This window comes from Gopherus flavomarginatus, chromosome 8, assembly GCF_025201925.1.
Source record: "Gopherus flavomarginatus isolate rGopFla2 chromosome 8, rGopFla2.mat.asm, whole genome shotgun sequence".
Taxonomy (NCBI): domain Eukaryota; kingdom Metazoa; phylum Chordata; order Testudines; family Testudinidae; genus Gopherus; species Gopherus flavomarginatus.
The window spans coordinates 96,546,994-96,668,889 of record NC_066624.1 but is presented as its reverse complement, the minus strand read 5'-3'; the positions used below and the strand labels follow the sequence as shown (position 1 = coordinate 96,668,889).

Below are 121,896 nucleotides of genomic sequence, written 5' to 3'. Positions count from 1 at the left end.
AATTCATAGTGTCCAGAGCACTTGCTGGTGGTCTGCAGATAGGTAAGCTGGTCACAAGTTGCTTGTTCACTTTGTTTCTGGTTGACAGACGCAGAACACATGGGTGGGGTGTGTGGAATGAAGAACAAAAGTATACAGTGTGAGAATTTCTTTTAAAAAAGGACAAAATAATTATCACCAAAGAGAACTAAAATTACATCAAGATTTCCAAGTTCCATACATGGAAAAGTAATGCTAAGAAACTTTGCTAGCAAAAATGGAAGGAAAGGCAGACTGTGAGATCATGAAAGGGTCCATGATGTTGGTCCATGAGATACTCTTTCTATTAAGATTTGACAAGCCCTCTTCTAAACAGTCCTGTCTGAATGGTCAAGTATCGAGTTATGCGGTCTGGTTCTCCTTACTCCACCTCAATGCTACAGCAGCTTCCCAATGTTCCTAATATAGTGTACACTATTGTTGCTTTGGCAGTGGTATGGTCCCAGATTTTAAAATAGTCATATTCAGTTATTATTTTGGAATGTTGTCAACAGTTTCCTGAGGAACTCAAGAAGCAGAAGGGAAAAAGCAATTTTCAAAAGTTTATAGTTCATTAAACCTGAATGGAATTTCATGGGACAAACAAAAGGCACTTTTCTATTCTCCTTGCTGAATTTCAAAATCCTGCTGCACACCATGCATTGTTAATGACAGCTTCTCAAAAAAAAGGTTTAAAATGGAAAGTGTTAAGCAACCTAAAATTGGGGTCAATACCAGCTCTGCCTATAGCAATATAAAGACTTTGAAAATGCACATATCAGTTTCCCCTAAAAAAGTTTATATTCCATCACCTTCCCTGACCCAGCTGATACCAGTGGCTATCTCAGTGAATTCAGTAACATTTGTCCATTTTTCACAATGCTTCCTTTGCAACTGGTAAATTATTTAGCAAGTTAAGAAATGGAAATGATATGAAATAAGTTGATTTCCTTATAGCTCAGCTCTCTACAAGCCCAGACAAATGTTATCTATTTTCTGTCAATTTTCACCTGCCCCCCTTCATTTTGGTATATGATGGCAGTGGCTGAACAATGGAAGGATTTTGTGCAGGTGAGTTGAACCATCCTTATCTGCGTTTTGCACATAAGCTGCTAAAGACACAGCTGTAGCAGTAGGTGGACAGTCTGAGTCTGGCAAAAATATGTGACTGTATTTTTCTGTTGATTTTTATATGTAATTCTGGAGAAGCAGAGTTCCTCATCTGTCCCTCTTGCCTCTAGATCTGCTGAATCAGCAATAATGTTTTTGATTGCTGCAGGTACTTTTGGTGAAAGTTCATCTGAAAGATTACCTGTTTTTCCCAGCCACAAAAGTTTGATTGTTGTCTAAATTCCTTTTGATACTTTAAAGATGCATTCTTCTCTTTATATATAATGTATAGTATTCTGTTATGCTAAGGGAGTTGATTTGGTCCTGCTGTTAAGGCAAGTCAGTATTGTTCATAATTGTGAACTATCCATTTTACTTGTTGGCATGTCCTAGTTTTTGAAGGAACTGTTTAAGTAGAGGTAGAAATCCGCTGATAAGGATTTTAAAGAAACACTCTAATTTTAGAAATAATTTGCAAAAATTAAGCCATCACTCTGGCACTCAATGATGACAGGACATCAAAAAATCTACAGATAAGCATCTGAAAGTCTGGATCCTTACAGGAAGTTTGTGCACACTACTTAGATTGTAAGATCACTGGGGCATGGACCATCTTTTTGTTCCGTCTTTGTACCACGCCTATCACAGTGGGGTCCTATAGTTCATGACTGAGGCCCCTAAGTGTTATAGTAATACCAACTGTAAATAATAATTCAGCTCTGGTTGATCTCCAAAACTGGATTCACACAAACCAGCTTTCTTATTATATCTGACACTTCTGATTCAAGCTAAACCTGGAGAGGCTGAGGTTAAAGAGCACTGAAAATTAAAGAGAAATATTAACCATTTCAGACCTCAGAAGAGCTCAACTCAGTTTAGGTAAAGTCTGCAGCAGTAAACTCAGGGTCCTAAAATGACTCAGATTCTTTCTTTCAGGCTGAATCCAGAAGATAGTTATAGGCAGTTGTCCCTCTGTCTCCAAAGCTCTCAGCTGAGAATCCACCAGAATCAATCCTCTCCCCTATATTATTCAACATAGATATGAAGCTATTGGATAAAGCTGATGAAAGAGCAAAGACAGAGATGCCACCAAGACATGGATGACATCCAGCTTTACATCTCCTTTATGTCAATCATAGATAACAACATCTCTCAGCTTTCTCAATGTCTCAGTAAAGAGCAGCAAGTGAAAGTTGAACACAAGCAACACTGAGATGCTGATTGGAAGAAGAAGAATCCTTGAAGAAACTTGTCATAATTCTCAGTCTGGTACATGCTATTGTAGACATCTGTCCTGAGATTTAATTGATCCATAGCATTTTTAGACTCCTCAGTGCCACAGGATGCTTAAATAGCTGTTGGGCAACTCCCACCTTTTCATGTTCTCTGTGTGTATATATATATCCTCACAATATGCTCCATTCTATGCGTCTGTTGAAGTGGGCTGTAGCCCATGAAAGCTTATGCTCAAATAAATTTGTTAGTCTCTAAGGTGCCACAAGTACTCCTGTTCTATTTGTGGATACAGACTAACACGGCTGCTACTCTGAAACCTTAAATATCTGTGTCAGGGGGAAAAAAAAGGGCTAGTGTGGTGGTAGAGGGAAGCAAAACCAGCCAACAAACAAACAAACCATACCACATGCAACTGGCCAGAAGACTGTGCCCTATCTTACTGAATACAGTGCAGACCATGGTGAGCCATACATTTGTGACCCTGAGGCTTGACTATTACATCTCATTGTATCTAGGAATTAATCCATATGCCCAGAAAAAAGCTCCAAATGGTACAAAACACAGCAGGCCTTCTGCTTAACAGTATAGGTCACCATGGGCACATCTTGCAGCTCTGCTCTTTGCACTGGTTCTTCACTCAAGAGAGTTCAATTCAAGGTGCCCCCCCTCATATTCAAAGGCCTATCAAGATTTGGGACTGAAAGAGTGCCTTTCCTTCTGCGATCATGACTGTCAATGACAGCTATGTTCCACTAGAACCATAAACCTGTCAACCAGGAGGAAGAAGTAGAACTTTCACAGGAGCTGGATCTTGACTACGGAAATCTCTCCAGCAAGAAATAAGAGTGACTATGGGGTCTTATTGTGTGTTCAGCGTTCATCTCTTTGACTTGGCTTTCCCCCTACCCCCTACTCCCACTTATTTTCCTACAGGCTGGAATGGAAAAAAGAGTGACACTGTTGTTTCTATTTTCAAATACTTGGAGTCTAGTACACAATAGTAATGAGGGCTTAGACAATTGATGGATAGACAGGCAGAAGACAGCAGCTGCATTCTGTTTGGATTTCACAATCAAGCAGCAATTAAGTGGTTAAAACAAATATTTCTTGAGTCATTTTGTTATATTTCTATCTTAATTTGTCATTTTAAGAAATCTACTGTTGTTTTTAGTCTTGAGATCTTTTATTTTCTTAAGTCTTTGTCACTAAAGCTCTTTTAATCTTTGTAGATAAAGCTTCCGGTTTGTGGTATTTTTCCTTCAGGCTTCAGTTGTCTTCAGTCTTTTCATTTCATCACATTTAAATATTTCAGACAGTTTCAAGACATACATAAATGGATATGATTAAGATTGGGTCCTGATAAGTGGTAGGAAAAAAAAATCTTGTCTTCCAACCAAGACAATGAAAGCCCATCACAAGCCTCAATGGATTAAGACAAGTTTTTTTTTTCTTATCCTTACAAAATGAACAAATTAAACACTATCCCAGCAGCTGTATTCACTAGAAGCACTAAAGATAATCACTTCCATTTGTTATTGGAAAGTGCTTTTCTTTGTAAGTATCGCCCTGCTTTACTGGCAGCCGTGTAGACCATGTAGGCGAGCAACAATTGGTAATGAAATCTGAAACTCACCTGGTTTTACCACAAAGCCAAAGCTTGACTCAGATTTGTGATCCTTTCGTGTGAATGAGAGTAATAATAACATTTTATCTTCTAAGCCAGAGTTTCTCAAACAGGGGTCAATGCTTGTGTAGGGAAAGCCCCTGGTGGGCCAGGTCAGTGTGTTTACCTGCTCTGTCCACAGGTCCGGCCGATCATGGCTCTCACTGGCCACGGATTGCTGCTCCAGGCCAATAGGAGCTGCTGGAAGTGGTGTGGGCTGAGGGAAGTACTGGCCTCCTCTTCCAGCAGCACCCATTGGCCCGGAGCTGCGATCTGCGGCCAGTGGGAGCGCGATCAGCTGGACCTGCGGACAGAGAAGGTAAACACACTGACCCGGCCTGCCAGGGGCTTTCCCTACACAAGTGACTACCCCTGCTTGAGAAACCCTGTTCTAAGCCATTTGCAATCAATAATTAATAACATAGTCCTCACAACATCCCTCCAAGACACAAGTTTGTCTCTATATTTTCCAGAGAAACTGAGTCACAGAAGTGAAGCACTCATTGCTGCATCAGATATCAAGAGATGTGCACACATGCTGAGCTGCATGCATATTGCTTAGCAAGGAACAAGTCGAGCCCAAGGACTTCCAATGGGAGTTTCCCCAGAGTACAGGCTATTGAAATGTATGAATATCAGGATTTAGGTTTGAGATGTGCAGGCAGCTACTGGATGGTATGTTTAAAGGACAGTTTTTACAATGCTGCTAAACCAGTAGATGGGGCATGGATGATGGGGGGTTCCCTTCAGTGACAAATTTGTGTGGTATTTTAGTGCCTGTGGTATGGAGTGTGAGCAGCTGCCTATTGACCACGATGGTAACTTAAGCCCCGTAGGCAAGCACAATGGTTTATCACAACCCTGGCTGGGGCTCTTCGCAAGTTCTCACCTCCTCCTAGCTAAGAAGATACCTCTGTCTAATGTTCCTTGAACTCCTTCATTAAACATAAAGCTTCAGGACACTTTCCCTGTGACCTTGAACACCCCTCTCCTAGCATATAAAGGAGGCTGGAACAAAATCAAATTGCACATTTAATTTTAGAGAGAGAAGGTGCGTGAGGTAATATCTTCTATTGGACCAACTTCTGTTGGAGAGAGAAACAAGCTTGTCTCTCTCACCAACAGAAGTTGGTCCAATAAAAGATATTACTTCACTCACCTTGTCTCTTTAATATCCTGGGACCAACACGGCTACAACAACACTGCATAATTTTAATTTTACTCTGTTTTGGGGGTTTGCAAGGCCTCAGACTTTCTTGAACTGTAATGGTGTGATTAAAAGTGCAATGTGCTCAGAATATTGGTACCTGGTGGGTTACAGGGGGTTGACTGCAAAAATTCTCTGTGTCTCTGCTCAAACTGTGTTGATTAGTTGTGGGTACTCAGATAAGAAGAGTAGTATTGTTTCTGTTCCCTAACTGGATAATTACACAAGGTTTTCCAGAGCAAATTTAAAGTTCATTTCCCACAAATTGCATAGGAGATTTTGAAATTTTCTTTCTATGAATAGTTATGCCAGTAGAATTCAACTGCATGAATGTTTTGTAGAAAGTAAACAAAAGAGGCATGAGAATGGCTGAAATAATATTTGCATATTTATTTATTTACTCTGAGGTATTAACCCAGCTCTGAGACCTCGTGCATAGTATGGAAATAGTGTTGGTCCTGCTTTGAGCAGGGGATTGGACTAGATGACCTCCTGAGGTCTCTTCCAACCCTAATATTCTATTCTATGAAATGTATGCTAACCAGGAAAATGACTAAAAAGGCAAAACTATTCCATCACTGATCTTGGTGAAGGATGGTGAATCACCTAACTGAACTGAACAGATCTCCTCACTTCCCTGTGGTTCTCTTAATGCTTCCTGTCTGTACAATATTGGGTGAAATCCTAAGTAACTTACCCAAACGTACAAAAGGGGTCAATTTCAAAATTTGATTAGAACTTGGGAGTTCCTCATAGGCCAGTGGGATCTGCATCCACTTATTCCACAGCTGAATTTGGGTTTTTATGTAATTTGAAACTAAAATGCTAAGAAAAACTCAGTGAATCCAGAATAGAACTAGAACAAAAGTTGGCACAAACCCTTGTAGACCAATCCTGCTAAGGCTCAATGAGCTATATGTGATAGATATGGCAAATTCCTGCAATATGCTTACAAAATTTTATGGTATTAAATGCAAACTTTATGTATCATTATGGGCTGGGATTGTATGTAAGAGGGAAGACTGGGAGTTCAAAGGATTATATTGAAATTGTGCCAAATGAGAATGGATTTTTGGGACAGTAAGTGTGAAATGGATTTCCTGGTAAATATCTAGGGAAAGGTTAATACAAATTCCCTACCTACAGTTATATAAAAACTCGGCCTTTTGAAGCTATGTCCTGAGGACAGAGTGATTGTCTGCTGAATACCTGTTCCCAGAGGTTGGAGATCAAAGACCCAAGCTGTAAAAGGAAACAGCTGATCCGCCCAGTCTGGATTCTGGTTCTGAATCTGAGACAGTTATCAACTTGTAACCAGGGGGAAACAACAGTTGTGGGTTTTGAAGGACTGACATATACTCATGCTTGACATTTCTCTGTAATTCTTTCACCTAAAGAATAAATGTGGTTACTTACAAAGAGCTGTACGGTAACATAAGTGTGGGCAATTACTGCTATTCAAGGCCTTTGAAGAGAAAGCAAAGTCTAGACACTTGCCTGTTTTGGCAGTGTGTCTTGCTGGGAATATCATAGTGTAGGTAGGGAACTGTGCAGACTTAACACCCTGGTCAAGAGGGAGAAGAATGCAGGTCTCTGCCCAAGAGAGGTGACAGCTGAGGAATGAGGACCATAGAGTGCCTCCTCGTGAGGGACCATGGAGGAGTAATACAGGTGCAGTTGCCCCAAACTGTAACACTGTACTCCTGAGTCCTTTCTAACTACAGGTTACAGTTTTAAAAAGACTATTCCAAAATATTTTCAGTATAGATTGAGTATAAAAAAGCACCAGGATAACAAACCTGGTTTTACCTATCACAAACAGATTAGAAACAAAGGTAGATAATGGCATTTTAAGAACCTAGAAAAACAAGGAGCGTTTATAACTTATAGCACAACTCCACCAGATGGATTTTAGCTGAATTTCAGTTTTATCCTTCTGAACTTTGACTGTAAATTTACTTTCAAGTAAAGTAAACCTGGAGGAAATAATGCATTTATCTATTTTATGTAATCTGGATTTTTGAAACTTGCCAAAAATGAAAAATAACATTTGATTGTAAAAATTAGATTTAAACAAATAAAACAAAAATGAGAATTGAGCAGCAGAGGAAAGGTTTAAAATATTGTGAATGGAACATAAATGATCTAAATATATTTATGGTGAAATTTGCTGAAGTTCAAAATACCAGCTCTAAATTTACTACACTGACTGCCTCATATATTCAGATCTAGTGGTCTGAATCCTCTACATAAAGGAGTGAGGGACTCTGGATGATCTTCCAGCTATGGGGCCTGATCCAAAGCCCATTGAAGTCAATGAGAATCTTTACAATTTATGGGGACTGATTTCAACTTTATCCAGAGAGGAGTGTTGTGTGGGTTCCTTTCTTAGAATACAATTTGAAAGAAAGGTTTCACAGCCTTCCCAGTTTTTGAAATAAAGGTATTCTTGAGCATTCTCTCAATTATATTGAAATGTGAAGTATGTCTTTCACATGCATTAACAATAACAAACAGGTTAGCAATACATGTGTCATTGAAAGTCAATGTCACAAGACACCTGAAAACGAGTTAACAATTGTATTTACCTATGTATTGGTACCTACTGTATTGGTAACATGGTTTCCAAAATGTGTATGGACAAAGACTTTTTTATTTATAACTATGTTAGACAATTATGCCATGTCTGAGGTATGGTCTGGAATACAATTTGGCTAGCATAGTTTTCAGAATATGACCCTTGTCCAACTATAATGTGAAGAGTGGTATAGGGGCTAGAAACAGAAGGATTAGGAGGCTATTGCTTTCCGCAGCTAATATTTCACTATGTATGTATTTATGCTTTTTTTTAAAGATGTTTGTTTTGGGCACAGCATCTCCAAAACAAATATTTTTTGATACCAAGGATACACATTGATCACCTTCTTATATAAGTAATGAGCACTAATTTCTTAGGTGTAGTCAGTGTGTTTCTATTACCCTTGGAAACATTTTTTTCAGTGTAAAAGAAGTTACAAGTAATGATCTATTGTGCTTTTTCACCCATACTTATTGTGAAACAGAAAACAATCTAATATGAGTTTGAGAGAAGAGAGTATTAATAGTTTTAACTTCACACATATTATGCAGAACAGGGTCCCTTCTTAAGATTAAGTAATCACATGGGTTTCCACAGACTCTCATCACCAAATTGCCTGTTGGTGCAAAATTTTTAAAATTGTACTGTAACCAAGCTGATGAAGGAAAAATACTGCCAGACAGATTATGAAGTCAAGAAAAACTGTGTAACTTATTTTGTGCCTCCCAGCTTGAATACATAAGGGACAAATGCAAATTTTCCAAATGAAGTACAGCTCACAGTGCATAAATCTCAAACAGACAGTAGTTTGCACTTATTAACGTTTGGCCTGGATCATAAATGAAGAACTTTTTCCTGAAATGCCAGCTTTTTCTGTAAAGACTGGCTTTTCCCTAAAGGAACATCAATTATAAATAATGGTCTGCTAGCAAAATTGGCAGGGCTAGGCTTGAAGCAAATAAACTGGGAAATACGATTGATTTAAAAATAAGTGTGTTGCCATGCATTTTAGCCATCATTTGAGGAAATGGTATGGGGGTCATTATTCATTGGCAGGCATATAAATTCTATTGCTGGAGATTTTAAAAGCTTGTGCTGGCACACGTGGCTTGCTGTACAACCCAAATGGGGCTCACCGCATCAGGGGATTTCCAGAAAAGCTTGCTTATCATGATCAAGTTCCTGAGCCCAGTGAGGGCTGAACACTCCAAAAGCATGGTGCTTTGAGCAGTTAAGGGGCTGACAGCTCATTTGAGACTTTGAAAAGCACTTTGATGCTTCTCTGTCCTCAGCCAGGTAGGTTTGGAGTTAGGTTTTGTAAGGGGCATGCAGGTGCAGATTAAGCCACTCAGCCATCAACTATTTATTGGCTTCTCTAGACACAGTGCACCCAGAGATGCTTCTTCTAAATAGATTATTTTTTTAAAAGACCTAAGAGGCATGGGTCAGAGAGAGAAAGACAGACCTTTGCAATGAGTCCTGGTGTTAGGACTGGGCTTAAGGGGGGTGAGAGAACAGATAGAGTAGAGAATGTGGATGGGGAGAAAGGGTGGTTGGAAGGAGGGTATTTCCAGCATTTTCCTATAGAGATTGGGGGCTACAGCAGCTACTGGATGCATCATGCTGCCATGGACCCAACCAGGCTCCTTAGGGAAGTGAGGGAAAGTAGGAGGTGGGCCTGGCTAACCTTGGCTAAAACAATTATTCAATATAGGATTTGTCACCCAAGGAGGATCTTCCTTGACCTAACTGAAGCACACAAATGACACAAGCATATCCCAGAAGCCATCATGAACTGGAGAGAATGACATACAGAATGCCTTTCAGTTCCCATCTGGGTCATCAACACTCTAAACATAATTGTTAATAGGGCTGACAGAGATGCAACTGGAAACTGCCAATCTACTGCCTGACCAGGCTAGAGAATTTCTTAATCACCCTGATGAGCAGCACAGCTCAATACATGCTCTTCTCCAGGGCCTAAATCCATTTCCTTAACTGTAGGTGTCATAAACAGATGGTTACGGGTTAATGCCTCTTTTACCTGTAAAGGGTTAAAAAGTTCACATCACCTAGCTAACACCTGACCAGAGGGACCAATGGGGGAACAAGATGTTTCAAAAGGAAGGAGAGAAGTTTTTCTTTTGTTTTAGAGTTTCAGTTTCAGCCGGAATGAAAAAGATCAAGGAACCATCCTCTTATCAGAGTAATAAGTTTTAGAAAGGAATAAATAGGTTTATGTTTGTTTCTTTGTAACCTGTCTTATGCAATTAGAGGTAGAATCAAACTGGGTATTATATATTTTTTTTTGTGTAACTAAATTTGTGCCCAGGGGAACATCCTCTGTGTTTTGAATCTGTTGTCTGTGAGAGTAGCTTGCATGCTAATCTCTTCCAGAGAGTTTTCTTTTACCTTTCTTTTCTTTAATTAAAAGCATTTTTCTTAATACCAGATTGATTTTTCCTTGTTTATAGATCCAAGGGGATTGGATCTGGACTCACCAGGGATTGGTGGGAGAAAGGAGGGGGGATGGTTAATTTCTCCTTGTTTTAAGATCCAAGGGATTGGATCTGGACTCACCAGGGAATTGGTGAAGGGGTCTCTCAAGGCTTCCCAGGGAGGGGAAGGTTTTAGGGGGACAGGGAGTGATCCAGACACTGAAAATTCTGGACGGTGGCAGTGATACTAGATCTAAGCTAGTAATTAAGCTTAGAAGGGTCCATGCAGGTCCCCACATCTGTACCCTAAAGTTCAGAGTGGGGAAGAAACCTTGACAGTAGGAATTCACCCAGGTAAGTCCATCAACTGCTGAAGAATTTAAACTTTCATTTTAAAATAAAATAGCACTCGAAAACCTTCCCAATGTGAACCAAGCAGAACACAGAACTGCATCAGTTACAAAGTCTGGAGAAAGATAAATCCCATGCTGCCATCACCATTGGTAGGTTTGCGGTGGGGGTCAACTGCACTGCTACTTGGCAGGGCTGCCCAGAAGGGTGGGGCAAGTGGAGAATTTGCCGTGGGCCCCGCAGGGACCCCATGAGCCCTGGTCTGGTGGCAGTCCAGGTCTTTGGCAGCATTTCGGCTGTGGGGGGGTCCTTCAGTCACTCAGGGTCATTGTTGACATTTTGGTGGTGGGGTGCCCTTTAGTGTTGCTGAAGACATGGAGCGACTGAAAGGCCTCTCGCCTCCAAAATGCTGCCGAAGACCCGGACAGCCGCCAGGTGAGTACAAGCGCCGCAGCTCCCCCACTTTGCCGAGGCCCTCTGAATCCTCTGGGCGACCCTGCTGCTTGGAGTAGAATGCCATGGGGCTAATAGCTCTGAAGCTGCGGAAGTGGAGGGGGATCCCTTCATAAAACCAATCTGCTGTGACATTGGGTGGGGCGGACCCCCTGCTGTGAGGTGGCTCCAATCATTCTCTCTCTTTCAGGGACTTGGCTGGCTGGGCTTTGCTCGCCATATGTGGGATTGAGAAGGAATTTTTCCCCAGGTCACATTAGCAGTGACCTTGTGGGTTTATTCATTTATTTTGCCTTCATCTCCAGTGTATGGATGTGAGTCACTTGACAGGATTATCTGAGTATATTTCACTTAATCATTTCCCTCTCATTGTGGAGGCCTCAAGCACTGGTGTACCTTGTCCCTCCAATTGTCTGCTTGTGGCACAGAAAAGTCTAGTCTTTTGTGGGCTGTGATACTTTGGTCTCATTTTGGGTGCTGTGTTTAGCGTGCAAGTGCTGGGTGGTGGTGTTCGTGGCCTGTGATATAAATGAAGTCAAACTAAATGATCTGGAGGTCCTTTAAACTCTAGTGCAGATCCCACTGACTGGTAGTACAGGCACCCACACTTACACAGAACCCTGTGCTTGGTGTAGTAGCATCTGAGTGAGGGGAGCCACCTATGCAAGTAGCTACGGTAGCAGATAGGTTCTGGTTGCAAGATGCCTCATGGCTTCTTAGCCCGCTGCTTTAGTTCTGGAAGGAGGACACCTAAGCCTCCCACAGACAACTCTGTGTATGGGACCAGTACAAACTGAATTCTTAGTTGGGGAAAGACTGCCCAGCCTTAAGGTAATGTGGTGGGAGCAATACCAACTGATTTGAGGGCAGCAGCCATAGCTTTACCAAATCTCATGATTTCAGTGCAAGTCTCACAATGTTTTTTCTTAAACTCCTAGCTGCTAGAATCAAAGTACTACATGAGAATCTCATTTTCAGGGGGGTGAGGGTGGAGTGTGCAGGGGGTAGGTGTGGAATGTAAGTCTCAAGCCCTCATGTTTGGAGAGAAATGCTTGGGAACACAAAGCTAGTACACCCTAAATTCAGTAATCAGCAGGCTCATACAAAGAACCCAAAATGTATTATTTTGTTAGAAATCTTAGACTTAAAAGTCAAATCATGATATTTGGTACCCTGCACCCTGGTTTTTGAACACCCAGAGCTGAAAATATAGGGTAGGTCCAGACTTTGATGTGTTTTGTGTGGGTGTGGTGGGGGAAGTAGCACTGATGGGTGTATTCGCTGCATGTGTGATAAGCACTGCACTAACTGGGGCCTGAGTATTCAGCTGGGGGCAATAGGGTGTTGCCCAGGCAGGCCAGGGTAGGGCTCAGGTTCCTGGTGTAGTTGGTCCTCGGCTACTGGGGGCTGTAAGGTGCTTATTTGCAAGTAGGGTGACCAGATGTCTGGATTTTATAGGAACAGTCCTGGTATTTGAGGCTTTTTCTTATGTAGGCTCCTATTACCTCCCACCCCTTGTCCTGATTTTTCACACTTGCTCTCTGGTCACCCTATTTGTCAGCCCTGCCTGAGAACTAACAACCCCTCTTGGTGAAGTCACCAGCAAGCCATGGCCTGAACCAATGGGCACTAGGGGAGCCTCCCTGCAGGGCTATGCAGAGAGTACTGCCCCTCCCTTCACCATGGCGTAACATGGATTCGCCTCTACCGCCCCCCGACGCCCAGAATGGACTTTCCCCAGCCAACTCCGCAGGACTCTCCCTGTTTCCTCCCCCGCCCCGGCCGTCTCAGTGGTACATTCCGCGTCGCAGTTGTCATGGGAACAGGGTACGCTGGTCGCTATGCGCGGGGCGGTGCTGCAGCGACAGCAGGTGTGGGTGAGGGGAGCCCGGGCGAGCCGCTTCTCCAGGCTGCAACCACTGCTGCCGGAGCGGGAGACGCGCCCCTTCCCCGCCACTCAGCTCGAGGACGGGGAGGCAGCGGCGCCGGCGCCCAGACCGTGGGGGAGCAGGTGCTCCGCGAGGGGAATGGAGATGGGGAGTCTCTGGGATGGGGAAGCGTTGGCACAGGCCCAGGGAGGGGACCGGAGATGGGGTGGGCAATGGACTCCAGCAGATCCCTGTGTGGGAGCATGGGAGGGGGAATATGGATGGTTGGTTTCCAGCAGCCCCCCCACCCCCCGCCGGGGCGGGGGAACGGAGATGAGCATTGGAGACCCTAGGGATGTACCCTAGAGACCTGTATATATGGCAGCGTGCCCTTTATGGTGGCGCTGCTGCACACCAATTACAGTATTTTTCCTTGTTTCTGTGTAAATCACCTACAGTGCTGCATGCATAATGGATAGAGAAACATGAAACTTTTAATAAGTCTAACTCATGATTCAGGTTATGTTGCATCTCTGTAAAAGTTCATTGAAATTCTCCCTCTTATCTCTCTATAGCTAATCGGAGAAGCAATCAAACCTGTGAACCTTACTTGGCTGAGAGAAGAGTTAGTTTTAATGAAATTGCTGCAGGCAAGAGTTTAATTTGCGTGAGGTTTTGAATTTCTAAGAAATAGGCAGAGTAAGTTCAAGGGCCCTCTCTTGAGATGTCTTCAGAGCAAGCGCAGGTGCCTGAAAGTGTCTTAATGTTAGAAATACTGTAGAACACCAGTGTTACAAACTAACTTGTCAACTACACACCTCATCTGGAACCGGAAGTATGCAGTCAGACTAAGGAGATGGGGAGGCGAGGAGAGTAGCAAATACTATACAGTACACCTCTACCTCGATTTAACACTGTCCTTGGGAGCCAAAACAATCTTACCGTGTTATAAGTGAAACTGCGTTATATTGAACTTGCTTCAATCCACTGGAGTGTGCAGCCCCCCGCCCCATTATAACTGAATTCGTGTTATATTGGGTCGTGCTATATCAGGGTAGAGGTGTACTGTGTTAAACATAAACTTCTAAGAAAAAAGGAAAGTCTTAGAAAAGATTTGACAAAGTAAGGAAACTGTATTTGTGTTTGTTTAATTTAAATTAAGATGGTTAAAAGCAGCATTTTTCTTCTGTGTAGTAAAGTTTCAGAGCTGTATTAACATTTACAATGTTCATTTGTAAACTTTTGAAAGAACAACCGTAACATTCTCTTCAGAGTTATGAAGAACCTCCATTCCTGTGGTGTTTGTAACTCTGAGATTCTACTGTACGGGGAATCCTGCATCCTTGTTAGAGCCCATACTTTCCCTGATTTATATCCCAACTGCACTCAAGGTCAAAAGATCAAAACTTGACATCTAATCCAGATCTCTGTATGGTATACTCAAGCATTAGTTCTGACTCAGGATTGCCATCTGTTCTGGTTCTGATAGAATGGTCTTGCAGCAGACATGAAAAGAATAACAAAGTAAATAATTGCAAAGTGAAATCGTATTTTTCCCCCCAAAATAAGTCAAATGTTTTGTGTCTGATTATCTTTTTGAACAGCCTGATAGCAGCAGGTCATTAGTGTCTTGTTCTAAGGTCACTTGCTAAAGGTAAAGAGAATGGTTTTGAAAATTCTACTTTTACATAAAGTGCTTCAGATTATTGAATGGCTAAGAATTTGCTTTTTGCCTTCCATTGTTGTACTGTGATAAAATGCACAGACAGAAAGCATAATAATTTATTACAGGCTTTCATCAAAGAAAATGGTCAAAGCAGTATGACTCATGTATACCATCTTCCTCTCTTTCTAGTGTAAGAAAGTGACAGATCTGCTATGGCTTGATAAAGTCTTATTAAGAGGGAACTTTGCTAATTGCAGTTAGTGACATGAAAATGGCTGATAAATAAAATGTATTGATTAATTTGCACATTATGTAATTGTTTTAAGTCTGAGACTGCTCCATATGGGTAACAGGGAGAAAAGTCTGCAAATTTCTTTTTTTATTTATGTGGAAAAACAAATGCTAGCGCTTGTAAAAGCTACTAATTTTGATTCAGAGTCATTGAACTGCACGTATAAGGCATTGCCTATTGCACACAAAGTTGCACTGTTTTAGAAGTGTGATTTTTAAACTGATTTAATTAAGTCAGTGCACCTTAGTGCATGAATACTCTTACATTGATTTATACCAGCCTTGTATTAGTTTAGCTTGCTCCTGTAAATGTACATTGGCAATGAGGCAAGTGAAACTGATATAACCAATTCTAAACCAATATAAGTGTGTTCTCACAGATGGCAAGTTTGTGTTTAGACAAGCTTACAGTTGTCACAGTTCAGGGCATTACACCTGTATTCCTGCTCTGTGATCCCTCGAAGGCACCCACTGTAGGCTCCTGGCTCCTTAGCCATCATATCTCTGGGGTCGAGACCCACGTCTCTCTCCTCCCTGAATTATTTTTTTCCAGGCTGTGAAGTTCCTTTCCTACACTGTAAAATTCCCAGCAAGCCAGACTGTGTGAACAGGACCAGGTCTGCACTTTGCTTGTTCTCCAGAGATGTAATTAGCAACAGTTATAAGTTACCACACAACTTTTCCTAAACAAGCACATTTATTCTTAAGGTAAAAGCATTACACACAAAACATTAATCAAACAAACAAAAATAAAAGAACCTTTGTGCATGCTAAACAGCTTACCAGAAGTGACCCCAACTCAAACCTCTGGTAGGTGTCAGCCTTCAAGATACACAACTGGATGTTCTCAGTGGTTACAAATTCATAACTGTTTCAGATTCAGAACTAGAATATCCATTAATAGGTTAAAGCGACAAAGAGTTCTGTGGCACCTTATAGACTAACAAACGTATTGGAGCATGAGCTTTCATGGGTGAATACCCACTTCATCGGATGACAGCTCATGCTCCAATATGTTTATCCGACGAAGTGGATATTCACCCACGAAAGCTCGTGCTCCAATAGGTTTGTTAGTCTATAAGGAGCCACAGAACTCTTTGCTGCTTTTACAGATCCAGACTAACAGGGCTACCCCTCTGATACATTAATAGGTTCGTTTTTCCTTTTTACATCTTAGACCTTTGCTGATTACTTCCTGGAGTCTCAAAATCAGATAATGGTTCAATAAGTTTTTTTCATGAATATTGTAGACAGTTGCCATATCTGTCACAACAGCGTTACAGGCATTAAATCTGAACAGTGGCTTAGAAATATAGTTTTAAAAAAATACTACTTGAGGCCACTAAACTGGCCTCAATCCTTTGTTGTGTGGGTTTTTAATTTTTCATAAGTCTTCAGAATCTGAATCAAAACTAGAATAGCTGTGCTAGCTTGTTTAACTGCCTCACTGCTGCTAGACCACATGTACTCTGACAACAGATTCTCTTTTTTATTATTGAACATTCATTAAGATGAATGGAGCATCAAGTCTTGCCAAGGGCATCCAGTCACATTAGATAAATGCACTTGGTGCATGTTTCTGACACTTCTTTCAGCATTAAGATGGTCACCATTTTCAGTGCTTCTGTTCTAGGACTTTTCACCAAGTTTAGTGTGCGTTAAGAAACTGTGACTGCTAATCATGAGTCATCCTTGCCAGCATCCTAGTCTGGCTCATGGTTGTATTCCTGTGATCAGGCTGTAACATTGTCCTTCTACTATATAGCTGGAACTCTCTAAACCATGTATGCACAACATGATCTTCAGCCATTTCAGAAAATTGAGTAGTAGGCCATGCATTATCTCTCAGGCTGCTGGTGCTTCTGATTGTAAGAATTTTCCCAGAATGCAATGAATGAAAACATGATTAGTGTCATGGCAAGTATGGACATGCCCATGTTTTGTCTTGAAAAAGTTGAAACTGGATCACATGAGCCATATTATATAGTGAATTTCTGCTTTCCAACTCTTTTTCCTGTACATGAAAAATTGCAAAAACTATTACAATGCTCCAACACATTAATTTCAGTCCCGTTGTTCCATTTGAACAGGTTACTAACCACAAAGAATTTCACAAATCATTCTGATTTTTTTTAAAGAAGAGTTCATATTGGGAATCATGAACATCAGTGACTTTGTAATACTGCCAGGTTCAAAAACTGGAACTTCTGTAAAATTAAAAGTGAAGTAAGTGCATTTCCTGTGACTAAGATAGAGATGTTGACTCTACGCTTTTAATAACTTTATATGCAACATTAAGTATGAGATTATGTTTGCACAAAAGTAAGAATCATAGATATGTCTCTCTACTACTGTTTTTCCAGGCTTTTATTCTTATCTGCCTCTTCTTCCTTAGGTTTTTTTAACCTACTTACTGAATTCATTCCTGGGAATTATTGCTTTGAAGATAATCTAATATATACTGTCTTTATTAAGGCCTTGTCTACCTAAAGAGGATTTTCCAGCATAGTAACCAGCAAAACCTTCTGAGTATGGATGCAGTTATACCGCATAGGGTCTTATAGCAGCATAGCTATGTCGATAAAAAAAATAATCACACCCCTAACCCACATAACATTACCATTGTAACTTTTCAAAATAGGCAAGTCCTAAATCTAGTCTGTCCTCACTTTCTTGATGATGATTCATTTTCCCTCTGCCCCACTGATATCTTCCAAAGTTTATTCTGTTCAAAATAGAGTGGTTTATCCCCCTCACTGAACATGGAACATGTTGTTCCAAGCCTCAGAAATCTCCAGGGTCTTCAAAATTCTATGTGGATGAAGGGATTTATCTATGCTTAAAACTTGTACCAGAATAGCTATGTTAGTTAGGGGTATGTTTTTGTTTTGCTTGTTTTACTGACATGGTTATACCAGTGTAAGTGCTGGTATGGACACAGTTTAATTATTGTACTGTGTCCATATTAGGAAGGCTGTGCTGGTTGGTTAGACTGATCCTATGTTGGAGGAAGGGCATGCCTATCCCCCTTTATTTTCCCCTCCTATATGCCTGAATCCACTCAGGTCATGCAGGGGCTGAGGAGAGTGGAGTGGAGTAGAGTAGATCACCATCTCTCCTGGTCACTCATCCACAAGTTCAGGGGAGCGATGGAGCTGATTAGTTCCAGCAAACTCCTTTTCTGTGGTTAAGTATTCCTGGGCGCGCACAGCTGTTTTAGCCCTGTCTGAAAAATGACAAAAAACTGACAACCTCACCAGTTTTAGGCTTGCTGTGGGGGATGTGGGTTACACACCTTCAATATTAAAAGTTATTAAAACAGCCCTGCTGCTTCAAATCTATTCAGGTACCTGTTTTCATTCTCCTTCATGTTCTGATGAACATCTTTATAATTTTCCTGCTAATACACATTTAAATGTTTCAATTTAATTTCTCCAGAAATGTACGAGAGCTGAAATTGGAGAAGGTACAGTTAGAACTAGAAAACAAGGAGATGGAGAAGAAACTACAGCAACTGCAATCTAATATGAGCAGAGAAAAAGAAGAGAGGAGGGAGTAGGTGAAATTTCTTTGGACTTTTTAACTGTAAAATCAAGGAATCCCAATGAGATGTGTGTTCTTCTGAAAAATCATTTGTGGATAACCCATCGAAAGACTAGCATTTTTGGTAGTGTTCTGCACTATTCCCTCTAAGCTACTTCCTTTGCCTGCTTTTCTTCTTTGTTTACCCTATTCTGTCTTTTATCTCCTCTTTTCTTTTCCTTTCCTTTCTTCTCCGCAGCCTCCTGCTCTCCTGTGATAAGCATGTTTTTTGCTTGGTGGTTTTTTTTTTTTTTTTTAGTCTCTCCTGTGAGATTGGTTGATTTACCTCTGATGTTGCAATCATTTCTCTTTCTCCTCTCCAGTGGAATATGATACCAGAACTGCCAACCCATTTCCTTTTTCCCGCCAATATTCTCTTTTTTTCTTTTTTCCCAGTGAGATTGTAACATTGGAGTTAAATCAGCCAATCAGTACCCTGTATCTCCTAGTGTATCTCACTTTCACTGTTTCAGTGAGTTAAATGCATGTACATAACATCAAAAAAAGACTAGAACATTGTAATAGTTTTTTATATAATGGAAAGAACCCATTTAGGAAGTGAGCATTGTCTGGTGAAGTGAGCCGTAGACTAATCTTGGCTCTGCTAGTGACTCACTGTGTGACATTAGCAAATAATTGTAACCTCTGTGTCTGCTTCCCTATCTGTAAAATGTGGATAATACTTATTTTCCTACCTCACAAAGGTGTTATAAGGATGAATTCATTAATGTTTGTACAGCACTTTAAAAGGTATATAATGCTATTTGAGCTCTAAGTGCCATTAATTGCATTGGATCATAGTAATTAATTTCTAAATTCCTTTTTCTCAGAGCAATTAAAGCTGGGTTCTAGTTTCCTTTGTGCTCTGACAATCTCAACAAATAGCTAAAATATGATAGTTCTTTAGCTTCCAGTTTAGGTTTTCAGTGATTTTAGGCCATCTCTTCTTTTCTAAGAATAATGTAGTGGTTTTGAAAGGTGCAAGCCTAATGTTGAGACTGAGACCACCAGCTTGGCTGCACCTCAAAACTAATCAATTCAAGATAGGCTATCAGAGAGATGCTGCTACTGTTCTTAATTATTTAATTTGTGTTCAGACAAAAACAAAGACACAGTATCTTACATTTATTCCTACTTAAAGAGAAAGCAGGTAGAGGACAGAAAGGATGGGGAGAAAGCAAGAGAAATAGATGACTGAGAATTGACGTTAGGCACACAAACTAGTTCCATAATTTTTAAAATTCTAATCGCTCTTGCACTTTGTCTTACTCCAGCTCTCTCTCTCGCTCTCTCTTAGCGGAGGGCTGGGATTTATGGATCTTGTGGAAGAAGTGTGTTTTGAGAGAAGAGAGTATAGAATCATAGCAGACTAGGTCCAGGAGGAAACTTCCAGGCTTAGGAGCTGCATGGAAGAAGGCAAGGAGATGGATAGTAAGGAAACACTGAGTTGTGTGTCTTGGTTGAGGTGAAAGAGAGCTAAAAGACAAGGCAAAAAGTACTAAATTGTGCAGGACCTTGAAGGTAACAACAAGCATAAATCTGCTGTGGACATTGGCGTGGGAGACAATGAAGGGATTTAAAAAGCTGATGAATGTTGTTAGAGCAGCTGTCTGGGTAGATGGTTTTCACAGTGGAATGATATCTACTTCTAGGGGCATGTCATTAGAACAAACTACTTGTAAACATCCAGGAAACTAATATAATATGCAGGTTTATATGTGACAGTAAAAAATACTTAGTTTGCTAAATTATCCAACAAGAGTTACTTTGTCAATATTTCAGGTTTGCAATCCTGACGTGAAAGCAATCAAAATTAAAGGGGAGTTATGTTATCCGTGCTACTACAGAGAAGATTTTTTTTCCTAATTTTTTCTGGTATCCTGTTTGTTGATGTTAACTACAAATCTGCATATTGGGAAAATGATTCATCCACCTCAATTTACAGGAGAAATATGCTTAGTAATTAAGTTTTGGGTGTTGTGTTTTTCCTAGACAATCAAGTGGATATTGTTGGCAATCTGGACAGGCAGGACCATTGGGCGTTCAACCTCAAGTATGGTCACAAAATAAAGAAAATGTTGTTAAGGTACAAAAATTTCATTGGATTTGCAGATAGTCTCATAAAATACAAGATTTAGAAATGATTTTTGTTGGTTATAGTCATTCACTGTTTTGGTGTAATGTGACTGAATTAATAAGACAGTTTTAAATATTGTATTAAGATGAGAAATGGAACATTTTATAAATAACATTTCAAAGGTATTTGTTTTTCTGTACAAAGCATATACTATCCCACTGAGTTAGAGGAAGATTCAGTTCTGGAGTATAATATTTGAAATAATTGTTTGGTGTAATGTTGTGTTACATAAATTAGGTTAGTTAAGGGGTAAGGTTGTGCTACCTGTACAAAGACAAATTGTTAAGGGCCTGATCCAGTGCCCACTGCAATAATTTGGGAATCTTCTCATTAATTTCAGTGGGCATTAGATAAGACCCAAGTATAAATCTGTTTGAATGATCAAACTGCACTATGCTGTATTAGCTAAATTTATCATATTTATAGTCCAAAGTATTTTTTGTGTGTGTAGAAACCCTTTACCAGGAAACATTTTTATAGAAGAAAAGTCTGAAAAATTTGGAATCTTCAGTTTTCTTTAGGAAGATACTAAAAATTTAGCGTAAGGGGAGATTCAAGATAAACAGGTATATTCTGCAAAGTGAAATATACATACAAGTACATACAAAATAACTACATTAAAAGAATGGTATGGTTGGTTGCAAAGTCAAGCACTCAGTAGTTGCTAGAATTAAGGTTGCCTGTGAAATCTTAATTTTAGTCTTCTTGTTCTCTTGAGCACTTACATTATGATAGTCTTTTTAATTACAATAATCACCTGTGCTTTTTACCACAGGACCCATGCATCATTCAGTGTCTTGTTCTCCCCTGCCCAGGCTGATTTTTGGAATCTACTCCCTCTTCTACCTGTCCCCAACCTGACTCTTGTTATATCTACATTCAAATCAGTTTGCTTTCTCCTCATGCTGCCTGGGTGCCAGCAAAGGGGACATTATTGAGAGCACAGGAGAGACATTGTCCTTGTTCTCAGTTCTGGTGTCCAGTGCTGCAGCAATTGCAGGCAAAATCCTGCTCAGCCCCTGCTAAAAGTGCTGGCAAATCTCTATAAAATATGTGCAAATTCAGATTTTTCCAATGTTTATAACATGGGCATTTTTTTTCCTCAAGAGCAGTAAAAGATGTATCCCTGATACTAAAAGCAAAACCCAGGCCAAATTTCAAGTCCATTCTCCAAAGTATGCAGGGTACTAGGCTTCTCAACAAATTTTTTTTTTCTTTTTTAACACAGGCAAAAGAATGTATTTTTCCCTAATCTCTTTTATGGAAATGGTTGAACTGTTTTTGGTGGAACTTTACAAAAATATTCAGCCTGCTTGGGAAATTTCAGTCCAAACAGTTTGGCAAACTTATAAGCAGTTGAAAACATATTCTTATAATGGGAAGTGTTGGGGAACCTTAATTGTATCGAGTGCTACTAGCACCACCTATAACACAACATACATTCCTGAGTGTCAGAGCTCTTGGAAAATAGATTCATGTTTTTGTTAGATACGGATTTTGGCCTTGAGATATTAACTGATACGTGCTTGCACTGCATGTGATTCAAGAACTACCTACTGAATCAAACAATGTTTATGATCTCTGCTAAAAATATTGGTTCTGATGGCAGAATCAGTTTTCTTTGCTCACAGTCTCAATTAATATGAAGAATCCTAAAAGGATACCCAAGTCTAAACAGTCTAAATTCATCTTGGAAATAAAGATACACTTCCTAATTCTTCAGCTCAAATTGATTTATCCAGAGATGCATATAAATTGGGCTGAATAATGCATAAAGAGGGAGTTTCTCGCTATGTTTCTTCAGGAAGCCAAGCTATATACCCATCCTGAAATGCTAGCTTTACTTAATAGACCTAATTAGAAACTTTATGATAAAATTCATATAAGTCCAGAAGGAGACATTTACAACCTTAGACTTCAAACTGCAGATTCATAGACTCCACCTGAAGCTGTCTGTTCTGGTGAAGACACACAAAGCAACAATTTCAAAAAGGCAAAAGTGCAACATACGCAAGGGATGGGAAGTGGATGCACTGTAGAGTTCTCTGTTTGGAAGGAAAAATGCAGGAGAATTTTTTTGAAAGTAATCAGTTATTTCCTCTAGAAAATGGGGGTCTAGTCACGGAAGGCTGTTGCAGAAGGAGATATGTAGAGCTCTTTACAGTTGCTTGTACCTTGCACAATAGACTGTGCGAATGCCTAAATTTTATTTAAATGCCAATATGAGATGGTGGGGGGCAGGTGGAACAGAGGCCTCAGCCCCGGGCCACAAGGTCAGGTTACTGGAGGTTCCCTAACTGTCTTGGATTGTGAATTGCTGGTTAGACTTACACAGGAACATAAGACTGAGAGGGACCTCCTGGGCCCTCAAGTCCAATCCCTGGCTATTGCAGGCAACCCTATCATATAATCCTATTACTAAATGTAACAAGTTCAGTTTTAAAACTATTTAGGTTGTTTGGCCCACTACTACTGAAAGGGTGTTCTACAATCTCACACCTCTGATGATTAGAAACATTCTTTTAGTTTCCAGTCTAAATGTATTCATGGCCAGTTTATGCCCGTTTGTTCTCATGCTAACGTTAGCCTGCAGCATTAATATCTATTCTCTGTTTTCCGTACCTGGTGTTCACCGTGCCTTCCCTCTCTCCCACCATGTATTTATATAGAGCAGTTGTATCCCTCTCAGCCTCCATTTTGCTAGTATAAACAAGCCAATATCTCTTAGTCTCCTCTCATAAATTAGGCTCTATATTCTCTTAATCATCCCAGTATTCCATTTCTATATCTGTTCCAGTTTGAGTTAATCTTTGATGCACATGAGGTTTTGTACATGGAGTTGTACACAGAACTTCAGAAGAGGTCTTACTAGTGCTTTGTACAGTGTCATTGATATTTTCCTATCTTTACTGGAAATACCTTGCCCGATGCATTCTGGGATTGCATTTGCCTTTTTCACAGCCACATCACATTGGTTGATCATGTCATTCTGCAATAGACTAATACACTCGGGTCTTTTTCCCGCTCTGTCATGTCCAGTTGATGAGCCTCCTGCTTATAGCAGAAATTCTTGTTGTTAGTCCTGAAGTGAATGACCTTGCATTTATACTGTTAAATTTCCTTCCATTTTTATTATTCCAGACCTCAAGCTGATCCACTACGTGACTACTTTCTCTGTGAGGAAGAGGAGCAGGAGAAAGATAGGGCTGTGCAATTCGGCCTGGCAAATGCCCATGGATTATCATATCTAAAGTTCTACAGTTGGCTTTGTCAGTTGTGGAATTAACCCATAGACAGATTCTGTGGGCATACCAAATATGTGAAACTATGAGATAGGGTGTAAATTATGGAATGTATTTTTAGAGTATATGCTATGGCTAAGACTCATGGTTTAGCATGGCAAAAAATGTAAAAGTCGTCTTTTTTTTTTTTTTAAGTCATGGCATACAATAGTTTAATTGGAACTAAGTGGTTTTCCATGGGAATTTGAGCAAAGTCAAGTGTTTTTTATTTTACATTAAAAATGGCTTAAAACATTACATAAAGATATGAATAGTAAAAAGACTTAAAACTTTTATTCCACTATACTTTTTCCACTACAAGCCTTGATACTGCAATTGGACTCTGCAAGCAGACCTCTTGCATCTGTTTGGAGCATCAGGGAATTCAAGGGGTTTTTGCAGGATAGAATAATATCCTGTTGTGACAATGGGTACCTTGCAAGTGTATGTAACAAAGCCACCAGGTGATAACAGGAGAATCCCATTAATTACTCTCCCTATTGTCAAAGTATGGTCCAATCCCTGCTTTAAGAGCCATAGATTGTTTTTGAGAGAGAATAGAATTGCAGGACTGGGGCCATAGAAATGTAAGTTAATGGAAAAATCTTGCTAGTGCTGGGGTAACAAAGACTATGCTTTTTATGAAAATCCAGTAAAATTCATGGTTTTGTCACAGAAATCATGAATATGACCAACATTTCTTTGTACCTTTTAAAATGAAAACATCATTTTAAAAAAACATTATTCAAGTATAAAATTTTGTCTTTAATTTAGCATTTTAATGTGCATACTTTAGTGGCTATATTTTGTATTTATATTTATTGATAATTCTTTTACTTTTCCATATATACATGTATAAATGTTTCAATATAGATTTCTTCAGGAAAAGTGAAGTTGAAGATACTCAAAGAACAGTGTCATGGTAAAGTGATGTTTGTATTCACCAAGTAAAATAAAATGTTATATGTTAATATTTTGTGTGTTCCTTAGAGGTTGTTAATTAAATAGTTTGGAAGATACTTTTCATAGTTTAAGAAAAAAAGAACCTCACTGTTGTTTATAGTTAGCACTAAGAAGCCTAAAATTAAAATTAATAGCCTTACTGAATTTTATTTTCCTATATGCTGCATAATTTTTTTCTTAAGAATATTTAAATAGCTGTATTGAAAATATTAACATATTGAATTATAAAGGTGTTAAAAAGAAGTATATGGAACCAAAATACCCACTCCCATTAGTCAGAATACATGCTTAATGTCTCATAAAATATTGATCTTTATTTTTTTTTTTTGCCTTCCATTGTATTTTTCCAGAGCCAATGAAACAGCCATTTATACATAAAATGGCAAATGTTGCAATTCCTGGAAAACCTAAAATGAAGGGGAAGGCATGTGGACAGTGTGAGACCAAAAATGCTTTACTGGTGAGTAGATGACAGCAAAAAGTATTAATATTTGAGTATAGAAAGCTAGCCAATGGGTTTTGGATTGGATTAATTTAAAATAATCCTCCTTTAAAATGTCTAATTATGACCAAATTGATATGAGGTGTGTGCTTTAATTAGTTGAACAACCCCTCCAAAAATCTAATTTTATTTCCTCAAGTCTTATTTGTGACATTTTTGGAAAATATGAACAAGGATAAAAACCCTCAACAGTAATTGTATATTATGAACCCATTTTTGATGTTGTTACTTTTTGTTCAAGGTATGCTTAGAATGTGGGGAAGATTACTGTGGTAGTTGCTTTGCCAGAGTCCACCAGAAGGGGGCGCTGAAGCTCCATAGAATGATTCCTTTACAGGTACAGACTTGTTTGTAGTTCTGTATTTATAATAAAAATTGCCTTTGTAAATGGTTCCAAACTTAATTTTTTAAATAATTGCATTTCTTAAATATGTTCATTCATCACAAGCCTTTTTTTGTCACAGGGCATATTTTCTGTGTTTATTTGTATCAGATGTTTTTATTATTACATCTTCACTATACTTTTCAGTTTCATTCATCAGTAAGTTAGAGATTTTGTTTTATAATAAAGTCATCAACTTTGTTTTAATACTCCACAATTATTATTTATACCAGAATCTGTTTCTGAGGCTCTGATCCTAGAAACACTGATGCACATGAGTAGTACTTAAACTTCATAAGTAAGAATCATAGAATATCAGGGTTGGAAGGGACCTCAGGAGGTCCTCTAGTCCAACCCCCTGCTCAAAGCAAGACCAATCCCCCAACAGATTTTTGCCCCAGATCCCTAAGTGGCCCCCTCAAGGATTGAACTCACAACCACGGATTTAGCAGGCCAATGCTCAAACAACTGAGATATCCCTCCCTCCACCCCCTAAGAAATAGGGCTAAATTATAAGATCAGTTGGGTTAAAAATAAGCTGAATTTTGTACCATGCAGTGTGTGGTGTGTTTTTATAAATCGTTTTAAAAAAAAGTGAGATTTTTAAATTTTACCTAAGAAAAAAGAAGACAGATTTTAATCAAAAGGAGCTTTAGTGTTTATACAGAAACTTCCTGTAAAACACAACAAATGTGTATTATCCTGATTCTAATGGTCTGTTGAAAAAAATGTACTGTTCTTACTTTATGCACTAATGGGTTTTAAGTCTTTTGATTTCTCATGGAAAAAAAATATTACTTAGACTGAAATAACTGTCATGCCACAAGGTTCTAAAAAGTAGCTGGCAGGTTTTTAGTTAAAGAGACTTTGCATACATAAACTTCCACATACTGCGTGGGGTGGAGTGGCTTTATGCTATATGGCCTATAAATCTGTCATTCAGGTTGTTTGATGTCAAACAGTTTTCATATCACATGTGCAGATATATTTGAGTCAGCTCTAAAAGCAGCAAATTTATCTGGATGTCATAAAAGTAGCCAAATACAATGGTAAATGCCTGCTAGCATAATTAACATACTACTGTATTCTGTTTGCTACTTTAATACGTTTTAATTGTAAAGAATTCCCGCATACAATTAGCTCTTGTCTGTCAAATGAACAATCACATATTGGTAAAAATGATAGTGATATAATTGGAAAGGTTTTTTGTTTTTTTTCCCCAAAACAACAAATAATTTACCATGGTGAAATCTAAAGTGTGTAATGTTCTTTGTAAAGTAGTATTGTTCATTGCCATTTGAGCCTGTGTTAACAGAATAATTCATCTTTGAAATACATTTTTATTTGTACAATATATTCTTTTGATGTAATGATAACATTTTAATGACCACTGTAATAAGGATTTCAGCATAAAATTATAATAGCACAGTTATTTAAAACTGCTTTATATCTCATCCATTACATTTTGCTATATTGCATAAATTGGTCATAGTAATAACTTTTGTCCAATTTTTATATCACTGTTCCTTCTATTTTAGACATCAAACAGTATCTGATTTTTGTTAAATGAGGTGGTGTTTTTATGCTGCTCAATTTGTAGGAATTATATATAATTATCCAATTTTTTCATTTTGTTTCATTGTTACATTGATTATGGTTGCACTGTTTTATGGGCTGATTTAATGAACCAAAGAGAAAACATGTCAGGAGTTTTGTATGTAGAAGCATTTAGATTTTCTTCCGTGGAGAGAAACAAAATTACTTTAAGATAAATATGCAAATTGTTATAAATATAGGGAATATGTATAAAAGCATTTTGACTGAATGTTAGGAAACTTAAGTATTTCCTTTCCATTTAATTTGTGTTTATTACCAAGTCAAACTGTACTTTTGGACAAGCCAATGTTTGAGTGTCAAGATGTGCCCTGTCACTATCTTACCGTACTTTCTCTCACTGAAATTTGTTTGCAGATGTCAGACCTTCTTCCCCAATAAGTGTAATCTTTTTAGTAATGCTATAACTTATCAAAGTTGTTGCTCTGATTAATGTATTTATGTCAGGATGATGCACACTTATAGTGTATTATTTGAAAGATTACATTAAGAGGAAAACATTTAAGACAGTTACAGGATGACCCAGCACATTGAGGGATGGTAGTCAATAGTGTAGAAAAGCAGGTAGTAAATCATCTTCTTGGACCCCTATTGCTAGCCCACCTTATACAGCAAGATACATGTGTTCTCTCAGCTATTTTGGCTGGATTTAAAAGCATTTTCACCACATTGAACAGTCACAAACAGTGATTTATCAAATCTATGTGATCTATCAGTTCTCACAATTTGTACATTCAGAAAATAAGGTTAGAGTATTAGTAAGTAAGAAGTCTTAGTGCTTGCAGTGATTTCATTCATAGGTCTCAAAATGCTTTATAAAGTACAAACTGTTTTGTCATTTTTATTTATAAATAGGGAAGTTGATACACTGTATGATCTGGTATAAATCCCTTAATCTCTGTGGGTATCGGGGGCAGATTGTCCTGGTCTTCAGAAGTACAGTCCAGACCAGTTGAGGGGTTGTGAGATCACTTGCCATGCAGCCCTAGGTATCTTACAATGCTTTGTTGCTGTAGCTCCCAGCCTGGGATTGTTCACAATCAACCTATAAGCATGCCAGTCAAACCCTGAAGTGTTTGTGTGGTAGACAGCCCTAGTTCAGCAGCTCTGACCTCAGCAGCCTGTCTACAGCCCCAGAGCCCCACTCTGGCTTCCACCAGCCTGGGTTACAACCGGCAAGGTGACCCCAATGTACTCCCAGTCCTGAATTTCCCCAGACCTGTGTGCTCTGCAATGTCCAGCCCTCTGCTGGGAAGTTCAGAGAAATGGTGGTTTGTTCCTCTAAAGCAAGGATCGGCAACCTTTGGCACTTGGCCAGCCAGGGTAAGCCCCCTGGTGGGCTGGGCCAGTTTGTTTACCTGGCGTGTCCACAGGTTCAGCCAATCGCTGCTCCCACTGGCCGTGCTTTGCTGCTCCAGGCCAATGCGGGCTGCAGGAAGTGGTGGCCAGCACATCCCTCTCCCAGTGCCACTGTGAATCCCCAGAATGAGCCTGAACCAGTTGGAAAAATCCATGGCATGTTCGGTATTGTTGGTACCGACGGCCCTGAAGTTGGCCAAACATGGTACCAAGGGCTCACGTGGTACTGTCTCAACGGGACTCATTGACATGCCTAAAAGTCCAATGGACACAGGCACCGAAGCTGTGGTATTGACTGGGAGAGATAAGGACAGAGACCATGCTTAGGGGAAAAATCCTCAGTATGGACAACAGCCTAGGTACCATCAGCGGTATGCCAAACAACATTGGCATGTTTAGCCTGGCATACATTGCTGACCCAGTCAGTACCATCGTCTCGGCACCAGCAGCCATCACTAGTACCAACCTCCACAGCAACACAGCAGTTCAGATGCTCCAAAGACTTTACAATATCTAATATCTCCACTACTCGGTACTGAATCTACTCCGAACTCGAGAGTCTTCACCAGCACCATGTCATGCACCACCATTGTCCAATGGAGAGTCTGATAGCGAGCAGGAGGAGATTGTTTCCCATCACCCTTTCGTGCACTCTATAGTGCCCATTACCAGTCTGGGCCTGCACAGCTGTACAGTCCACCGGGTTCTCAATCACCCTGATATGGGCAACCCTGGTGCCAGCCACCGGGACCCTTCCTGCCATTCCGATGGGACCCATGGGAGGCGTTCAGACATTAAGCCTACTGGGCATCTAGTGTGGCCCATTACAGATCAGTGAGGTACCTTCCATTAGCCTCTGCATCTACAGCTACTGAACCTCCAGAAGAGATGAGGGAGAAACAGGAGGTGGACCTTGACAAAGAGGTCACACTTCTGACCAACATTTTGTCCCCTTCACCAGATGAGGCAGTGATGCCCCCCTGCTGTCTCTTCCAAGACTTAGCTAAGAGGGCGGCAGACACTCTGCAATTATCTCTAGCCCTCCCCATCAATGAGGCTCTCTTGGATCCAGACAAACTTTTATGGAAGGCCCCTGCATCCGTCATGCCACCCTGTAATTGAGCTGATAAGAAATACTACATCCCAGCCAAGGATACAGAATTTTTTTCCTATCCTCCACCTAATTCGATTGCTGTAGATGCTATCAATTACAGAGCTCCTCAACACCGTATGGTAGGGATTAGAAAAACCTCTATCTGTTTGGAAGAATGGCTTATTCATTCGCCACACTACAATTCCTCATTACAAATTATCAAGTGCTAACAGCAAAATACGACTACTTAAATAAACTGAATTTGGAATAATCTATTGATCAGTTTCCAGAATTTTACAGAGATCAGTTCAGGGCCATTATCAGTGAAGGACAACTGGTGGCCAAGATGGCACTCCAATCAGTGCTCGACATGGTGGGGAGGGATAGTTCAGTGGTTTGAGCATTGGCCTGTTAAACCCAGGGTTGTGAGTTCCCTCCTTGAGGGGGCCATTTAGGGATTTGGGGCAAAAATCTATCTGGGGATTTGAGCAGAGGATTGGACTAGATGACCTCCTGAGGTCCCTTCCTGATATTCTATGATTCTATGACTGATACCGTGACAAGATTAATCTCCTGAGCAGTAGTGATGCAACAAGCTTCTTTGCTACATTTATTTGACTTCTCCAAGAAACTACAGACAACTGTGGAGGACGTTCCCTTTGAAGGCACCAAGTTGTTCATGGAAAAGATGGACTCATCCCTCCACAAAGTCAAAGATTCCAAGGCTATCCTTCTGTCATTGGGGATTTATGTACCTGGACAGAAGAGAAAATACAGTTCTTAACCCTCACTTAAATTGCATATCGATCTCAATGCTTTTATGAACCAGAAAAGAGAGAGTCCAGATTCTCAAAGTGGAAACCATTGGACCCTCCACCTTCGTCTTTCCAACCATCCACTTCAAAACATCAATTTTGGTGGATAAGTCGGGGCGCTGACAGATCACTCCCTTCAGGGCTACCTGATGCTGACCAACCCTTTGCATCCCTTTGGATGATGCCTTGTTCTGTTCCACTGCACCTGGGAATGGGATAACATCTGACAAATTAGTCCTAGAAATCATCTGCAATGGTTATCCCATTCATTTCACCTCCCTGCCCCGCCCTTCGCATCCCTCTTCAGGGACACTGAGTTTATTGTGACAACAGATCACTTCCTCTGCGTAGAAGCCATAGAACCAGTACCTCAGCAAGTATGAAGGAAAGGTTTTTACTTTTGCTACTTCCTAATACCAAGAAAGGAGGGGTTGGAGACCCATCGTGGATATCAGAGCACTCAACAAGTTTGTCAAGGCTCAAAAATTCAAAATGGTCACTCTCTCATAGTGATTATTCCAGCTTTAGAACAGGGAGAATCAGGATGCTTATTTCCATATTTCAATATTACCTTCCCACAGACAGTTCCTCAGATTTACCCTAGGATGGGATCACTACCAATACAGTACTCCCCTTCAGGCTATCCTCGGAACCCAGAGTATTCTCCAATGTCCTCTCCGTAATCGCATCTCACCTTCATTCCCAGGTGATCATGATCTATCCCTATCTGGACCCCTGCCTCCTCAGGGCTCATTCCTTTGAAGCCCCGTGTCTTACCCACGTAACTGTGGACTTATTCAGAAGCTTGGGCCTACAAATCAATGTCCAAAAATCGATGTTAACCCCAGTACAAAGATTAAAGTTCATTGGAGTTGGTCTCAACTCTCTTCGAGCGAGAGTGCTCCTCCCACAACATAGATTCCTCAATCTGTCCACAGAGACAGTGCACACCAGCCCTCAAATATTAGCCAAACGCTGCCTTCAGCTTCTGGGGCACATGGCTGCAGGCACGTTTGTGATAGCTCAGACCAGACTACACATGAAGTGTCTCCAGTTGTGGTTCAGCTCAGTGTACAGGTTGAACAGAGACACCTTAAAAAACCCCTATTGTTACCCACCAAGATCAAACAATCCTTGAACTAGTGGAAGTACCCACCAAACGTCTGCATGAGGATCCCGTTTGCACAGCCCTCCCCGTCACTACGACTCACCACCGATCCATCCCTCTTAGGATGGGGAGCACATCTTAACAACCTCACGACACAAGGCAAATAGTCACCCATGGAGGTGCATCCATATCAACTTCCTCGAATTCAGAGTGGTGAGGAACACTTGCATACTTCCTTTTGCTGATCAGAGGTGTACACACAAGGTTCATGATAGATAACATAGCATTCATTTACTACACAAATCGTCATGGGAGTGCCAGATAGCCTTTCCTTTGTGCAGAAGCAGTAAAGCTATGGAACTGGTATGTTTCCCAGAGTGTGACAGTTTCAGCAGCCTACCTACTGGAAGTGCAGAACACAACAGTGAACAGTCTTACTGCAAGTTTCCACATGACCATGAGTGGGAGATGAATTCAGTAGTCCTCCACAACATATTCAGACCATGGGGAACACTGACAGTGGACTTGTTCGCCACTCACCTGGATAGGAAATTCCCACATTACTGCTCCAGGCAGGCTTCAGACAGCACTTTTTAGGGGACATTCTCCTTTTCTTGTGGGAGAAGGGCCTTCTATATGCTTTTTCCACATTTCCTCTATTGCTAAAAATCCTATTAGAGAGAGAGAGAGAGAGAGAGAGAGAGAGAAAATGTTATACTGATTGTTCCCACCTGACCAAGACAGACCTGGTACCCTTACCTGTCATAGTTGGTGAAGTGTCTGCTGATCCCCCTTCATTCCATTCCATGTCTCCTTTCACAGAACAAAGGATGCACTCTCCACCCAAACTCGCGGATACTCCAACTCAAACCCTGGCTCCTTCATGGTTCCAACACATAAAAAGATCCTGCTCTGAGGAGATACAGGAAGTGTTACTACAGAATAGAAAATTAGCTACTACATACTTACCTGCAAAAGTGGACCAGGTTACATGTTTGGTGTAATTCCAAGCAAATTTCCCTGACAGCTGCTACTCTCCCAATGCTCTTAGAGTATATATTGGCTCTCAAGAAATCAGGATTATCCCTTAGTTCGCTCAAAATTCACCTAAAGGCCATAGCACCCTTCCATCAACAACTAGAGAGATACTAAGTGCTTTCACTCCCCACTACAAAGTGATTCCTCAAGGACGTAGTAAACCTTTTTCTCCAACCCAGATGTCTCCCCCCTCCCAATCATGGGACCTAAAATTAGTACTAAAAAGCCTGACTAGGCCATCCTTTGAACCAATGGCCATCAGTTCACTCACATACCTGTCCATGAAGACCGTATTCCTGGTGGCGATCACCTCAGTGAAGAGAATAGGGGAGGTAGTGGCACTAATGGCACACCCCTGCCATACGCTATACTTTCCGGACAAGGTTACTCTGACTGTACCCGAAGCTCATCTTCAAAGTGACTTTGTTCACATAAACCAACTGATTCACCTCCCGACCTTTTACCCTGTTATCACAGTGAGGCTGTACTGCACACACTAGACGTTAGGAGAGCTCTGGCCTTTTACCTGGACAGGATGAAGGTCCTAAGCTTTTCCTCTCCATTGCAAAAAGGTCTAAAGGTGCAGCAATATTGGCCCAGAGACTTTACAAATAGGTCTCAAACTGTATCAAACACTGCTGTTAGGTTCACAGCATAGTACTTCCATCTGGTATTTGCATGCACTCAGTGAGGTCGGTTTCCTCCTCTATTGCCTTCCTCAAGAACATCCCTATCTTGGAAATATTCAGGGCTGAAACCTGGGTGTCTGTGCATATCTTTGCAGAACATTATATGATTACCGGGGTCTCCCCTTCCGATGCTATCTTCGGCTCTACAGTATTGTCATCCAAAGACTTGACTCCGAAGCTCCAGCCCTGCAGTGGGGATACTGCTCGGAGTTGCCTACAGTGGAGCATCGAGAGGGCTGCTGCTCAAAGAAAAAGAGAAAGTTATTCACCTTTTGCAGTAACAATGGTTCTTTGAGATGTGTGTCCCTATGGGTGCTCTGTCGCCCACCCTCCTCCCCTCTACTTCAGAGTTCTTATAAGGACTCTGGTAGAGAAGGAACTGAAGGGGGTTCGCCTGCATGTGCTGCTTAGCCTCATGGCAGGGCAAGAGTAGGGGGCAGCATATGTGCGGGCCAAATGGACACTGCTCTCAAAGTTCTCTGATCAGCAGCAGTGACGTAAGTGCACCTACAGTGGAGCACTCATAGGGACACATCTCGAAGAAACGTTGTTACTGCACAAGGTGTGTAACTTCCTCTTCATACATTTTTTTATGCACCACGTACATATGTCATGCAAGAATATTAATATCAGTGAGTTTTATTAGTTTTCCAATGTTATCTTACATGATACTCTTTAGATACAGATTATAACCATAGTGAGTTGGGGTCCACTGAATTGGTTAGCTGAAACTGGGAATCTCTTAAGGTCAGACGTAAGGGTCTGCCCCGTTACAAGCTGCAGGAGGGCTAGCTGCTGGCAACCTGCAGGCAGCAGGTCAGAGCCCTTTCCTGGACAGGGCTAATGCCACCATATTTTCTTTTCCCTTTATATAGCAGAAACTAGGGCTGTCAAGCAATTAAAAAAATTAATCATTATTAATCGTGCTGTTAAACAATAATAGAATACTATGTATATAAATATTTTGGACGTTTTCCAATTTTTCAAACATATTTATTTCAATTAAAACACAGAATACAAAGTGTACAGTGCTCAGTTTATATTTATTTTTATTATAAGTATTTACACTGTAAAAATAAAATAAAATAAATAGTATTTTCCAGTTCACTCATACAAGTACTGTAGTGCAATCTCTTTATTATGAAAGTTGAACTTACAAGTGTAGAATTAAGTACAAAAAATAACCACATTCAAAAAATAAAACAATGTAAAACTTTAGAGCCTACAAATCCACTCAGTTCTACTTCTTGTTCAGCCAATCGCTCAGACAAACAAGTTTGTTTACATTTGCAGGAGATAATACTTCCCGCTTCTTGTTTACAATGTCACCTGAAAGTGAGAACAGGTGTTTGCATGGCACTGATGTAGCTGGCATTGCAAGGTATTTGTGCCAGATGTGCTAAAGATTGATATGTCCCTTAATGCTTTGGCCACTATTCCAGAGAACATGCTTCCATACGGATGGTGCTCATTTACAAAAATAATGCGTTAATTAAATTTGTGACTGAACTCCTTGGGGGAGAATTGTATGGGGTCTGAACATTCAAAGCAAGAAACGCTTACGTGGCCTCAACAGGGACTGCCCTTCTAGACTGCTCAGAGCTCCTGGTACTAGGACTCCAAATCCCCATGATGATTGATCTCTGGAAGCAAATACCTAAACAGTTATAGGTAGTGATTTTGCCTTGTAGTATAGACTCTGGCAAACATCTAGCAAAGTATGCAGACAGTTGTATTGCAAAAGAGCAAGGAAGAAAGAATCTTAGGGCTTGTCTACATCACAAAGTTGCAGCGCTGGTGAGGGGGTTACAGCGCTGCAACTTAGGAGGTGTACACATCTGCAGGGCATCACCAGCGCTGCAACTCCCTGTTTGCAGCGCTGGACGTACTCCCGTTTTGTCTCGGCTGTAGAGGATCCAGCGCTGGTGATCCAGCGCTGGTAATCAAGTGTAGACACTTACCAGCGCTTTTCTTGACCTCCGTGGAATAAGCAGGTATCCCAGCATACCTGAGGAAGCCTCTGGTAATCAAGCTGGTCTCCTTCCCCGGTTTGCTCTCGCGTTCCCCGAACCCCCGAGCAAGCAGGTCTCCTTCCCTGCGGTTTGCTGGGTGGTTCCGGGAACGCGAGAGCAAACCGCGGCGAAGCTGGTCTCCTTCCCCGGTTTGCTCTCGCGTTCCCCGAACCCCCGAGCAAGCAGGTCTCCTTCCCTGCGGTTTGCTGGGTGGTTCCAGGAACGCGAGAGCAAACCGCGGCGAAGCTGGTCTCCTTCCCCGGTTTGCTCTCGCATTCCCCGAACCCCGAGGAAGCAGGTCTCCTTCCCTGCGGTTTGCAGGGGGGTTCGGGGAACGCGAGAGCAAACCGCGGCGAAGCTGGTCTCCTTCCCCGGTTTGCTCTCGCGTTCCCAGAACCCCGAGCAAGCAGGTCTCCTTCCCTGCGGTTTGCTGGGTGGTTCCGGGAACGCGAGAGCAAACCGCGGCGAAGCTGGTCTCCTTTCCCGGTTTGCTCTCGCGTTCCCCGAACCCGAGCAAGCAGGTCTCCTTCCCTGCGGTTTGCAGGGGGGTTCGGGGAACGCGAGAGCAAACCGCGGCGAAGCTGGTCTCCTTCCCCGGTTTGCTCTCGCGTTCCCCGAACCCCCCTTGAAGCCGCCCAACAGCGCTGCAGTGTGGCCACATCTAACACCACTTGCAGCGCTGGTTGCTGTAAGTGTGGCCACTCTGCAGCGCTGGCCCTATACAGCTGTACTAATACAGCTGTAACAACCAGCGCTGCAAAATTGTAGATGTAGACATACCCTTAGTGTCAGCAGTGTAGACAAAGGAAAAGTACTGCACATAATGGGAAATGCGAGGCAGTGACAATTAAGCTAACTATATAAAATGGTGTTTGCTAAATTCTGGGAAAGTGTTAACTGACCTACAAAGCCTAACACTGAATGTATTGATATGCGCTAGAGCATCTATTTAGTGTGCTCTAGGGCTTCAGAAAACAAGTAAGTAGCTGTACATCCAGTCTCAACTGTTCAGCATGTATGAAATGGCAGGAATACGTTTTTGTTTTTTTAATGTGATAAAGGAGAAAATTGAAAATCCAACTGTGGCCTTAGTTGCTGCTTTTACAGTCCTTCAGGAAAGTCCTTGGCAATCAAGATACATTACATTTGAGGAATGGAAGTAGGTTGGATCTGCTGCTATCATCTTTATGACATTATGTTAGCTGGAATGCTTTCACATTAAAATAACTTTCTGACATTTGTGCCAAAATAATTGAGTTTCTGTTAGTCCAAAAGATTGACAGCCTGCCATCATTCTAAATACTTAAATGCTATTGATCTTCATGTTTTAAAAATACATTTAGAAAGCCCAGTGAAATGGTCTTTGTGAGAGGATGGGAAGGAAATATTCATATAGACCCATTCTGAATAATACTTAACCCTGATTTTAAAAATCGGTGGCAGTGTCAAAATTTTCTTTTGAAAGGAAGGGACAGATCCTCAGCTGTGGTAAAAGTGCCACTGAAGTAATTAATTTATACCACCTGCGTGTCTGCCATGAAGTTTGTATAAAAACAAGTATCATAATAAAAATGCTCATTATTCATTGTTCTATTTTCATGATTTTTTAACCTTTTTGTAAATTATAGAAGCTTGATGCTTGGAAAGCAAAATTAGGTTCATTTTTAGATTAATTGAGCCATCATACTGGATGGCAGGTAATTGTAGAAATTGGGGGGCGGGAGGGAAAGGGGAAAGAACTAGCATTTCTTTTTAAAGAAAACAATAGATGATTGAAGGTGGTTTTTTTTAACTTCTTACTCTGACAGTTTGCAGTAGATTCACAGGTTTTACTGTCACAATCTCAGCCTATAGAATAAGACCCCTTTTCATTATTTACCAGATCATTTTATGCATTTAAGATACAATTCTTATTAATTCAAAATTCAACAAACTGGTGTGGAAACAGCCAGTTACATATCATACCAAGTTTAGAAAGGATCATGGATAAGATTTTTGAAGGCACAAGTTCCACTGAAAGTTGATGGGACTTGTACTCTGAAATCACATAAGTTTTTTTTTTTTCAAAATCCTACCCCCAATTGGAATGTTTCACCATCATCTTATCTTGTTTAGTTAGCAAGACAGAAGAAACTCAGAGAGCATCTAAATTCACTTGCTAGGAACTATAATATAGGAAGCAATCCAGTACGTTTATCCGAGTATTCTCTTTGAAATCAGTTAAATAGAATTTCAAAACTGTTCTGAAACATGAGCAAAATGCCAAATCGAGAGTAATGCTGTGTAAAATGTACAGATAGAGCTCTAGGTGGCAGTTTTACAAATATCGGTGATAGACATATATAAATGTGTTATCGTACCATTTAAATCCACAAACAATGCAGTGAGTTGCTTCACTTGCTTTCACATGCTGCTATCTCTTGAGCAGGGAATATTACTCTTGCTCATCTGAATGCTGTGGTCAAAAATCAAATGTAAAGTGACTAGAGAGCATGAAACTCATTTTCTTTGGTCTTCTACTTCGCCTCTGGAGGGAAGTAAATGAGCATAAAATGCCTTAAGGAACCCTGCCAAGAGGAAATGCAGTTATGTAGAGAAGATCTTCTGCTTCTCTCTACATATGTGCTTCTGGTCTCCAAGTATTTTAGTAATCTTTTGCCCATGTGGAAAAGAGACTGTTGCCAGCAGTTGTGGGGAATCAGAGCTAGGGGACACAACAAAGTAGTATATTTCCCCGGGAAAAATGTACCCCCTCACTATATCATGGTGAGAGTTATGGGATAAGAATCTGAATAGAATATATGCAGTCACAATGGCTGTCATAAACAGATAGTTAAGGGTTAATGCATCTTGTACCTATAAAGGGTTAAGAAGTTCACCTAGCCTAGCTAACACCTGACCAGAGGAACCAATGGGGGAACAAGATGTTTCAAAAGGAAGGAGGGAAGTTTCCTTTGTTTAGTCAGTTGCTACGGAAAAGGATAAACGGACACAAATCAGATATTAGGAATGGCAATATACAAAAACCTGTAGGAGAACACTTCAACCTCCCTGGCTACACATTAGCAGACCTTAAAGTGGCCATCCTGCAGCAAAAAAACTTCAGGACCAGACTTCAAAGAGAAACTGCTGAGCTTCAGTTCATCTGCAAATTTGACACCATCAGCTCAGGATTAAACAAAGACTGTGAATGGCTTGCCAATTACAGAACCAGTTTCTCCTCCCTTGGTTTTCACACCTCAACTGCTAGAACAGGGCCTCATCCTCCCTGATTGAACTACCTCATTATCTCTAGCTTGCCTGCATATATATACCTGCCCCTGGAAATTTCCACTACATGCATCTGACGAAGTGGGTATTCACCCATGAAAGCTCATGCTCCAAAACGTCTGTTAGTCTATAAGGTGCCACAGGACTCTTTGCTGCTTTTACAGATCCAGACTAACACGGCTGCCCCTCTAATAATTGAGCTTAGAGCTTTTCATGCAGGTCCCCCACATCTGTACCCTAAAGTTCAGAGTGGGGAAGGAACCTTGACAATGGCAAACAGTGAATGTAGCTTGAAGCAACATTAAGTCTTCTTGCATACTCATTGGAAGGTCATAGAATATGGTATGCGAGATGCAAGGTGAAGGATACTAGGTCAAGTGTATTGTCATAGGTAGGTAGGGCTAGAGGGAGAGCCCTGGAGTGGATTTAGTCCCAGAGCCAAAGTGATTGGGCCTAGGTTTATGATGGATCTTTGGGCTCTTCAGCTTTTTCTGGCCATATTTCCTGTGTACATTCTTGCTCATCCTGAGACCCAAGGAGTATTCTTTTTAGCTTTTTCTTCTGTGCATATTTTTACATAGGCGGGAAACACAGGAAACTTTGTGGCAACATACATATTTTTACTTAGCACTCTAGGTTCACTGTATTATCTGGATCCCAAATGTGGCTCTGAAACAAAATATTTCCACAGGACAAATGAAGAAAGGAGATTTGCATTCTTTTTTCTATTCTCTTTTTGGTTTTACCTTTTCTCATTTAGGTAACTGTTCAAGTATGGGCCCCATAAGATGAAATTTATGGAGCAGTTTGCTTTATACTAATGTAAGTTGCAGAAGAATAAAGGAAAGTGGCAATGGAACTAGAGAGACCAGGTGGGTGAGGTAATAATATCTTTTATTGGACCAGCTTCTGTTGGAGAAAGCTTGAGTCTTTCATCAACAGAAGTTGATTCAATACAAAATATCTTACCCACCTGGTCTCTCTAATATTCTGGGACCAACACAGCTACAACAACAATGCAAACAACAATGTGATTAAAATTATTGTTGTAATCCAAGCACTACTTCCAGCCTTTGCCCTAGGTTAACTTGTCTAGATCTTCAAACTAGTTCATAAGCTTGGTCTCTCACACAGTAGATTTGATACCTTGACTGGTATTTCTTTGAGCTGCTTAAATCAGTTTCACCTCATAAGGGTCTCTTCAGCTGCAGTTCTAAAGAAGACAAAATCTAACCAATATCTGTTTGACCTTCATTAGTTACTAATTTTATAGCATGTTGATTATATAGTTCTTTAACATATGACATGCGCTGCATAGATTATCTCCCATATTCATTAAATAATCTGGTAGTCTCTTACATTCGTATCTGATCTGAATATTTGGTTTCATTCACATTGTTGATGATAGGATATGTTCGGTCCTACATCATTCTGTAGTCTGCTCTGTTCCTTTTATGCTTCTGCCTCTGTAATTTGAGCATTGTTTAGTGGAAAGTGTGTGTGTTTATTTTGAAATAATCTGGTGGTCTATATTGTTTGTAGGCAAAAACTGATGTATCAGTTGGAAAATTAGAAGCTACCCATCAGTTCATGAAAGACTTCAATCCTGGTGAATCCAGAAAGAATCATGAGCAGAAGAAAGCAAATAGCAAGAATCAGCTCACGTCAGACATTTCTTCATCTCTGCTAACGTCAACAGGCAATGCTGAGGTAGGCTGAGGAATTTCTGTGAGCTGTGTATTCCTGTAAAACAACAGAAAATTCCATTTTTACACTCATAATTCCTTAAAGTATATTGGCTCTGTGATTTCTGGTGCCACAAATTGCGTAGTCAGATCAGGCTATCCATTTGGTCCACCCCTCTGATCCATGTTTGTGCATGTGGCCCGCATGAGACGCGGGACCTCAGATTGCTACTGCTTTGCTTGTAATTAAACAAGCCCTGATTCTATTAGCCTTTTGGCAGATTATATCTATAGCATTAGAAATAACTATTTTCTTTTAATAATAAACTATTTTATACTTATCACTATATATGAATGGCCTTAATAGTAGTGATAACTTCATTTAGAAATTGCATTCATTCCTAGTTGAATTTAGTGTGCGTGTGGCCTGTGATATACACTAAATCAGACTGGATAATCTAGTGGTACCTTCTGGCCTTAAACTCTGTGGCTATAAATCTGCATGATTTTATGCATTTGTTTAGCAGTCTGGCTTAGAGCTCTGTTGATGAGGCATCTCAATTCAATCTGGCCAAAAGGAGCGGTTTCCGAAAATAGCCTTGAATTATCTTGATCACAGTTTAACCGAAAGGTAGTGCATAAGAAAGGGTACCACATCCAAGAACTGAATCCCTTCAGCAGTTAAGATGCGAAACCATTAATCCTTTGTCATCAGGTATTTGTATGTGTAGGTGGGGAAGACTGTTGGCATTAGGACATATTTGATTGATCACTTTTTTGAAATTGATTCAGGAAGTTTCCACAGTACCAGCAGGGACAGTTTTTGAGAATCAGAATGGTGGTTTATTACTGTATGGTACTTTTGATGAGGAAGAATCTGCAGAGTCCTTTCAAGAAGCTTTAACTCAGTGGAGAAATGGAAATCATGAACACAAAAAGGAACAGAACTGTGATGAGGCTCAACAAGGTATGAATTAGTTTCTGCTCAATACGTTTTTAAAAAGAAAACTGAACCCATTTTGGTCAATAGTGTATATTCTCAAAGCTTATGTACTGATGAGCATATATCAGCCTTTACAGTATCAACTTGTAATGTATGAATTTATAATTTTTTATTAAAATGACCATTTCTAAGTCTCCAGCTGATTACCATGCTACTGGAAGGTGACATAGTTCATGACACAAACTGTATGCCTCTTTCTTATATGGTAAATCATTTCCTATCTGATTTAACAATACAACAAATAGATTGATAAAATGTGTGTCAGAAGGTTAAAGTGTGACTGATTCCTTGTTGCCCAATTGACTGAGAGAGGAGACCTCTGGCTGATTAACTGCTGCTGATAGATTGAAGTGGAAGGTACCTCAGCTTTATAAGACTGGGAAGAGTGGACAAAAGGAAGGGAAGGACTGTTTGAGCTGGGGCTGAGGTGCTGTAAAATGGTTGCTGAGGGAAGTAATTGGAGAAGCCTTCTGGAGGCGTGACCCAGAATCCAGGGAGCACAGAAGCCTGAGTAATCCAGAGCACTCTGACAGGAGAGAGAATAAGAAGTAGCTGTGTTAGACAAGTCTCACAAAGGAAGGGCCGTGCTAAGTGACAGACCTCAGAAACAGACTTTATTTGAAGCTGAAATAGGAGGAGGAAAGGAAAGGAGGAGCTGTACCTTGTGAGAGTCTTGGATGAAAGAGACTATATTTGAGCAAATTGTACATTGATAAACTAGTCCTTAAGAAGGAGCATTGGTATGTGACAAAGGACTTGGTAGACTTACTGAGGGGCTCTGGCGTGAAGGGAAACTGATGCTGGGCTCCCTAGAACCAAATAAAGACCAGAATGGAGCACTGAACAGAACAAGCATACTCATTTACATACTGCTAGCAAGTCTGTATTTTTTGGAATATTTTTCAAATGTTACTGTTTGTTTTTTCCATACTGTTATTGTGATGGTTATATGATTCCTCAAGTATACACTATGTAAGACACCCCAAATGAATATTAGTGCCTTTGTTTGTATATTGAAGCACTCTGGATGCTGGTTAATCTGTTTCTATAACTTCAGTTTGCTCAAGCAGGCCACATTATGTTACTGGAATAGTCTAGCCTTTTTATGTACTTTGCAAACAGGGACTTGAGTATTTGGAATTGTTTCTAAGACACTGTTGGTGGAGATGATAATATTCTGTAGGAATAGTGAATATATTTTCCTTAAAGTGAAGTATTCTCATTATTTTTTAGAATAGTGGAATAGTATACAGACAGTGTCTACTGATGGTGCAGAGGACTAGAGTTCTATTTCTGATTCTGTGACCCTGGGCAAGTCATTTAACCACTGTTCTCCGGTGAAATCTGTAAAACTAATAAGATTTAGCTGCCACAGATTTTTTTCAGATATTCATCTCAAAGGTACTTGCTAAGGCCTTGTCTACACCACAAAGTTGCAGCGCTGGTGAGGGAGTTATAGCGCTGCAACTTAGGAGGTGTACACATCTGCAGGGCATCACCAGCGCTGCAACTCCCTGTTTGCAGCGCTGGCCGTACACCCGTTGAAACTTGGGTGTAGAGGATCCAGCGCTGGTGATCCAGCGCTGGTCATCAGGTGTAAACACTCACCAGCGTTTTTCTTGACCTCCGTGGAATAAACAGGTATCCCAGCATACCAGAGGAAGCCTCTCTGGTAATCAAGCAGGTCTCCTTCCCCGCGGTTTGCAGGGGGGTTCGGGGAACGCGAGAGCAAACCGCGGGGAAGCAGGTCTCCTTCCCCGCGGTTTGCTCTCGCGTTCCCCTAACCCCCGTGCAAGCAGATCTCCTTCCCCGCGGTTTGCAGGGGGGTTCGGGGAACACGACAGCACACCGCGGGGAAGGAGATCTGCTTGCACGGGGGTTCAAAAAACACCGGAGCAAACCGCTGGGAAGGAGACCTGCTTGCAGGGGGGTTTGGGGAACACCGGAGCAAACCGCTGGGAAGGAAACCTGCTTGCAGGGGGGTTTGGGGAACACCGGAGCAAACCGCTGGGAAGGAGACCTGCTTGCAGGGGGGTTCGGGGAACACCGGAGCAAACCGCTGGGAAGGAGACCTGCTTGCACGGGTGTTTGAGGAACGCGACAGCACACCGCGGGGAAGGAGACCTGCTTGGGGGGGGGGTGTTCGGGGAACACTGGAGCAAACCGCGGGGAAGGAGACCTGCTTGTGGGGGGGGTGTTCGGGGAACACTGGAGCAAACCGCGGGGAAGGAGACCTGCTTCCCCGCAGTTTGCTCTCGCGTTCCCCTAACCCCCCTTGAAGCCGCCCAACAGCGCTGCAGTGTGGCCACATCTAACACCACTTGCAGCGCTGGTTGCTGTAAGTGTGACCACTCTGCAGCGCTGGCCCTATACAGCTGTACTAATACAGCTGTAACAACCAGCGCTGCAAAATTGTAGATGTAGACATAACCTTTGAGTTCAAAGAACATCTGTCATATACCTCTCCAATCTTGTCTCTCTTGCTTCACCTGAGACCTCTATACTAGTAAATTCAAAGCCTAATAATTACAGCCTGTTTATTGAGGTGAGCAATGCACATGCCTCAGAATTATATACGTTACATTTTGGTGCATTTTCTTTTTCTCTGATAGCTGAGTATCCGCATCAGTCTCTGAGTATTAGGCTGAATCTTTCCCTGTGAAGAGATGTGATCAGTTAATCATGAACCATGAAACAAAATTGTGTTTACTTGGATTTATGCAGGATATTCTGTGTCTCCGCTACAGATAACAGTTTGCTGTGCTTTCTCTTTCTGAAGTATACTATGCTACTTGATACATTTAGAATAATCTTGCACTTATTACTAATACCTTTTCTGGTGATTTGGGGTTTTTATTTGGAAATCCATGGGCTTTGATCCTGCAAATGTGCATGGGCGTAACTTTATACATATGAGCAGCCCAGTTGCTTTCAATGCATAAAGGTAAGCCATAATTGTGTGCAGGTTTGAGGTCTTGCGTATCAATCTGGACACTCAGTTATCCCATGTAAATCTGTTTTTGAGGTCTTATACCTCCAAGTACATGACCGTCAGAATTAATTAGCCAGCTTACATAGTACAGATAATGCACATATCTTGAAGGCTTTGTCATTGTTTTAAACAGCTAGTTCCTTGTCTTTTATTAGGCATGAGAAAAACTTAACTATACAGTTCTCCTTTACTGCTTATCAGTGGAATCTTTACATATATCCTTTTAACTTCTAATTTATTTGCTACCAATTGAGGAGCAGAAGAAGAAGTCAGCTGATGTCAGCTACCCGCCCTGAATAAATGTTCAGTTTAAAGCTTGTTTTCACACAGGGTATGATGATTTAGCCCAGAGAGAGAGTGAGTGTGGTTTTTTTTTTTTCCAGTCAAATCCAATCAATACAAATTTGATTGTAAACTCACTTTTCATATGGACCACAAACTTCAAATAACTCTCTCAACAAAATATGAATAATATGAGATGAACCTTTTACATTTCATAAGCAGACATCTAAATCAAGCATAGACTATTAATTAAAATGAATTTTATTGTTTAATAAAAGGAAAGCATATTGTTAACATATTTGAATGATATATATTACAGTTTTCTTTATACTTATAGAATCCATGGGAGTTTGTGAGGTACAGACCCATCTCACAATTTTGAGAAAACCTGCTAAAATTGAATTCAGAGAAGAAAGCCTGAACTATATGGAGAAACTGTGGCTTAAGAAGCATAGAAGGTAGTCACTGAATCACACACTGCTAATAAAAGAATCCAGAAATAGCTGTTTGTGTTAATATGAGCAATCTAAAGCAATTTTATCTGAATATTTGAGAACATATTAAACAAATATCGGAAAATTTAGATGAAGTGATTGTGTTGGTGGTTTTTCCTGTAAAATAAATTACTAATTATGTCCATATTTTGATGAATCATTATTTTTGAATTATTTTGGAGAGGTTTTCTTTAATATCAATACAAAAATAACAATCTCTTGTAGAACTTGATAGTATTAGTAACAGAAATTAGGAGTTTCAGTTCACTCTTAAGGAGCTTACTACTGTAAGAATACATGATCGGAAGCATAGAGGGTGCTTGATAATTCTGTTAACCCCTGTTTCTGGGAAGTACTAAGTACCATCCATGCCTACAGAAGTCAATGGAAGTCAGCCTTTTTCACAAGCAGCTCTGCATGATGAAGTCCAAACTTTAGTGTCTGAATGAAGTTTCATTGTTCACTATAATAGTATGAGTGTGATAGTAATAATACTGTAACTTTTAAAGACTTGACTCCTCGTTTTCTTCTTATTTTAAGAATGCCAGTTGATCAGATATCTGGTATTCAAGCAGATGAATTCAGACCTAAGCATGAATTGATGAATGAACCTGATGATGCTCTGAGTGGAGAAGGAGGAGAAGGAGATGATGATGATGATTTAATAGGTTTGTTGGACTTCTATTAGTTCCTTACAATTCCTGAACAACTGCAAGTAGATTGTTCTTTCCTGAAGATGTATGTGGGTAGTCAGGAAACGTGTGATGGTTAAATAACAAAACAGCCTCCCCCCACCCTCCAAAACCCCCCAACTCAGTAACTTAATACATAAAAACATATATAATAAAAAGTGAATGCACTGCTCTAATTGTATTTCACAGTTGAAGATATGAAAAAGTATTGGACAGCTCTGTTTAGAGCAGAAGAGTCTGACACAGTTCCTGGGAACCTTGAGTCTGCTTTGAAAATTGAGATACTCAGTGATGTAAGTATATGTTTCTTAGTGGTAAACTGCAAATGGGTCAGTTTAATTATCCTATACCCTTTAAAAAAATTGAGCAATTAAATTTTCAAATTAGTAAGAGCCAAACAGAAAAGTTGAGTTGGTTAGACTTCAGACTTAAATGGGATACTGTAGATAATCAGAAATACAGTTAAAATACTTGTTTTGGTATATTGCTAATGCTGTTAGTCCATCCACAGAAAGATCAGTTTTCCAAAGTAAATAAATGTTCCTAGTATTTCTCCCTTGATGGCACCAACTGTACAGAGGTCACACAAAAGTAATCTGTCCAGTTTTTCACTCACTGTGGTGATGTAGTCTTTGAATTGTTTAGCTAATTGTTTCTCTGTGTGTGTCTGTATGTATTTTTTTTAATTAGTCTTGTGAAGAGGATCTAGATGAATCATGTAACTCTGTAGTGATGGAAGTTGGATCCACTAAACTGAGTAATGAACAAAGGTAAATGGAACAATATGATAGGGTAGTTTGTGATTTCATTACTTTCCAGGAACTGAACCAGTGATATGTTATGGCTGACATATCATAGCTGAGCAAATATTTCACCATAACAGTACAGTATAATACTATGAACCTCATTATTAAAGTGTTTGTTGTATATTTTTTTTGAGTTAAAGAAAATATTTCGCTATAAAAACCCAGTCCAGGCTATAAGAGCCTGAATATGAATATGAATATTTGTTATGCAAAACAAATTTTAAAAGGCAGTGCTCTCCATTGAGACTGCAGCTTCAGTTCTCCAATCACTCTTAGGAGTGGATGAATCAATGCCATGAGTCCCAGACCATCTAGAAGGCAACAAGCATAAAGACAGCCTATATTGTGGATCCATTCACATGATATTATCTATGGATATGCAGCCCCAAAGATGGTTGCAAAGTCGCAAAAAAGCAGAGATCCTTGTGGTGGAGGAAGGGGAACAGTCTTGTCTTGGATCTGAAGTGGCTGAATTTTTTCATAAGTTTCAGTGGAGACGCAGCTTATTCAAAGCAGCTGTGGAATCTGGGGGACTTGTTGGCATTAATTGATTTAAAGATGCCCATGATGCTCATTTTTTCATCCTACTCATAAAAATATATTCAGTTTGTGTTAGGTGACTAGTATCTTTAATACATAACACTGTCATTTGACTTCCCCATCCCTCTGGGTCTTTTCAAAGATCCTGACTATTTCATTATTCTTAACTGATGGAAGGTTTTCATCTCACCTTACATAGATGACTTGTTAGTGAAGGTCCTGTATGAGTAAGAGGTTGCAAGGTGCTTTAAAAAAACCCACACTTTAAATGTGCAACACACATTGTAAATGATTGTGCATGCAAGTAAAGATTTTCAATGACCTCTGTGTACTTTCATATCAGGATTTGGATGCCAAGAATTCCAAGGCACTATATTATTGAAAGCTGGCTCTCTGATTACATTATGTTCTTAAAGAAATATATCCAGGCAAAATTAGGAATCACTGTAATCAAGCCCTTTTATCTTTTTTAATACTGTTTTATTTCACTTTTGTGTCCTAAAAATTAAAGTCAGTATAGAGTACTGCCATTGACACTTCTGCAACTTCCATGACCTCCCGAAAACTATCTAATGTTTGGATGTGAATGTTTGTTAGGAGCCTTTGTGTGTGAAATTTTTTTTTTTAATCCACAGTGATGCAATACCTGAAAATCAGAAGGATACAATATCAGACTTTTTACCAGAACCAGCTGCTGATGTAACTAGCAAGACATCTCTTAATTCTGCTTCTACATCTCACAAAAGAGACCTTTTCATTCCTCATGATAGAAGCACAGTTCCCATTAAAGAAATTTCTAAAGGTAAATTTTGGTAAGATTATTTTTTGCTATCACTTTCCTTACTTGGGTGGAGAGAAAAGAACTTTTTGTTCTAGTAGGCAGTACAGTATTTTATATGATGATCTTTCTGTGTTTGTAACAGACAGAATTGTAACCGGTTAAACACAATAGTGTTTTTGTGCTAAAAGTAAAAACATTTGTTCTTTAAAGATACTTTGAATATTCATTTTAGGTCATGGTTTTTCTGCATGGCATACAATGATGCCACAAGTTTATAGCTTGATTATTAGGGAGAGATAATGTTTGCAATATGTGGGTATATGACATGCATAACTATGCCTCAATTACACTAGGTGGGGTTTCGATCCAAAGTCTGTAGGTTTATTTAGAGAATGTGAGTTAAATGGACTGTATGCTTGTACAGCCGCTCAGAATGGCCCCTTAACTCAGAGTTTTAATGGACCACATTAATATATTCACAAATTGTGTGCATCAATTTTCATGTACACGTAGGCTTTTATGTTTGCAGACTGGGTGCCTGGTTAGCTGTCTGTCTGATTTGCTTGCACAAAGGCAGTATTTGAATACTTAAATAGATGTACCTGCAAAATTTTGTGGATGGAATAGTGAAAGATGTCTGAAAATTTGGCAGCTTTGTATTGTGAAGTCATTATTAAGCACTAGTCAGAGAAACATTTATTTCTTATTCCAGAATCAGAAAACTGGATTATTTTACTATGCTATTTTCTTTAATAATGAGTGTTTAAATTGTTAGTATGTTAGGTTAAGATTTTACATTAAATTGCTCCTTGCAAGCTATCAAAAACTAGTCTTTGTATGTTCTCAGCCAGTCTCTTTTTTTGCATTTGGTTCAAACTCAAGCCCAAATGGTGAAAGAGAAACTGACAGCTGAACAGTGAGGGGTGCTATGTGTGGCCTTGGGGGCAGAAAAGGAATGGCAAATAGTTATGTCTTAAGATAAAACGAAAAAAAACCGTAATCATTACTCTTGTGCTGCATGCAAAAGATACATGTCCTGAGAGTATGTATCCATAGCTTCTATTGCTTTCAGAGAAATGTACTTCCAAGTAACTGTCTCGCTTTTTTGTAGTAAAAATATAATGCTGCTATTGCAGTTGTTCAACTGTTTCTAATTAGATCTCACGCCTTTTTAAAAGGAAAAGTTACAATTTCATAAAGCATTTTCTTGGAGATAGCTGTCCCTCTAGGGATGTAAGATACAAAATGACTTAATACATTCATGGATAGTGAGTTATTACGAGTCTGATTTTTAGAGAAGCTGAGCACCTGTGGTTCCCATAGATTTCAATGAGAGCTCTGGCTGCCCAGCGTCTCTGAAAATCAAGCTGTAAGTTTAAATGGAAGTCAATTGCTCTCCTTCTGAATTGCTTATTTGACATCTTAGGGCTATCTTACAGTAAAATTCTGTCAGACTGCACATTTTTGTTTTGAATTCCCTGAGACTATCTGTAGACATCTAGTTTGTCCTTTTTTGTTTAGTTTCATCTGCAAGAACATCTACAGTGAATCATGAAAGAATGTATACTGATTGCATCCATTCCAGCACAGAAGAAACAGTTCTCGGCAGTCCTCATGAAAGTGCTGTAACCGAAAAAGAAAGCATTAAAACAAAGACTTCTAGAAGATCTCTTAGTGCTTGTATGTTACCCGAGAAGACTTTTGACTTTCCTAAATTAGGCAGCAGTGAACCTTCCGTCATGACAAGATCATTGAAAAACAGTAAAGATTCACTGGAATTTAACAGTTTCCACACGAGCAAGAGTTTGATTTTACCTGTCACTACAGAAGCTTCAGTGGTAAAATGTTTTGTGCCTATTCTCCAAATATAATAAATATTGCATAATTGCCCTGTCTCCCTTTTCAACATTTTATCTTGGCACAATGCAGTAGAGTGGTACTGGTAGTTAACTATATAGAGTAGTTACCATGAAATACTGCACATTAATATGTAGTAACAAAGTAACTCCATTAAAAATAGTGGTAATCATGAATGTAATTTTAGCGGGGCAGGCGGAGTGGCTGGCTGTCACTGGCCCAGCCTTTCAACTAGGGAAGATAAAAGTGCTTTCACCCCCACCCCCACCCGCCCACTTTCAGTCTTCTGTGGGGATAGTTCAGAAGGAGCAAGAGAAAACAGACAGCTAGTCACAATCTCAGAAGGGCTGCTTTGTCAGGCCTGCTGCTCACCCTTCCTACCCCCTTAACTTTGCTGTCTCAGGTTGGGCACGCCTTCCTATGGAACCTACAATACATCTCTCACTGAATATAGGTCTGAGCGGCAGGTTTGTTTGCTTGCTTCCATTTATGAATGCAGTCTTTGTGTGTTCATCAAGGCAAGTAATCTTGATTCTCTTTTCATGGTTGCAGACCACAGATTATGCCTACACTGGGATAAAAGACCCGCAGCACGGTTGTGGCAAGCTTGGTTTTGCGGGGCTAAAAATCACTATGTAGACATTCAGGCTTGAGCTAGAGCCTGAGCTCTGGGACCCTCCACTGCCAGGATCCCAGAGCTCAGGCTCCAGCCTAAACCCAAACACCTTCACAGTGATTTTGCAGCCCTGGAGAATGAGTCCAAATCAGCTGACCTGCCCCAGCTGTGCTTTTTTATGTTTTGGTTTTTTATCCCTGTGTAGTCCTACCCTCAATGGCTTAACAGAAGTGTGAAGATCAGTGGAGGTAATACTCAGATTACTTTGGTGACTACTAAGCAAGATAGGTTTTTAGGATTTATTCTTTTAGAAATATCCCATGTCTAAAACTGTAAACCTGTCACAAAAATATTTATATATTAATTAGAATGATTTCAGGTTTTATGATAGGAACATTGTATCAAAATTGACGTGGCATGATCTAGTATAAGTAGACAATATAAGCCTTTAGTTGTCTTTAATATTTTGTCTTTTATCCTAGTTGTTACAGGAAGTAGCCCTAAGAGAAAAACCTACTTTGACACAATATCAAGGACTTGAGGGATTCTTTATTTTGCATGCAAATTCTAAGCAAGTAACACTTGATTCAATTCCTTCACCTTTCTCAGATTGCAGCTCTACAAACAGTACTTCAGTTTCAGGTAACAGCCTGGAAATAAAATCCTCCACAACTGAACTTTACATATTGAGTACATATGTTGCAGTGCATCATAACCTTTATCTGTAGATGTATTTCTATCTGTATATAAGCATGTGCTAGGTCCTGTGTATAATTTTAAGCTCAATATGATAAATTGGCTGATATTGGTATGATATTTTGCTCTGCCAAGAAGAGCAACTGACAGAATGTAAGAAAGCATAGGATAATCCAGCCCCCTATTTTAAGTTGTAAATTACACCAACATATTTGATTTTTTTCTCTCTGTCTCTGTCACCTGAGAATTTGGACTCTGGTCAGTATTCACACTTTTCTGTTTGTGGTAAATTTTGATGTGATGGTCTGCCTAAAATGCCTCTTCTGTTGCTCTAATGGAAGCCACTAGAAGTATCTGAAATGATTAATGAAAAGTTACTATATCCTTACTTGTCAAAGTGTAGAATCTGTAAAATAAAAAAGTAAAACAAATTATCTGCATGTCACTTTATAATGTATATTTTTGTGTGAAATTTTTAATTATAGCACAGTTGACCTTCTCTTTAAAAATATTAAATAATACAGCAGCTACAGTCTCACAGGCTAAATAAATATTAGCATGAAAAAAGTGTTAATATTTTCCTGGTGCTATTTATGTTGCATTTTTTATTTCAGGCAAGGGACATTGGTTCAGAGACACTAGTTTAAGTGAATATGCTGATGATTCTGTAGTACAGGATGTCTTGCAAAGTGAACTGAGCAGGTCTTCAAGTAGTCTTCAGGCTGGAGTTTCGCCATGGACATTAATGCACAAGTCACCCACTGGTAAGACTATTGACAAGATAACAATTTTCGGAGGCCTTGATTTAGCAGGTTAGGTAAACCGGGCTAACTTTAACATATCAGTAGTCCCATTGATTTAAAGCTAAGCACATGCTTCAGTGATTTGTTGGATCAGGGGCTTAGATCTGTCTGATAAAATTTGTAATTAATTTTTTTTTGAATGCTAGCTTTATATTCTTTTCTAAAATAGGTAGTTTTAGAGTCTACCTAGTTTAACTTTAGATTTAGATATTGGAAAAATGAAGTGTAGTCTGTTGTCCCTCAAGTAATCTGGGGAACACTGGAAAAAAATTAGACCAGGATCCCCAACTTTGCCTTAGTCGCATCCCCAAAAATAAGTCATGCAAACTCTCAATTTGAAAGATGGATAAATCCAATAACAAACTCAGAAGTCAGACTGTGACTCTCAGATTGCACTCCCAAAGGTCTTCCTGATGCCAGCATTTAGGGTTGGGCTGAGGGTGAGCTCAACAACAGACAGACAGGAGCAACTCCCTAAAGGTGGAAGGAGCTGCGTGACAGTTTGCTTTCCCTACAATCATTGTTTGAGATGTAACAGTAGCTGGCCTAGCAACAGGCAGACAGCAGCACCAACATACGGTAGCCGCCAGACATATTAAGTGCTGGCTTCTGTGCTGCACAACCCTTAGACTGAGTCCTTCTAATTTTAACCATCTTTTCTTTGACTTTCCCTTACAGCTTATTATAGCATAGGCTATCAATGTCTAGTGAAGTCAGTGAAGGCTTTGCTATGGACTCTTCCATGAGAGTTGAATCTGGCTCTGAAGTAGTTGGAAAGATGTGGTTAGTACAGGTGATAGTGTGAATAAATACATTTGCAAGTGCATCACTGCCACAATTTTTCTGGTCTCCTAAAATCCAGAGAACACATCATAAAATTCATCTAAAATCTAAAAAGAGCCTGTGAGAGAATAATAAAAGGTGTATATAAAAAGAGAAAATAGGTAGTAACTATTTTCTCTCTGGAACTTACTATATTCAAAGATGCACAATCATTGCATGATTAAATTTCATTGTTTTTAACTCACTGTCATCATCAGGGAACTTGTAGATTTGAACGTGTATGACAACTCCTTAAAGTTCCAAGATAGTTTTAGTTGTATGAAGAGGGTAATTGACGTCATTAAGAACGTTCACTTTATGGTAGTTTTGGAATGTGCTGTACCTGTACTATAGTTGAATGCAAAACATTCACATAAATATAACCAGTTTACTTTGATCCTGTATCATTGGTTTTTATGAAACAGGCAGGCAGGCTTGAGAGCTATCTGATTTGTTGGTTCTTGTACTACACAAGTTGGAACTGTGTGTTTCCACTGCCTTTCCCTTTTTCAGGCAGAAGAAATTATATTTTCCAAACTACAATTTCTAAAAATTGTAGTTTTTATTTTAACTCCATGTAAATACACCTTAGAAACGTCTATAATCTTAAAAAGCTTGTAACAGCTTATAGTGTATATTGGCCATAGAACTTTAGTTGTACATGCTTTACCAGCTAATTGCTTGAAATTGCCTTTGCTTAAAGAAGAATCTTTACAGGAACTCTTGCGTATTAGAAAGCCTTTTCTTTTTATCAGAGCCAAATTTTATTATTTGATTATAATATTAAAAACAGCCTCGTATCTGAAATACCTAATTTTCACAAACTAATTTCCACTAATCTGCACGTAAGAATTCAAAATACCCAGTATGGAGTAATCTGCTACAAATCAATAGGATATTAGTCCTTAACCTGGATTTATCTCCCCTTCTGTGTGCACAATAGGGGGGGGGTAGTAGATGATGGTGATATGAGATCTCGGGGATTTGTATTAGGGGAAGCAACAGCTCTGCAATAGGTTAAATGAAGAATTATATCAAAATTATTATTAAAGAAATGATACGTCCTGCAATGCCAGTCACAGATAATTGTGTAATCATTTTCAGAAGTACCATTTCCCTGCTGTCCATACTCCAGAAATACTGTAAATGATGATACTTCAGTTTGGAGCCACCATATTTAAGATATGTGTATAAGAGACACATATCCCAAGGTTATCTTGGCTATTTCAGTTCACTTAATCACTAGAAAAAACAGAACAGAATGTATTACAGTACTTATTTGCAAATAACTATTCTAGGGCCAAACACGGCTCACTTTACTCAGAAGACTCCAATTTAATCCACTGGGTGTTTCTGAGAAAAGTGAACAGGATTTAGGTCTATTTGTGTTTTTTAAATAAGTTTATAGTATAGCTATTTCTGCATGTTACCATTGTAGCATTCTCAACATTTTGGGTCATATTTAGTAAGAGAGTCTGCCTCATTTTCACACTGTGCATATTACAAGAAGCCTCAAAGAAACACTGTTGTAATAATAAGAATTTGCTGCTGTTGTTTTTTTAGTGGAAGTTGGATGCATAACTTCCATATGAGCCTGTCATGGTACAATTCCCCAGTCTGAACCTTAGCGTCCAAAAGATGGGGTACCAGCATGAATTCCTCTAAGCTCAATTACCAGCTTAGTACTTGTAGCACTGCCACCAACCAGGAATTCCAGTGCCTGGTACACTCTGGTCCCCATAAAACCTTGCCCGGGGAACCCCAAGACCCAGACCCTCTGTATCTTAACACAAGGAAAGTAAACCCTTTCCCTCACCGTTGCCTCTCCCAGACTTCCCCTCCCTGGGTTATCCTGGAAGATCACGGTGATTCAAACTCCTTGAATCCTGAAACAGAGAGGAAAATGCACCTTCCCCCCTCCCCTTTTTTCCCCCTCCTAGACTCTCCCTGAGAGAGAAAGTAATCCTAACATAGAGAGAAAATAACCTCTCTCCCCCCCTTCCCTCCTTTCTCCCCACCAATTCCCTGGTGGAGCCAGACCCAGTCCCCTGGGGTCTCACCAGAGTAAAAAAGCAATCAGGTTCTTAAACAAGAAAAGCTTTTAATTAAAAGCAAGAAAAAACAGTAAAAATTATCTTTGTAAATTTAAAATGGAATAGGTACAGGGTCTTTCAGCTATAGACACTGGGAATACCCTCCCAGCATAAGTATACAAGTACAAATTAAAAATCCTTCCAGCCAAATACACATTTGAATTCCTTCCAGCCAAATACACATTTGCAAATAAAGAAAACAAACATAACCTAACTCGCCTTATCTACCTAGTACTCACTATTCTGAACTTATAAGAGCCTGTATTGGAGAGATTGGAGAGAAACCTGGTTGCACGTCTGGTCCCTCTGAGCCCCCAGAGTGAACAACAACCAAAAACTAACAGCACACACACAAACTTCCCTCCCTCAAGATTTGAAAGTATCCTGTCCCCTGATTGGTCCTCTGGTCAGGTGACAGCCAGGCTCACTGCTCTTGTTAACCCTTTACAGGCAAAAGAGATATGAAGTACTTCTGTTCTATTAACTCTTACTTATCTGTTTATGACAGAGCCTTTGAAAATCCCAGCCTAAAATGTGAAATTGAAATCGCAGCCATGGATAAAATCCTGCAGTCAGTTTGTAACCATTTTAAAGCTTGCTTTCTTAAAATTTCGTGTTCTTAAAATATGTACCAAGCACGTTTTAAACATTTAACAAGCAGCAGTAGCAAATGCTTGTGGCCATACTGTTGAATATAATATATTCATGTCTTCACCAACAATAAAAATTAAGTAACATGTTGAACAGTATATACTCAAACCATCTTTCTCACAAATTCCATACAAACAACTTTGTTTACTTTTAATTAAAACTTAGATTTCATATCCTTCAGTAAGCCACTTCTCTGTGCCTCAGTTTCCACTCTCTCCCTTTATCTGTCTTGTCTATTTAAATTATAAACTCTCTAGGGCAGGGATTTTCTATTACTATGTGTTTGTACAGTGCTTAGCACAATGTGGTCCTGAAGTTAGTCAGAGCCTTTAAGTGCTATTGTATTACAAATGCTAAATAATAACAAACCAAAGGAATGAGCAGTTAAGTGATTCTTCTCTCATCTCATCAGTTATCCTTCTCAACCTCAACTATCTCTCTCCCAAAAGACAGAGCTCACTTATTTCTTCGTAGGGCCTGGTCCACACTACGCAGTTAAATCGATTTAAACAGAGTTAAATCGATTTAACGCTGTACCCGTCCACACTACAACACACTTTAAATCGATTTTAAGGGCTCTTAAAATCGATTTCTGTACTCCTCCCCAATGAGGAGTAACACTAAAATCGATATTACTATATCGATTTAGGGTTAGTGTGGACGGAAATCGAAGTTATTGGCCTCATCATTTTACAGTAGCTACCTACAGTGCACCGCTCCAGAAATCGACGCTAGCCTCGGACCATGGACGCACACCACCGAATTAATGTGCCCTAGTGTGGATGCATAAAATCGATTTTATAATATCAGTTTTATAAAACCGGTTTTAGTTATTTCGATTTTATGCTGTAGTGTAGACGTAGCCTCAACCTCAACTATCTCCCTCCCAAAAGACAGAGCTCACTTATTTCTTCACTCATCCTGAGCAACAAAGTTGACATTTTTATTGTTTAGAAAGTATTACTTGACAGATTTAAATAATTTTGAATTCAGTGCAAAAAATCTGAACTTTTATTTTAGTTTATTTTATACACTCATAAATAAAAATGGCAGAACCAAATAGTTTTAAACAAATTTTTAAAAAAAATTCTAAGCCACGCAGACCAAGTGTGCTAACTTGGAATCTAGAATACTTTTTTCTAGAAAGTTATAAGGCACTATAAAAGGAGTATCAGAGAGAGGCCACTTCCCATTATAATTTGCATTGTGTTATGTACATGTTCAGTAATAATAGTTAGGCTTGGAAGGATTAGATTTTTATTGGTAAATGTTGTTGTCCCTGCACACATACAAACAGGTGAAAAATATTTGTCAATGATAATCAAAATGTATGCTAGGCAAAGAAAGAAAAACATTACTTGAGAACTTTAATTTAGAGTTTGATTTAAGAATATTTACTTTTATCAACATCAAGTGCTGAAATATACAATTTGTTAAAATGGTTATAGAGCTTTAACTTTTTTGAATCTGTGTCTACTGTACTTAATATTTGCTTGACCCACCTCATTGCTTATCCTGCAATAATTTTGTACAACTGTGTAAACTGAAATTGATAAAAATGCTAAAAAACTAATCAATATGTCAAAATTATTTGAAAATCAGATTCTGCCAAGACTAATAATAATTTATTACTTTATTTACAGAAAATGACATTAGTGAGATCAAATACTGGTATACATCTAAAATCTTGATTCACAGTTAGAAGGAAATGATGATTTTTTTTGTTTTTCTTTCAGATAATAGTTTACAAAGACCTTTGTCAGCAATTATACCATCCTCTAAATCTGTGAAGTCTGATCGGATCTGCTGTACACTCTCTCAGACAAGACGAAGAAATTTAACTACTCAGCCCTTATCTAGGGCTGCTAGTGAAATTTCAAAAAATGAATGCATCGATGTAACTGAACAAAATGACCCTCTCTTAGAATATACTGCAGATCAACAAGCCTTAGCTGGCTTGGAAGATGAACTAAAAAGTCATACAGGTAATTTACAGTGAAACTGTAAGAGTCCTTTAATAGTGTTTATGCTTGCAAAAATGTAATGCAAACCTCATTATTGTCTTCATGATCATTGAGCTCTGATTTGTGGAAGATTAAAGACCTGATCCAGCACAAAGTACTCATATCCTTCTGGGCCTTGCAAAACTCTAGTTTTCTGGCTTAATAGAATGGTCTTCCTACTTTTAACCATCATATAATCTTCAGCTCAGCTGCATAGGAACAAATTGCAGAGAGCTCATACTTATGGATCGCTCACCTCCTGCATGTCTAACAAAGAAATTTGACAGGATGTGTCGGGTACCTTCTCTGGGTCTGTTTTCTAACAGCCACCTGCTTCCTTGATCTTTGATAATGAACATGGCAGATGAACCCTGCCACCAGGATCAAATCAAACAGGGGAAAAAAGAGGCCAAAAAGGAAACCTTATTAATGTGTCATCTTCAAGATGACACATGCCAGTTATCAGGCAGTGTTGGCAAAGAAACACTTCCCTCCTGGGATTGTTTTTTTTTTTGTTTTTGTTTTTTTTAAGGCCACCTTTATGAAGACCATTTGTTTAAAGGACAATTGGTGAATAGAGATGGTTGGATAAGGTTATGCTTTTTTTTCTTTCTTTCAGACAATTTAAACTTTTTGATGAAAAATTGAAAACCAAAATTTTTAGTTTAGAATTCATAGAATCATAGAATATTAGGGTTGGAAGAGACCTCAGGAGGTCATCTAGTCCAATCCCCTGCTCAAAGCAGGACCAACACCAACTAAATCATCCCAGCCAAGGCTTTGTCAAGCTGGGCCTTAAAAACTTCTAAGGATGGAGATTCCACCACCATCACCCTAGATAACCCATGCCAGTGCTTCACCACCCTCCTAGTGAAATAGTGTTTCCTCATATCCAACCTAGATATCTCCCACTGCAACTTGAGACCATTGCTCCTTGTTCTGTCATCTGCCACCACCGACAACAGCCAGCTCCATCCTCTTTGGAACCCCCTTTCAGGTAGTTGAAGGCTGCTATCAAATCCCTCCTCACTCTTCTCTTCTGCAGACTAAATAACCCCAGTTCCCTCAGCCTCTCCTCATAAATCATGTGGCCCAACCCCGTAATCATTTTCATTGCCCTTTGCTGGACTCCCTCCAATTTGTCCACATCCCTTCTGTAGTGGAGGAGAGCGGGGGGACCAAAACTGGATGCAATACTCCAGGTGTGGCAGAGTCCCTCATAGAAGTTGTAGTTTGGGTGCTTCATGCCTCAGATTTCCTCTATGGGCTGGGCTTCATTTTCCATAATGTATCATGGTCTCCTCTTGATGAGCCACCATAGTGCCTCCTGGGAGTCCCTGGCCATGATGCATCATGATACATGGAAGGTGTAGTCCAGATTAAAAGATTCTTCCGTCATTGAGACATATAATGCTGGTACTTTAGAGTTCCATGTATATGTTCATGCAGCATTACTTTAGTCTTGGTTTTGAGTTATGATGCACATTTCAGGCCTGCAGTCGTCATTTATCTAGTTCTCATCCACCCCACATCCTTGTAGGTTTCTGTTGCTACTAATCTCCCAGGGGTTAGGATGCAAACTGACAATACTCAAAGGAGAAAGAGAAATAAAATACCAGTAACTTTTGAGAAGACTGTCAGATGGTGTCACTTTTAATTTCTGCTTCTGACTCCACTTCTTCAGACTTTGCTACAGGCTTCTGAAAAAATGGAAGTAATTGAAGGAAAGTTAGGCCTATATTATTTTATGCATCTTCGGTGTCATAAAGAAGTTGTGCAGCCTCTAGTGATCATAGTGACCATATAACTTTTGGTGCATATGTATCACCAGGAGTGGGTATCCATGTTGCTTAGTTGTCTTGAAGTATTGTGAAGTAGCAAATCATCTCTCTCTACCCTTTCTATCTATGGTATTACAAGACCATAGGAATGTATGCAACTATAGTAGCAGCTGCTGATGGACCCCGTGTTTCAAGCTTTAAATTGTCATATTTTGTCCTTGTTATGAACTCTTGAAAATAATAGAAACACCAATGTAGCCATATAATACAAAGTTATAATTATTGTTTCCAGTAACATCCTAAACCAGAGTATTTTATCACTATTATCTTAATGATGTCATGTTTTTGCTAATATGACTGTTCTGTTCTGAGAGAGTTTTTAGAGACCACATTATTGTAGATACTGCACTTTTGTTACATAGGCTACTGAAAATGACATAAAATATTTCAGATCCTCAGGAAAAACTTTACAGCTTTACCTCTGAAGACTTATCAGCCTTCAGCAGACATTCAAAGAAGATAAGTGAAAATATTACAGATTTCCATAATAACCTAGAAATAAAATACCACAGTAGAGTTGATATTTTTAGGTAAGTTAAACCTGCTGATTATTTTTCTTAGCTGGATAGTAAAATGCTTGACTGGCAAACTACTTGTAGATACTATATTTTTAAAAGGGCCAATTATTAGTATATCTGTTTCATCTGAATGACTTACTATATTGATGGGATTGTTGTAAAAGAATTAAAAAATGTGCCCTAACATGATTGTTACACTGCATAATGTTTTGTTAAATCACAGAGTTAATACAGCATGTAAAGATGAAAAGTGTAAGGGAATACAGTCCATTAAAAATGAGAAAAAATAGTCCCCAGCCACCAAGATTATAGCAATATATTGGGATAGAAGTAATATAAATCTAAAAATATGCTGCTTGTGTAAATTAGCCAAATAATTTCTAGCTAATTCATGACATCTCTGATTAGAGTGAGAGTTATTCTTTGTTAGAAATAAAATTGTAAGGGCCCCTTTATTAAATGTGAAATTTCATGACCACACAAAGTAATTTGCATTAGCTAGTCTAATTTATTTTTCTTGTGCAATCTTAACTTAAAAAACATAATTTCATTATTTTCTTATTGGAAAACATTAGTTCTTATACACTGTTCAGAGCCGAACTTTGTTTTTAAGCCTTTTCTGGACCTGTGGTGTGGATGTTTCCATTTTCTCAGTCACTGCTTTATGTCTGATAAAAATTGTACAATTCCATCATTTAACCATGTCCTCTGCATCTGCCCTCTGATACGTTACTTGGAATTCCGTATCTGGCGGTTACAGTGATATGATTGCTGTTGCCAGAAAAGTAGAACGACACTGCTAGTTGCTAGTGGACAGGTCTATGTGATAGGAAATTTGTTGCGACTCTCATGGGAGAGGGAAAGCTATCAGAAATCATGAAAATTGTGTAATTTGCTGGTAAATGCCTATAGATTATTAATGTTGGGTTTTGGTTTTAAATATCTTATCCTATTGCCAAGACATATAAAAATTGCACCTGTTGATGAAAGTCCTCAACAGTTTGCTATGGAAACTCTTTTCCAATTTACCAAAAGGCATAGGTTAATTAGAAACATTGATTTCATAACTGTTCTGTCATCAGTCATGGTACAGCATGGTCCAGTGAACTGAGCATGTAACTGGAAACCAGAAAATCCTTTGTCTGACACAAATTCTGTGCATGACCTTAGGAAAAGTCCCTTAACTTTTCTGGCTCTCAGTTAACTCATCTATAAAATGGAAATAATAATGATTCAATCTCAAAGGATTAGTTAACTTTGTACAATATTTTGGAAATGAAACATGTTTTAGAATTTCTATGTTAATAATGAAGCAGGTGCATGTCAATAGGGAATTAAACAAAATCTGCAAATTAAATAAAGTAGCAGAAGAAATGTTCTGCTCAAGATTCTAGAAAGCTATTTCAAACTAGTTTTAGGTTTTTTTTTTTTTTGCTTGATTGCTATTTAATACAATGATGATGGTACAAATGAAAACCCCTTACTTAGCTTATTCATTCTGGGGCTTGGGATTTTCGGTCGAGACAGGATAATGAAGGTACTTTTGACTCACCACTTAGCTAAGAGTGGGGTTGGAAGGATTAGATTTTCATTAGTCAGTGTTAGTAAACGTTGATTTCACCATGTGCACACAAACTAATGGCAATTTTTTTGTCAATAATGATCAAAATTTACACATAAGGAAAATAAGAAACTGCTGGATTACATATTCAAATTTGATTTTCAGGATATTTACTTTATCAGCATCACACATTAAAATATTCCATTTGTGCTTAATGGTGTTTAAAGCTTTAACTTTTTAAAACTCAGCATCTCTGTAATTAAATAATTGTCTGACCCACCCATAATTTTGCACAGCTGTTAACATTTAAATTAATATTTAAAAAGCTTAAAAATAAACATTGATATTATACAGTGAAATTATTTTTAAAAAAATCAAATTCTGCCAAGTCTAGTTGAGAGAGTTGAGAAAGAACTTGTCAGAAGTTGAGAAAAATAAATGGATGCAGTAGTTTTGGCTAAAAGTATACTTTAAGCTACAATTTACTGATTGCACAGCGTATCTTTTTTTTATTATGATTATTCAAGCTAACATTAGATGAGTATGAGAAACAGGACCAAAAACTACTGTCAGGATGTTTCCTCAAGGAACTTGAACACAAACTGTTGATAATCATTGTATTGTGTATGTGGTTGTTGTTTTTTTTTTTAAGAGACTGTGATGAAAGCCATACAGATGAGGAGGAAGAGATTCTGCGGGACAAGCAGGAAGTTATGGCACTACGTTGACCAACCAAAAAAACAAAACTTGCTGCTAATTATTTTTCTTTGCATTGCATAAAACAAGCAGCCTGTTATAAGGCACTTCTCAGGTGCTGAAGATGTTAACTGCTGAAGAATGTTGTTGGAAGTCTATCCTACCAATAAAACATGTCTAAAATTAAAAATCACTTATGGGTTTTGGCTTTTTTTTAAGCACAAACAGTATATTACTATGTGTTCAATATATTGCATCTTTTAAGACCATTTTACTGAAACCTTAGAAAGTTGAGAAACAAGAAGCTTGATCCTGCAAGTTGTCTGTTGCTACAAAATGTCGAGGAAGCTCAAGATCTGGCAGCAGTATATGGCTGGAAAGAGACAATTGACTCTCCCTGTGATGTTGAGCACAATGAGCCAAGACTATATGAGACCCTTCCCTTTGCAAAACATTCCTTTTGGAAAAAACTGTATTTCTTTAAAGGTACTAGCTGCACAGATTCTTAGGTTTCATGCTTCCATTCAGAATTCTCCTAGCTGGAAATTTATTTACCCTCAGGATAAATGGATGCTAATTGGTGAATTTCAGCCCCCCAAACTAGGCTGTGATGACATGGAATTATTACTATTTTAACCTTCATCAGTAAAAAAGGTCACTTTTCAAATACCCTATGAGCTGGCACAATAGTTGAATTGAAGGTGGGATTGGGGGATTTCCACCGTCTTTTTAAATACAGCTAAAACATCCTTGGCCAAGGATAACCCATTCAAACTCTTCTTCAGAACAAATATTCATCTTTGGAATGGCCCAGGAGGTGCCCAATGGAATATAGTTAAAAACAGTTTTCTCAGGTGACTATAGGGTCAGGTCCTCCTTAATGGCTGCCCACCTGGTTTACAAATGGGAGACTTGATTGGATCTGCAAGTTGATGGAGAGGTTTAGAATTAAAGGGGGAATATAGGCAAGGTTAGACCCCTCATCTCCCTGGGCACTCCAGTGCCCATTGGCCAGTCTGAGAGCTACAGAAGGCTACTGGCTCCTTGCTCACCACAGTCGTTATTTAAACCCTTGCTGTGAGTTTCTCAAGCCCATAGCCCCATTTTAGCTGAATCCACTGTCCTTGCCTTGTATTGTGTGTGTGTTTTTAGGATGCTGTGGATCTAAAGGAACATCTGTTTTGGGAGGAGGGGGTCAGGAACTAATTTTTCCCATTAGGGCAAAATTGGCTGAGGCCTAGTAAGGTTTTTGGGTTTGGTTTTTGTTTTTTTCCCCTCCTCACAGCATCATGGAAATCCAGCTAGGAATAGGAGTCAGAAATTTAATAATAAGAATTGTATGAATGTTTAGTTCAGCCAAAAGGGCCAGTGCCCAGAAATAAGAGACTTAGGATTTTGCAGTCAGACCTTGGGCCTGTGGGAAAAGAGGAGACTGGAAATATGTAGAGACCAGGGTCCCTCTTTGGTACCTTCTGTCCCTTTCGAAGGGGAGAAGGTGAGAAGATTCAGAAGAATTAGCCGAATTGTAGGGATAGGAAGTGGAGAGCTTATCCTGAGTCATAGGTTAGATGGGATTGGATTGGATCTGCTTAAATGCCTGGTATGGGGAAATGGGGCATTCTGGGGTTAAGTTTAATAAAGTTACAGCCTATTACTTAAAATCCATCTCTGTCTATCTACCTTCACTTGCAATTCCAGATCAAAAGGTTTTAGTTTCTCCTCTTCAAAGTACTGTATTCAAAAACTGAGTGAGCATCTATCTCTTTTAGTTTAATACTAGATTTACCTAGTGCTTTCCAGATATTTCTGCAAGTACATATTTGTTTCCATTTTTTGACTAAGCCCAGAGAACCCTAAATCATTGTGATAAGGTGGGTTGGTTGGTTGGTTTGTTGAAGACCGTGCTTTGAGAGAGTGTCATGTTTTTGTTCAAGGAGATTGTTTTGTGATATGGAACAGATAAAGATGCTTCTGAATACTTCTGGGAAATCTTTAATATGGGACTGGATTGAAAAGCTTTATCTGATAACAACTGCTGTACCCATCCATAGACAGATAGCTTCTTGCCTGACATAACCAATAAAAGATTTTCCTAATTCTGAGATGCTTTTGTCCAGAAATAGAAAACGTACAGCATAAAATCTTTGTCTTACATTTAAAAGGAATATCCCCAAGAAACCTTTTTTTGCTTTTGCTATTGTAATCATGATACATATGTCTGTCAAACATAATTAGAGCATTGTTATTGTGATGATTTGTGACTGCAAAAAGCCTGCTCTTTCACTAAAATGCATTAGATGGCACCTTGAATATGCATTAGAGCAATGGTATTCTGCAATTATTAACAAACCTTATGGTTTTCATGATGTAATTTAGTGCTGGTCTGTGCTGTTTAAATGGTAAAATATTCATTTTTGCTAAAAATATAACCATTTCTATTTGAAAAGTACTTTGAAAAATATATATATCACTTTTTTTTTAAACCATACACTTGGAATAGCAGATAACTTGAAACTCTCTGTAGGCTTTTCAAGACTTTCAACTTTACAGTTTATATTCTGTCAAAGAACTAAAGGTCAGGTGGGAATAAAGTCCTTTAGAGTCTGCGAAGTATTCAACATTTATTGCTTAAGCATACTACTGTATCTGAATTGGAAAATGATGTCAAACAGCAGCTCTCTTGGCCAGATCAAGTTATTCATTGAGAGATGGAGGAGAAGTGACCATCTGAAGAACATACCTGTAATCTGAAGTCTCTGATACTCATTTATTACTGTAGCGCCTACTTTATTGGCTCATATGGAATATTAGCTAAATCAGACATATACTGGGGATCTGATATTGGGATAATGTACGCTGATTACCACTCAGTGAAGCTACTAGCTTCCCACCTGCAACTTTTCACACCTTTAGGGCAGGGGTCGTCAGCCTTTCAGAAGTGGCATGCTGAGTCTTCATTTATTCACTCTGATTTAAGGTTTCGCATGCCAGTAATACATTTTAACATTTTTAGAAGGTCTCTTTCTTTAAGTCTATAATATATAAGTAAACTATTCTTGTATGTAAAGTAAATAAGATTTTTTAAATGTTTAAGAAGCTTCATTTAAAAATAAAATGCAGAGCCCCCCGGACCGGTGGCCAGGACCCGGGCAGTGCGAGTGCGAGTGAAAATCAGCTCGTGTGCCGCCTTCGGCACGTGTGCCATAGGTTGCATACCCCTGCTTTAGGGCATTTAACATGCAGATTAAATTGGTAAAGTTAAAGCATTTGAAGCACCAACCACTTTAGTTTCACTTGTGAAGCGAAAGTGAAACAAGAAGCCAATACAAGAGAGTTGATCTTACTGGTGCACAAGTGTAAACTTTTGTACAACGTAGATGGGAAGTAAAAGGTGTAGATAGAAGATAGATCACATCTGTTGTTTTAGAAGGCCAAATAGCTAGTGTTTCTGAATCAATGTTTAAGCATAAGTTTAAACAGATCTAACTGTACACTTGCAGAAAAATGTTGAAGGGACTGACAGTTGGCAATGTGATTAAAAATGGAGACCTAGCCTAGCTTTTAAAAGGGAACAGGGAAACAAGATGCATCTCTTGAGAGCAACGCCACATTTGCTTACCTGTCAGCTTCTGGTTTTGTACTGAGTAATGAAATGTTGATTTGTCTGTTGTGAACAAGTGTGAGTGTCTCATTTTTTCAAAAATAGCCACTGATTTTAGGTGCTCAACTTGAGACTCCTTGGGCCTTATTTTCAGAGTTGCTGAGCAATGCCTACCAGCATATCAGTGGAAAGTCTGTAATGCATTCTCGTTAGGGTCTTTTCTACTCTAAACAATGTTTTGCCTGCAGGACTGGCTCTACTGTTTTTGCTGCCCCAGGCAGCGCACCAAATTGCCGCCGTGGACGGCGGGAGCAGTCCGTGTGCCGTTAGTGCAGCATGCACGTTTTCGCGGCAGCTTTTGTCTTCAACCGGAAGACAGAAGCTGCGCTGCCGCAGACGGCTGAACATAGAAGCTGCCGCCAAATTGCTGCTGCCGCAGAAACACGCGTGCCACCCTAACAGCACACGGACTGCCCCTGGCCGGCTGCGGTGACAATTCGGCACGCTGCTTGGGGCCAAAAACACAGGGACTGCGGCCCCAAGCACCTGCTTGGAATGCTGGTGCCTGGAGCTGGCCCCGTTTTCCTTTTTAACCATTGGGTTTAAATAGTGGCTGAAGCTGTCATATAGGAGGCTAGGCCTGCAGTGTTTAATTGCATAGGAACAGTTATAGAAAACTTGTTCTCAACCTCTTGGAGTGCAGATCCACCACAACCAAGGCAGGCTAACTCAGGAAGTTTTATACCTTCTGTATTAAAGTAACAGGGATCTGAAAGAAGCACCTTCAGCCTCCTTATTTTGTTCCTTCCTGGCTATTTGCTAGCTGAAAGAACAAAATAGTAGCCAAACCAGCTTCCTTCCCAGAAATACAGTATTTTGTTAAATGACCTTAATTCATAGTAGTTAGAGATATTTACTAGATCATAGATATTTTCTGATCATGCCTTGTCCCCAAAAGCAGGACATATTCATTCACCACCTCCCTCCTTAGAGAATTTACGATATATGTAATTGTTGCTATACTTGGTCTTTGACAAAATGCCAAGAACAAATGTTATGGAGAAGAAAACCGCTTTCCCTCTAGGACAGAATGACAGTAGTAACATAACCGAGCTGTTAGAAAGAAGGTAACTTCTCCTTCCCATTTACTTACCTTTCACATCTCACCAAAACCCTCTGTTGTCATGATGCTTCATTTAGAGAGTGTCAATAGTGCTCTGAGGGTTGGTCAGAATGTTTTATTTTGACATGAAGCACTCCCATTAAACTCTCCTCTTCAGGTTAAAGTGGTGGCTTCCAGACCACTCCCAGTCCCTGTTGGACAGAGAAGCAATGAACCATGTGCTGCTGCAAATTCTGATCTGGACAATCAGGTTAGCCCATCGTTGTTTCTTTAGGACACTTTGTGTTTGTACTTGACGAGGAGACAGCTATAAAGATTGGGTGCTCCTGAGATTAATGGGACATACTGGCCATGACACAGTTCATTGTTTGGTACACATTGTTCTGGGCAGGAAATGATGAGGAATACACAACATTTTCAATTGAAAATCATTCTCCTTAAAGATCCCGTTATAGGGCTGTGACACACTTAAATCTCTCTCAACCTTCCTATTAAAAATGTCTATTTTCAGGTGCTTAAAATATGGCCATTAAGATTTTCTTGGTGTTGAGAACCGAACTAAAAGATATCAGTCTAGTGGGGTGGTATTGGTGAGTTTAATAGAGTACTACATTTCTAAAAATGATGTGGGTGATTTTCAATTAGTAATCATATTTGTATCAGATACTAGTTTCAGATGGTTTCCCCCCCATTTATAGTTCTAGTAATTTAGGGATTTTATGGGCCATTATTCCATATTATGGCTTACGCCCACTTCCCTCCCTCAAAACAGCTAAGAGATTGAAAGTGTCTGCAAAATAATTACTTTTCAGAGGGGTTTTAATTGTACCTAGAGTCTATGTATTCATAAAAAGTATGTAAATTTTGTCCAGGGGGAAAGTACATTTAGGGTGCCTGTCCCAATGTATACCTTAGACCCAGGAAACCTGAGTCTTCTCGTGTACATCAAGGTAACTAGAAACCAGGTTCAACAATCCTTCATCTTAAGTAGGCAGCTGTTTGTAACATGTGGCCTCTTGCTTTCTGAAATCTCGTATAGGTGCTAACTCCCTGTCATGAACTGGTCCCCAGGAGAATGGGTCAGGCATAACCTACTTTACTGCTAATATTTTTTTTCCAGATATATAACCTAATATACACACACTCTTCCTTTCTCTTTTCCCCACAGTGCTCTTATGCATGTCTTATTTAAAAATATGGCTGTCTGGCTACAATTTAACCCAAGTGTCAACGGATTCACAGAAAGAAATAGTCCTTTCCTCCTAATCACAGAGAGAGAAAGTGGAAGTAAGATACAAGGAAAAGAGCTGCTCATTCTTTGATCACTAGGAATCAAAATCTCTGAAAGTACTTAATCAGCTTTTCACTTTTAGTTCTGTAGCACTTACCTGGGCCTGCTCAACCTTTTAAGGTATTTTAATTGATTGCCAGTTGGCTGACTTCCTGCTAATGTTTAACTTTACTTTTTTCATATGGAGGAAGGACATGTCCAAATCGTATGCATACAAATCAGAGGCTGGGATGAAGATTTGCCCCTAAATATTTCAGCCCACACTTACAATGAATTTGAGTTATAGCCATTTATGCTAGTACTTGCACAGACCTTTTGCATGCAGAATCTTATTGTATGATATCCAAGCACAACAGAGTAGATCTTTGCTTTTCTGGGCTTGAGTCTGACCCCCAATATTACTTTAATATACTGTAATTCCCTGCAGTTCATTTGTGCAAGTTAAGTGTCTATCTCTTGCATTAGAAAGACAAGATGGGTGAGGCAATATCTTTTATTGGACCAACTTCTGTTGTGTGAGAGACAAGGTCCAAAGAGCTCTAGGTAGCCCAACAGCAGCTGGTCCAATAAAAGCTATTACCTCACCCACCTTGTCTCTCTAATATCCTGAGACCTTCAACAACACTGCATCCTCTCTCTTCCATTGTAATTTGGTTTATGTGTGCCTCATTCAATCAGTAACACACAAAACCAGCTAGTTTTATCCAGCCCCTTTAGACTGGGGAAAATACATTTGTCTTTTCATTGATCATTGAATGACTAATTGTAAAGAATCAACACAAGGGCATTTATAAATTAGGGAATGAGAAGGTTTCCATGGCTTTCCAACTGTTTAATGAGGATTATATAAGGATTATAGAATTTAACTAGGATTATCAGAAAATGCACATGCTCTTTGTAAGGTAGGAGGAGGCATGATAATAAAAAAGTAACTGATATTAAACTTGTAGATAAGTTAACAGACCCAAGAAATGGAGCCCTCCAAAAAACCAAACCAAACCCCATGTTGTATGTACTGAGTGAAATCTTGATGCTGTATAAGTCAATGGCAAAACTCTCTTTGACTTCAATAGGGCCAAGATATTATCTACTGACTTCAGAAAGCACTATAACAAATATTTACTAAGGACTTGTCTACACAAACAGTTAGTCCATGGCAAGTGCTCTGTGCCTGTCTGCTGCATCTTTCTGCTTTGATCTAGTTCTCTTTGAAATAGGACTAACTCAAAGTGCCTTAACAAAACTGTTAATGCACAGCAGTAGGGCACATGTGAATCGTTAGACCACAAAAGTCTAATGCGAGGTAGATTCATACAACAGCTTGCTGTGCACTGTTTCTTAGAAAGATATAATATGAAGTGGTACATCTTTTCCTATGATTTTGTTTTACTTGTAGTTTTTGACACTCCACCTACAGTTACTTACTGGCACAGTCTTTTTTAGGAGCAGAGGATTAGCTTTTCAGAGTCTTCATGAACTGGTCATTCCATATCCTCTTTTTTGAATAATAATTGCTAGGAGCTCACCACAGTAAAAGAATAAACAATAGTTGCTGTCAGTGTTACCTCCCCACACATACTCTGAACTCTTGGGTACAGATGTGGGGACCTGCATGAAAGACTTCCTATGCTTATTTCTACTAGCTTAGGTTAAAACTTCCCCAAGGCACAAATTCTCCCTTGCCCTTTGACAGTATCTCTTCCACCAGCAGTTAGACAAAGATTCAGGAAAAGGACCCCTTGGAGTTCCTGTTTCCCCAAAATATCCCCCCCCAAACCTCTTCACCCTCTTTCCTGGGGAGGCTTGAGAATAATATACCAACCAAAATAGATAAACAAGGTGAGCACAGGCCAGACCCTTGGGTTTTTAGGACACTAAAAACCCATCAGGTTCTTAAAAGCAGAACTTTATTATAAAGAAAAAAAAGTAAAAGAAGCACCTCTGTGAAATCAGGAGGGAAGGTAATTTTCCAGGGTAATAAGATTTAAAACACAGAGGATTCCCCTCTAGGCAAAACCTTAAAGTTACAAAAAACAGGAATAAACCTCCTTCTTAGCATAGGGAAAATTCACAAGCTAAAACAAAAGATAAATTAACACATTTCCTTGCTATTACTTACAATTTTTGTAATCTTGGCTGCTTATTTCAGGTAGGGTTTTAGGAGCTGGTTTTTCCTGCCCTGGTCCCTCTCTGTCCCAGAGAGCAACAAAAAGAGCACAAACAAAACTTTCCCCCACAGATTTGAAAATATCTTCTTCCCTTATTGGTCCTTTTGGTCAGGTGCCAACCAGGTTATTTGAGCTTCTTAATCTCTTACAGATAAAGGAGGGATTTTATGCTACCCTTAGCTGTATGTTTGACAGTTGCTAACAGTAAATTCACAACTGCAAAGTTTCAAATATAATCTTTTGACAGAGGTAGAAATGAATTACTCTGTATTTATTAAAACAACAAGTAGTCTGGTTGCACCTTAAAGACTAACATTTATTTGGGCATAAGCTTTTGTGGGTTAAAAAACCTCACTTCTTCAGATGCAAATTTGTATTTATTGTTTCCAATGGAAATATTGAAAAACAACAAGACAAATCCTGCAGTATCTATTCACTCATGTCTCATGCAAACTCCCACTGAGTAATAACTGCAGAATTTGCCCAACATGTACGTAAATAATTGGTCTCAGTTGAATATAATGGAAACTTAAAAGGAAGAAAAGTCTCTTTCTATGAATAAGGTCTAAGGAAATGTCAGGATCTACTTTGTTGGTTTACACTTTTCTAAACCTTTGAAATCAAGTGAGAATGTGTTAAATCACTTGTTCTTTCAATTTAACAGATTTAAACAATTTGTAGAAATAGAAAAGAACTGTTAATTCACATACTCCATCTGTCTGCCAGTCTGGCATGAGTATTACACACAATGAATTTACTACAGCTGTATCCAACCTAGATTAAAAGTTCCAAGCTGTAGTGCTTTCACCACTTCTCTAGGGAGATCATTTTATACTCCTGTACAATGATCCTCAAGATTTCCATACCATGACTCCATGTTACAAAGAAAACAGAGCCAGGACCCCTCCCATCTAGCCATTAAGAAGGTGAAGGTGGTTACTTTGACAGTTAAGTGGCATATTCACTGATGAGTTCCAATTGGTTTTATGAATGTGATTTGTAATTTTAACCTTTACTGTGAATTAGACCATCCATTTTGTAGCAGGAACTTGACATGTAATGGGAAGACTATGGGCAAGTCTACATTACAAAATTGTTGACCTAAGTTACGTCAACATACAGTCACAGCAGTAATTAAACTGCTTTTGCATGTCCACACTACACTCCTTGTGTCAGCAGTGCATGTCCTCACCAGAAGCTCTTGCAACGATTTAACTATCAATGTGGGGCATTGTGGGACTGCTTCTGAAAGGCAGCAACAGTCAATGTAAGCAATGCAGCGTCTACACTGGCACTGCATCGACCTAACTACATAAACCTAAGCACTACCCCTCTTGCGGGGGTGGAGTTAAGTCAGTGTAGTGGCCAGATTACATTGGGGGGAGCTATGTTTTAGTGTAGACATTTACAGAGTTAGGTCAACATAAGCTGCTTGTGTTGACCTAACTCTGTAGTGTATGTGACAGGTTCCCCTGGGAGTGCCACCTGGAACTGGGTACCACTGAGCCTTCGGACCCCCCAGCCTGGGTTCCCTCTCACACTGTGCTGGTGTGACAAGCTGCAGACATGCTCCCAGTCCTACACTCCACCAGCATACACACAAGTAGGGACACACCCAGCTGCAGTTACATGCAGGATCTCTGACCAGCCACTGCTGGTCAGCTTTCCAGCCTAGGATCCCAGAGCAGTACTGTCCTGCCCTGGTCCAAACCCCAACCAGCATGAATTTATTATCTAGTTTGCTTCCCTCTCAATGTGGAGAGGAATATGCAACAGCCTCTCTGAACTAAGATTCCCTCGCACTTCAGTCCAAACTCACTTGCTAAGATTAAAACAAAAAATAAATGTATTAACTACAAAAGACAGATTTTAAGTGATTTCAGTGGGAATTAGGTGCCCAAATACCTCTGAGGGCCTGGGTCTTTGTTGTTTGTTATTGTTTGGACTCCTATTTCATCCAACTGTGGACCAAATACACACTCCAGGTTTGGGATTGCGTTTTGTTCTTTACTCGTTGTACCTGTGGTCTGAGATGGTGCAGGTGTGGCTGATTCATGAGATGCATTGTACTAGCAGTGAAGGATATGTGATGCTCCTAATTGTAGTACACAAGTCCATATTTCAAACAGTCCGTGAGTAACTAATGAAAAATTCATAACAGCTTATTTTTCTGTTTTTCCCTTTCAGTTCCTGGTGTCCCACATGGTTTCAGGGGAAAGGAAAAGGGTCCTAGGAAATTGGTATGAGATCCTCCCTGAGTGGAAGCACACTACAATCTTGCCTTGTATTAATAACTCAATAGGACTATATGCTGGAGAGCCCTCCCATTCATGTATTAATAACAAACATGTTAGGAGAAACTTACCAGGCTCTGGCTCCAGTGGTTCCCCTGCTGTCAGCCCTGCTGTGGGCTGCTCCCCAGGTCTGTCCCCAAACAGCGCCTCTGGATACTAGCGCTGAATGTGCTGCAGCTTCTCTGGCAGCAGAGTCTCCTTGGCAACTGGCCAGAGCACCAGTGTCACTTCTTGCCCTTTGCCTGACAGCTGCTGGCTCGCCTCCTGAGGTGCCTGTGATTGGGTGGTTATTAGGATGCCATCTCTGCTCAGCAGATTGTCATGCTCTACCATGGGGGTTCAATGCTTACTGAAGTTCTCTGAACCTGGTGGAATTACTTGTAAAGGAGGTAGGAAGAGAAAGACTTCCCAGCGTTACCATTAGCATCTTTGGCTTTTCAATAGTCAGTCTTTAGCCACTTGCTTTGTTCTCTGTATTGATTGCCAGTCATATCAATCCCCAAGGCTGCAAGCCACTCAGGTATAGCTGTGTGGACATGATCACTTCTTATGCTCTTGCTGAAGTGAAATGTCTTGCTCACCTTGCACCGGAACCTGTGTTCCTCTAACAGCTAGCAGTGTGCTTGATTTCTTGTTAGTGTCAGCCATAGCTAAAGTACTTGAGGGTTAACTATGTTTTCAGCAGAGGAGTCGGCATGGAAGTGAAGGGTTAAATGCCAAGCAGCTGTATTGGAATTAGGAGGTTGCTTCTGGTTCCTGTGAATTGAGTGGGAAGTTTTGGAAGGGAAGGGTTAGGAAACAAAATGAAAGCATGGTTTTTGATGTGTTTTGATGAAAACTGCTTCTTAGCTGGGTTCCTTTTATTCAGTAGTTGTTAGTGCTGCTTTTTTGTGTGTCTTTTTGTCTGTAGCTAGCAGCTTTGCCAGTGGCCTAAAATGACAACACCATTCCCCTCTTGAGTTGAGTTCTTGTTCCCATTTTACTGATGAGGAAATTGAGGTAAGAAGAGGTTAGTTTCTTGCCAAAGGTTGTACAGAGAAGTCAGTGGCAGAACATGGAATGCAACCCACATATCTCAATTCCCAGGACTCTGCTTTTTCTTAAAATGTGGAGTGTGCCGTCCTGTGAAGAGAGCATGAAGGGCTAGCCAAAAATGGAGGGGATGTGGAAGATATATAAATTAAGACGGGAAAGTCATTAACAGCGGGGGTTAGGGAATGGGGTGCGATTGTTTTTATTTCACTGAAAAGGGGCTCAGATTTCAAAAATTCAGAAAATGGTGAAGAGATAGTGCTCCTTCCTTGGAGTAATACTAAATTATTTGCTGCCATCATTTTAAATGATGCAAATTCCTGGAATTACTTTACCCTTATACCCATATTCCAACAAGGTATTTTTAGATAGGTTTCACAGCACTGCCCATATCTGATTAGTCTGTGTGACATTACTGCTGCCAGTTCTAGGTGATACTTCCAGGATCTAGAACATACCAGTCTGGTAATGGTGGAAGTACTTACTTTCACATGGCATATAAGTGCCACCTAGTCAATTGGACTAGTTGTGTACCTGGCCCTGACACAGTTGCATATTTTATTGATGTAACATTAACACATCAGTGCTAACTAATCCCCAGAGACTGACAAAAGGTAATTAAATGTGATTCTGCATGAACACCGTAAAAACTTTTAATGTTATGGGACTATTAATAAAGTGATCCATGCAAAACTTAATGCAGTTTCATAATTTCCTTATGTTGTTTGCCGTCTTAGTTTGCTATATGCTTGAATATATTTTATTATAGTTCATTTTTTTCTGTTGGAATTTGCTAAATTCATTTAGATTTACGGTTAAAATATTAATTAAAGCTGTCACATATTGCCTGACATACAGTTGCTGTTCTCAGTATTTTGTGTTCATTTGACTTAAGTGCTATAAGATGTAACTTTTATTATCACAATTAAAACCGTAGCTACATATTAGCGAGACCAAAGGAGCACTTTTTAAAATTCCTGAAATAGGCAAAACGGTTACAGTAATTATCTGTTCTCTTTAATTCCAGCCATTAACCTTTCCTATTGGCTGAGCTGAATGTCCTTTTTCTTTTATTGTTTATATTACAGTAATGCACAAAAGTCTCAATCAAGGTTGAGCCATTTTGTGATAGGCAATACAATATATAGGGAGAATGGTCCCTGACCCCACATGGCTTACACTCCAATGAAAGACCAGATGCAACCAATTTGTTGGCTGTGGAAAGAGGGGAAGGGAATCAGTCACTGGCCCTGGTCTCCCTCCCCTCAGTATCCACCTAAAAAGGCAGAGACCTGAGAAGTGGGACCAAAAAGTCCAAGTTTAGGAAAGTCTGCAAAGATGGCACCAGCCAATATCCAAAGTTCACTGTGTCTAAAAGGTTTTGTAACCGCTCTCTGAAATCCAGGCATCACTGATGTCAATGGGGCCATGATTTCACCCTCCAATTTTTTTAGCATTGTCTCTGACTGTGTTGCCAGAAATATTACACACTCTCTCTCTCTCTCCGTGTTGTCCATGAGTAATAAAGAGCCTTCAATAGTGCAACATTGTGGTATAAAGAAAACAAAGGTGGGGAAACCACATGGTAGCTAAGAAAACTGGTATTTGCTACTGTTCACTGGTTACTGCAAGCCAGCAAGACATTCCACATTTTTTCTCATCCAGTTAAAAATGTCTCTTATCTGATGAGTTATCAACAGACTTGTAAATGGGAAATGGTATGTAACCTCATTTTCTGAACAATCCAAAAAAGAGACAACACCAAAATAAGAACTAGAGCGTCTCTGTGAATTTCTAGCTCTTAAAGGCAAGACATTCAAATATCACTTTGATTGACAACTTGATATAGAAGGCAAAAGTATTTTGGTGAGGAATTCATATTGAGCCAACTTTCAATTACTCTGTGGGCTGGCTGCAGTATTATGAAAGCAGCAGTGCCATTCCGAGGAACGAGATAAGCCGAGAGGGTATGGGAATTGGCCTTCAGCTCAGGATCCAACTTAAAGACAGAAGAAATGACAAAGGATTATGATTTAGGTTTTCATGGTAACAACAGCTATAGTTATGCCTGGAACTCAATTCATTATTATCCCTTGTTTTCACTCAGTCCTAACTACTTTTTTTTTTAATATTTTTCTTTGAGCAGAAACTTTTTCAAAGTTGGTTTCAGGCTAAAGATGCTTTTTGTCGGGGTGGATTTTGAGCAAAATCTGATCACCTGCTTCTGAGTGAGTTGAGCAGCAAACGCATGCAGGACTTTTTTGGTACTGTAGGCTGGTGGATCTGATCATCAACCTGGGATAAACAATTGGTCACTCTCAGTTCTCTTTGTAACCCTTTCTTCGGAGCTTTGTTTATTCTTTAACATAAAAAGAAAAGAAACTGGAATAATAATAAAACACCAGTCTCATAGACTCAGAGACTTTAAGGCCAGAAGGGACCATCGTGCACGTTGCAGGACACAAGACCTCACCTATCCACTTCTGAAATTAGACCCCTAATTCCTCCAGTCATGATTGAAATACTTCTATTTACAGATAATCCACTATTTACTGTAGGTTTATAGTAGCAAGTGACCCAGACCCCATGCTGCAGAAGAAGGCAACCCCCCACCCCTACCCAGGTCTCTGCCAATCTGACCTGGGAGAAAATTCCTTCCCAACCCCAAATATGACACTCAATAAGGCTAAGATTTTGTCATGGATATTTTTTTGTAAAAATCATGGACAGGTCATGGGCAATGAAGAAAAATTCACTGATGCCCGGTCCCTGACTTTTACTAAAAACATCTATGATAAAATGGAAAGGGGTTGGGCAGCTGTAGGGTTGTGGGGAGTTCCAGGGTCCCCACCACCCATGGGGGCTCAGAGTTCCAGGGTTCCCCTCCACCAATGGCTTGGAGCTGCTGAGTCCTCCTGTCCCCCATGGGGGCAGTGAACTAGTGGGGTCTCCCTACCACCCATGGTGGGTGAGCTGCTGGGGTTCCCCTGCTGCTGCAGCAGCCAGAGACTGCAGGGGACCTCCTGCCCCCTACAGGGATGGGGAGCTGCAGGGATTCCCCTGTTATCTGCAGCATCAGGGAGCTGCAGGGTACCCCTGCTGCCCATAGCAGCTCAGAGCTTGTTGGCCCCACTGCCTTAGGCAGCAGGGATACCTCACAGCTCCCTGCCACTGCAGGAGGTGGCAGGACCCTGAAGCTCCCAGCTGCCATGGCTGAAGTCACAGAGATCTTTGGAAGTCACGGATTCCATGACTTCTGTGACAAAATCGTAGCATGAGCGATCAGTTAAACCCTGAATGTGTGGGTAAAATCCACTAGCCAGATACCTGGGAAAAGCATTCACTGTAGGAACTCAGAGCCCTCCCTATCTAGTGTCCCATCTCTGGCCATTAGAGATATTTGCAACTAGTAGTTGCAGATGGACAATACACCGTTGTAGGCAGCCTCATCATACCGTCCCCTCCATACACTGAGCAAGTCTTAAGAGCAGTTCAGTTTCTTGCTCCCACTGCTTCAGTTAAAATTGTGGATTCCTCAGACCTCCAAAAACTTAGTGCTCTGGACCATCCTCCAGGTTAGGGGTTCCATAGGGCTTTCTTGACCCCTCATAGCCTTTTGCTAAAAGAAAAAGTACTTTTCTAGTCTTCCTTTGCTGTCATAGAGCTGGTACTTGCCTTTATATCACCTGGCTGGGAATTATCAGCCCCAGTCACAAAATGCTGTTCAACTGGGGCAAATGATCCCCAGCATCTGCCTGCTGAGTGCCCTACCAGACTGCTGTTCATGCCCCCACCCTCCAAATCTTTAAAGGGTCTACCCTGTTACAGGCACAAATTACACAAACAGCTCAACTTTAAGGGTGAGATTTTCAAAAGCATGCAGAGTTAACCTAATTTTGCTCTCACTAACACCAATGGAAGTTCTTCTTGCTAATAATCGCTTGTTAGGTTTGGAATTTTGGTTTTAATAACCAAGTTTCATGTATTGTCTACTGTAAAAAAACAAGCAAAGCCACACAAGTGTAAGTTTTCTAGTCATACTGTCTCTAGTTTAAATGCTTTGCAATCCAGTTGCATCAAAGGCACTATATAAATGCAATATACTTTGCATTACTTTTAATGGACAACAGTTACCACAGCAGCTGTGCTAATCCTTGCATCTTGGCCTATATATAATTTTATTTTTATGCAAAAAATCCATTCATCTGGATAGGGTTGAACACACCTTACGGCTCAGTGGCAAAGATTTTTGGTGTTCTAACAGCTCCCCTTATTCACTCCTCCTTATTACTGTGTTGCAGCTCAAGTAGATGACTTCCAATGTTTAGAACTCTTAAACAAATATAAACTCTGGCTCATGGATCCAAATATAAATCCAGACTCATGGATTTCCAGCTAGATTTACAAATAAGGCAATTGTCCAAAATATGTTCCAGCTTAGAGTAACTATTTTGTACCAGCCATAATCAGCTGGTGCCTACCTTACTGTAGGAATATATAACAGAAATGCAATCTTAAACCATTCAGAAACCACCTGTGGAAAGTTGGCAACCCCACCAAGTTGAATAGGCATGATATGTCACCACTTGTTCTAAAGTAATTCAATAAGGAATGTGATATTTCATCATCAGTTAGGATTGTTTTTGCCCACTTGGACTATTGCCTGTCTTGGCATCAAACTCCTAAGTCAGAGCACATAACAGTGCCAGGAAGTCACTGAAGTCAGAGTAGCTAAGTGACTCACCAGGCAAGAGGGGCTGGAATGTGGGGGAATGAGAGCCTTTGTAGTTCTCCTGTAACATAATGGAAGAAGAATTTCTCTCACCCAGTACTCTAGACTAAACAGCGTGCACAAGGAATAAAATGATTACCCCAGGTGTGGGCAGGTGAATACTACACCTTGTGTGGGGTACTTATTGACAAAAATATGGTAGAGTTAACAAGAGATGTACAGTACAGGGTTAGGCAACCTATGGCTCGCGTGCCAAAGGCAACATACGAGCTGATATTCAGTGCCACTCACACTGTCCAGGTCCTGGCCACCAGTTCGGAGGGCTCTGCATTTTAATTTAATTTTAAATGAAGCTTCTTAAACATTTTAAAAACCTTATTTACTTTACATACAACAGTAGTTTAGTTATATATTATAGACTTATAGAAAGAGACCTTATAAAAATGTTAAAATGTATTACTGGCACGCAAAAGCTTAAATTAGAGTGAATAAATGAAGACTCAGCACAGCATTTCTGAAAGGTTGCTGACCCCTGATCTAGTACAAATTCGTCTCTCAGCCCTGCCTCTCATTCCTGTTGTATTGCCAAGAGCGGTGAAACTAACTGGGTGGGCACAAATGGCCAGTTTGCTCCAATTCAGTTTTTCAAGCCACTTTCTGTTGAATGTTTTGGAAATTGCAGAGCTTGCACCTTTTTTCCAGAAAACTCAATTTCCAACCTGAGGGGATGTGAAAACATCTATTTTGATGTAGAGATTAAGTAAGCTAATTAGTGGACTTCTCCTTACATTGCCTTCTCGCTACACAATTGTTTTCTCACCCCATACCAAATATGTAGGCACATTGTTAACTTATAAATATACTTAAAGTCCAAATCAAATTAGGATAGGCAGTGACATCGGCAGCTGTGGTATGGTGTGTTTTTATAGTATGGCCTTTAACAACCATAATTACAAAGAGATTCTTTAGATAATTGCCAGGACTTGCTAATTATGTGAAATGTCCTTGGTACTCAAAAAAGCTAGCTAAAGCAGCAAACCATTAGCTAGGTTGCATTGGAATCAAGCTAGCAACCAATGTCAAGAAATGTATCTGTGTAACCAGAGAGAATGTTAAATGGTAACGTTAGTTATTTTCTAGTTGCTGAGTAGGCCTTAACTCTACCATAGACTTTTTAGGTCAAATCAGCAGGTAAGTATTTTAAGACTGCCTAATTTTGAAAAACATATATTATTGTTATTTCAGGGTGCTAATAGTAAATATGATGCTGTACAAGCCCTTATGCAGAAAGAGAAGGTCATTGTCCTGAAAAGTTTACCATTTCAAATACTGTTAACTTCATCAAAAACTAATAGACAAATGTCCTCATTGCACTTCATTTTCTGTACTACACTGGCAACATGCAATATCTTTGACAATTTAAGCCATTTATAAGTTATAAGACTTCAAAAGGCAACCCTGCATAGTGTATGCAATTCCATTCTGCAGTGCAAATTAACTTCTCTTAACTGTCTCAGATAAGCATCATCAACTTACATTTCATATGCTGTATGAAATGGGTCTGTTTTAAAAGTCAAAATAACTTTCCCAGAGCATAATTTGCATGCATTTTTTCTGTCTGAATATATTCAGCATTATAATTTTTGGAAAGCTTATGATGATCTAGGATCTTAGGATGGATCTAGACTGTTCTCAGTGGTATCTAATGACAAAACAAGGAGTAAAGGTCTCAAGTTGCAGTGGGGGAGGTTTAGGTTGGATATTAGGAAAAACTTTTTCACTAGGAGGGTGGTGAAGCACTGGAATGGGTTACCTAGGGAGGTGATGGAATCTCCTTCCTTAGAGGTTTTTAAGGTCAGGCTTCACAAAGCTCTGGCTAGGATGATTTAGTTGGGAATTGACCCGGATTTGAGCAGGGGGTTGGACTAGATGACCTCTTGAGGTCCCTTCCAAGCCTGATATTCTATGATTCTATGAGTCTATGATTTTACTCAATGCAATCTTAATAGGATGACATTTTAATATCTCACTAGTGCCTTATTAATGCTACATTTACAAGATCTATCTGGACTGCGTTTAATATCGAAACTTTATAAATCTTCTAAGTCTCTTTGGCATTACTGGTCATGAATGGGTATCAAAATACATAGTTACTCCAGGTTGATGTCAATCCACTTTTATCATAACAACTAACCATCTAGATACCACCAGGTGCAATTGTTTGTTAATGTGAGATGTTTCCCACAAAGAGGAAAAAAGACTTCTATTACTTCAATCACCAGTGGATCTAGTTTTCTGTTGCATAAATTCTCTGTTCATTTATCACTAATGGGTCAATGCCCCTGTGACAGAGAGACCTTCTTGGGCAAAGAGTCCCCTATTCTTTGTAAACAACTCTCACCTCAGACCTAAAAACTCATTACACCAAATGCATGTCTTACAGGTAACACGTAATGTATCTACAGGAAGCTCGTAACTTGTCAAGATTCATAATCATTCCAAGATGTATATATCGATAATATTTAAAGAATAATATATTTATATTGAAAGTATGCTTTCTGGAATTGGAGTAAAAATTAGTCTCCAGGGGATAATGTGTCTCGGTGATGGCCCATTTGGCCAGTGATGCAATGCAAAGATCCATTGTTTAACCTTGAGCAATACTAAGACTTTCAGTGGAAAACCACCAGAGGCAACTGCAAACAACTGAAACCACTTGAAGGTAAAAAAAAGGAACTTTATAAGAAGACAGGAGTTTGCCCTATCTGTGAATAGAAACAAAAGACTGTTTTCAGTATAATACAGAGGAGGGAGAAGCAGTCTATATCCATTCACTGAGGGAAACCATTGGTGAAGCAGAGGTGTTTCATGAATGTTTGGATCCTCCTGGTTTTTCTGATACCAGCCAGTTCTGCAATGGACTGAATTTAGGGAGGTGTACACCTACTTTCTGAGACAGGAAAGGTAACTATTAATAAATTTAGCCCTAAGTCCACATTTTATGATTTTGTTGTATACTATAATCATTTGTTTCCATCACTCTCTGGTTCAATCCCAGCCTTTCTTATATAAATCTATTTTTCTTTCATTACAAGTGCTCACAATTGCTGTGTGGTTTACAGGAATGGTGGTTTATGATAAAACTGAGGTACATTTCTCCTTTGGGTTCAGAGTATTTGGAATTTCTGGGAGTAGCCAGTGTTAGGGGCTGGATATCACAGGGGAATTCTTCAAAGAGACTGGGGTGCACCTGTTGTTAGCCTGCAATGCAGAGACAGGGCTGGCATGGCCTATAGGAGAATGCTTGAGTGGCTGTAAGGCTAGTGGTGCTGAGGAGCTGACATCCAGCCAGGCACAGCCAGAACTCCTACAATGCATATGGGGGTAACAAGGTGGCTCACAGTTTTGGGAGCCTCAAGCACCCATGGAATTAGGAGGCAGTCCAATCTCATTAGTGGGGTCTCCAGGACTAAACCCTGCCCTTCCACTGTGGCCACCAGATTTTTCTGCCTCTGGCTTTGGTGGAAGTATGCACTTGAGTTTCTCCTGACCATTTCATTTCATAACTTTATTTGTTGTTGTTCTTGTTGTGCAACAGAGATTTATTATCTGTTCTCCTCTTCTCCTAGATTGGGTATTTGTCAGCATGGTTAATGATGTCCCAATTGTGTAGGGACAGTCTCGATATTCAGGGCTTTATCTTATAAAGATTCCTTTTACTACCTGTATTGATTTTTCACATTTGCTAACTGATCACATTAAGCAGGGTGGTTTCAACAACTTGGATCCATCGCTGCAGTGTCCTTCCCTCCTCAGAAATGACAGAGCTGTCCCACAAGGCATGGACTAAATCTAAGCACAGCTCCCTGTGTGAGGCAGCATTTACAGGCCCTACAGAGGAGAAATTATGCCTGGCATTTTTAGAGCCAGTAACCCTTTCTCTGCCAGGGCAAGGGGCCCAGAAATAAAGTGATATGTTGGGTCTCCTGCCCTCTTTTCCAATGCCAAAAATGCCTGATTAGGATCTTCTGAGCATTTCAGGGAGAAAATCTAAGGATAAAGAAGACTCCATCTGGCCACTGAAGTGAGTATGGCCCATAACAGACCCAGACTGGAGTGGGGGAAACCAAACCCTGAAAGGATCCAAAGGCTGCCCCTAGATGTTGAAATGGTTCTAAGGTTCCCGGGGAAAAGAATCATGCTCCAACACAGCTCACCTTCCTCCCACTGTGAATCAGGGGACTCTCGTGATGCTCAGGGGTAAGTCTTTCAAACCTTAGAGACTCTAAGTCCTCAAAAGGCAAAAGCAAATATCTTCTTTACAAGGCAGCAATTATTATTGTTCACAACAACTAGACAATGGCTGGTCTACTGGAGTGCTGAGACCACTGCTGTTCAAATTGTCTTATGGTTTCCTTGTGTCTCCCTGTCTCTCTCCATCTGTTGTGTCTCCTATTATACACAAATTGGAAGCTGTTGAGGACAGAGAATGTCTTTCTGTTCCGTGTTTGTACAGAACCTAGCTTACTGGGGTCCTGGTCCGTGAATGGGGCTCCTAGGTCGTAAGATAATATAAATAATAAAGGGGTGAATATCAGGAGTTAACCTCCTTTTCTTTTGCCTCTCCCCTTCCTCTCCCCCCCCCCAATACTGTTTTGCTGGGGCTTTTCTCCTACACAAAAGCTCTGCATCTTCTCTCACCTCACAACACATCTGGGCATGCAGAGAAGCCAGTTCTACAAGTGCAGCCCTGCCTCCATTTGCAGTGTAATGGAAATTGTGCCTGTGTGGCTTTGAGCCCATGGCTCCTTGTTCTACCAGGGAAAGGGGCTCATATTTCAGGCAGCAGCAGAATGGGAATTGTGCCTTCTGATCATTAGCCATAAACCCTGCTCAGTCTGGGAAAGGGGCTCAGCACGCTCCACAGGCTGGCTACATGTTAAAGCATAAGGCACATGTCACCCCCTTCCCCCAACTAGAAAAAACATCAACCAAAAAAGTCTGAAGGATTTTCCAGGACAGAATGCCAGTGACTTGCATGGTACTCATTAATAACATATTTTCCCATTCAAGCAATAATATAGAGATTTTGAATTAAAGCCAACTGCTAACTAAAATGTTATAGAAAAATGAAAAATCTCACGTTTTGGGAGCCTAAGATTGGTGCAGCAGTAGCTTCACCAGTAAAAGACAGTCAGACCTTCAGAAGGTGATTTCCTTCCTAAAGACCACATAGAACAGAGTGAACAGCAACTTCAAAGTCTCAGCTACAGCCATTCAGACCCAAGGTTTTCTCAAATACGCAGGAAAGTCCATGTGGTGGCAAACAAGTAGCTCGTTGTTTATGGGTATGATACTTGCTTGGAGTGATATATCTCAGATTCTCTTATCTCCTGGTCAGTTCCTTCATGTGATTTGTGATGAGCAACAGCTTCTAACTTGGTGACTACCAGGAATCCGTGTTACACCCCATGAACAGCAATCAACTGTCCTAAACAGATACCTAGGGCATCCACGTTTACAGGTAAGAAGCAGTGGAAATATAAGAGAAATTGGTATCAGAGAGGCCTCAACTCTCACTATCAAAGCCAGCATAGCAATCCACTGGTTACTATTAACAATAAATTCCTGGGAAATAGTTCCCCCCATTACTTTGTTCTAACTCTTCGCACTCTTCTGCATTCCTGTGACTCTAAAAATTTATTTCAAGTGTATGGAGTAAACACGGCAGTTGTACCCTGTTCATCTTATTCCATCAAAAATGTAAGGTGTTAGAGTTTAAAATCCTGCACCAGTTGACATGCAAGGCATCTAGGAAGCCATTCACAAAAGTCCTTAGGAACACTGGGAAAAATGTGTCTGAGCCATATCTGAGGATAATTTGCAAAAGTGAGTTTCCAATCCTCTGAAAAAAAAAAATAGTCCTTGGTAGAAACGTGTTAATGTGTTGGTTCCTGCATAACCTGTTAGTTTACAAAGCTCTTGCTTTATATGTGGGTGAACATCTATTCCTGCCTATTATTCCACAATAGTAATAATTAAAACTCTGCTTATCCTTTCCTCCCTATGTCTGTGATGCACTGCTCACTACTTCCCATGACTAATGAATGAGGAAAGAAGCTGTGCAATAGAATGAGAAATTTCTTGCCTGATGATTTGCTTTCTGTTAGCAGCTTCTCTCCTTAGTCAACCCACCCTGGCAGTCTGGCAAATTACCAAAATTCAAATTGAAATTTTTCTCAAAAGGGAGACTTGACTTTATAATTGTTGTAAGGTTAATTAATATATTACATCAAGTGGTTGTCTTAATGCTACTAATCAGTTGCTGGAGAGTTTCTACAGCTTTGGAAGACCTCTTCTGGTGGCCTGAGCTCAGGGGGCTTAGTCCAGGAGCCTTCAGCAACAACATTGGACTACTTCCAAACACTATAGGTAGGAGGCACTGATCTATTAGTGATGGAAGCTGCTAATAGAAAGAAAAATTACCAGGTAAGAGTTTTCTCATTCCTCTAACTCAAGCCTTTTTTTAAGCTGAAGAATCAGGTTTCTAGTCCTGACTCCTTGTGTGCATGTGAGAGGGGAAGGGTTGGGGACGTGTATATCTTGTGTGCAAGCACATAGATTAATTACACAGTTACCTTCCTAACTGACAGATCTATATTGGGAAGTGCAACTAGCCTTGGGAACGCAGTATATTTAGGCAAAGCAATAAGACCTTTAACTTGGCAATCATAAAACTGTACACAGCATAAGGCGGTGGCCAGAAAGGTTTCCATAGGGTATGTAATACTGTTAGATGTAGTTGTTCTGTAAAGTCTGTGTATTATAAATAACATTTAAAAAAGAATCCTTATACTGGACTAGCTTATGTCTTCAAGTGGAAACCATACAAAGCTGAGTTTTTGGCTGAATTTTGCGTTGAGTCTTTCGAGAGGCAATCCTAAAAGAACTGGAATGGCAAAAAAAGTTTTCACTTAAACCTTCTGAACCACAGGCCAGATCCTCAGCTGATATAAATTGGTATAGCTTCAGCTAAGCTAAGAGACACATTCATTTATGCCAGCTGAAGTTTCTGAATGTTACAGAGCTCGCATCTAAAGGAAAGGATTCAGTTCTAAACAATTCTGCCATTTCATAAGAAGTTGTTTGCATGTCATTTTGATTCCTGTGCCCAGAGTTGAGAGTCAAGATGAAGCTACCAGTAATGATAAATGGGCCATGTTTTAAACTACATCAAAAAAGTGTGAGAAACTAGCAAAACTGGCAAAAATGTGGCAAACACTCTTAATGCACCTTACTCCTGACTTGGAACACTCCTGTGCTTGCAGTCTTTAGCATCCTGTTCTTGCTTAGGGACTGAACATAACTAAACCCATCAGATATAATCCCTCTCCCCTCATCCTTCTTTCCAGACTTTGGGGAAGTTAGGGCCCAGAACCAGATTTGAACTTTACTTTTGAGCAGAGATAGCAAATTGAGTCCAACTGCAATAATGATACTTCCTTCCAATAACCCTGCCCGGTAGATTGGTGTCATCTCCATTTTACAGATGAATACATAGAGGCACAGGAAGGTTAAAGTCAACATGTTCTGAAGTGTCCACTAATTTGGAGCGTCTCAGTTTTTGGGTGCCCCATTTGAGATTCATTATCTAAAATTTGGCATCCAAAAATTGAAGTGCCAGTCCACTTTTAAAAATATGACCCTATGTCACTCACTCAAGACCTCATAAGAAGCTTTTGGCAAACCTGAAACCCAAATCTCTTCCCTCCTTGCTCTTCCATGCCCTGGTCAGTCTTGAACAGAGTGGATTATGCAGTGGTTTTGTGATGGTGGAAATAACAAGGACTACACAGAGACCATCAAATACAGTGCCACATACCATTGAAAGATGACTGAACTCTGAGGGTCCAGCGGATGTCAGAACACCGGCCTACTGCACTAACTATCCCACAACGCTAATGTGCATTTGCATTTGCAAAAGTTACACAGCTCGCATGGTGTTTATATCATTATTGCTTTATGTAGCACCCAAAGCATATTAGGCATTCTACACAGGGGCAGCTCCAGGCCCCAGCACGCCAAGCATGTGCTTGGGGTGGCAAGCTGCAGGCGTACCTGCGGGAGGTCTGCTGAAGCCGCGGGACCAGCGGACTGTCCGCAGGCAAGCTGCGGAAGGCAGCCTGCCTGCCGTGCTTGGGGCAGCAAAATTCCTAGAGCCACCCCTGATTCTACAGACAAGGTCACTGCCCTGAAAAGCTTCTAAACAAATGTAATGTTTATAGCTAAACAAAAGCTACAGGCTCCAGCTATACTTCATTTAGAGGAACACTGGGAGAGAAGTAAGTTAAGAATTGTATCACTTGCAAATAACTCTTGCCTAGACAGCTGTACCCTCAGCATGTTGTCGAAATAAAATCTTGTCTCAGAAGCCAAAGCAACCCAAAAGGCTAATCAACTTAAAACACATGACACAAGTTCTTGCCAACTCAAAAGCTCTAACAGTGTTAACTAGTCTGCCAAGGCATAGGCTATTGCTGCCAGAATAATGCAGTATTTCCCTCTGCTTGGCATTAGGGGTCCATCATTTCTTTCTGCTGTGCATATTGGAAAAGGATAGAAGAATTAAAGCTTGGAAAACTTTGAAATAGTACATCTAGTAAGGAAGGATCGCATAGGGCCAGATGTTCTTCTGTCATGAAAAAATCTACGGGAAGAGGAAAAAACAGTCCTGGAAACCTTATGAAGTTCTTCTAATGGAAATTCCTCTGCATTCTTCTCTCTCTATGGAGAGGGTGGGATCTGTAAACTCTAAGGATCCCCATGATCTATGAGGAGCATTAATAGTAACTGTAAGGATGTGCATGCTGGGAGTCTCCTACCTCCGGTGTCATTGGTAACAGAGGGGTAGCCGTGTTAGTCTGGATCTGTAAAAGCAGCAAAGAGTCCTGTGGCACCTTATAGACTAACAGACGTGGGTGAATTCTGTGCCACCTCCGTATGCTCCTCCCTTTCCACAAAAGCTAGTGGAAATGGAAATTAAATTAATGATGGCTCTGTTAATGGTACACAACATGTTAAAATCTCCCCAACCTGTTTAATATGGATGTTGAATAGGAGTTAAGAATGGGACTAAACCTTGTGAGATTCCATATGAGCTGTTTTTTAGAGCAGAACCATCTTTCCAGAATCTATCTCAAAGGAAGGACACCACAGGGATACATGCATGTAATGAAGAGCAGATCACTGGGCCAAATTCTGTCTCCTGCAGATGATGCTTTGTTGCATTCTTTATTGGTTCATGTTCACAAGTGCAGGCCTTTATTGTGATGTTAAATCAGTCACATATCACAACTATAAATCGTGTTAGTCTGGATCTGTAAAAAGCGACAAAGAGTCCTGTGGCACCTCATAGACTAACAGAAGTATTGGAGCATTAGCTTTCATGGGTGAAATATTGTGGTTGTTTCTATTTTTAATTGTAAATGCTTCATTACTTATCAAAAGTGATATATTTTAACTCCATAACAAATCAACATTTGAAAATAATATATTTGATTTTTAAATGTCCTTCAGCCAGCAGTTCCCATTGAGACACCTAAACAAAGTGGCCACATTTTTAAAACTGTTCAGCACCCAGTAGCTCCTCTGGAAAATATGGGCCCAGTTGTGGTGACTTTTGAAAATCTGACTCAAAGTGTTTTTGTCGACCTTCCTTCTTTTCTTTCTCTACCAACAGAGACAGCAAAGATGCCACCTACTAGGAAGTAAAGCAAAGAATATTTTAATCAAGTCCTATATAGAAGGCCCCAGTTGACTCACTTCTCTCCAGATTTTCTTTGTATCCTGCTCTGGGAAGAATGGAGCCTGTGTGTCAGGCCCAGCTGCTTTTTTCTAATTTCTCCTCTTCCGTCCCTCCTTAGCTCAGAATTGAAGAAAAGGAAGAGAAAAGAACAGAGGGCGAGATTGGGCAATAGAGGAACTTGCTGCTAGTGAGAGTCTTCTGTTTTCAGAATAGAATCAGGGCTTGTCTACACAGTGGGATAGTGCTTGCTACGGGGTGTGCTTTTTAAAGCATGCTAGCAGGTTTTGCATTAATTGGTCCGTGTAGACGCTGCTGGTGGGACTATTTAGTGTGCTTTAGAAATCACACTCCAAAGCATTACCTCAGTGTGTAGACAAGCCCTTGGAGCATGTGTCTGCAACGTTTGGAAGCATTCCCATCTCTCAGGACTCTGACGCTGGATTACTCAGCACTCATCTTCCTTTGCTCAGAGGAAGATCTTGCTTTGCTGGAGATTCCTTGCCAGTAGTTGCCTTAACCTTTGCTCCTCTAGCAGGCTCTTCAGCCCTTGTTCTGTTCTCCATCATGCATCCCTGTCTGGCAGCCTGTGACCAGAGGCTCTGCTAGCACCTCGCAAATTCTTTGCAGAGACTGTGATTCAAGTAACTGGTTGCCATTATTTTGACACATTTTTTGTGTGTGCACAACAAAGGAGAACCAAAAATTGCTAGCACATCACACAGACATTAAATTCCTTCATCACAAAGTGCCAGCCTATACAAGAATGGTACATTTTTAATAATCAAAAATTGAGCAAAATAATCAATAGCTAACCAACCATCAGCATCTCTGGAAGAACAGTATATTTTCATCCCTCAATGTGACATATGTGCCATCTTTCAGACTATGTTCTCACTGAATGTATATATACAGTGGCAGAACGTGTTGTCTAATGATTAAAGCAAATTATTTTCCAGCAGGATCCTGTAATCTAAAACCATTGACTCACTTTGTGACCTTGGTCAAATTGCTTGATTGACTTGAGCGTCAGTCAACCCAGCTGGGAAAATGGGTAAAGAGCCAGAACTCATAAAAAACAGATGCTGCCTCCGAACTGAATTTTTCCATTAAAATTACATTTCAATATGTTGGGCCTACTGTAGTTTGTACAGCTAATTTGACCTTTGTAGTAACAGAGGTCTGACCTTAGCAGATAAGGTGGCCATTTATATGTGACGGTGAAAGTGAATAAATTGCTGAAAAAATAATTCTGTTTCTCAAGTATTTGTTGCTATTCAGGAAAGAGATCTGCCTTGTAGATAGCTCAGGAAAAAATCTACGTAATATTAATATGCAGCAGTGGTAAGCAAACAAAGAAAAAACTTGCCTGTATTACAGCAAGGATAGAGAGTAATATTGAAAATATCACAATGCCAATATATAAATGAATGAGTACAGTGTTCAGGTTGGGTCACTGTCTCAAAACTGACATAGCATAAATGTAAAAGATGCTGAGAAGGACACCAACAATAATAATTAGACATGGAAAGACCACATAGGGAGAGATTTAGAAAATGAGGATTATTTAGGATAGAGAGAAGACAAATAAGAGATGGAAACTGCTGGATTCTCTTTTTATCTAGCTATTTAGAATTGTTTATTGGCACCTTTCCTGGTTATGTCTTAGGGCAAGATTTTAAAAGCTATTTAGGTGCCTAAAGATGCCAAACTCCCCTAGGAATTAGGCACTTTAGAAAATATCACTAGGCACTCATTTGTATTTTTAGATGCCTAGAAACCTTTGAAAATCTGCCGTTGAGTACCCGATAGTATCTAAGTATCTTTCCCATTAAAGCAGAATTGATGAAAATATCAGTGCTGACTACATGCTTCTTTGAATACCTGATAGCTACTATTTTAGCTATGCTGCAAGATTTTGTATGAAATCTAGCTATTGACCTAAAACTCTGTAAATAGGATAAAGATAAAGTTCTTGACTTCTATCCACTCACTATGAAAATCAGCTTGTGACATTGCACTCTGTAGGATTTTATGAAAGTATGCTGATGAGTATGAATATAATATAACTGGAATATGCTTCATGCAAAAGGTCTCTTGTAAGGTTTCATTACAAAGCTTATAATTTACTGAGTGTGGTCATCCTATCTGTATAAATGTATCACTCTTGTATCTGAAACTAGAAATATATAACCCTGAGGGCCTACTGTAATTATGCAAAGTGTGGGCCATTAATGGTGGTTTGGAATCTTGATGGCTCCCATCAACCAGGACAATTGTCTGTAGATGGCTCTGTTTTACTTGTGAGTCTTCCTGTATACATGGGTGCTGGTAAGTGGGTAATGAAGTTTTACAGTGACATGTGATCATGTCACCTGAACTGGAATCCATCCTTAACTTGGTACTTTTCCATTGAGAAGAGGGTGAGGGGGTGGGAACCCAGAGGGACAAAGAATTCCAACCTTATGCAAAAGATATAAGTGGATGGAACAGAGAAAAGGGGATGAGCCATTGTAATTGGGCACGACTCACCCCCACAGCGCCTCCTGCTGGTTGCTTCAGGAATTAGCTCAAATTCCAGCTCAGAGCACCTTCTGCAGGCTGGTGATCTGCCTTTCGGCTACTGACTCCATGTCCCTTCCTGGACCCCAGTGCCCCTTTTATGTGGGGTTCTGCCCCCTAGCAGTAACCCCTTCCTCTTTCTTAGGGGTTTTCCCTCCCTGGGAACCCCCCCACCCTCTCTCTCCACTTTGCCTCAGTGTCTTGGCAACTGCCCAGTCATTGGCTAGCCCCTCGCCCTGGGGCAGACTGCAGTATTAGCCTCTCATCATCGGTAAAGGGGGTTGGACCTGCTGCCTTAGCCTACCCCTGGGTTGCACCCTGCAACACCCAGTACCTCTTAGCCTTCTGCTAGGCTACTGTCTGGGGCTTTCCAGGCAGGAGCTCCCCAGCCCTGCTTCACCCTAGGTACCTTATTTGGTTCCCTGTAACCAGGCCCTTCTCTCTCTGAACACAGAGAGAGACTGGGCTCCTGGCTTCTCTGCCCCTTATATAAGGGCCTGTTACTCAGTTTGGGGCATGGCCCCAGCTACTGCCATTTCCCCAATCAGCCCAGCCTAAAAGGCTGCTTTCTCCGGCGCCAGCCCCTTATCCAGGGCTGTTTTTAACCCCTTCCAGGCCAGAGCAGAGATCCACTCTGCTACAGCCATCATGAGATATTCCCTAGCTACCACCTGAGCAGGAACAAGGACTGTACCAGGGGAAAGGATTGTGTCCAGACTAGGAAGGCATCCAGTCTGTGAAAGAAACTTATTGAAACATCTCTGAGGGTGAGATTTTTATCTGTATTCAGTTTTATTACTGTATTAGACTGAGATTTGCATGTTTTATTTTATTTTACTTGGTAATTCACTTTGTTCTGTCTGTTACTACTTAGAACCACTTAAATCCTACTTTCTGTATTTAATATAATCACTTTTTACTTATTAATTAACCTAGAGTATGCATTAATACCTTGGGGGAGGGATAGCTGTATATATCTCTCTATCAATGTTATAGAGGTCCAACAATTTATGAGTTTACCCTGAATAAGCTTTATACAGGGTAAAATGGATTTATTTGGGGTTTGGACCCCATTGGGGGCTGGGCATCTGAGTGTTAAAGGTAGGAACACTTCTGTGAGCTGCTTTCAGCTAAGTCTGCAGCTTTTGGGCAGGTGGTTCAGACCCTGGGTCTGTGTTGGAGCAGACATGCATGTCTGGCTCAACAAGACAGGTTGCTGGAGTCCTAGGCTGGCAGGGAAAGCAGGGGCAGAATTAGTCTTAGCACATCAGTTGGCAGTTTCCAAGGGGTTTCTGTGATCCAACCCATGACACAGCTGGAGGAGTGATCATAATTAATGTGCTTAATTCCATTAAAATGGGTAAGTTTCACCTACTATCTACAACTGCTTCACCATGTACTGAATTACAGCTATGTTCAGTCTTAAAGGTATGCTAGATGATTAACTTATGAATGTGCATATTGTTGGGATAGGAAATGTTTATTAGAGTTTTCAATATGCCTTGCACAAAGCAGAGAATGACATTTAAACCTGTCTGTGAAGATGCTTGTCTATAAAGATCAAGTATATAATGCTCATTATAAAATCTCTCATCTGTTGTCTAGCTCAGAAATCTGAAAGTTAGCAGAGTTAGAAGGAAAAACAAACATTTGGATGCTTTTGATCAAAGATGCTTATGGAGGATTATTACATAGCAAAGTATCAAGTAGGTAATAAGCATATGAAATACCAAGCTTGAGAGACAGCAAAACTGTTATTACTAGAAGCTGGCAAATTCTCTGGGCATTTTTACTTTATAGTTTAGGGGTCTCCTCCACCCATGAAATTGGACACTTTTGCACAGCATTTTAGCACTGTGTGAATGAGGGCTTTTTAACACTCTATAAAACTGATGTGATATAACCCAGATTAATTTAAAATTAAGGAAATTAGCTATAGAAAAATGTTCTTTCAATTCTGGGGAGAGATATGATTAAATTATCATGGCTCCTAATGTCGGCAGTTTCTGAAAACAAGCATCATTCAAGGCTTGAGGAATATTGATTGCTCATAAGACCATATTTTCGTTTATCTTCTAACCTTGTGCTCTCACTAAATTTGCATGTGCAACCTCCATATTTCCATGCACAAATTGGAAACTTAAGCTTCCATTTTATTGTAGATACCTGATTTTTAAAAAATGGCACCCAAAGTAATGCACTTTGTCCTCTCAGGGTAATTACATAAATAGCTCAAACTCTCCCTAGAGATCACTTAAGTCCCATGTAATGCTCCCTCGCTTTCTTGGTCGGAGGGAGGCCACTCAGGCTATCCCATGACCATATGGAAGCTGAATTATTTCCCCCACAGCTAGTGTCCATTGTTTCTTAACATTGTATAGGAGAAACTGAATTCCTTCCTGTAATTAATTTGTTGGAAAGGGCAAACGAGAAGATTGAAAAGTGGCTTACTGTTGACATGGCCTCCCCAGGATGTGCTGCCTTTGACAATGTGATGCATACAATAAAAATGAGGATTTTATTTATCTTCCAGAAATGTGCCTTTCTGTGATTTTATAAGCAAACACAGAGAGAGAACCTGTGCTCCCAGTGTACATAAAGCTTTTAATCATTCGCCAGAGTGGATTCATTGTTTGTGTGAAAGGCCTATGTAGAGAATGGCTCCTTTGGACTGTCTCAGGATCTCATGCTCAATGTGAGAACGATGGATCTATCTCAGGCTTCACAGGGTGCTAGTTTACTCTGAATCTTGTCTTTGATGCTATGTGAATGAAGATTACACTCTTTTCATGGAATGACCATTGTCTCTTTCAATCTGAGGTCATCACTCACCCTTTCCTGGCAGGTGGAGGACCTATTTCATTAGCTCTGACATGGGGCAGGGATGATCTGAATGATTATCTTCTCCTGTTGATGAGTGAAGGCCAAGTGCCAAGGCTGAATTCTTTTAGATGTGTCAGTAGTCTTTGATAGCGCTAATCATGAGGTATTTCTTGATATGCTGATGTATGGGATCTTCTTGTGTAGGGATCACATATTTCTGTCCCTCTGTTTAATGGATGTGTGAATGGCAGATAATTTGGGCTGTGATGCCATTAGTATGCAGGTGTCAAACAGCTCTGCTTCCCATTTCCATCAGATTCAGGTTGTTCAGTGACTTCGTTCAGGTTGTTCACACTCAGTTCCTGGCTGAAGTAGGGGCTTGGATAACAGAAAGCTGGCTGAAACTCAGTCCAGATAAAAGAGGTAATGGCAGTGGATTGGGGGATGATCTTTAAGGTATTATAGAGACTTCTTCTCTCCTCACCCACCCCATTGATGAGGATTGCTCAGCCTTTGTTCAAGAAGATTGTAATGAAGGGATTTTTATTGGTGTCCATATGCTCTCAGGTGGCATCAGTGGCCATACAAGCATTGTGTCTCTGCGTCTGGGCTAGGCACTTTTGATGTTTTTGTTCAGACTCAGGCCTCGCTGCATGCGTGCGATCTTATGGCTTCTAGAGTAGACTATTGCAATATATTGTATGTGGGACTGCCTTTGAAGACTATGCAGAAGGTACCCTTGCTGCACGGTGCATGAGCCATAAGGTATATATTGCACCAATTCTTTGTCAATTTCACTTGATGCCTATTTGCTTCCAGATGCAATCCAAAGGGTTGGTTTTGGAATATTGAGGGTGGGAATTTCAAAAGCACCTCAGGGAGTTTGGAGAACCAGTCCCATTGAGGGTCAGTGTCTGGGTTCAGTTACCTATGAACACATACTGATCCCAATATTCCAATATGATAGTTGAGAAGAGCTGAAGTGCTTAAGTGATTTATTCGTTTTAAATGCCTAGGTCTGATAGAGTATTCTCAGAGCAGAATCCTGAGCTCTGGAACTCAGTTCCCCATTGTTCTGAGAGAGCTGAGTCTGCTGCTAATATGACTGGGATTCTTATTTAATGCTTATATTATGGTCAGGCCAAGAGGTTAGTCTGTGACTGACAGGATCCTGCAATATACTGAACAAACTATATTGAATTAAGATAAGCTGTACTCAATTAAGTTAAGCCTTACTGAATTAGGGTTATACCTTTGGGGTACCTTGTATTAAAAATTCAATTGCATATGTGTTACTGTGGAATGTAATGTACCTTTTCTAGTAGAGAGGAGCAATGCTAATGACCTTTCTCCGTTATCAGCCTTAGAAGCTCTTCATGGGGAGACAGGCATATACTATTTCAAACTGGACTCTCCAGAGACCCAAAGACAAAGAGAAGACTTCTGGATGAAAATCTCAAGTGTAAACTAACTCAGGGCCCTCATCCTGATCTGGCAAATGGACAGGACCCCTGGTCCATGGAGAGTCCCAATCCTCAGGGCAGAGATCAGTAACCTTTGCTCCCTGACCCGCCAATGTAAGCCCTTGGTGGGTCGGGCCAGTTTGTTTACTTGCTGTGTCCACAGGTTCGGCAGATTGCAGCTCCCACTGGCTGCGGTTCACCCCTCCAGGCCAATGAGGACTGTGGGAAATGGCGTGGGCCGAGGGATGTGCTGGCCGACACTTCCTGCTTACCCTACTGAACCACTGGGGAAATACAGGTGCAGTTGCCCTGAACTGGGAAAACTACCTTTATTAGACTTCCTCTGGAGTGGGAGATTGCTTGGCAAGGTAAGGTTTAGCTGGTTTGGGGGTGAAGATTGTATCTTTTTTCCCTAAACTCAGTTATGTATTTTATTTGAAAATTATATTTTCTATATTGAGCCTTGAGATACTTATTTTTTTAAAAGCATATAAGTAAAATAAATTATAATTTTCATGTACAAACTCCTGTAAGACATAAGAATTGCAGTTCCAACCTGCCCCTCTGGGTCAAACAGAAGGTGGGGACCAGATGAAATTCCGCTCTCACACAAAAAATAAAGAAGACCCAGAATGGATGGAGAAGTTGAAATATGAGTTCCTGATTCTGATCTTAGTTGCATCACTGTAGATCAGCAGCAAATCCACTGAAGTCAATGCAGTTGCCCCAGTGAAAATGTCCTACTTCATGTTTTCATATAACAGGACTTAAAAAACACCACTACCAAACCCAAAGGGAGTGAAAGATTCTTCCTCAGGACTTGAAGCAGACTGAGCAGTGATGGTGATGTACTGTAACTTATTGCTTACCTTGTAATGCAGCAGAAAACAAGAATTTGCCATAAGCAGAACCTCAGGTGAGATCAATTTATGAGAAGCAGCTAGAACACTTGGTAGGAGGTCTGGAAACAGGTGTCTTTCCTCTCGTTTTGTGTCGCCTCTCATTTTATCATTGCTGCACAATATTACTTTAAAATACTAAAAAATCATGGAAGTTGCTTCTGCCGGACACAGGAGAGGATTAGGAGAGGAGCCCCTTGTGGAAACCTAATAACTTATTGTTCACCACCATGAAGTGTACAGAACAAAATTAAAGCAGTGAGGAAGGACAGCAGAAACTAAAGTTGCAATAACTTCTATGAGGGAAGAACTATACAGTAGCAGCCAGGGGCCAAATGGTGTCTTTTGATCTTCTAACATCACATACCCCTTTGTAGATACAGAAGTAAATTAAAAATACTTCTGTAGTGACAGAGACCAAATGCTGACTGACATGTGATTGTCATGTAGGTTGACACCCTTGCCAACAGTGTTTAAAACCCTCAATAAGCGCATACTAAGAAAGCATTTGTTTCCAAACGCGAGTGCAAAGGTAATCAGAACAATGAAGCCAACTGGCAGCTGTCACTTTCAGTGTTCTGAGCTATGGGGATGTCACAAAAAAACAAATTCTGTGACCTTTTTTTTTTAATGTTTTGCTTTCAACATCTAAGTGAATCACTAAAACGAACTATGCAGAACAACAAACTAGAAGATGCCTAGGGGCAGCATACAGTTTTTTAATATTTTAGCTTCCATCTCCCTAGTGTCTGTAATGATTTGAGAAAGGAATCTTTCCCTCCTAAACTCTGAATGTTTTATACGCTTACTAATATCAGAAATACCTCTGCTTTCCCAACACTGCTGCTATAGTTGCTGATATTTAGCTTTCTCGTACACTAGCTCCCCCTCTATGGTATTGCTTAGGGGGTTGCAAGAGATGATTACTTAAGTCAGGGACCAATTTAACTCAGGTAAGATATGACAGGCTTTGGAAGAATGAGATCATGAACTTGCCTTTATTGATTGCTATGTACCGCATGTGTGTAGTGGGAGGCAGTGCAAATTCCCACTTGTTTTTTCCTATTTCTTTGATATGAGAGTCTGGGCTTGATCTACAGGGTGCTGAGCACCTCTTCAGTGCTGAGGGTACTCAACCCCCACTGAAATCCTAGGGATTTCCTGGCACTTCCCAGGATCTGGCTCTTATTAATAAGGGGCTCTTTCATCTCGGCTCCCCTTGTCATGGTTTGTTCCTTGTTCTCCATTGCATGTTGTGGGGTTATTGTGCCTTTGTACATGTACAGGACCCATTGTACCATTTTTTTTTATTGTTGCCCCCTTTTTTCTTTACGAATGTAAGAGAAAAACCATGCATGAGTTTGCATACACAGACAACTGCTATGAATAACAACCAGGCAGACATTCTGGTTTATGGATGACAACTATCGGGTAACACTTCCATAATATTATGTATATAGACCCCCACAAAGGCACTCAGCTAACAGACAGGGAGAGAAGATATAACTCCAGCTCAATCTAAGGGACCAATCCTGCAAGTTACTAAGCATTCTTAGCTCCCACTGAAATTAAAGGGAGCTGAGGGTGCTTTGTCACTGGCAAGATCAGACTGTGAGATTACTTATGAAGTTCTAAGGGTGCATATGGTACACTGAAGACATAAAAATAAGACAAAAGCAGGTCTGAGCAGCTTGCTGTCAAATTAATACTAATAACACAGGTTTGTGCAGTGAGTTGTGTGCTGAATATACCCATAGTGATGAATGGGGGGGCTTTGAGATAGCAACACTCCCACTCGGGCTGTGGAGCTGCTTAAAGTGGAATACTTCCACCCACAAGGAGAAACAGCCCTTCACAACCCAAATGCACCTCTACTGGGGGGAAGATCTGGGGAGCGGTAGATTCTCTGTTCCTGCACCTCCTCTAGCATATCCCTACAATGCTGCACCCCCTCCCCTTCTGTCCCCCCAGTCTTCCTCCCCCACCATTGGTTTAGCTATGAGGAAGATCTCTAAAGTTGTGGAGGGAGGGTTGGATTTACTCCTTAACTGCTTTCCTCACTCCTCCCTGTATTCACATTCCTCTGACATTTCCCACTTAATGCAGCTGAGAACCTGCTTCTAAATTGGTTAGAGAAACTGTTGCAGCCCATGCAAATAATGCCTCAGCTATTGCCTCAGGAGGACTGTCTCCCTCCATGAATGAGGAAATATGGTTCAGTGGTTAGAGTGCTAGCCTGGGACTCAGGAGAGCAGGATTCAAGTCTGTGCTCCCCCACAGCCTGAAACTTTGTGTCTCAATTTCCCATCAGTACAACGGAGATAACAACTCCAGACCTCACAGGGATGTTTTGAGAATGAACACATTAATGACTGTGAGCTGCTCAGATTTAAAAGTTTTATTAGAGAATGTTTAAATAAAAATGATACAAAGAGTTCAAAGCATCAGTTGTTGGTCATTGGGGGCAACATACAGAGTATAGGGGGACGCTGGTATGTGGGAATTGGTTAGCACATAACATATACAGTCTGCAAGGTCCCCCAATGCGGGGTGTATGGTGGGTGGGATCAAGAAGCAGTAGGGAAGCAGTGAGGGTACATCGCTTGTACAGTGGGTTACACCCAGTCATGGGTATAAGTAAGTGGGCCGGGTAATGGGGATGGGATGACCCTCACATGGTGGAATCTAGGTCGGTGGCTTTAGGGCTTAGGGGATATGGTTCAGTAGGGGGGGTTTATAGGCCTCCTCCCCCCCGTGGGTGCACAGAGCCACGCCGGCTCACTCTTGGTATTGGCGGTGGCCGGTGATGTGCTCTATGTAAATGTCCCTAGACCACCGAATAGTGTCCGAGACCATCAAACGTCTCATGAGCCGTGCATAGCGATGGCCCACCCCACAGGCCCTAAGTACACGTTCATTACAGGGATCCCAGGCACCCAGGGCCCCGACAATCAGGGCATCGGTGTAAACCTCGTAGACCTTTGCCCGCAGGGTGTCCGCCAAGGGGGCATATTTTTCGAGTTTACGGGCTCGGGCTTCACGGAAGGCTGGGGTCCTGTTCTCAAACGGGATCGTCACGTCGATGAGGATGATCTTTTTCCGCTCCTCATCCGTGATGACGATATCCGGGCGTAGCAGGCTGTCGGTGTCGGGGATGGTGTGGTTGACTGCGACCTCACCCAGGTGTGGGGCAATGGCCTTCACCAGCCGGTCCTGGACGGCGTTGTGGCGCAGCTGCCAGGCTCTGGCGTGGGGCTTGCAGCTGCACAGGACGTGGGGCAAGGTCTCCAGGACGTACCCACACTTCCTGCAGCACTTGTCTCGGTTCCCGTGGCGGATGGCTCCATTGAGCGGGACGCAGTTCAGGCGTGCACGGTGTATGAACCGCCAGTCGGCGAAACGGGTGAAACTGCCCTCGGGGAGAAAGTGGTTACTGGAGTCCCACTTGCTGGTCACCTCAAAGGCCTTGCCCTGGTCGGGTTTTTTCCTCAGGGTGTCCACGCAGAGCGCATGGACAGTGGCCTTCAGTGACTTCTCCAGCACGCCTCTGGCTCTGGGGCTGATGATGGTGTTGCCCTCTGTTTCGATCCGTGGCACCAAGGCTCCCAGCTCCTGTCGTTCCTCGCTCCATATCCAGCGGCAGCCCAGTCGTCTTCCCAACCGGCGCGTGGCGTTGCGGGCACGGGACCACAGCGAAGTAATGTCCTACAATAAGGAGGGCCATACAGGAGAGGCTTGTATGAACTTCTCTCCCATTCAGGCGATCTGAGTGGCCAGGTCTGTCACAGCTCCAGGGTGGGGGGTCTTGTAAGTGAGGGCAGGAAAATATTTAAGGGCTCTATGTGAAAGGGCTTTTACAAGAGGCACAACTAATTTATTTAGATTGTCTGGTCAAGAGACAAACAGAGCTGAGAATCCTATATGTATTACAAATTAGGCAGTCTAGTTAGATATACATTGCTTTGTTTTAAGGTTTTAGTAAGTAAAAGACAGAGTCTTGTATTGTGTTTATGTTAAGGAGATTAGAGGAACATTGAGGGCCTGAAACCCCAATGTGAATTGTTTTAGTTATAAGATTTAGCAAGGCTTGATTTACAATGTATTCTGCTGAATATGAAAAGCTGTCTGTAAACCTTTGAAGGTTTCTGTAAGAGATTGTTTGTTTGTTTGTTTGAATGAGGAATGCATGCATCAGGAAAAAATAAAGTGTGAAAGCCATCACAAATGTCCAGATGGTCAAGAAAAAAACTTAAAAAAGAGCAGAAGACAATCAGAAAATATCCATTGTATCTGACGCTAAACATGTTAGCAGCATTGACAACCTCACAGGTGAGGCAGGCACCCCTAAAGGCGAAACAACAAATAAAAAATAACAATGGGAAGCGTGACAATAACCATCAAATGATAACACCACTTAAGGCCTAATCATTACAAAATGACATTGCAAAATGCAAGGATTCAAATGGAAATTTACAACTATAAAGCTGGGGAGTTTTGCCATGGAACTCTGGCTTCAGTCCTATAAAGCCTCGGAGCATCGTATCGCAACCAACAAGAGCCCAGCTTCTCATTCTTGCTTAATCTAACTGGCCATTAGATTGAGTCGAGCTACAACATACTAGTAACTGTAAACATCAACTAGCAGGACTGTGTGTGTAACTAAAAAGCATATGCTAACTGTTGTATTTTCAAAAAATGCAGTGTTTTTGCCTTCTCCTATAAAAGATTCTGTGTGCTTTGTAAAAGCATAACACCAGAGGTACTAAAATACTCTAGCAAAGCCCTTCCTCCCCACCAGATAGGTATATATGTATGAGAGGAATAAATCCCAAGAGATAAGTGCCTTCACTTCACTCAGGGTTTTTCACTGAAGTCTTTGAAGCAGGATTCCTCTTTAAGGATGTGAAGTCTTTGATGTAGTGATATTTAACTTCCCATTAATTTAGAAGTTGGTGAAGGTGTGATGTCCAGTGGAGATAGCAGACAAAAGAAAAGGGAGGTGTTTCAAGGGGTATTGACTGAGCAGGTTTCTAGGTTACTGGAGTATAAGGCCTGAAAAAAAAATCTAGTTTTAACATTCCTCAAATTGTTTGTTTAAAAATAAATGAAAATGAGAACATATCTTCAGATATCTATGCCTTTAAACACATTTACCCCTCTGAGTCCAGGAATGTGACTATTAGGGTGAATTTAAGAGAGTTTTGACCTGGGTCAGATAAGGTATTACTTCCTAAGATATTTCATTTTTATTTGTTTGGCAGAAGGGGGTTAGGGTAAAAACAAGGAGCACTTCCCCCCTCTAAAAGGGTAAAAACAAGAATGCATTTTCACAGAAGCTCACACACTGCACCAGCACTACAATAATACAGAGTCAATGAGGAGCTTCTGGAAGATGTGCCTTTTGTGAATTCAGCAGCAGCACAGGGAAAAAAATGCTGATCCTTTTAAAACTATAATGTTTAGTGCCTCTGAAATAGTGTTAATAAAGTAAATTCAGCAATTATAATAACTAACTTTGCTTGGAAATTTGCTATTAGCAAGATTTTCAGACATGGTAACTGTGAAAAGTCTTATAAATTAGGCCCCAGGGGATCTGTGGAGTATTTAAAAATTTCCTTATTAGAGACATTTAAAACAACACATGTTGCATATGTACAATAGCATGGTTTGGCAACACTTAAGAATTATTTCAAATGTAATCTCTTTCCCCATATGCCCCATCTTTAACTTTTTTTTTCTGTAGGTGTCACTATAACATAGAAGATTGAAAATGTAGAATACTCAACCCTCATGCAAATGGGAAACAAGCGGTGATCTGATTTACTTGGCCATGGTTGTCATATCAATAATAAGGTTTCCAAGCAACAAACAGAATACATTATTTTATAGATTTATTTATTTATTTATCCTTTCTAAAAAGTGGACTTATATGTAAGAGATTTTTTCCATTATGATTATGTAGCAATTAAAAAAAGGCTTCCCAAGTCATATGCTCTATGTTCATACTAACAGTTCAAAATGAATCTTATTAATATAATTGAAGCTGATTCAATTAATAAAGATTTGCCACTTACTCAAAAGTGTTGACATTTTATATTGCAACAATTTACATATTTCTACTTAGCTGATTGCTGAGAGAGAAATCAATTATTAGTGCACATTCATTTGGTGGGACAGGCTTTCAGAACCATACGTGATGGATTATACATGCAACTCCCTTTACATGTGCGACTTAAAATATTTCCCGTGTTACTCAGCATGCCCGCTAGAAGCACTCAGGGTGAAATTCACAGCAATGCAGAGGAGCTATAGAAGTCCTACACAGCCCCAGTGCAATGTGTGGGACAGTAGTGAGAGGACAAGATGAGCTGTTTCACACTTGCACTAAAACGGTCCAAATTGAACTCTTTAGCATTAAGCAGTTACTCAGCCTGCTAGAAGTCTGTCAAACAAGTTTTATGTGACTTTCCATGAGAGAGAGGTGCCTCATGGGATTTACATAGGCACCTAAACAGATTAGGCAACTATCTCCATCTTTAGACACCTAAATACTTTATAGATCTGGCCCCAGGTGTCTAAATGTGCATTTCGAAACACAAAGTTATGTTCTCAACTTTGAAATTTGCCCCTCCCCACCTTGGGTAGTTAGCCTCCTAAGCAATAGACATGTTAAAGAACATTGTGTGTAATTTCACATGAGCTATTTCTCATTTTCACTCTATTCATGTTACTATCTAATGTGGACCACACCTCCTAATAAATCTCCCTTTTCCTCCTGGGAGAATACAGCACTTGAAGTTAATTAAATAGAGAAACTATGCAAAGATCAAAAGAAAATAGAACACCCTTGATTATCTGACTCTCTTTGGGAGCTCATCTCAAGTAGGCATTTGGACACTGATTAGCAAGCTGGGGAAAGAGATGTAAGGAGCCAAGAGGCTGTGCATGCGCCACAAAATCTAAAGAAAGAAAAGAAAGCTATATCTGTTTTCTAATGAGGTGTTCACAGAAAAATCAACAGGAAATTTAATCCTAGAGGAAAATGGATTCACTAGGCCATTGATCTGGGCATGATTTGTATGGGCTTGATATGTAGCAGGTCACATACCTAATGCAGCAGCTGGGAGATGAAATTGGTGCTTGGGTCTATAAGAAGTTAAGAGGGTAAACCTATTAGTCAATGTATCTTTGGTATGGCTTGCACTGTTGAAAGTGGGATAGCTTCAGGATACCACATGGCATAGTCTGTCATTACTCTGGTGAATGTATGTCCTTGAGGACTTTCTCTCTAATGACCCAAGAGATCTTTTCCAATCCTTTAAAAAGGTCCCATGTCTTGGGGCAGTTCTTTAGGAGTCACTATGTGGCATACTGAATAAGAGGCACAGAAGCCTTCTTACACTCCAGGCCAGTAAAAGCAAGTGAGCAATCTTCCTAGGGTTTTATCCCTTTTTATGGTGGACATTGGAAGACATGGTTTAGAAAGGCTGTATAATTTGCTTCCAAGTCACTTTAGGGAGTAACACTTGATAACTGACATCTTTATTCTTATCTCATCTTAATCTCAAAATGAGGAAACCATATGGCCAGTCTTTCATTATTTGAGCATCCAGATGTTGGCACCCTATGACTTTCATCTCCCTGCTGCTACGCCACTAGATAATCCAATGGGATCAGGTTGCTGGTCTCATAGATCCTTAGTGCGATTTTACTCAGTCTCCATTTGCTTGAGTTCTGGGATTGTCTCATTTTTACTTGCCCCTGGGGCATATCCAGGAGTAGTCTATGCTTTCCTGCCTTTTGTCTCTGGTTTAGGCACGTATGGGTCTTGAAGACCTTTCAAAGTGTTTGGAATGTACTGTGGGGACAATTTCCATGGTTCCTCACAGTGCCTATCCTCAACCCCTCTTGGTGTCTTCATGGAAGAGTTGTTTCTGGCTGGAGAATGGGTCATAAATACTTCCACTGTCTTCCAACAAAAATATGCCATAGTAATCCTCATGCTGGGTGAGAAGTGTAGGTGTCAAAACTGGAGGCAAACTACTAAGATTCTTTGCCCAGAAAACATTACCTGGAGGCATCTTCTTATAATTTCAGGGAACCTACATGTTTCTAAATTAATTCAGCTCAGCATCCACTTTTATGGGAGCTATGCAATCTCTCTCATGTAAAGTGAAGCTTCTAAAATATTTGAAGGACTAATAATTGGCATTAATATTTACAGAAATTGTTCAACTGCTTATTCTGTACCCAAACTGAGCCATCTCTGAATGACTCTATAACAAATAGGATATGAAAAAGACATGTTTTTGAGAATCTGTTCTATTTAGCCAAATGTAACAGATCCATTAATTGTTGGGTAGGACTACTTCATCTCTATTTGTCCCAATAAGATGCTGAATAACGGCTGGGGTAAATTCATTCATCATGAATATAACAGAGTCTGCTTGTTCACTAGCTAAGATAAACTATTAGACTCGGGCTTCAGGACATAAACAGATCATTAGACAGGATTGAGTATTCACACAATGCTCGAATGCTGTATGTTTTATGGGGGTGTTGCACTTTTTTTTCTCTGTAGCATCTGGCATTGGTCACTACTGGAGATAAGCTTAGAGGATTATAAATCTCTAGAAATCTGCAAGTTCTCTCCATTATCCCCTTGCCCCCTTCCAAAAAAAAAATGAAAGGGAGGAAAGAGGAACAAAGATGGCATTTTATAGAATACAATTCAAATGGCAGAAAGATTACTAAGAAGCCCTTTAATATATCTATTTAATGGAACAGTAGAATATGGTAGATTTGAATGAAGGATTTTGGTATATAAGACATAGGGTATTAATATAATATACCAAGAAACTAGAAGAAACTAGAAAATAGGAGAGAGAGGGGATGAATAATTTATAAGAAAACACTTTTTTAACTCATTAAAATGGCCTGACAGTCACAGAAACTACATATTTTTCTTGTTCAAGATGAAACTAGAACACATGCAAATTAACTATTTTTAAACTAATCAAATGTAACTTTTGTTCCTCATTAAACCTTTGGGAAGAGAAAAGTGTTATACAGTTAGATGGTGCAGATTAAAAAGTTATCTTTATAGTCCCCTACACTGATATTTAAATTTCCATGAACAGATCATTATCAGTAGCTAAAACTGAAGTTATAAAAGAAAGTGACCTTACTCTTTTCAATCTCAAGTGATAGATAAGTAAGTAATAATCAGGAAAGTAGTAACTGGGACACAAGAGCTTTCTTCCACTTCTGAAAGCAGATGAGAGCACAAACCTGCACATGCACATCAGGGAGGCATTAAAAAAGAGAGGATTGATTCTGTCATATTCTCACTCTTTCTTTGGAAGACCTTCTGTAGGCGGTCTACGGGATTCAAGTTCCATGGATCTGCAAGTATATATCAGGCTAGCTGCTCTACATAGCACTGTTCCCTCAAAACCCATGAGCCAACCTGGCGCTCTTTCATGCCTCTCCCCATCCCCAACAAGAGTTTAGTTCCTGGTAGCAGCAGCTGGTTGGTGAGTCCCTTTCATAATGTTTTCTGCAGCAGGAAACATTGCAGAGGTACAGCACTCTTGCGTAGATGGTTCTTGCCTTCACTGGTGTTCCAGTCATCTGTGCAGATCCCAGGGGTCTGCAAGTCTTGGGACTTAAAAGCATACCATTTCCAAGGGGTGTTTGCTAGGACACATTGAAAATTTTCTGTTTAATCTTTTTTTGATGGAAAATTGGGTTTTTGATTAATAATAATTTTTTACAAAAACTGTCTGCTTTTACTAACAACTTCCAAATTTTCACCAGAAAACTAAAATTCTAAAAACCAAAATTTTTTATCTGAAAACAATTTTTTTCCCCATTTCTGACAGTTTTCAGCCATAATTATTTCGGTGTCGGGTTTGGGGATTTTTGACAGAAAGTCAAAATTTTCCATCAGGTTCCTGTGGTTCAAACATATAGAACTGCAGCTCTGAATTTAATGTGGGGTGGGAAAATAAATAATACTTGAAGGTAAGAAATTCTGGAAATGCAGCGCTAATATTAAATCTCTGAGAAAAGGCACCAGGACTGCCTTTTCTCTGCCCTCGGATAATCAGAAATTAATATAATGTTATCCATCCTAGCAAAAGAGTGTCATTCTACCAGTGACCACTCATTAGAGAGCTGAAGAGCCCCAGCTGGAACAATTTGGGTGAACTAGTATGAATGCCATACACAAATTTCATATATTTATATCATTAAATTATAATTTTTCCATGAACAGAACAAATGGTTGTGTGGTAAGAAACAAACGGTAAAACTGATATTCTGTAGTGCCTTTTCAATATGCCAGATGCCAAGCTAGGAAGATGATAGGCTTCTTACTGGATTAACACCAAAATAGTGACCTCTAAAGGGCAGTGTTTAAGTAGTTAGAAGTACCTAGCTTGAGAAGAGTGTCCCCTAGGTTTCTTAGTTTGTAGATTCTTTTAATTTTTTTAATACTAACATTTTTGAAAGGTAACATGTAATCAAACCACTGATATGTGTCTGCACCTTAACTTCATCTTAACAAAGTTCTTTCTTCTGTTGGAATAGAGAATGTATTGATCAGATAACACATGACTAATAATCAGCTTTATGTCTGACCTCCTGCAGAGCACAGACCATAGAACTTTTCCCAGTAATTCCTGTGCTGAGCCCAAGCTTGTGGTGGAACAAATGTGTATATCTAAAAAAGACATGCCTTCTCCATATACAGACTCCAAGTGATTAAGAATTTACCACATCTCTTGGCAAGCTGCTTCTTTTGTTAATTATTTTCAGTGATAAAAATTGGCTTCTGTTCCCAGTATGAATTTTTCTAAATTCAACTTCGAGCCATTGAACTTGCATGCCCTTGCATGCTAGATTAAAAAGTCTTCTGAAATCAGATATCTTCTCCCAGTGGAGGGACTTGTAAACAGGCTATAAGTGCCCAAGGTGAGGAGCAGTCTTGGAAAAGCATATAGTCTAAATAGACAATTTTAATAGAAAAGTCTGGAAAAAGATACATGAGGTAAATACCAACAAATGTTGAAGTATGGTATCAGTTTTGTTGAGACTTTTCCATAACTTTAGACCCCAATTCTATAATCAGATCCATGCAGGGGACTCTTATGGACAAAATTCCTTTGAAATCAATGGGACTGTGCTTTGGTGCAAGGGTCTGCCCACATGGTTGCAGCGTCAGACTCATACAGAGGTAATTGCCCTTCTGATGTCTTTCTTGATTGCTACTGTTTGGAAGACACACAATAAGATTCCTACTCCTTCGGGCTCCTGCCCAACCTATTAAAGTCCATAGGAGGCCTCTATTGACATCAGTGGGCTTGGAAGGCCTACAATGTGCTCTGTTGTGACTCAGAGATGCAGGGAATGGGTGTGAGACCCAGCCCAAGTTGCAATGTCAAAACAATATCTACACAGCTATTTTTGTGCACTAGCACAAGCCCCACTAGCAAAAATCTGGGCTGCAAGGCTCACTCCTGGATGCAGCGTAGACATACCCATTGGGGCTCTGCGAAGGGGCAGGGACCTACCTGTACAGAACAGGTTGCAGGATTGGGGCCTCAAAGAATGAGATAAGCTAGATCTATTATTAACCTCTTCTAGGGCTTCTCATTTGTTGATGCCTGTAGTGCTGGTTTTTTTTTCTTCAGCTTTTGCTTCCATGACATTTCTCTGGCTTTGTTGGTCTACACTACAGCCTAAGTTGATATAATGTACGTCACTCAAAGGAGTGAAAAAGCCCTCTCTCCTCCCTCCAAGCGACTCAAGTTTTGTGCAGTCCACACTGACATAGCTTCCACTTCTCGCTGAGGTGGAGTAATTATGCCAATGGGAGAGCACTCTCCCGTTGGCATAGTGCATCTTCACCAAATATGCTACAGCGGTGCAGCTGCATTGGTGCAGCTGTGCCGACGTAGCACTGTAGAGCAGCCTTGCTCTCAACTGCACAACAACTTTTAATAAAAGCGAACATTTTAAAACATGCAAATGCATCCTGGCCTTATGCCAAAGTAATTTATTGATGCAACATAATTTTTCTTATTTTGTAGGAGATGAAAATGAACATGGTTTGACACTTCTCACTGTAATATAACAGCTGGTGAACCAAGAAAAACAATCCACCCCGGTACTTCTGCTGTGTACATGTTCAAGAAGTGATGATAATGCAAAATTCAAACAAACTTTTCTTATAGGCAAAAAAAAAAAAAGTGTCTCTTAAATTTTTGACCCCTTAGTGCCTCTGCCAATGTAAATGAAAAAGATCACTGTGGTATCAGTTTAAATAAGGTAAGATTTTTGTATAACAAATTATCCGTGAAGACAAAACAAGTGAGATGGAACTAATTATTTGTGCAGTTAGGAAGGTATGCGCAGTTTGGTCCTATCTATTGTTTCCAGAATTAAAAAGTGGCATTTTCATGAAGATGAAGAAATGTGTTCTAACATTATTATTAGTAGTAATTACTAGTTTATTTTATTTATTTGTTCAAAGAGAGCTCAGTGTGGGTGGAATGCTTAATTCCCATAGGCCCCCTTTGTAAGTCCCAGCTTTTTTTAGCATGCTCAGATTTGTATGAGACACAAAGATAAAAGACATGCTCTGGCACAAAGACTGCAGTCCAAAAAACACTCTGATCTTTGTACATTTCATTGCACCATTACTCTGTCTGTCTGTCTAATCTTTACTTCTTTCGCAACACATAGAACAACCCAGGCATGGCATGTTGATTTCACACATTTCATGCATTCTAACAAGACACAACATTATCCTTGACTTTTGCTTCTTCCTTCCTTTCTATTTTTTTTTTAAGCACACTTTGAGCTGGGGAAAATACTCCTTTATGATCAAACGTTTCACTAACTTGTGTAAAAGAAAATGATAATTAATCAAAAACTAAATCCAGGACTGCAGTTGCTACACAGTAAGCTAAAAAAACCCAAAGTGCTCTCTGTTTGTTTACCAGTTGTTAAGAGCAATATTCATCTTTAGCAAAAGTTGCTGATGTTCTTCTTTTCTCCCATCTGAAATCATTCAGGGGATGCTCATGCTATTGTAAGTATTCAAATCAGGTTTTTTGAGGACAGTGGCCCAGATGTAAAAGTATTTAGGTGGCTACAGATTCATATAGGTATCTAAAGGGAATTTCAAAAATGTTTTAGTAAGAAACTCTTCAAGGGCCTGATCCAGGGAAAGACTCCCATCAACTTCAATGGACTTTGCATCAGGCCTACATTTGTAATTGTGTGTGGAGTGCATAGGAGATAGGATTTGTGCTGCTCTTAAAAATGTATATTTTCATGGTGTAGCACATGGGAATACTCAGACAAATTATCTTTCAACTATATTATTGACTATATTATTATGGTTAGGAGTATGTCTAAGATTTGCCAATATGCTCTAATCCTTTACTTAGGTGAACCTATCACCATCTATATTGTATGTATGTATATATATATATATTGTATATATCTATACTTCACCATCTAACATCAGTAACTTATCATCAGCTGCGCACAAGCGACCAGGGAGCTTAGCGAACAGGAGCTGCTAACAGGGAGTTTCGCAAGGGAGTTCTCCAGGTGAAGGAGGAGCAAATACAGCATCTGTGGGGTAAGTGACTGTCTGCAGTGTGTGTGTTTGTGTTTGGGGGTTACTTGCTGTGTGCTGAGCTTGTGTTTGTCAGTGTGTTTGGTTGTTGTGGTGGTTTGTTTGTTTGAAGGACCGTGTGCTGCAGCTGGCAGTTGCAGGCTGAGCTACCAAGGAAGGTTTGAAAGCTAGAAGCCTCTGGTAATTGGCTGAGCCTTAACCAGTGGGCGGGGTATTCACTCAGGCCAGGGATTTATAAAGCTGCGCACAAGCGACCAGGGAGCTTAGCGACCAGGAGCTGCTAACAGGGAGTTTCGCAAGGGAGTTTTGAAGGGGAGTAGGAAGGGAGTGGGGGTCCCTTGTTGGTCTCATCTGTGACCCATTGGTCCCCTGAACCTATAAACCAAGCCACATCCAAAACCTTTCTGTTTAAAGCAGAGCAGAGCGGACAGGGAGCTGCAGACGGGAATTTGAGAGAGTTTGACAGAGGGAGGCTTACAATGGTTAGGAGGACCCGCAACACCTGTGGCAGCACTGCTTCTGTCTCCTCCACCTGCGCCTGTAGCCAGACAGAGCACCAGAGCATGGATGCCTTTACTCAGATTCTGGTGTGGGTTTGCAAAGACTGTAACTTGCAATTTCCACTTACTGATATCCAGACTGGGAGTGGCATCCAATGTGAAAGGTGCCTACTGGTGGAATCTCTCAGGCAGCAGGTGGGAGAGCTACAGGAGGAGGTGGCTAGGCTGAGGAATATCCGTATCCATGAGCAATTCCTGAACAGTATCCATGTGGAGACAGCTGACATAGCTATCCCAGTTCACAGGACTACTGACACACCAGTGGAGGAGGAGATGGCTCAGGGTGGACACTGGCAGCTGGTTACTTCTGGCAGCAGTCAGTGCTCCACCCCTGCTGCGAACCCTCCTGCTGTGGTAATAGATAACCGTTATGCTCTTCTTGATACAGGAGAGAAGGAATCACCCCCAACAGTTAAGGAGGGGAAGCCTCGTACCCCTAAGGCTGGGAGGTCTGCTGCCACCACTGATAATAAGAAACGTAGGGTAGTGGTGGTTGGAGACTCTCTGCTGAGGGGGACGGAGACACCCATCTGTCGCCCTGACCGTTCATCCCGGGAGTTATGCTGCCTGCCAGGGGCCCGTATCCGAAATGTTACAGAGGCATTGTTGAGGATTATCCGGCCTTCTGACTACTACCCCATGCTACTCATCCATGTGGACACAAATGATACTGTGAGGTGTGACACTGAGCAGATCAAGAGTGACTACAGGGCTCTGGTAGTACGGGTTAAGGAGTTTGGAGCGCAGGTGGTATTCTCTTCGATTCTTCCTGTTGAAGGTAGGGGCCCGGGCAGAGACAGATGCATCGTGGAGGTGAATGCCTGGCTGGGAAGATGGTGTTGCCAGGAGGGCTTTGGCTTCCTCTACCACGGGATGCTATTCGAGGAAGGACTGCTAGGCGGAGATGGCGTTCACCTTTCAAGGAGGGGAAAGGCCTTATTTGCGCACAGACTGGCTAACCTAGTAAGGAGGGCTTTAAACTAGGTTCGATGGGGACAGGTGAGCAAACCCCACAGGTAAGTGGGGAACAAGACCTGGGAGATGGGTCAGAAACAGAAGGGAGCGTGGGCTATAATGGCAGAGAGAAAGGAGGGTAAGGGCAAAGCTGGGAGGCAAGATCAAACCAGTATCTTTGATGCCTATATACAAATGCAAGAAGTATGGGTAATAAGCAGGAAGAACTGGAAGTGCTAATAAATAAATACAACTATGACATTGTTGGCATTACTGAAACTTGGTGGGATAATACACACGACTGGAATGTTGGTGTGGATGGGTACAGTTTGCTCAGGAAAGATAGACAGGGGAAAAAGGGAGGAGGTGTTGCCTTATATATTAAAAATGTACACACTTGGACTGAGGTGGAGATGGACATAGGAGATGGAAGTGTTGAGAGTCTCTGGGTTAGGCTAAAAGGGGTAAAAAACACGGGTGATGTCGTGCTGGGAGTCTACTACAGGCCACCTAATCAGGTGGAAGAGGTGGATGAGGCTTTTTTCAAACAACTAACAAAATCATCCAAAGCCCAAGATTTGGTGGTGAGGGGGACTTCAACTATCCAGATATATGTTGGGAAAATAACACCGCGGGGCACAGACTATCCAATAAGTTCCTGGACTGCATTGCAGACAACTTTTTATTTCAGAAAGTTGAAAAAGCTACCAGGGGGGAAGCTGTTCTAGACCTGATTTTAACAAATAGGGAGGAACTCATTGAGAATTTGAAAGTAGAAGGAAGCTTGGGTGAAAGTGATCATGAAATCATAGAGTTTGCAATTCTAAGGAAGGGTAGAAGGGAGTATGGCAAAATAGAGACAATGGATTTCAGGAAGGCAGATTTTGGTAAGCTTAGGGAGCTGATGGGTAAGGTCCCATGGGAATCAAGTCTGAGGGGAAAAACAACTGAGGAGAGTTGGCAGTTTTTCAAAGGGACGCTATTAAGGGCCCAAAAGCAAGCTATTCCGATGGTTAGGAAAGATAGAAAATGTGGCAGAAGACCACCATGGCTTAACCACGAGATCTTGCGTGACCTACAAAATAAAAAGGCGTCATATAAAAAATGGAAGCTAGGTCAGATTACAAAGGACGAATATAGGCAAATAACACAGGAATGCAGAGGCAAGATTAGAAAGGCAAAGGCACAAAATGAGCTCAAACTAGCTATGGGAATAAAGGGAAACAAGAAGACTTTTTATCAATACATTAGAAGCAAGAGGTAGACCAAGGACAGGGTAGGCCCACTGCTCAGTGAGGAGGGGGAAACAGTAACGGGAGACTTGGAAATGGCAGAGATGCTTAATGACTTCTTTGTTTCGGTCTTCACTGAGAAGTTTGAAGGAATGTCTAATATAGTGAATGCTTACGGGAAGAGGGTAGGTTTAGAAGATAAAATAAAAAAAGAGCAAGTAAAAAATCACTTAGAAGAGTTAGATGCCTGCAAGTCACCAGGGCCTGATGAAATGCATCCTAGAATACTCAAGGAGTTAATAGAGGAGGTATCTGAGCCTCTAGCTATTATCTTTGGGAAATCACGGGAGACGGGGGAGATTCCAGAAGACTGGAAAAGGGCAAATATAGTGCCCATCTATAAAAAGGGAAATAAAAACAACCCAGGAAACTGCAGACCAGTTAGTTTATCTTCTGTGCCAGGGAAGATAATGGAGCAAATAATTAAAGAAATCATCTGCAAACACTTGGAAGGTGATAAGGAATAGCCAGCATGGATTTGTAAAGAACAAATCGTGTCAGACTAATCTGATAGCATTCTTTGATAGGATAACGAGCCTTGTGGATAAGGGAGAAGCGGTAGGTGCGATAAACCTAGACTTTAGTAAGGCATTTGATATGGTCTCGCATGATATTCTTATAGATAAACTAAGAAAGTACAATTTAGATGGGGCTACTATAAGGTGGGTGCATAACTGGCTGGATAACCGTACTCAGAGAGTAGTTATTAATGGCTCCCAATCCTGCTGGAAAGGTATAACAAGTGGGGTTCTGCAGGGGTCTGTTTTGGGACCGGCTCTGTTCAATATCTTCATCAACGATTTAGATGTTGGCATAGAAAGTACGCTTGTTAAGTTTGCGGATGATACCGAACTGGGAGGGATTGCAACTGCTTTGGAGGACAGGGTCAAAATTCAAAATGATCTGGACAAATTGGAGAAATGGTCTGAGGTAAACAGGATGAAGTTCAATAAAGATAAATGCAAAGTGCTCCACTTAGGAAGGAACCATCAGTTTCACACACACAGAATGAGAAGAGACTGTCTAGGAAGGAGTATGGCAGAAAGAGATCTAGGGGTCATAGTGGACCACAAGCTTAATATGAGTCAACAGTGTGATACTGTTGCAAAAAAAAAGCAAACGTGATTCTGGGATGCATTAACAGGTGTGTTGTAAACAAGACACGAGAAGTCATTCTTCCGCTTTACTCTGTGCTGGTTAGGCCTCAACTGGAGTATTGTGTCCAGTTCTGGGCACCGCATTTCAAGAAAGATGTGGAGAAATTGGAGAAGGTCCAGAGAAGAGCAACAAGAATGATTAAAGGTCTTGAGAACATGACCTATGAAGGAAGGCTGAAACAATTGGGTTTATTTAGTTTGGAAAAGAGAAGACTGAGAGGGGACATGATAGCAGTTTTCAGGTATCTAATAGGGTGTCATCAGGAGGAAGGAGAAAACTTGTTCACCTTAGCCTCCAATGATAGAACAAGAAGCAATGGGCTTAAACTGCAGCAAGGGAGATTTAGGTTGGACATTAGGAAAAAGTTCCTAACTGTTAGGGTAGTTAAACACTGAAATAGATTGCCTAGGGAAGTTGTGGAATCTCCATCTCTGGAGATATTTAAGAGTAGGTTAGATAAATGTCTTTTAGGGATGGTCTAGACAGTATTTGGTCCTGCCATGAGGGCAGGGGACTGGACTCGATGACTTCTCGAGGTCCCTTCCAGTCCTAGAGTCTGAGTCTGTGAGTCTATAATTGAGTTAATATATGGCAGGAAAAAATCAAATCAAATGCACAATTTTGACCAAAGAACCTGCATTTTCATCACAGGAGCTTCTGAGGGTGTAAGGGCTTCTCCATGCAGCACAGATTGCAGGAGTGGGGCATTAGCAGAGGAGTACTGCTGGACAGTAAAAGAACTGTAGAGGGTGATATGGAAGTTACACCAGATAAGTTGAATGAGTCAATAATGCTGTTACAAAAGAGGAAAAATGGTAAATTCTGTGTGAGAGTATCACCTGAAAAAAGAACTTGTAGCATCTTAGAGACTAACAAATTAATTTGAGCATAAGCTTTCAGGTCCCACAGATAAAGTTCATTCTGAACACCATTTGAAGGTCATAGCTGGTCTTTATACTCAAGTGTGGTTAAAAAGCATGGTTTGCTTTATTATCTGACTGTGTTGTTTCTGCCACAGTTGGTTACTTTTTTGGCTATGGTTGCAACATTGGTCTTAATACTCCTCTTTAATGCTTGCTGGTTCAAGAGCCATAGGAGAGACTTCTTCATGAATTTGGATGCAGACAGAAATGATTTAATGTGGCATTTCTGAGCTCCGGTGTGCCCAACTTAGTTTACATAGGCAATAGTTTGTCCTCTTTCTCGAGCTCACTCATGTTTCTTGTGAGTAATAATGAGTGAATGTTGCTATTATCCAGTCAGGCTGTTGTAGCTTGTCAGCTTACTTTCGATTTTCTTGGCTAGAGCTCAAAGAACGTCTGACAGTGTTATATCATGTTGGATTTACTTCAGGATAAACCACACAGGGCATCAGCTTTTTGAGAAAAACAGGAACAGGCTTTATATTAACTGAATAAACTGGCTCAAACAGAGCAGGTTGGGAAGAAGAGAGTTTACTTTTTGCCCTAATTATTTTCCTCTTCAAAATGTTTGTCACTTGGGCAAGGAGCAGAAACAATGCAATGTAACTTGCATGAGCACCACCACCGCAGGAGTAATGAATAACTAATACTGAATAGTCAAAGCAAACAGTTTGCAACCCATTCATAGACTGAAAATTATTAGTCTGAACTATTTTGCAAATACAAATAATGAATTCAACTTGAAGAAAGTCAAGACGGGTTTGTAAACAATTTACTAACCAAAAGAAGGGGCTCACTTCATAATAAATATTATTCTGAGGTCTACATTTTGCCACCTCATTCGTGCCAAGTGGTACTTTATCCCATGAGCAGTGCTCTTGATATGGGGAGCAGCGAACAACGGTATGGGCTAGCTGTGCCAAGTACATATCCATAGTGTTCAGACTAGTTTGTCTAATGAATAGTTTGACCAGCTCTGATAGAGAATAGCATGAGTTTAAAATGTGCTGACACCAGAACTCCCATTGGCTGTATTACATAAGATGGAAGAAGGTCTATAAGTTTGTAGGTGAGAATCTGTGCTGCATCTCTTGCAGAACTTACAGCTCACATGGAGATGAGGTTAAGGAAACTTTAAATCATCTTTGTGCCTGCCAAATCTGGGGCTACTCTAGGGGTTCAGAAGTCCCACAACATAACTTAGATAGCCCTGCTTTGTGGTAGGCATTCCGCAGCTCCTTCAGTTTGATCCTGCACTGCAGTGTGTCCCAGTCATGGCCCCTTTCCATAATGTCCCTTGATATCTGCCCGAAGGCATCATAATTCCTACGGTTGGAGCACAGTTGGAACTAGACAGCTTCCTCCCCCCAAACACTGATGAGGTCCAGCAACTCGCCATTGCTCCATACTGGGGCTCATCTGGCGTGTGAGGCATGGTTACCTGGAAAGATTCTCTGATAGCGCTCCACGCCTGGCTGAGCAAACAGGAAGGGATTTTTCAAAATTCCCAGAGAATTTAAAGGGCAGATCTGACAGTTGGTCACCTGAGGGCAGGGCAGTAGAGTTCAAAGCGATGGCCAGAGTGGCTAGCACAGGCATTGTGTGACACTTCTGGAGGCCGATCAGAGCGCACTATAGGATCAGGGCATCCACACTGATGCTGGGACACTCCAGCGAGGGCGCAGCAAATGTTATTCCATTTGCTGAAGTGGAGTACCAGCCGCACTATAGTCACAGAGTCAGAGCACTGTACGTGCCTTGCCAGTGTGGACGGGTAGTGAGCTAGTGCGCCTGGGGCTGCTTTATTGAGCTGTAACTCACAAGTGTAGCCAAGGCCTAAGTTTCCAAGTTTGTAGGCGCCTTCCTGTTAATAGACATCACTAACAGAGGTTTAAAATGTATGTGCTGTCGTGCCATCTTTTCTGGAAAGCTAGAGAACATTAGAACAGAAATCAAAGCACTAACAACATTGTGTTTGATAATATGTGGCTCAGAACCTCTGAAGAAATTGAGATTAAACAGCCCCTGTCTGCTGAGTTACCTAATTTTGATCCAAATTATCTGTATTTGGTGAATATACAGTAAAACTGCTGCCTGAATTTAGTGGATATTTATTGTGATATTTTTGATACACTGAAATGCACATCTAACATTAAGATATTCTGTGCACAGCAGAATTAAATTAATTTAATGCAGCTTAATTTTCTGAGGAAGCATGAATGTAATAACAAGGAAAATTATGATCTGCTACTTTTTTTTTCTTGTTTTGTATCTAGGGGGCAGATCCTCAGCTGGTGTAACTCCTTATGCCTCATAGTCATAAGCATCTTCCCCTTAGCATTTGAAACATGGAACTGACCCCATGCTGTAATTACTTAGCTTCCAGGGAAAGACTTTGGTTTGTAAATATAAATAATTGGGGTGAGGAAAAAAATGAAAAAGTGAGAGAGCCTGGAAAATAAAGAAAGAAAAAGATGAAATGAGAATAAAATAATACTAATTAAAGATTGCAATCAACTGTGATAGAAGAGCATAAAAAACACAGAGAAACCATGCAACCCCCCCACCCTCAAGGTAGGGGTGCTCTGTCTGGACTGGTGGGAGAAAAAAATAGTGGCTCCTTTAAGGGTCCCCCTTCCCTTTAGAGTTGGGAGGGAGTGGCTGAAGGGGGAGGCATCACCTGAGCTGGTGGGACTCAGGTAAACCACTGGCTCTGCACACCTGGAGGAGGGTATGTAAACCCTACCCCTCCAGTCTAGCCCCCATCACATTCATGCTAAAAGAGAATACACAAACTAAAGAGAAGAAACGGGCAGCAGATTATAAAGTCAAGAAGCAGATCTGTGTATGACTGAGAGCACCTGTAACCCCTGAAGCAGTGGGAGGTCAGAGTGCTCAGCATCTTGCAGCATAAGACTGTCACAGGGATGACATATTAAGCAGCTAACATTAAGTAGATATCAAAATGGAAGGTTTTATTTATAAACACCTTTAACATTATATGTGAGCCCACTGTTACGGGAAAATGGAATATGCAGAAGAAAGATAAGGCTAGTTTTGTTCTCTCCAGTACAACACAATGTTTTATACCATCATTTTTCTCCTTATTATTTTTTATTTGCCCTGTATTTTAATATAATGAACTAGATATAAAAATGAGAATTTGTAATAACCATTTCTCTCTCATTTGAAACCTAATACTGTATTTTTAGGTAAACTGCACAAAAGTAAAAGATGTTAACATTTGTTTTCTTAGCACATATAGTTGTACTTCCCACTCCTCCTTTGAGTTGGGCGTAGTTTTAAATCTTGCATGCAAGGAGCAATCATGGTTAAGAAAAAAATGCAATTTTAGAATTCCAGAAGTAGCGCTGATACATAACTAGAGTTTCTTGTTTCTATTCTTTATCTGCTTGCTAATAGAAAATTGATGGTATCTCAGTTGGAACTTGATAATTAGAATCATGTGGACCATGATGAATTTGATAGCTTTTCCTCATATCCCTCTGTAACAAACCTAAGTAATATTCCTTTTATTGCTGTAAATAGCTGACATGAGAAATGCTGAAATTCTGAGTTCACAAGTGTTATAGAAGAGTCACTTATATAAAATAGCAAAGAATCCTGTGGCACCTTATAGACTAACAGACGTTTTGGAGCATGAGCTTTCGTGGGTGAATACCCACTTCCTCAGATGCATGTAATGGAAAGATCCAGGGGCAGGTATATATATGTGTGCTAGCAAGCAAGCTAGAGATAACGAGGTCAGTTCAATCAGGGAGGATGAGGCCCTGTTCTAGCAGTTGAGGTGTGAAAACCAAGAGAGGAGAAACCGGAAATCCTGGACGCCCCATCATCTCGGGCATTGGCACTCTCACTGAAGGACTATCTGGATATATGGACTCTCTGCTCAGACCCTATGCCACCAGCACTCCCAGCTATCTCCGCGACACCACTGATTTCCTGAGGAAACTACAATGCATTGGTGACCTCCCAGAAAACACCATCCTAGCCACCATGGATGTAGAGGCTCTCTACACAAACATCCCACACACAGATGGAATACAAGCTGTCAGGAACACTATCCCTGATGATGCCACAGCACAACTGGCTGCTGAGCTCTGTGCCTTTATACTTACACACAACTATTTCAAATTTGATGACAATATATATCTCCAGATCAGTGGCACTGCTATGGGCACCCGCATGGCCCCACAATATGCCAATATCTTCATGGCCGACCTGGAACAACGCTTCCTCAGCTCTCGTCCACTCACACCCCTTCTCTATCTACGCTACATTGATGACATCTTCATCATTTGGACCCATGGGAAGGAGACTCTGGAAAAATCCCACCATGATTTCAACAGCTTCCACCCCACCATCAACCTCAGCCTGGACCAATCTACACGGGAGGTCCACTTTCTTGACACCACGGTGCAAATAAGTGATGGTCACATTAACACCACCCTATATCGAAAACCCACCGACCGCTATGCCTACCTTCATGCCTCCAGCTTCCATCCCGGGCACATCACACGATCCATTGTCTACAGCCAAGCACTGAGGTACAACCGCATCTGCTCTAACCCCTCAGACAGAGACCAACACCTACAAAATCTCCACCAAGCATTCTCAAAACTACAATACCCGCACAAGGAAATAAGGAAACAGATCAACAGAGCCAGACGTATACCCAGAAGCCTCCTACTGCAAGACAAACCTAAGAGAGAAACCAACAGGACTCCACTGGCCATCACATACAGCCCCCAGCTAAAACCCCTCCAACGCATCATCAAGGATCTACAACCCATCCTGGACAATGATCCCACACTTTCACAGGCCTTGGGTGGCAGGCCAATCCTTGCCCACAGACAACCTGCCAACCTGAAACATATTCTCACCAGTAACTGCACACCACACCATAATAACTCTTGCTCAGGAACCAATCCATGCAACAAACCTCGATGCCAACTCTGCCCACATATCTACACCAGCGACACCATCACAGGACCTAACCAGATCAGCCACACCATCACTGGTTCATTCACCTGCACATCCACCAATGTAATATACGCCATCATATGCCAGCAATGCCCCTCTGCTATGTACATCGGCCAAACTGGACAGTCTCTACGGAAAAGGATAAATGGACACAAATCAGACATTAGGAATGGCAATATACAAAAACCTGTAGGAGAGCACTTCAACCTCCCTGGCCACACTATAGCAGACCTTAAGGTGGCCATCCTGCAGCAAAAAAACTTCAGGACCAGACTTCAAAGAGAAACTGCTGAGCTTCAGTTCATCTGCAAATTTGACACCATCAGCTCAGGATTGAACAAAGACTGTGAATGGCTTGCCAATTACAGTACCAGTTTCTCCTCTCTTGGTTTTCACACCTCAACTGCTAGAACAGGGCCTCATCCTCCCTGATTGAACTGACCTCGTTATCTCTAGCTTGCTTGCTAGCACACATATATATACCTGCCCCTGGATCTTTCCATTACATGCATCTGAGGAAGTGGGTATTCACCCACGAAAGCTCATGCTCCAAAACATCTGTTAGTCTATAAGGTGCCACAGGATTCTTTGCTGCTTTTACAGATCCAGACTAACACGGCTACCCTCTGATACTTATATAAAATACAAGAATCTCAAATCACATTTTTCCTGCATTGTTTTTTTTCCCATCATTCTCTCTCGTATGGGTCTTTGTTCGATGCTGAGTCCTGGGCCTTGAGAAGTTGAGGTGTTCAGTCAAGCAACATGTGCTAAAGTAGATAGTCCTGTTAGTACACTCTCTTTATTTCTAAGGCACCCGTCACCATGATATCTAGGGGCATTAGGACTTGTATACATGCCTACTTGTAACTGTTTAACTTAAGCTGCACTTTAAAATCAATGCAGTTAAACCATTGCAAAAGGGTTATGTTTACACTCTTATTTCATGTTATTATGGTTTAGTTAAAATTGATTATGAACATATTTAAACTAACCGAAAATAAGCCACTTTTAAACTGAGTAAGAGTGTCCTCACAGGCATTTGAAATAGTTTAGTTTAAACTAGTTTCAATAAGCAGAAACAAATTTATATGTAGACAGGGCCTTAAATATACCATGTCACATCAGATCTCGCAAATTAAGTAGTGTAGGCATGGTCAATACTGGGATGAGAAGCCTCCAAGGAAAAACAGTGTGCTCCAGGAAGTGGGTTTAGGGATTACATACTATCACTCTTACCTCTAACTGACCAAATTCCTTAGCACGGGGTATGCACACTTGTTAGCACATTAAGCCTGACTTTCATTTATGCTAGGTCACCATTACATGAGTTATATTTTTGCTCACTTTAGGTCCATTACCATTAATAGAGCAGTGTTAATAGTTCTTAGGGGATGGATCACTTAATTATTGCCCTGTTCTGTTCATTTGAAGCATCTGGCATTGGCATCTGTCAGAAGATGTGATGCTGAGCTAGATGGACCATTGGTATGATCATTAGTATTATTTTCTTAGGGTAAATGAGAATTGGGTACATGAAGTCTGATTCTTCACTGTCTTGGCCCTTATATAGCCAATGAACCCTGTCAATGTGGGTGTAAAATGCTGCCAGAGCAGAATTTCCTCATTCATTTGCACTGGTGATGTCATTTTACAATCACTTTGCCCAGGCGTGAATATCTATACAAGCTGAAGGAGAATGAGGTTCATTATATTTAGTCTGAGAGATAAATCTGAGTTCCTAACAGGATGTGGTGATTTTATTTTTATTTATTAGTACTCAGAAGTGTTCTGGGTCCCTCACGAAATGTGTAAAGACATGGGATGTGATTTTTCAAAAGCTCCAAGGTGATTTAGGAGCACAAAACCTGCTGACTTTCAATGGGTCTTGCACTTCTACAAGAACTACACAAAAATGGGGAAGTTAGTGAAACAAAAATTAAAAGGTACAGACCAAAAGTAAAATCCCTGTAAACTGCGTGGAAACTTTTAAAAGACACTGTAATAGAGATTCAACTTAAATGTATACCCCAATTTAAAAAACATAGTAAGTGAATGAAAAAAGAGCCACCATGGTTGAACAACAAAGTAAAAGAAGCAGTGAGAAGCAAAAAGGAATCCTTTAGAAAGTGAAAGATAAATCCTAATGAGGAAAATAGAAAAGAACATAAACTCTAAACTCTGGCAAATGAAGTGTAAAAATATAATTAGAAAGACCAAAAAGGAATTTGAAGAACAGTTAGCCAAAGACTCCAAAAGTAATAGCAATTTTTTTTAAAATACATCAGAAGCAGGGAGCCTGCTAAACAACCAGTGAGGCCACTGGACGATCAAAATGCTAAAGGAGCACTCAAAGATGTTAAGGCTGTTGCGGAGAAACTAAATGAATTCTTTGCATCAGTCTT

General features: G+C 40.5%; 1 protein-coding gene across 4 annotated transcripts; it reads left to right on the top strand.

The window, feature by feature from the left end:
• The first annotated feature begins 12,851 nt into the window (after positions 1-12,851).
• ZBBX (zinc finger B-box domain containing) lies at positions 12,852-62,349 on the top strand. Of its 4 annotated transcripts, none has more exons than XM_050965871.1 (20): positions 12,852-12,881; positions 16,970-17,105; positions 18,318-18,434; positions 20,454-20,547; positions 24,753-24,801; positions 25,193-25,302; positions 25,586-25,681; positions 40,267-40,434; positions 41,202-41,376; positions 45,024-45,144; positions 45,721-45,848; positions 46,062-46,165; positions 46,563-46,642; positions 47,854-48,020; positions 49,521-49,837; positions 50,955-51,114; positions 51,783-51,932; positions 57,274-57,522; positions 59,773-59,911; positions 62,113-62,349. In XM_050965871.1, exons 2-20 carry the CDS (start codon positions 17,038-17,040, stop codon positions 62,186-62,188), a joined length of 2,568 nt encoding a protein of 855 aa, XP_050821828.1. In that variant the 5' UTR covers positions 12,852-12,881; positions 16,970-17,037; the 3' UTR covers positions 62,189-62,349. The 4 variants fall into 4 exon arrangements, with proteins under 4 accessions (XP_050821828.1, XP_050821827.1, XP_050821829.1 ...); XM_050965870.1 differs by lacking the exon at positions 12,852-12,881 and adding an exon at positions 12,966-13,065; XM_050965872.1 differs by lacking the exons at positions 12,852-12,881; positions 59,773-59,911 and having other exon boundaries at positions 13,335-17,105.
• Positions 62,350-121,896: the final 59,547 nt, after the last annotated feature.

What these genes read in the sequence shown, in the direction of transcription:
- ZBBX (XM_050965871.1), top strand. Translation starts at nt 17,038, where the DNA reads ATGAACATCAGTGACTTTGTAATACTGCCAGGTTCAAAAACTGGAACT. An exon ending in TGATGATGATGATTTAATAG is followed by an intron (nt 45,849 to 46,061) that starts GTTTGTTGGACT and finishes TGTATTTCACAG; the next exon opens with TTGAAGATATGAAAAAGTAT. An exon ending in TCACTACAGAAGCTTCAGTG is followed by an intron (nt 49,838 to 50,954) that starts GTAAAATGTTTT and finishes CTTTTATCCTAG; the next exon opens with TTGTTACAGGAAGTAGCCCT.